General features: G+C 42.2%; 4 protein-coding genes across 4 annotated transcripts; 2 read left to right on the top strand and 2 right to left on the bottom strand.

Annotated features, from left to right (window-relative positions):
- The first annotated feature begins 24,892 nt into the window (after nt 1-24,892).
- CFAP161 (cilia and flagella associated protein 161) lies at nt 24,893-32,062 on the top strand. The gene is made up of 7 exons (XM_063314367.1): nt 24,893-24,982; nt 25,691-25,774; nt 26,886-27,124; nt 28,365-28,449; nt 29,087-29,245; nt 29,832-29,905; nt 31,681-32,062. The coding sequence occupies exons 1-7, from the start codon at nt 24,893-24,895 to the stop codon at nt 31,871-31,873; spliced, it is 924 nt and encodes a 307-aa protein (XP_063170437.1). The 3' UTR covers nt 31,874-32,062.
- Nucleotides 32,063-64,477: 32,415 nt separating this feature from the next.
- On the top strand, nt 64,478-92,117 carry IL16 (interleukin 16). Its single transcript, XM_063314428.1, has 20 exons — nt 64,478-64,828; nt 66,468-66,604; nt 67,756-67,888; nt 69,451-69,559; nt 70,557-70,696; nt 72,679-72,789; nt 73,463-73,577; nt 74,684-74,757; nt 74,872-75,085; nt 75,558-75,675; nt 76,718-76,850; nt 77,674-77,761; nt 79,002-79,471; nt 82,467-82,605; nt 83,327-84,431; nt 87,342-87,525; nt 87,831-87,932; nt 88,639-88,888; nt 89,823-89,948; nt 91,324-92,117. The coding sequence occupies exons 1-20, from the start codon at nt 64,526-64,528 to the stop codon at nt 91,518-91,520; spliced, it is 4,248 nt and encodes a 1,415-aa protein (XP_063170498.1). The 5' UTR covers nt 64,478-64,525; the 3' UTR covers nt 91,521-92,117.
- Nucleotides 92,118-92,223: 106 nt separating this feature from the next.
- Nucleotides 92,224-102,235, bottom strand: STARD5 (StAR related lipid transfer domain containing 5). The gene is made up of 6 exons (XM_063314427.1): nt 102,103-102,235; nt 99,425-99,474; nt 98,561-98,693; nt 96,130-96,247; nt 95,240-95,333; nt 92,224-93,376 (listed from the first exon to the last, which is right to left on the bottom strand). The coding sequence occupies exons 1-6, from the start codon at nt 102,190-102,192 to the stop codon at nt 93,229-93,231; spliced, it is 633 nt and encodes a 210-aa protein (XP_063170497.1). The 5' UTR covers nt 102,193-102,235; the 3' UTR covers nt 92,224-93,228.
- A 1,531-nt stretch (nt 102,236-103,766) lies between these two features.
- Nucleotides 103,767-124,411, bottom strand: TMC3 (transmembrane channel like 3). The gene is made up of 22 exons (XM_063314221.1): nt 124,296-124,411; nt 123,571-123,714; nt 121,019-121,094; nt 119,414-119,495; nt 118,947-119,053; nt 117,329-117,427; nt 117,099-117,241; nt 115,442-115,589; nt 115,110-115,153; nt 114,810-114,957; nt 114,056-114,165; nt 113,845-113,923; nt 112,849-113,097; nt 112,463-112,591; nt 111,393-111,460; nt 110,366-110,494; nt 109,286-109,396; nt 108,151-108,276; nt 107,034-107,112; nt 106,756-106,798; nt 105,620-105,929; nt 103,767-104,934 (listed from the first exon to the last, which is right to left on the bottom strand). The coding sequence occupies exons 1-22, from the start codon at nt 124,403-124,405 to the stop codon at nt 104,076-104,078; spliced, it is 3,393 nt and encodes a 1,130-aa protein (XP_063170291.1). The 5' UTR covers nt 124,406-124,411; the 3' UTR covers nt 103,767-104,075.
- Between the last annotated feature and the right edge of the window lie 19,188 nt (nt 124,412-143,599).

The raw sequence follows: 143,599 nt of genomic DNA, 5'->3' as shown, positions 1-143,599 counted from the left end.
CCCATCCCTGCTCTGCTTTAGGAAAGTACTGAAAATCTTGTTTTTTTCCCCTCCCCATCCCACAAGCCATGGGATGTAATGTCTTATGAACCTACTGAGTGATGACTGATAAAAAAAATTACTGAAACTCTTTATGTACTTCTCCAAAGCACTGGTTAATTTTTATACCTTTGGCATTCTGAATTTTTATACTTTTGGCATTCATTCTCCCTCAACCCTCTATTGAAGTGGGTTTTTTTTTAAAAAAAATAGCCATCTTGAGTCTTTCCTATGTGGTGGCTATACAAGTCTAATAAAATTTAACTTATCTGCTATAGAAATCAAACAGGAGGTTGCACGACAAAAGTTTCAGTTTGTGGGATTCCCCTTCTCCTCCCCCTTTTTTTTTTTTCTTTTTAGCATCACTCTAAGCTTCACAGCTGGAGCCAGGTGCAAAGTGATGCAAAATGCAGACATGGCACTTAGAAAAGAAAATAAGGTGCCCGTGAATGAAACTCATCCCCAGAACTTTAATTTCTGGCCCGTACATCCCCTTCTTGCATTAACTGAGCTCCTAATTCTTTGAATATTAAAAAAAAAATCTATCCCACTTCCTCAAATAACACCTTCCTTTGTTTCAACAGCCAGTTTGAGAAGCAGAGAGAGACTTTGACTGGATTGTACATCATGCTAAACTCTTGTTTATCTATGGTTTAATCTCTGGTGGCCAAGTTAATATATAATGTTATAAACTATAGTTAGCAAAGCACAGTAGCTGGGCTCATGCCATGCTAAAAATCAACCGCATAATGGCTTAGCCTGATTTGTAAACATGGTCTTTGGTTGCTGCTGCTGTTATCTGAGGAGGAACCCCAACTTCAAAGGCTGCCAGGAGAACAATTGTCTATTTGGGAATCAGGAGTAGCTCTGCAGCCTTAAAATAATGAGTAACAGCTGGGCTTGGGTGGGGTTGAGGGAGCTTCCTGAATAAAAGCCCCTCCCTGAGCAGAGACAGATGCTAGAGTAACTCATTGACAGTCTTTCCTTGCAGTTCTGTATCTGAACTTTGTCCTTGTGGACAGTAGACCTTTGCTGGTTGAGTCTTTGAACTTGCTACCTGAGCAGCTTGAATTCTGTTTTTTTGACTGTGTCTCTTTCTGCTGATGTTACTGTGAGTAAACTAGGATAATTCAACCTTAGAACATTTGCCTAATATTTTACCTTGAGAACTTTTTGCTTGAAGCTTAGATTGAGACAGTGGAGCGGACCGTGAGAGGAAGTGCCCTGAAGCTTCTACTGCAGGCCACTCGAGGGAGGAACAGTGACAACTGAGAAATAACAAGGCTCTCTTGATCTGTGGCAAAATTTTGACTGCTATGAGAGTGCAAGTGATATACACCATAAACACAGTGCCTGGAGTCACACAACCCACTGGATTCTGTGAACCCCGATGGCTGCATTTATATGTCTTGCTAACCTTGGTTAATGCCCAAGTTAGTTTTTTGTGGCTTAGTGTATAATATGAAGCCAGCCTGTTTGGTTAGTTTATGGTTCAATATGCAATACAAATTCAGAAAGGCTTAATTAGATAAGTATGTTTTGTGAATACAGCTAGAGACTTAGCCATGTTCTTAATAACCACATGGACAATGATTAGGGCCTGTTCTCCCTCATTCTAGAGTGCAGAACATGGAATAATGGACTTAAGTTTCAAGACAGCAGAAGATGTGGATTTCCTTTCTTTGGAGTGTGTTCAAGTGGAGGCGGCAGCTGTAGAGGGAAGAGGGAATGGCCTTGAGGGACAGGAGGAAGAGACCTGCCAAGGCAATGCTCAGATAAAAGAAATCTAAGTCCAGGGCAGGAATGTAATGTGAGTAAACATCTCAGACAAGCCCCTCCCTAGTTCACATGAAGATGGAGGGGGGGCACATTCAGACTTGTAAGGATATAGTAACAGAATCTTGCAATAAAAGTCGTGTTAGCGTACATGACTTCGTTTTCCTAGTCCAGTCTCTGTAGAAGGACTTACACCAATTATCTGTTGGGGATGTTTGAATCTGTATTCCTTCAGGAGGTCTTAAATGAAGCTGGCTATGCACAGCACACACACTCATGGTTAACTGAATCATTGTTTACTTATCCAACCCAGTTGGGGCTGGATTTGAATAACATACTAGGATAAATCAGGTTTGACTAGTTTGTGCTCCACAGTGCTTTGTAAATGCAGCCAAACTGGATTTTAGGATTGCAACTTAAAAATGTGCACCTCAGTTTACCGTTACCTATTAGACCAGTGTTTCTTAAACGTGGCAACTTTAAGACATGTGGACTTCAACTCCCAGAATTCCCCACATTCTGGGAGTTGAAGTCCACATGTCTTAAAGTTGCCAAGCTTGAAAAACATTGCATTAGACTGTATGTTACCTTGGATCTGGTTTTACTGAATGAAAAGATTCCTTTAGCTCAGGGCCTGAGTGAAACAACTTCAGCCCTTTCGGCCAATTTAGGCCCTGATTGAAGCAGCTCTCCTGTAGCACTTGGGTAGAGATTCTCAGCAAGGATGGCCCCAGAAGTAGAGCAGAGTTGCCCAAAATAGAGGGAGGTCAGTATTTAATTGAAAAAAAAAAATCCCGTGGTAGGTTAGGGCTAGCAATAATTGATGCCATAAAGAGACTACAGTATTTGTGTTTCTCTTAAGCTCCTAAGAGCCAATTAAATGCAATGAGTTTAAACTGATTCTCCTGGGCAATTCATAAAAGACTGCGCCTGTGTGCATTTTAATGCTTATTTTGCTTTCTAACTCTGGTCTTTGCAGGACTTTGTAGTGACTGAATTATAGAGTTGAAGGAGGGTATTTAGGCTCAGGAGGAGCTCAAGCCCTCTGCTGGGGGCAGAATCTGTAATAAATTACATCTGCCTGAAGACATGGAGCAAAAGGGAGCACGCCATTGGTTCCACCATCAAATTGCTCTTTCCGTTATGGCACTTTCTCTAGCTTTCAACCTGTATTTCTTTTCTTATAACTTGAGGCCATGATTCTATATCCTGTACTTTCTTTCTTCTGCATGATATCCTTTTTGCTCTTTGTAAAATGCAGTTTCAGAAACCAGCCAAGCTGGTTTTAAAGTACAACAAAAGATTGTCTGGTGCAGAATGGGATGCACTTCCAGACAAGCATTTAGATCAGTGTTTTTCAAACTTGGCAACTTTAAGACGTGTGGACTTCAACTCCCAGAATTCCCTAGCCAGCATGCTGGCTAGGGAATTCTGGGAGTTGAAGTCCACACGTCTTAAAGTTGCCAAATCTGAAAAACACTCTTTCAGATTAACTGCTTTGCTTCATTTATGGATGTTTCCCCACTGCTTCTCCTACGGATAGTCCTTGCTTAACAACCATTCATTTAGTGACAGTTTGGACTTACAACGGTGCTGAAAAACCTGACTTATGACCGGTACTCACACTTACAACCGTCACAGCATCCCCGTGGTCGTGTTATCACAATTTGGGCGTTTGGCAACCGGTTTGCATTTATGACCGTCACAGCATCCCATGGTCATGTAATTGCCATTTTTGACCTTCCCAGCTGGCTTCTGGCAAGCAAAATCAATGAGGAACTGCATGATTCACTTAATGACCATGTGGTTCACTTAATGCCCGCAGTGATTTACTTAATGGCTGCTGCAAAAAAGGTGGTAAAATCAGGTCAGATTCACTTAATGATTGCTTTGCTTAGCAACCAAAATTCCAGTCCCAGTTGTGGTCATTGAGCAAGGACTACCTGTACATGCAAGGGGGGAAAAATCATTTCAAATACAGCAGGCATACTTTCCTAGTTCTAGTCTGGTGCTGGTGCAACCCACTGTTGATACTTCATGTAGATGTTCAAAGAGTGTAATTTAATACAGAGCTGAGGCAAACCTCAAATTCTAGACACATGGTAGCAGTGAAACTTGAGCTTTTGTGAATATCCCAGTACCAGGAAAAAAAATCAAGAGTCTGGCAGCACCTTTTCCAACTCATAAATTTTATTAAAAAGCATAAGCTTTTGTGAACTGCAACTCCCTTCATCAGATGCCTAGAATGGCTAGGCTGATGTAGGATTTAAATTGGGGTGGGGGAGGAGAGGAGGAGAAGAGAGGTTGATTATGCAGACGCGGGATGCAAGTGCCTTATCAGTTAACAATTGTGATGTGTTAAAAACCCATCATGTTTGTTCAGACTTTCTGAGATTGTCTGAAACATCTGATGCACTGAGCAATATCTTGCTCAGTGGTGCTGCTGAAGTCCTGCTTTTTCAAAACAGTCACTTCAAGGCCTGTCATGGAATGTCCTGGGAAGTTGAAATGCTCTGATATACTTTGTCCTTGTTTTGAATCTGGATGTCAAACTTTTTAAATTCTTTTGCACAAAGTTTGGCCTGCTTCTCCTGCATAGAATCCAGAGGGACATTGCTGGCAGATGACGGCATATACCATATTAGAGGAGGAGCATGGGAAAGCGCCTCTAATCTTGTGTGTGGATTTGTTGGGGTCTGTGATGGTGCTGTTGGTGTAGATGTGGAGGCAAAGTAGAAATCTGGCTTTGTTGCAGGGTCTGGTTCCCATGTGGGCGGCATTGTCCTGTTGTTTCTTCTCGCTTGTGAGAATCTGCTTCAGAAGTATCTAGAAAAGCATAGCCAATTGGCTCTGCGTGGCTGCTTACCGAGGATTGATGTGACCCCATCTTTGATGCCAGAGGGACCAACTGAGGATTTGGAATGCCATAACATCAAGCTACACTTGGCTTGATAGGTCACACACTGTGCCCACATAAGCTATATAAGCAGCAAAATGAGAGCCAGTTTGGTCTAGTGGTTAAGGTGCTGGGCTAGAAACCAAGGAGACTTGAGAGGTCTGGTCCCGCCTTAGGCATGAAAGCTGTCAGGGTGACCTTTGGCCAGTCATTCTCTCTCAGCCCAAGAGCCAATCAGGTGTGGTAGGAGAGTTCTAGTCCCGCCTTAGGCATGAAAGCTGGCTGGGCAACCTTGGGCCAGTCCCTCTCTTTCAGCCCAAGAGCCAATCAGGCGTGGTATGAGAGTTCTAGTCTCGCCTTAGGCACGAAAGCCGGCAGGGTGACCTTGAGCCAGTCACCCTTTCTCAGCCCAACCCACCTCACAGGGTTGTGGGGAAAATAGGAGGAGGGAGGAGTATTAGGTATGTTCACTGCCTTGAGTTATTTATAAAAATAATAAAGGGATAAAAATTAAATAAATTAATAATCATTGGAAGTGATCCCCGCAGGATTGTACCATTTCAGACTGAAACCTACATGTCACCATGGTCTGAAATGGTACAATCCTGAGAGGATCACTTCCAATGGTGTTCGTCGCCTGGCAGCAAGACATCTTGGGAGAGCCTACGTTACAGTAACATAGAATGATAAAGTTAATGTAAAGCTAGATTAAGGAAATACATAGGAAAGGAAAGTTCACCTCTACCTAAACTACATCTTGAAGCACAAAAGAGAGAGGGGAGAGAGAACCGTTTGGTTTTGGTTTTGTTTTAAACAGAGAAACTCATTTTTCTGACGGTACGCCAGGTGGGGGACAACCACAGGGACAGCTTATCCTACCCTTATCCTACTCTTACCATTTCCCATCATGTTCAAAATGAACTCAAAGGTACAAAGGGATGATGTGATTTCCAACACTCCTTTTAAGAAAAAATGGGGGCAAACCATAGAATTATTTGTTTTTCTGCCTACAGAATCTAGCCAGACACAGATAGAATGGTATTTGAGAAGCAGACACCTGGAAGTGTCTTGGATATGCATTTCTGCTTGGGTCACTTGAGCTGGTAATTAGCTGTTTCTGTCCATCCGGGAAGAGGTGCTTAAAATACAAGTCTTGAGTGTGGAGTCCTTGGTGCTCTCTGAGCTTGGTTGTTTGCTTGCAGATGCTAGGTAACATCATCAGTGCGAGTGAGTGTGGGGTTTTGCTCCCTGTTTATGTACAGTAGCTTGCCCTGCCAGGGTTGGTGGGGTGTGGTTTTCTCCTTGGTAGTTCCTTGATTAGGGTACTGTAAGTTATACAGATCTATCTCCCCTTGTTTTTTTCCTTGAGCTCACAGGATACAGGATGCTTCAGTGATGCAGCTCAGGTGACTCACCCAAAAGGCCTGTTTTGATGAGTTTCTGGCATTGGAAAGATCAGTCTGGTTTTACCTGAAACTGAAAAATGGACTTTCATAAAATGAATTTTCTTTGGAGTCTTCAGTTAAGTTCTCAAAGGGCTCTTGAGATCTCAGAGAATAGCATCCAAAAAAATTAAGAGTGAAAACATTTAGAGTTGATTCATAGCCTTTTGGAGGTCTTTCACATTTCATTTGCATTTCATTTGGAGTAGTAGCATACTGATTGGTAGGTAAGGGTTTTCTAATCTAATTTGGGAAGGAAGGGAAATCCTTTCCAGAAGCTTAAATTTAAAAGGTACAAAACAGAATGGGAGAGAAAAGGAAAAATAAAGAAAATTCAGACAATGACCCTCTCCTGTGATGATATTCTATCTGGTAAGTTCAAGCAAGAAAGTAAGGTGTTGGTTTTTTAATGCCTTTGAGTCAGTGTTGACTCCTGGTGACTGCCTGGACAAGTCCCTGCAGTTTTCTTGGCAAGATTTCAGAAGTGGTTTGCCATTGCCTGCTTCCTAGGGCTGGGAGGGAGTGACTGGCCCAAGGTCACCCAGCTGGCTTTTGTGCCTAAGGTGGGGCTAGAACTCATGGTCTCCTGGTTTCTAGCCTGATGCCTTAACCACTACACCAAACTGGCTCTTCAAGTTTATTCTACATTGTAAGAAATTAGGAGTCTGGTAGGATCTTTTCTGACAAATTGTATTAAAAGGCATACACTTTTAAAAATTGTTAGTGGGAAAAGATCCTACCAGATTCCCTCTGACTTTGTGAGAAGGACATTCAAATGTAACAGTGGCTCTAAATAAAAATCAACAACTCCATGGTTAAAATTCCCATTGAGTTTATAGGAAAATATAAATGTAAAAATGAGTATTATTTCAAGACCGATATACTTCCTATGCTAATTTCTGTAAAACTTCTTTCTGCAGATTGATATTAAGATTTTATTTATGGTTGCTCTTGTAAGATGGGCAGCTATATAAATAAACAAACATGGGAAGGACAAATCCCTACATAGCCTTTCTTTATATTGCAGTTATCATATGATGATGGCTCTTTAAACTTTCCTAATTTTATCATTGCATGTATATTTTGACTTCAATTTCTCAATGGAATGCAGGTGATCAAATTAAGAACTTTGTAGGCAGAATTAGAAAGTTGTTATGGCAGAATCAAGATCTTGGTTCTTTTTTAACTATAAGGTAAAGGTAAAGGTTTCCCTTGACGTAAAGTCCAGTTGGGTCCGACTCTAGGGGGCGGTGCTCATCTCCGTTTCTAAGCCTTAGAGCCGGCGTTGTCCGGAGACACTTCCGGGTCATGTGGCCAGCATGACGACACGGAACGCCGTTACCTTCCCGCCGAAGCGGTACCTATTGATCTACTCACATTTGCATGTTTTCGAACTGCTAGGTTGGCAGGAGCTGGGACTAGCAACGGGAGCTCACCCCGTCACACGGATTCAAACCGCCGACCTTCCGATCGACAGCTCAGCTGTATTATATTTCCTCCATTGCAAGCTACAAGAGATTTTTTGGAAGATGCTGGGACTAAAATATAATTTTGACCCCTTTTCAATGAAAAATGTATCCTCTGGGATAATCCCAGCTGGAAAATTGCAGGTACATCTTTCCTTTGGAAGTACTGAGGTACCAGGGATACAAATACCTTAGACCAGGTTATTGCCCATCATAGTTTTTAACCCATTTAAACTACTGCAAGAGGAATTTGATTGTTTAACATTGCAACATGGCAGTACATTCAGTAAAAACACCCCTTGATTTCACAATTTGGTGAAATTGTATTAGGCAGCATGAAATCAAATAATAATAATAATAATAATATAAATGCACTAGGAGCATCCAAAACTCTCAAATTTCTACCATAAGTGGAATATACTTTGGATGATTCTAAGTCAAAAGTGCTTTGATAAACACTGTAAGAGTATTGTTAATGTGTGGGGTTTAAAAAAGGCCAAAGAGGATGGGAAAAAGAATAAGATGGTAATCACTCAATAGAAAGGGCAGAAGGCATAGTTGTATTTTTTTCTTTTCATTCCTTTTCTCTTTTTCTGTTTTGTTTTATATACTTTTACTATATTGAAAAATTCTAATAATACATATATAGAGAGAAAAAGCATATTGCTAATGTAGATATTATTTGCACTGGAATTGAATTAGGATATCCTATATTAACAAATAATTGTCTATGGGTCTTAAGGAATATTTAGTGTGTTTCTTATGATCTTAAAAAGGAGACTAATTAAAAAAAAGTCTCTCCCTCCCTACTCCAGGGATACTCCAGGGAATGTTTAAAAAAGATTGCCTCTCAACCTCATTTTAGTAGAAGTTGACATAGATGAGGGAACAGTTGTCTCACTATTGCTCTGTTTTGGTTTAATATATTTATATAATATGGAGTTAGATGTGAATGCACTTTTAAATTCTATACCAAAAACTTGGAACTGATCACGCTATGATGAATTTCAGATTAATTGAGCAAAAACCTATTACTATATTCTTAAATGCTGGAAAGGTTCCAAAGGTCCAGTCTTGAATTGGTGATAAGTATTTGCTTTCTGTTCATGAGTTGGCTGTCTACGAGTGTTACGGGAAAACCGAACATTTCTTTGTGGTGATTGAATTTAATAATGGGTTTAAAAATTAGGCCAAATGATCTTTAGATATACAATAGTTTATCTTTGTCCTCTTTCCCCCTCTGGGCGAGTTTTTTTTTTCCTTTTTTATTGCTCTCATTCCCCCCCTTCCCCCCCTTTTTAAAAAAAATTCTTTCCAATGGACTGTTGGAAAGAAATTATGTAAAAAATGTTGGGACTCTCACTCTCTGTAACTTTCACAAAACACAACAGAACGGAACCAAATTTGGTGGGAGAAGCTGGCATAAATTATTTTTTAATAAGTTTGAAAATGGTCCAGATCAAACCAGGAGCTCTGGAGGAAAAAAAAAAATACAGAAAATATTCCCCAGTGTATTCCTATGGGAAAGACAGTTGGGTATCGGCTTGGAATACTGTGGGCGCCCACATCCTAAGCCCCCTCCCTCCTCTCCCCCAGTCACATGAGCCAAAGTGGCCCTATTTCTAAGGGGTTGGCAGGCATTCCAGAAGCCCTCCTCTACCCCTTTCCCTACCTTGTTATCCTTTCCAATCCAACAGAACGTTGGAAAGAAATTTTATAAAATGATTTGGGACTCTTAGCACAATAACTCTCCAAAAACTAAACACAACAGGACCAAATTTGGTGGTAACAGGACCCATAATAGCAGGTATGCAACTCACCCTGGGCTGCTCAGTGCAGGTATATGTATAAGCACATGACAGATGCCACATTAAAGGAGGAGAAGGAATTCTAGAAGCCATGTTCTGCATGCTTTCCCTATCTCATTTTCCTCCCTCTCTCTCTCTCTCTCTGTATATCAAGCAATTAACAAATTAAAAGTTCATACACCACACTAGACAATACATCATGCTATGAAAACTGCAATGATGGTATGCACATATGCTAAGCTAAAATAAAATTGCATTATACTTCAGCATGTTGGGTGAAGCAGATTTTACATTCTTTGGTCCACTGTAAGCTCTAACAACAGTTGTAGGTGACTAAGTATTAAAAATTAATATGTTAGTGTTTCCTATTAATGTATTGGCAAGATTAGTTTTAAGCTGTTAAAATTCAAATCACATTTTGTTCTCTCTATGTACCAAAAGTGTGTGTGTGTGTGTATTTCTGTTCCCGATCTCTTCCAAATGAGTACAAGTTTCATTCACAAAATCCTACCAAAAAGAACTATAGGAGATGTAAACAACAGCTTGAGTGCTTCATTCATAAATACTAAAATAGCATTTGATTTCATAACTATCGTTTGATTATTCCAGTTTGATCAAGATAATTTTTAGACAGTTGAATATTCTGCCCAGAACAGCTGAAAAATGAAGAATGTAAAATGACATTATCCTTCCTGCCACAAATGCATGTCTTCTGCAGAATTCATTCACGATTCCTCAAGGATGAAATAAAAACTTAGCCAACAGAAAGCAACTTCCTTAAAAAAAAAAAAAGCTATATTTCAAAATATTAGATGAGTTAAGTTCATGTAAATTGCACAGCGGGTCAGATAAGTTTTTAACCAAACAGGCTGTGGAATGAATAAGAAGAAAAGTTTTCCCACCCTTCTGCTAAACTTTGGACAAAATGCTTCATCTTGGGTCCACCCAACTAGTTGTTGCCAAGTTCAAACATTTATAAGGTGGGCAACTTCTATATTTTCCCTTACCCTTTCATCCTTATTTTAATGACCGCATATTCACGTGACATTACTGTGCTGGCAAGACTATTGCATGAAAAAGCTTTCTATTAATAACTCCACTATTAAATGAAAAAGCAAGTGCGGGGGTGGAGGAAAAGAGAACACAGTTGTGTTGCAACCCACACAGATCTCAGCACTGGGTGCTCTGTGTCACTAGATTGCTAACCAAACTCGTCTGGTTAGAAAGCCATCAGCGGTATTGTGTTTTCTGGTTTCTTTCGAGAATGTTAAAATCAGGCACACATGCCCAGCATGGCCAAGTTTTCACATCTCATTTTCCCTCAAAAGATAGGGGAGATTATGCCTTCTGCAGAGGATAGAGGGGCAGATAGAAACGAAAGGAAAAAATCATGATAAAGTATCCGACGTCAGAAACAGCATTTCAAAGCCAGGTGGGCAGCTGTGCATTTTTTCAATGGTGTTAAAGCCATTTTTAAGCAAAGGAACTTCAGAAGGGAAGCTCCATGTGAAGCTACTGAATTACAATTCATCGAAAATTTTCAGTCTCTGCAGTCTGCAACAGGAAGCCCATGGGCCCCAATGGGCCCTCAACCCATCCCTTAGCCCCATCTTATTTTTAAATATTCTTTTCAAAAATGTTAAAATACCAGCCTCTAATAGCATCTTTAAACTAACACTTCACCAGGCATTCTCAAAATGTAAACTGCCTGGTGGGGGCCACCCAGAGATTTCTGTGGAAAGGAAAAAATAAAAAGATACTCTGAAGGTGCTAGGATGTATCCTTTAAGATGAAGTGGGAGGCAAGGAGTAACTTCAGAGGTCTGTCTTCTGGTAAATGAGTGTTTTGTGACTAACCCACCATAATGTCCATTTTGTAAGAGAATGCACAACTGTGCTAACCAACCTGAACTTTGCCTCCCCTGATCTATTTCATGTATAGTTTAAAAAATTATGTTGAATGTATTAATTGCCAGTGAGATGGCACTTAGGCAGCTTTGACCGATCCCCCAACACTAAGTTGGGTCAAACCTGATTGGTCCCCCCAAAATACCAAGGCTGTAGGAAGCAAAGCAGAGGAAGGCAATGGCAAACCACTCTCATACTGTGGCCTTGAAAATTACATGGATGAGTCCACGAAGTTGCTAGGATTTAAGCTCAATTGGGAGACTTCTTTTTACCAAATTCCTGAGATGGAAGTCACCTTGTCTGGAATCCATGTTGCTTAAACTGGGGAAAAACTGAGCATTGTTGCAAAAATAAATAAGTCCAACTGTCTTACATTACATCTGGTGATGCTGACATCACCATTCCTGTTTATCAGTCAAACACGCATCCTGAATACTGGAAATGGAAAACCCCCAGGATGCTGATAAACCTGATCTGCAGAACCCTTCCAGATGCAATCAAGAAAGCACTGTTGGAATTGCTTGTCATTACTGAACATCATCTGTCTTTGCCTTAGAAAAGGAGAGAAAGCCTGATTTACAGTAGTTGAATGAATGAATTTAATGAGTGAGGGAGTGACTGGCCCGAATTTACCCCATGAGCTTCCATAACTGAGGCTGCACTAGAACTTTGTCCCCAAAATATGATGAAGCCCCCTAATGCTGTTGAACAAGATATTTTGGCTTATTTGTGGCTAACACTAAGCTATAATTGTTCATTGTGCCCACCCAAAAGCAAATGACTCACATTAAAGCTTACAGCATACTACAGTTTGCTTCACCATGGTTTACTGGATTACCTGGGTATGTTCTAAAACATGGTTGCATCAACTGAATAAGTTATAAATCATGTTTTGCAAACTCATGGTAAGGTGCTGGATTAGGAGCAAGAAAACCTTGATTCTGGGCCAGTCATTCTCAACCCAGCCTACCATATAGGATTGTTGCTGTGGGGAAAAATGGGAGGAGGGAGCCTCGTGTACTCCACCTGGCTGACTCCTGTACAAAAGGTGGGATATAAATCTAAAAAAGTAAATACATTCGTGCTGTACATTAGGGAATGTCATCAGTTTTCCAGCTAGTTTATCTGAGCGTAGGCTGTGTGCTTTTTATTTCTTACGGTAGATGGGGGATGTGATTCTGATGGAGGTTTAGGTATTTGGGGCGTGATATTAAAAAAACAACCATCCTTTCATATTTAATGTAGGCATTAAATATTGATACTTAATGCATGCATTAAATCTCCGACATGGATGAGATCATACCAATGATCCATCCTCTTTGATGGTGAAATGAAATAAAACCACGAACAACACTGGAAAGCGTTTGGAACGTATTTGCCCCAAGCTGACAGCAAGGATGACATCAGAGAGAGAGAATGTACACAGTGCTTCAAAACCATCCTGCTGGTTTGTATTAGCTCCACCACTACTCAGCCAGTTCCCGTGAAGTTGGAGTTAGGAGTGGCCAGTTTGGAGGTAAACGGGCAGCTGGGCAAAAACTTCAAGGGGACAGGAAAAGAAGAGGCAGTACAGAATTTCTTAAGGCTGAAACTGGATCAGTCCTTGACTAGCCAAAGCTGGCCCATGTTGATTTAGAAGCAAGCCTCCGTGTATTCAGTGGGGTTTACACTTAAGCACCTTTAGGACTGCAGCCAGAGTCCCACTGAACTCAACGGGATTTAGAAGTGCTGGCCAAGTTTAAATATTATGCTAAGCTAATAGGTGGTTTTGTTTTCAGCGTAGCACGTATCATGAATCCAGCCACTGTGGTTTGTAAATCATAGATATCGGCTGAGCATGTTAAATGAAGCCCACTGTGATTTATTCAGTAAGCTGTATTTAAAACAAGCCCTTGTTTATCATTTGCAAACCAGGTCATAGAGTTGTAAAGAGCTTGCAGACCACTCAGTCTATCTTTGGCCCACTACAGAAAATCTAACATTGGAGCATCCCCACTGAATATAACTCCAGCAAGAAGACAACAGCTGAACAGAGTCGACCACAGTTTCAACTGGAAAGCTATTAGCATTTTAAACCAAGCCAGATCCAAAAATTGGAGGGAATTTCTGGAAACTTGGTATTCAGACAAATCTGCCATCAATAGACACACAAACCATATTTACACACCATTCAAGAGACAATAAAAAACCTAGGAAGGAAACAAAAAGATTAGAACCCAGCCCGTCCAGCAGCCAACGTTCAGCTAAGCAGAGATCAACATGTGACACTCAGGCAGAAAACAATAATCAAAGAACTACCAAGGAGAAAACCACACCCCCACCAACACTGACAGGGCAAGCTACTATATATAAGCAGGCAGCAAAGCCCACACTCCCTCACACTGATGATGTTACCCAGTTGGGTAATGAAACGTCTGCAAGCAAATAACCAAAGAGTACCAAGAACTCCCAAGAAAACTTATTTCTGAGTAGACATGCATGTGATTGTGCTGTAAAATTCTGCGACCAAGATGTGTGTGGCCAGTCAAAAAGGCAAACAGGATAGATTTGGTTTTCACCATCTCCTGGAAACCCTCTTCTTCATTTGCTAACATACCTTTATCTTTTCCCTGGACAAATCTGCCTTCTTCCAAACAAAGTTCTGTATTATGACCATCCACAATTTGGACTATTGAAGAAGGTCTAGGTGGGCAATGTCAAACCAGTCTTGTACTGTTACCAAGAACACTACACAGACATATCCATATGGTCACCAAAAGTTAAGACTGACTCAAAGGAGTCTTTACCTTTGCCTTTTTAAAAATAATAAATTCAGGGCACCAAGGAAGACATATGTGAGCCCACCACTGCACTCGGTTGTGGTCTTGGGCACTAGCTATCAGTCCGTTTCCAATTATAGTATGAATGTTGGTTCTTACTTTCTTGCACTTTTTCTGCCAGTTCTCATTCAGTCTAATGAAAAAAATTCCATTGGAAATGCTTTCAAGGAAGATAACTTATCATGAACGGAGAGTGCTATTTTTGCATTTATTTAGTGACACAACAACCAAGGGAGTTGTAAAAATACTTTTATTTTACATTCGCTCTAGAGCTTTGCAGGTTTCAGTAAATTCCACTGGAAAATATCAGCACTTCTCCCATGGGGCTTTTTCAATAGTCATGCTCCCGCCACCCCTAAGGGGGAGTCCTGTCCTTGAGAAATTGTTGGAGACTTCTCCTTCCTTGAAATTGCCCAGCCCAATTCCATACTCACAAAGTGGTGGAGAATTCTGAAAGCTGCTTTATATCCAGTTCTACCTCCAAAGTCTTATGGTACTTGGAGTCCAGGTAGCAAACAGCATTTGCTCCATATCAACATGAAATGTGTAATGAGGTCATCTTTCATCTAAGAACTTTTGCTATAAAAGGCAAGATGATCAGACAGATGGTAATGTTGATTGTGGTGACTTATTTATGGAATTCCCTCCCCAGGAAGGCCCAGCTGGTACCATGCATGGATGAGAAATTTGTTGGGTTTGAATTTTAAGAAGACTTTGTCTGCACTTCCCAAACCATATGCAGATTGGATCACCGTGAAATGCTGATGTCCATACCTTTTCTGTGCCACTAGGGGAAAAAAATCCATGTGATTAGAGAATATGCGTCTAAAGTATAAGTATTAGGGGAAAGTGGCTGGAATATATACAATTTTGGCCACTCTTTTTTCTTCAAGATTGAATTCGTCAGTTTCACTTCTGATTCCTCTTACATGGTGGTAGCCTAGCTAAATTTTTCTGAATTAGTTGCTTACGTGTAAAATCTCTGCCTGACACCTTGTTTACTAAGGTTGTTATTGCCCAGTTTAACTCGGGTGGGGCCCCCTTCCTTTACCGATACAGAATGGGCTGCAGTCAACTCCATATCCTGCTCCACTGAGCATGCTCAGGTCCTAAAAAGCTCTTGTACACATTCACATTTGAGGGAGAAACGCCAACAGTCCTTTCCCTGGTGTCATGCATCTAACTAGCAGATATAATGGAGAGAGGAAATAAAGCTCATTCTGGAGACCCTAGCATCTCTTTGCAACCATGAGCCTTTTGACCACCAAGACTAACAGTGACAGATGGAGAAGGACAAGGTTCTTCATGCATTGCCTGTGTCCATCGCTCACCTGCCAAGCTCTCAGGAAAATAAGTCTTGGAGTTCAAGGGACCAGGGAACACCCTTCCTCTCTCTTGTCTTTTTTTCTCTTTTCAGGTTGTAGTTTAGGTAGAAGTGAGGTTTTCCTATTCTATGTATTTCTAACTAAATCTAGCAATTCCAAATACAGTGAATGCCTGCTAGCATTCTTTCCTAGCTGGGCTAAGCCTATCCTCGGCATTCAAAGCAGCTATATTATGAACATTTGTGTTTCTGAATGCAGCCTGCTGCTGCTCAATTACTTGGCCTTCTTGTAGCATCCTGCATATGCCCAAGAGCACAGTTTCTAATAAGGGTTCCTGTTGAATTCAAATTCTGTTTTTCTCCCTCATTCTCAGGATGTTTGAAATTCCCGTTTCCCAATTTTCTTGGTAGAGTTTTTTAGGGGCTAGGGTTTTTGGCAGGGTGGTTTTCCATGACTCATCTTTCCTTCACTCTGAAGACTCCCTAGCTTCAAAGTCAAGATGGCAGCCATGATGTGTGATAGAAGGGCTACCCATTTTTTAGGTGTGTTGGGTGTGTGGTTGCAGGATTGGGGGTCAGAAGTGAAATTCAGGGGTGTTACACACACCACTTAGCCTCCTCCTAATTGAAGTGCAAAAGCGCCACATTCCTTTTGATTGGGGCAATCTGTACATATTGTAAAATAAAAAATAAAAGGTTTTCAATCTGAATTCTTATCTCCTTTGAAATTTGAAATTAATTTGAAAGCAAATTGTTGTACTTTCATTAAACTGAGTGATAATAGCAAAATAATAAGAAATACTATGATAGTGAAATAATAAAAATAATAGTGAAATAATGAGAAAATAATGAGAATAGTGAAACAAAAAACGGCAGGGAGAAATATACAGATATAGATAAAGCATGATGCTTTATCAGTGGTTGCCTGGGCTTAATGTATAGCAAGAGGAAAATGAGAGCACTCACCCGGTCCAACTTTCTTAGGATTACTGGTAATGCTGGAGAAACACTTGGTGTAGTGATTAAGGTATTGGGCTAGAAACCAGGAGACCGTGAGTTCTAGTCCCACCTTAGGCACCAGTCACTCTCTCTCAGCCCTACGAAGTAGGCAAGGGCAAACCCCTTCTGAAAATGTTGCCAAGAACACTGCAGAGACGTGCCCATGAAGTCACTAGGAGTCAGGAGTGACTTGCAGGCAAGCAAACAATTTTGGAAGTCACCAACAGAATACCTGCTGTGCAGGGAAACAGACCCAGTGTGACCTTCAAAAGCCCTGGCTGTTGTTGTGAATTTAGGTTAACTTGCCTTAGAGCATCTGTAGCCAATGGGCCATTAAGCTGTAGGAAGCCATTCTGACTGTAAAAGGAAGAATGAATTGAAATGTGAACTAGCTGAAACAAATCTAAAGGCCAGCAGTACATCTGGTGTTATCCTGCAACTGGTTTCCCCAAATTGGTGTCATCCTGATGTTTTGACCTACAACTCCAGAATTTCAATACATCTGGAAGGCACCAGATTGTGGGAGCAGCCCTGGAGCCTTTTGCAAACAGCAGTCTGCACCAGAGGTCACAAAGCCAGGCTGCTTTGGGAACAAGGCAGGGAATTTGCTTCCTGAATTCTGCTCTCCAGCCGAGGGGACACAGCCTTGCTAAGGCTCCAGAGGATGCCCAAAGATACTGGTGGAACCCACATTACTCAATCAATGTCTGCATCCTTCACATGTTGTTGTTGTTGGTAGTTGCCGCTGAGTTGTTTATGACTCATGGCGACCCTATGTATAACAGAATGAAATGCTGTTCAGTCTTGTGCCATATGTATATGAAAACATCCTTCCATGAAAACACCCTTCACATAGCTAACCAAAATCAGGGAAACTCTGAAGAATTTCTTTATAGCAAATCAGTCCATTTCAATTTCTAGTTTTTATCAAGGCACCCCATTTAATATTTCTCCCATTTCTTCTCTTTGCAAATCTGTCAGATTCAATCCGTTGCACCTCAGATTTTTATTAAAAAAAATATTTGCACTAAACTGTTTGCATATTTTTATACAGATTTCCCCAAAGGTTCATCTTTTGGTCTTCAACTTTGCCTAAAGTATACAGCCTTTTCAAACCATTTTCCCTGATATGAAACTCATTTTTATACATGATTTGCATGGATATATGCTTTTTTTTTTTTTTTGCATTGTTTCAGACTACAGGATTTTTTTTTTAATTGGCTAACTGAACTGAAATATTCAGAGAGATGTAACTTTTGAAAGACAGTTTAGTTCCAGTTTATGTGTTAGTCTGAAAATGCAAAATTAAATAAACTTGCATACAAATGAAAACTAATTTCCCCATCTCTACCCTTAATAATGTTGTTGTTAATAATTGTAGTGGTATAAATTAGGCACAGAGTAAGACTGCTGAACACAGCTTTTTTTGTGGTTTGCATTAAACCACACCAGATTTAAAACAACTCCAAAGGATACACATTAACAACTTGTACCCCAAACGCATCTGAGATCTGAAATTATGGAATCCTGATCCATCCTAATCTGTAGGGACCTTTGCCACTGATGTGCAATAATTCTAATCAAAAGAAAGCCACACTTTGAGAGTATTGCTGATGAATACCAACGATGCAGCCTTCCCCTCTTCTCTTTAAAACATCCGCTTTCCCCACCCAGCAAAACCAGAACATTCAATGGCTACAAACCACGTGGAACTTTGAATATAATCGCAAGCCCTTAATCATAATTGCTTCCATATGCTCACTGATATGACTTGAGAGGAAAGAAAGGAAAAGTAAAGGAATTCTGCCGAACAAATGCTGGGCTGATTCCTTCAGGAACTGAACTGCTTCCAGCATTCTAATATTAGAAACAGACAACAACAGCCAAATTAAAGCAAGGTTTCTTATTTTGTCCCCAGATGGGCTGAAAAGCAAATGAAAAGTCAAAGGCCAAACAGTGCAGCAGGTAGAACAAATTACAATATTAAAAAAGGGGGGGCCTGCAAAGTAGTTTTATTAGCATTTATAGGACCCCAAATGTAGTTTTTGATTGGGATGAATGGAGGAAACCTTTCCCAGGGCATGTCAATTTCACATAATCTTGTTCATAAATTGCTCCATCTCCATTCAACCTGAATGATTTTTTTTTTAAGTGTCCAAATGTCATGTATAAATGTGCCTTTGTAAATATGCATGGGAAGGGGAGAGTCAATTTCTCATGCACGGATGAGCTGTGAGTTACTGGGGCATTGCTGATTGTCAGACCTTCAAACTCACAGCTTTGATTGACACAGGAACTTCCGAGTATATCCAGCTCAAGAAGTCCCAGCCAGCAAAGTGAAAGACTAGAGGAGGTAGGATTGGCCCCATCTGGAGGAAGTGGTGAGGCAGACAAAGCTGTCTTAAAATCAAAGCAAATGACAGGATTAAAATTACTCTTATTTCTCTTTCCATGGAAATACTTCTAAGCATATGCGCCTTAAACATTTTTTTTAATCTGTTCAGTCATGTCCAATTCTCGGAGACAAGTTCCTGCAGTTAGTCAATCAGGATGTTCTGACTCATTCTATCTTAAATTGTTACTATCTAAACAATCTGATTTTATTTCTTTGACCATCGCCAAGTACCGTTCTACAGTTTGCACAATACGTCGTAGCATCTCCTCTAATTTTTCTCAGATATTTTAGAATTGTATGTGTTTCTCTTCTTATCCTAATTAATTGTGATTTTGTTTTATTTGCTGGTCTGTGACCGAATAAAGTTTGATTGATTAATTTTGTCTTAAATTTTAGTTACTATCTCTGAAGATAGATTTAGAAGTACTCACAGAGCACTTACTGCTTGTCCTGATCTAAGACTGTAACGAACTGACTGACTAACCTTTGATTAACTATAAAATACGCATAAGATTTAATTTTATTGCAAAAATGGAAAAGGTCCCCAACAATGATGGCTGAAAATGGCCCCGGTGGAGAGGCTAATACTAAGAAGGTAACTTGGACAGTATTTGGATTCATCAGTGACAAGAACCTTTAACATTCCAATCTAGGCTGCGGCTCATAGCGCCTGCCTTGTTGTTTGCCAGTTCATCCTCCTTTAGACTCTTGCCAGACCCAGAAAGCAGCTCCATTCCTTTTTAGCCATGGCTAAGCAAATGCCAAACTTCTGCAGGTGTCCCAAAAGTACAGAGCATTAGCTTTTGTGGTGGACTAAAGTACTTGTGTCCCATATTTGTTGCAAGGGCATTTTTCCCAGGAATTATATCACTGGGTGGGAACTCAAAAAAGAGGCCAAGTTAGACGATTAAAAAAAGGAAAAAGGAAACGCAGAACTCTGGATCTGCTCTCCCTCTCCCTCTCCAGTGCTGTTCTGCAACTGACAGACACGCACACACCAAAAACTTAAATGTGGTGATGATTGACACAGGGCATCTACCCCAAACTTTAATGACTGAAAAAACGGGGTGGGGGGTGGGGAGGCAACCGGGTCTTGCCATTGACAGTATATCTGTTTGGACTCAACCACTTTGGAATGCAAGGGGGATCTAGACTTAGGACCATGCTGGGTAGGCAGGAAGGATTACTTGCAGCAGATCAGCATGCAGCAAAAACCAGAACTTGACTCTTCAGCCCCAATGCTCTCCTATAAATTTCCTGCCCTGGACCATTATCTAGTCGTTTTTGCCCTCCACAGAGCTCTGAGACTGGGGATAAGGAGACAATGTGGTTCTACATAACAGATAACAGTTTGTGATCATTTCCTAATAGACAACATCTGCTGTCTAAGGCAATCACCTTACTTTGCCTAATCTCAGGGCCACCCTGCCTTTCTTTTTTCCTTCTTTTTTACAGTAACATACTTTGTGTATGTGGGTACCTTCAAATCGGTCTTGACTCCTGGTGACTGCCTGGGCAAGTCCCTGTGGTTTTCTTCGCAACATTTTTGGAAGTGGTTTGCCCTTTCCTCCTCCTTCCTAGGGCTGGGAGAGAGAGGGACTGGCCCAAAGTCGCCCAGCTGGATTTGTACCTAAGGCAGGACTAGAACTCATGGCTTCCTGGTTTCTAATCCAGTGCCTTTAACCACTATTTCAAACTGGCCATAAACGTTTGAATGATCTCTCTCTTTTTGTGAATATAGAAGGAAGGAGAAACTGAAAAAGTAAAGATGAGTAAAGGAAATGGAAATTGGTGGGGGTAGGGGTGGTAAAAGGAGTCAAGGATAGTCCTCAATTTCCATGGCACTTTTGCGAAGTTTTTCTTCCCAGCCGTGAACAGAAGAATGACTTGCATATAGGAAGGAGGCTTGGGGCAGCTGGGTGTGTCCTTCCCAACAACTATGAATAGGTGGAAAACTTTTTTTAAAAAATCCCTTGATGGGGGACTTCCTGCTTAAGAGGAAATGAATGGCCAAAATGGGTGTTCAGAGATGTATTTAACTGACATGCTTCTCCTGAAGGGCAAAACAACCCCCCCCCCCACTATCCTGTGTGGTCATGCTGATAGAACTAAAAACAGAACTGATCAAACTCCAGCTGTGCGTAAAGGACAACGTCCAAAATCAATTTCATAATTAGGATTTAGAAAGCAGGGAATGGCTCCAATAGCAGGGAATGGCTTTCAATCTTTTCCATGATCAAGCAAAACAAATAAAATGGGCCACCAGCCACCCACTGATTTATTGATTTTTCTAGGTTAAAAGAGTCCCAAAGTCCATCAGAATGGAAATAGAAATGACAGCACCATGTGGATGGAACGAATAAGAAGAATCCAGTATTGTCTTGTCATGACTCCTATGGTATATGGGAATGATTTGTTTAAAAGTAATTGCCTCCCTTTCTCTACCTTTCTGTGACATGTTCAGATGGCACATTTATGTGTGGTTAGCTTAGCCATGTCTTTTAAAATTAATCCCTCTTTCTGGGGTCACATGACACCCTGAATCATAAACTAACTACAGTGGCCGAGTTCACACCACTCTTTAGACTGAAATGTGGTTGTCGATTCAAGGTGTCATGCAAACCCAGCCGAAGTGGCTTAATAAAACATCCAGATAATCACATGGAGGCATTCTGAAAGTAACAACTGTCCAGCACAATTTCCTTCGCAAAGAAGGTTAATCCTAGTAGAAAAGATAAGTTCTGAAGTATTTATTAATGAAATTTGTCTAACCATATGAAACCAGTTGGACTCTAGGTCATTTACAGAATTTGCATAATAAAAACCATGCAAAACCAGAATAATGTTAATTAAAATAGTAAGAAGACATTGAAGACTAAAATATGGAATTATAGAAAATGGTGTGTGATGTCATCCATGATTCCAGGGGCAAGATATTCTGGAGGAGTGGAGCAGCTCAAAAAATGCCTGCCATCAGACTCTAGCAGGTCCTGCTAGATCAGAGATCCCCAAACTCTTCAGCTCATCAACCCCTTCATGAAGTTTCAGATTGTTCATTGACCCCCAAACATTTATTATATGAAAATAATGTAATAAATACTACTTTAACTAATAGTACCATGAATAATAATAATAATACTAATGGCAACTCAAGGCCGTTCTCACTGGCGGCTCACCATCCAACCCTGGGTAACACTGTCTCGCCACTTGCCACCTCACCCTCAGGACAAGGGACTGGTGTGTAGCTGTTCAGAAACCACAAAAGATTAATTGACCCCAGTCAACCTTCCATCATTTATTGACCACCTATTGACCCCCCAGACATTTACTGACCTCCTTTTGACCCCCAGCCATTTATTGATCCCTTGGGTAGTTCCATCACTCTTGGGGTCAATATTGACCACTTTGGGGAACCTGTGCTAGATGGACCTTAGCAGGTGCTTCCTAGTTGACCAAATAAGATGGGCAGAAATTAGTGAGGAAAGAGAGTTCCTAAGTTACCCAGGCCCTGAACCACATAGTGTTTTAGAGTTAGCAACCAGCAACTTGATTTGCCATCAGATGAAATGATGGGTCTTATATAATGGGTTAGGAAATGCTAACAGGGTCAGAATTATTGTTCTTCAGTCTCTGGGCCTTTCTGGCCACAGCCTTAATTTCTTTCAGAAGTGGTTCAAGGCAGCATTTAGAGACATCCCCAAGCAGTCATCTCAACAGCCCTCTGAGGTAGTATAGACTGAAAAATTAAGGCTGACCTAAGTTAGTAATGTTTAAAAAGGCTTAGGGAACTGTTTCAAAATTCTGAAAAAGAATGAATAATTCTAAAGGAGGAACAAGGAGAAGAGACTTGAATGGCAAAGCCAACCAACTGCCTCAGGTTTTGGTTGGACATCTTGAGTGGAAATATTAATGTACTGTGATAAGTACATTAAATTTCCATGTTCAGTTAATACAGAGCATGGCGATATATGTCAAAACTAAGTTGTGTTGCACAAGTGATTTTGGAATTGCCAGTAAACGTTGATGTTTATTAGGTTTCTACCACTTATCACAGTATCATTAAGGTCAAATGATCCTTGAGGCTTTCATAATTCTGTAAAACTCCACTGCAAATAAATATGTTGAATCCTAGGAATCTCTTTTGTATATTATTAAAATAACTGTAGATCATGGGATACAAAGCAGTTTTGCTAAACAAAAAATGACAAAATGTTTCACTAAACATTGGTTTAATTGCAGAAGAAAAGGAATAACAAATACCCAGAAAAGCAATTCTATATAGCTAGTATGTGATGTCCAGCACAACCCAATTCTATTTGGAAGTAAGTCCCTTTGATTTTAATAAGACTTATTCTTAGAGAGGTCTCCAGGGTAAACATATATAAAATTGCAGGCTTGTTTCAGCTTGCCTTTTGAAGATGACTTGTATACATCGTATGTACAAATAATCAGATATTAACCAGCCAACCTAATTAAAACTGCATTTTTTAAAAAAAACTCACATGCACACAAAACACAAGTTTGAATTCAAAAACACAGTCCTCTTACGATTCAGGACATTTTAATTAGGTTATTATAAATGGGACAAACTCTACACTCTGCAAGTTGGTTCCAAACTTGGGAATTCTAAATAAACTCAAGCAAAAACAAATGTTTATAGTATTCACTCTCTTATATAAGTATCCAGCAGGAGGGTTTTGTGATCTAGTGATCAGTTTTAAAATGAACTTAACCACCTTGTGTATTGTCTCAGATATTCCAGAAGATGGAGCTGTTGAATGATCCTTAATAAACCTTTTGGTGCAAAGTTGTGAGCTCTTAAATATGTGGTCCTAGTAAGTATACAAATAATGATGTTGCTTTTAGTACTGCATATGATCTGCAGTATGTCAGATATCTTAAACAATATGCAATGGCAATGATGCATAATGTGCATGTCTCTAATGAGTGACCAAGGTAAATAGGAATTTGTTTTAAAAGGTTCCAGAAGGTAACATATTAGTCTTTACCAACAAAACACTAAAGACTCGTTTGGCAAAGACTTGTCATTGTTTTACATTTAGTATTTGTTTTAGAGTTGGATAGAGTATAAGCAAGCTTGTTACTCAAATTAGGAGTATTCATATATTCAGTACCACCATTCAGTTCCCATTTTCTCATGTTAAGGCAATGTAAGTTATTTATGTATTTTATTTATTTTATTTTTATCCTGCCTTTATTATTTTTATAAATAACTCAAGGCGGTGAACATACCTAATACTCCTTCCTCCTCCTATGTGCCCCACAACAGCAACCCTGAGAGGTGAGTTGGGCTGAGAGGGAGGGACTGGCCCACGGTCACCCAGCCAGCTTTCATGCCTAAGGCGGGACTAGAACTCACAGCCTCCTGGTTTCTAGCCCAGCACCTTAGCCACTAGGCCAAATGAATAATAAATAAAAAGGAGGATTATACACAAACAAACTTGAGATACAAGCAATTGGCTCATCCCTTTCTTTCCCAGCTTTAACCACCACTTTTATTTCCTTGATTTTCTTCTTGCCCATGTTGTCTTGTGTGTTTATTATTTATTATTTATTTTTAAAAACACAATTGCCTCCATTGAATACAGTGTGTCGTTCACTGTAAAGCTGTGGGGAAGAACTGTCCGCTATTTTTAATCCAGAGTATTCACATGTGTGTTTATCTCTTAAAGCTGCTTGTCAAGCTGTACTTTCATATTCTTCCTCTCTTTTTCATTTACAAAAGAATTGCGTCTCATTTGTGGCTGTCTCCGGTCCCACTGTGGAATTAAAAGGTTGCAAGTAAGTTCCCACATCTTTCATCATCCATTTAAGTCAGATCTGTTCTGATTGGCTAACAGCCCTTTTCCACCAGACCAATCCTGGCCACTCAAGGTCCCCATAGCAACCTGTAAACCCAACATCGATCAGTTATTTTGCTGATCACAGGGTGCAACTCAGTTGGTCAAGGTGTCTTTTGCTTTAAGCCAGACTGGTGCCCTCACTTCTGACCCACTCAAGATGTTCAACGTCCGGATAAGTAAGAGTGGGCGTGAGTACAGTCCCGGTGTACTTCTTGGTAACTGGTATGAAGACGTGTGCCTAGAAGAGGTAAATAAAAACTTTCCCAGCCCCACCTTGTTCCATTCCTGTTTGGCCTTTGTGCAAATCTCAAAAACAACATAGCACACACGTTGTGGGAGGGAGAGACTTGGTGGCAACAACTCTAGATTTTGCTGGGTGGATTTTGATCTTATAGCAGTGGTCAATGACTTGCTTTATTTCTAGCCTGCTACTTGCATTTTTTTTTAACCCCAAATTCCATCCCATTCTGTTTCTGCTTTATCCTGTGAATTATCTGGCATATTCCAGAAATAGGAATTTAATCCTGCATGCCAAATGTGCATTCTCTCTTTTTAAAAATGTATTTCTATGTGCCCTTGGCAATTAACTGCAACCTCTGGAAAAGGGTAGAATCTGCTGGATCATCTTCTACTCTGTTGCATCGGTTCAACAAATTATTTTGTACAAGAATTCACGATAACTGTGTCCCTCAAGCATACTCATTGTATGGGTCTGCAAAATATTGTGGTCTTCACACGTTTGCTCTGTCATCATATGTGGGGAAACAGGCATGTTGGGAAAACCTCTTCATATTTCCTTTATGCCCTTGTTTTCATTCTTTATGATGGGATTTAGCCATTTGGGCTGAATTTCCCAAGGTATGAGATTTTATAAATATGAACATGCTACAGTAATATACAGGATGCATGTTAAATGCCAAATAAAACTTTTTTTTTCTTTTAAAAATAGGAATCCTTGAAAGATTTTTTATATAAAAAAGAGAAAGGAGAACTACTAATCCAGAAATCACGAAGACTTAAAGATACTCTTTACAAGAAGGTATCACAATATTTTTCAGTGTTCCCCCAATTCTCCAAAACACACACATTCTCCCTCCCTCCCTCCCTCCCTCCCCTTTTCTTCTTCCTTTCTCTTAGCACTGCCATCGCTTCACCAACGTGGGTATTCTTGGGGCACAGAGCCCTTTACTTTTTTATTCTTTACTCTGTGTGGACTGTTATTCTGTTTATAATTCATTCAGACTACACAGTTGGATAATATTTAAAATTCTGTTGAAAAATGAATTGAATATTTGGATTTTCTTTTGCCTACATTGCAATTAATGTGTTATCACTATTATTATTGTTAGTCATAGGATACAGCAATGCCTAGCTGACCTTATCTGGTTTTGGAAAAGCTAAGAGCAGGGTTGGACACTATTTAGTACTTGGATAGGAGATCCACCAGGACAGCCTAGGGCTGTAGACTAGGCTAGGAAATTGAAAACAAAATTCTGAAAAAGGCAATGGAAAATGACCTCTTTGAATCCATGAAAACTGCATACTTGTCCTTGTAGAGAAGATGATACCAGGAACCATACTTTTGACATACGATAAAGGTACTCTACCCCTGAGCTGCTGCAGCTCTTTCTTACCTCTTTCCTACCTCAAGCAAAGAAGTGGAAGGTGCCAAATACAGAACCAGAGATTTTTTTTTGCATGCCCAATTTTCCTTAACTTAATATCTAAGCCTGAAAGTAGTTAAATTTTTAGCAAGTTTTAGCTGTTGTGAGCTGCTCAGACTCACTTAGGTGAGATGGATGGCCATACAAATTGAATGAATGAATGAATGAATGAATGAATGAATGAATGAATGAATGAATGAATGAATGAACAAACACATAAAATGGAGATACTTCATGGAAATCTCAGGATTTCCTTTGTAGTAGTTGCATATATTAGATTCTATGTATTTTTTTAAAAATAAGACAAAGAGAAGGTTAAAAAGACGCCACAATCTGAGCTTTCCAAACTCAATGCCTTCCTAAAGACTTTAGATCCCCAAATACCCATTTGCCCTAGCCACCAAGCCCAACGGCCATGCACTATAGGAAAGGTACCCAGGGGAAACTGTGCACAATGACCATCTTCCTCTCTCTTCGTACAAACAGGAGCAGCTTTCCATTTCAAAAGATGGATTTATTCATTTTGGAGACACGGTTCTACTTGTGAACCCCGACATCAGCAAACTCCCAGAGGAAAAAGCTCTTATTATGGATGGGAATCTGTCCCTGGCTGTTAATCCTGAAACATCGACTCTATATACTGCCAATAAATTGTCAGCCCCATGTGACTTGACTGCAGTCGAAAATGTGACCCCCATTGGACGGAATGCATTTCGGATTTTAAGGTGGGACTCTCTGGTAAAAGGCTTGAACAGTAAGGTGGGCAAGGACCAAGCCTAGTGAACATGGAGTGGGAAAGGGCAGCGATGGATAGAGCCCTGATGTCATCCTGGGAGGTGCTATGATGATGAAGATGTCACACTGAGTGCAGCTGTTAGGGTGAACAGGGCCAGAAAGGAGAGTTAAATAAAACCAAAAGTGGGTGAGGACACTCATTTTCTCTTGATGCACCCATCTCTCTCAAGCAGAAAGCCATGGGAAAGGAGCAGTCTCTGTCCACAGTCCCAGCTGAACTCTTACATGAAGTGTTTGAAGTTGGGCTGAGAGCCACATGAGATTGGCCTGAAGGTCACATGTGGCCTTAAAGCAGGAGGCCACAGGCGGTCAACCCGTGATTCTCCAGGCCTGCAGCCTTCCAATTTCCCCATTGTGGCCCAAGCACAACTGGCAGCAGAGTCTCCCACCGTCTGGAGATGGAAAACACAGGTTGGGTACAGCATGAGTCCTAAACAGGCACGTCAGAGCTAGGAAACGAAGTACTCCCAATTCTTCCTCCAAGCCTGCCCTGCACATTGTATGGCCCTACCTATTTGATGGGCAGCCCTTCTGCCCATTCCTGCTGGAAGTAGCCCAACCCTGCAATACCGTATGCAGATGTAGGAATCCACTCCTTGCCATTTCAGACTGGCAACTGTTTTCCAAGTTTCTGGATCAGAGTGCTTTTCCACCCTACCTGGAAACCCCTTTTTTTGGATGGAAGTGAAATCCCTACCACTGACTGGAGATTTGACTCCAGGTCTCCCTGCTTCTAAATGAGTGCTTAGCAGTATTGTTACTGTAATTTTATCATTCTCAACGAATGTTCCATTTAAAAATCAATTCTTCTCTCTCTCTCTTTCTCTCTCTCTGATGTTTTTTTAATGGTTGCTTCGAAGCCTTTATTGCTGTATAAATGTTAAAATTCATAAAGAGTGCCATCAATCTCGTGGTCTGAAGTACTTTGAAAGATTTCTACCTTTCCTTCCCAAAAGGTCTCTTTCTCCCCATTAAAAGTTGAACTGTAAGCTCTTAGGAACAAGTAACTCCTTTTTTTCCTTTCTGGTTATACTCCAAGGGAAAAACATTTACTGTATATAGAATTAAGCGAATTGCCTAAAGATACAGTAAATGATTGTATTGTATTGTATTGTGTTGTGTTGTGTTGTGTTGTGTTGTGTTGTATTGATATTTTTCCCCTTATTAAAGCATTGAAGGAGAAGCCATGGGGGAACCTCTCCGATTCGGGCAGAATTTTGGACTTGGAACAACTGGAGGATTTCAGGAGAAAATGGTTAGTGATAAATAACATTGTTATTAACAATGTTATTAACAATAACATTTTAATAGCAAGGTCCCATGTTTCATCCCAAGGAAAACAATTTTGGGAGGAGTTAATAGGAAAGATATTTCTCAGGAGAACAGGTATGTGAGACAAATTAGACAAGCCTGAGTTAAAGAGGTAAATCTGATGTAGGATAAAACCACCTAAGAAATACTTTCCAACTTTTATATAGTCCCTAATCCAATTCAGAGTTACAGACTTACATGTATTGCTGCCATCTTGACTTTTTTTTAATCTCCCCCTCCCTGGAGATGCCCCTGATTGCATCGTTATAGGGAGTTCCCTATTGTTCAACTTCAAAATTTCATTTGTGTCTCAAGCATAACCTTTAGATGTAACTTTGGCAAGGACCCCAGCCTCTGATTCAATATAGTTGTATTTCTATATCTTCTCTCATTCCCTGAAGCTATGCAGAACCCTCCAGCCATTTGCCTCAGATTAGCAAATGGAAGAAGGCAACCTCTCATCATCTTAAATCATAGGGAACAGTAAACACACTGGTATTTTTTCCCTCTTCTTTCTGTCAATCTTCAGCAATGCTTATCTAATTTTCAGACAAACCACTCCTTCATGTTTTCATTTCCAGCTGTTTCTGGCAAGCGACCATAAATCATTTCACACTATGGCTAAGAAATCTTCTCTCCAGTCTGTGTCCCTGACAGATGAATTTTCATACCTGTGTTCTTGGCAAGCTGCCTTCCTGGATCCACAGTTACGCATGGAATATGAAGGCTTCCCAGTTCCTGTAAGAAAATATCTGTATTTGTAAAGAGAGAAAGTAAGTGTGTGAGAGAGAATTTTAAGGGAAACCACTCTGAACTTCTAGCCTTGTGTATCCTCTTAAGTGTCCTCTTCAACTTTACCAATTTCATCCAACACTTCCCCAGTTTCCATAACACCACTTTTTCTACAGCTTTTGAAATAAGCGAATATTCTACTTCTCCATATATTATTTCTTGCTTCTGAGCCTTTGTTTCTCAGGACAGTATAGATCCAGTTCTTGTGTGAATATTTCATGTCTCTCACTTTTGATCAGATCAACATTCAGACCTTCCTTGGAGAGTAGCTAAACGTTGTGCTACTGCCTGTACTATAGAAGAGGGACAGATTAAAGTTAACATGCCCCAGAAGATATGGTCAATATTAGCAGGCTTTGAAAGAGATGTTAGGATGTGAACATACTTTGTACAAAATGTGTTTAATGGGAAATATAGATTTCCCCCCCTTATTTTATATTCTATGCTTGAGCATTCTGGGCTAGTATAATTGACACTGAAATAAGCAGTTAAAATATGGAAACTTAAAGCCTCCCCATTTTCTCCTTTTTCTAGGCAAATACAAAGGTGGTGGTTGTTCATAGCCATACCAATCAAGCACTCGCAGTTCCTAGGACGTTCTGGATAAGGTAAGCCCAGGCACATCCAGACTACAACCTACATTTAAGTCAGCTTTAATTCCATATCCAAGAATCCTGGACATTTTCTTCTGATCAGGATGCTGAGTATTTTGTTAGAGACTGCTGGCCATTTCGTCTCTCAAAGAACTAACTTGAGTTATTTGTAAAGGCAAGGAAATGAGTATTAACCAGTTTGCATCTACTGTGTAGACAGGATTAGGCTTCGAGCAACCTGCAAGTGTTGTGGCTGGTACTATTCACCAGCTAAAGTCCCTCATGATAAGGTGGTCAATAAATCAAACATATACATGCATATGTAGAGGGTCATGCTAACATTTTGAACCTAAGTTGCTCAAATAAAAGTTGACCTCTGAATGTAGGCTGGGTTATTTGAAGGACTGCCTCTCCCCCATCACATCTACCTATCCCATCAGGTCTGGCAGAAAGGGCATGTGGCAGGTCATGACCACTAAGAAATGACATCTGATGGGACCAAGAAGAGTCCCTTTTCTGCTGTGGCACCTGCCCTCTGGAACATCATTCCCTCTGAGGTTAGAGTGGCCCTGTCCTTCCTGTCTTTCCAGAAGCGCCTTGCCATCTGGCCTGGGGATCTGATAGGTCGGAGCCTGCAAAATGACTGTACTGTTAGTGAGATTGATTGTGCTGTCCTGCAGATTATGTTTCTTTTTATGATTTTAATGTTTTAATGGTCTTTTGTTGTTACAATTTTGGTTATTTTTGTATTGTTGTTTGTGTTTTTGAGTCTGGAAGCTCTAGAGTCTAGACCAGTGCACAAGACAATAAAAGCAGAGAAATGCTATACAACAAGGCTTCTCAAATTAGCAATACTGCAACCTCCTAAAATCATAAATGAGTTTGTGTCATTCCCAAGAAAGAAAACTAAATGATAAATACAGTAATAAATAAAACTGCTGTGGTTGGCAGATTATTTTGACAGATGGGCTAGACCCATGGGTTTAACCAACTTTCCAAACTTACTTCAGGTGGGGAAGCCCATGGTAGGCATGTGCAGAGTAGGAGCATTTCAAACCTTGCTCTGGGATTTGCAAAACATTGGTGATCTCCTCCTGGGGGTTACAACTCAAACCTTTAAAGCCCCTGCTATAAATCTAAACAAATATGCAATAAAAGCATAAGAAAAAATGTCTTTCACTTATTACCAACTATTATTATTTAAGTAGAGAGCCAGCTTGGTGTAGTGGTTAAGGCACCAGGTTAGAAACCAGGAGACTGTGAGTTCTAGTCCTTCCTTAGGCAGGAAGCCAGCTGGGTGACCTTGGGCCAGTCACTCTCTCTCAGCCCTGGGAAGGAGGCAATGGCAAACCACTTCTGAAAAACCTTGCCAAGAAAACTGCAGGGACTTGTCCAGACAGTCTCTGAGAATTGGATATGATTGAATGGATTAAAAAAAAGTTATTTACTTATTACCAAACTATAACAAAACAGTCAACAACTCAAAGAACATTCGAGGATGAGGTAATATGACCTTGTAAATGGTGGATGAACAGACAGGTTCTTGGTTGTCTAAAATGTGGCCTTGGGGAGGGCAGCACTAGGATGAGCATATGAAGTTCATATCTGTATCACTATAGGTGGTATGTGGAGGGTTAACCCTCAGTGTACCCAGTCACTCTGAGAATTCCTTCCTGCTTCCTTTCATGGGAGTTGGCACCAAAGAATCCAGAGGGTGCCAGCTTGGGAAAAAAATACTGTTTTTGGAGTTTTTGTTCAGGTTTTTGTGATTGTTTTGCCCTTTTTTTAAGGACATACTTTGGAAAAGAATGCGAAGTCAACTGCCACACCTATCTGGATTCCCATAAAGCTGAAGAAAGCAAGAACCACTGGATAATAGTCACTGGGAATGCGAGTGATGAATCAACCACAATGTTTGATAGACCAAAGCCTCCAACGGAGGAGATTAGAGCACAAAATAGAGAACTTCATGCAGGGTCCTAACTCTCAGAATGAAAAATTAAACGTCTGCTTAGTTAGTGCGCTCATAAAAGAGAAACAGGTGAAAAAAACATGATGATGATGATGAAGAAGAAGAAGCAGAGGGAGCGGCAGAGGAGAATGAAGATGGAACTAAAGGTATATTGAAGCATGTTTTAAATAGCAATGTGAACTGAGTAACTTTCAAAATAAATAATTGCAATCCTGAATAAAATGTTGGTAAAACAATTCTCTAACCTGGCCTTTTCTTTTATGTATCTTTGACCCTCTTTCTTTCTGACCACTGGGAGGCAGCATTACTTTATAAGAAGCATCCTCTTTTTTTTTTTTTTAAAGAATGTTTATTTTACTCTAATGACTGTAAGAAGATAAAGCTACATCAGATTTTCTCTACTGGGCAGCTTCTAGATGTGTTGGCACTACAGCTCCCAGAATTCCCCATCAGAAATCTATCTGGGAATTCTGGGAATGGTTGTCCAACCATATCTAGAGAGCGATCAATTGAAACCCCAGGATAGTGCTTCCCTGCCCCACCCCGGGCTGCCAGCCAGTTGGCATGAAGAAGCGAGGGTGGTGGAAATATTTAGAGGAATGAATTAGCAATGGAAAGGATGCTTAATGTAAATCCTCCTTATTTTTCTCCATAGCAGAGAAACAAAGCAGTTTAAAAAGGTGAATATTTGAAGGAATTTTGCAGGACAGAATTCATGGAAACAGAAGAACCCTACCACCTTTTCCCCCTTTCATTCTCCTTGTCAAGCCACTCATCTGCATTGCTATACCAAAAAAAAAAAAGAAAAAAAAAAGAGGCAAGAATATGGAACTCCCTGCCTCAGGAAAGCAGCTGGCCATTCTCCTTGCTCCTCTGTTAGGGAGGCTTTCCTTCTACAGCCAAAGACAATTGTGGTGGCATGTTACCTGCTCCATCTGCAATCTTCTCTTCTGTAATATTTTTACCTTGGCTTTGTCTTCCTTTTAATCAGTTTTAAATTTCCATTGGAATTTTGTGAGCTCCCCTGGGTGGTGTGTGTTGTATGGCCTGGGTGGGCTGGATAGAAAATTTTATGTAAACAAATAAACAAATCAGCCAGCCAGCCAGCCAGCCTCCAGGAACATCCCTGAAACAAGCCTGTGGCTCGCTATGCTCTTGGTCTCCCCGTCTTGGAGAGCTTCTAAGGCCAACGTTCCTGAGTTGGATTGAAGATCCCATAACTGGCCAAGGAGTCTGGGGTGGGTTTGATGGGGAGCTCTTGGAGAAGGCTTTTCTCAGGCTTTTGTGAACTTGGAGTCTCTTCTGTAAATGATTCATTCAAAAATAAAAACCTGGAAAGCATTTACTTTCTGGCAATGCCATTGAAGGATGAGCTGTACTTTTGAGAGTAACTTTATGCAGACAAATTCCTGCTTTGTGCTTGCAGATATATGGGGGCGGGGTGGGTGCCCTTCTGACTTATGTCAAGATACCCCTGCCATGCATGGAAACGTGGAGCAAAACTGAACAGTCCTGGACCACCCAGATGAAGGACCAATGTAGCATATCAGGATTTCTGCAGGAGCGACTGCATCGTTCGTTCCCTGTGAACATGCTCCATGGGCTAAAAATCATCCCCTTCTCTTCCCAAAAGGCAGCACTGTGCTAAACAAAGGTTAAGTCCAACCCTCTGTCCCAATTGGCTGGAAGATGCTCTTTGCAGTACCCAATGCAGAGATTTTTATGAAAAGTAGAGGGTTGCTCTTTAGATCTGCCTCCTTCCCCTTTCTGATTCTCCTTTATAGTATCTTACTCAGCTTTACTGACTCAATAGTGGAGTCCTTGGTGCTCTCTGAGCCTGGTTGTTTTCTTGCAGACATTTCATTGCCAGGCTAGGCAACATCTTCAGTGTGAACAGGGAGAGAGCCTCACTCTCTGTTTATATACCGTGGCTTGCCCTGCTTGTGTTGGTGGGGGTGGTGTTCTCTCCTTGGGAGTTCCTTGATTGGGCTGTTGTTTGCTGCTTGGTTGATTGACTGAGTTAATAGTTCCTTGATTAAGGTGTATTGTGCTGTTTGGTTGTTCATCTGGTGTTAATCCTAGTGTTGATTTTTGCATATCTGGGTGTTGATTGCTGGCGAGGAGGTGTTCTGGTCTTTTGGGGCAGTATAAGCAGGGCAAGCCAAGGTATATAAACTGAGAGCAAGGCCCTCTCCCTGTTCGGACTGAGGATGTTGCCTAGTCTGGCAATGAAATGTCTGCAAGAAAACAACAAGGCTCAGGGAGCACCAAGGACTCCACAGTTCAACCCTGAGCTACAAATACTCACTTCGATTGACTCAATAGTGATTGCATGGCTAGTCCCTGGCAAAGAACATTAACCTGTATGATTTTCAGCCAGATTTCATTAAGTTCCATTTAATGAATGGGAACCTGCTTTTGATACTTCTTTATGAGAAGAGAATTGGGGTGGAATTTGTATGGAGGGGTGGTGGGTATCCTTGCATTTGTTTAAGGCTGAGGTAGCCAAAGGATGTGTGTTAATCTCTTCTCTTTCATTCTAGCAGCCTTTCTCCAGTAGTCCACACCTACCAGGCTTCCATTCAGTGCCATCAGGAAAGAATTCCTATTGGGCTTTTTCAGATTTGGAAGTGTAGATAGGCTACAGAGTGTTGGAAAAAACGTATCACAGAAAATAGTGGCCACAGGAGCCCCCTCTGCCACCCACAACAAGGAAATCAGCCGAAAGACACCAAGAAGAATAGTTCAGAAATATTCAAACAACCCCAGAATAAGGTAGGAACACAGAAGCCTCTTTCATGGTAGGATGAAAACATCTGAAAAATTGCCAGGCAGATATGAGAACACCATTTGTTCTAGTTCTCCATTTGAGAAAGACTCTGGCATGCTCTTCTTCTGTTTCCCCCACCCCGGAGTAGATGTTTCAGTCTCGACTTGTCCATCCTTGAAGAGTAGGCAGAAGAAAAGGGTAATCGTAGTACGGTTCTGTAGTGAATGTCAAGCAGCCATCATCATAAAGGTCCTCAATGTTTTGGTGTAATTTACTCTATTTTGGAGCTTTGAAGGTAATGACAATGACAACTGCCCATTATTCAGCAAAGAATACTCAAGAATGGACCCCAACAGTAGCATCAGCAGCCTGAAAAACCAGTCTACTCAGTAGTAGTTTGACTGTATCCATAAAGTACTTATTTTCCCCCTGGTCCACTTCTTCTGCAGAATTTTGCTTTGCTGCCCCCATCACTTACCAGATCCCTCAGTGTTCTGTACCATGACCTACTGGGTTCCAACTCAGTTAATCCACCATTCACCTTAGTTCCTGGTGGAGGTGTTCTCCTGCTTATCTTTTTCTCAGAACTGCTTTCTTAAACCAGGTATCATCGAGCTGTGTTAGATACCCATTAACCATGATGGTGAAGGATGGTAGGAAGAGTTCAGCACATCTGGAGGACATAATATTGGGGATGACGTTATGTTGGGGATGACTTCCTTAAAGCAAATGGCAGTTTTGAGAGTTACATGTACTATAGCATAGAGTTGAAAGAAACCTTCTCATGTTCTAGTCCATCAAGTCCAATCTGATGTTCAGCACAGGAATCCAAATTAAAATAATGTCCAGCCTCTCTTAGAATGCACCCAGTGAGGACACCCTGATAGTCTGGAAAACTATAACAGATATCCTTGTTCACATGGTTATCATTTGACAAATACATTTCTCTTTCCATTCATACCCACTTTTGAACCCCGATTCCACAGGGCTGGCTCCAGAAGGTAGTCAGACTGCACATTCATACAGCTTCAAAGAACGGAGAGCCCAATCCACTTCATTTCTACTTTGCACTGAGTATCTGGGGTGGGGAGAAGCAGCCTGAGAATTCCCAATCTGCATCTCCTACCACTTTCAATGTAGGGGATCCCACAAGGCTGCAGTAAACCCCACCCCAAAATCTTGCAGCAAAGTCTGGCAGATTCTGGTGGTTCTCATTATTAAAGCTGTCCCCACAAAATCCTAAAAGAGATTCTCCCGAGTTCCGAAAGCACTGTGAGAATTGTGCATGCATATCTTTCAAAAAGGGAAATAGCACCCATGTACATAAACCTTCCCTATTTCCTCTTTTAAAAAGGGCTTGTATTGACTTTGAGGTTGCTCTTAACTTTGTTTTCTATAAGCCATAGGTGATGGTGAAGTTTTAACTCAAGCATCCCTTGAAATGGACACTTTGTTGTTACCCAAACTCATTGTAGGACTGACCAGAGGGAGAGAGGATTTTATAACATAGAATTACAAGGAGATGGGGACTGGTCATTTGCACAGTATATTGCTCTGTGTGTGAGAGACAGAGTACAAGCATGCTCAGTCTACCCCTGCAAGCAATTATTTTTTTTTTCAGAACAAAGCATTCATTCATTACGCATACACACGCACATTCAAATATCCCAAAGCTCCCCCCACCCCACTCCCTAAAGTCCAACCCGAGTCTGTAACATTGATTTATGCTGAACATTATGCCTCTTGCACAACTCCGCTGCAAGCTGTTTAGTTTCAAGAACTACCCATTATATAGAGACACAAATCGGGCTGAAAACTGTTCTTGTTCAACAGTAGGCAATGAGCCCATTTGGGGTATGGTGGGTGGTGGTGTTTTTTTGTTTCCCTTTTTTGCAATAAAACAAGGATTTAGAATGCTAATTCGGCACCAGCAGCACAAATAAAGGCCACTCCTACACGCTCACGTGCATGCACACAAAATCTCACTTTAAAAAAATAGAATGCTATTGGTATCTAGCTACATTTATGCAATGATTTACTTCGTGGTCTAGCCGGGTGTTTCTTTTCACAAGCTATGAAAACTACTTGAGTTCCTGTTCCTTTCAAACCTCCAACACAAGGTCATGCATGATCTGCTTTTGTTCTTCTGCCTCACCCGCTACAGGAGAATCTCATCAGCTGGCATGGAGACACTTAGGTTTGGAATAGTGATATTCTCAGGTTAAGTGGCAAAACGTGGAATGTGCTTCAAACTCACCAAATTATAGAGGCAACCTCCATCCTATGAAAGGTGAGAAGACCATGGCTACACTCTTGGCCTCATCTCATTAGCTGTCAGTAATACTGAGTAACGTGAAGGATTGTCACTTCGAGAGGGGCGTCTTCCCTGAAGATCTAGTCACAGTATTTGCAGGTAAGTGGCTTATTTCCTACATGGTTCAGCTTGCAAACTTTTCTCCAGTATTGGAATAAGAGGGAAATGCTGTTGCTCAGCCTCTAAGCCAGCATTTTATTATATGAGATGCACAGATTTAATTCCCAGCTTAGTAGTGGTGCATTTGTTAACTGTGTTTGCTGTGAGAAATGTACTAATTTACACAGTCGACTATATTTCTTTTTGCTGCAGAAACTCTTCAGGAGTTGGCTGTTCTGACTCTTTGTGTCTCTGTGTGTAATGTCACATGCAAATGGCTTGAGAAGCAGGATTTCAAGTTTATTTCAGAAGTTTTAAATTGTCTGAGGTCCTATGCACTTTGCATCTCTCTCCCTCAAGCAACTGTTAGATGACTGCAACAGAATTTCAAAATCTGCGTTCATTTCAAGGAATTCTTAATATTGCATATAAATAAGGGAAGTTTCCTTTCTCCCAAGTTCCCAATCTAAGAGGTTTAGCAAACATAACTGGGAAAAGTATACATTCTAATTATGACAGAAACAGAAATGCTTTTATAAAATCTACAAGCTCCATACCCAGATATGCTAAATTGTGTGGCATCCACAATAGCTTTTTCAAAGCAGTGAATCAGGATGTAATTCCCAAAGATAAAGTTTTCTGCTCCTGCCCTTTAATTAGATCACTTAATACTCTCCAAAGAATCCAAATGAAGAAATCAGCAAGTGACTGTTTTTGGAAATGATACCAATTTCCCCCCTTACTCCTATACTGGAGAAAATGTGAATTGAGCCTATGTATGATAGCATCCAGACATGACAAGCCATTAGCCAGAATTTGAAATAACAGGTATATCCAGACCAATTTTAGGATATTTAATTCCAATCACGTACAATGAGTGAAGCAGACACCTTTAACTCGTCCTCATTAAAATCCACGAAGCATATTTATTTATTTGGTTGACACACTCGATGAGTTGAAGAGGTTGGGGACCTCTGGACTAGAGCTCCATAATTTTAAGATTCTGTGATTCATTCTCACACTTATACACAGACAGAGAAAGGGAAAGTTTCCTTTAAAAAGAATATGGGCTGCTGTCTTTCATTTACCAAAGTATTGTCACCCTGATCTGCAGCTGCTGTCCAAGGTTTCAGGCCAATTTTTTTTTTGACTCCCACCTGGATAGAACCAAGGTTCTTTGCACACTCAGCAGATAGTTTGCAGGCAGAATTCCTATTTCAACTGTACTGGGGAAGGGGACTCCATTTTCTGTGTTGGATGCAGATTTCAGGAGGACTTCCAAGCTCCAGAGAGTCTTCTCTTGTATTATTTTCAATGCACTCTTGGCAAATTCCATGTAAGAAAAACACAAGCCACGTTTTAAGATTCCCTAGGTTTGACTCCCCACTTGCTAAATCTCTAGATTTGCTGTCTGGGGAGATGGGATAAAAATATAATGATAATACAGTAGTGTCATTTCTTTCTGTTGCAATTGGCCCTGGTGGTAGCTTTAGATGTTTATTATTTATTGCTTTGTAATCCTTCTTTCCCCCAGAAGCTGTAGCATGTATAGTAATTCCAATCAATTACAATGAGTGAAGCAGACACCTTTAACTTGTCGTCATTAAAATCCATAAAACATATATATTTATTTGGATGGTGCACAATCATAATAAGAAGAATTTAAGATTCATCTGAATATTGCTACATTATCCAGAGAGTGCCATGGAGGTTCTGCTCACAAAACCTGAGAGGCAGAATAGTGCACACGAGACAGTGGATCACCCAAAGTTGGTTAGTGACCTTCGATGGTTGAGGTTGGACCTGAACCTGGATCTCCCTGGTCCTAGTCCAACCCTTCTCCACTACACTAAGTTCCATTTTTTCTTGACAAGTAGCTGCAGAACTTGTTTCTGGCTAACTTGATCCAGCTTCCATTTTAATTGTAAATAAATAAATAAGTAAAGCAAGCCCTGATCTAGGATCACTCTGTCAGAGAACAGTCTTTTTCTGAAGTTTGAAGATAAAGAACCAAAACAGAGGCAAGGAGATGGTTTGCTGTCCACAATGAACACCTGAAAAGGAAGCTGATCAGATTTATAAGCCCCAAGGATGTCCATGGGATATGGTGAAAAATCAAGATGGTGGTGGGTGGGTGACCAAAGGCTCCACCTTTTTTTTTCAGGCATGATGTCTGTAGTCTCTGGGAAGCTGTTAAACTGCTTGTATTGTCAGGAAGTTCTTTTTAACATTCAGTCAGATGCTGTCTTCTATGTCACGTACTGTGGAACGATATTTACTGTATATTTCAATTTAAATTATAGCAAGAACCAATAGATTTACATTAGTATAAGCAGGTCTGTGTTGTCTTCTTTCTCTCTCTCTCTCTCTCTTTCCCTAGTGAAGAGCCAGAATTGAAGCATTTCTTCAATCTAAATGCTTACTGTGCAGCTACTTAGTAGTGTTATAATGTACTCTATTCTTCCCAGTCTGGTTTCTAATGTGGTCCTAATGTTTTGTTTTGATTTGTTTTCCTACTTTTTTTTTCTTTTTTGACCACTGCTGTGTGCTGAGCAGAAGTTTCCACTGAGCAGTGCACAGTAATGCCTAAGTTTCTTTTTTCTCCCCTTGAGTGGTTAATTTAGAAATTGGACTCTGTGCATTTATGTATGTCCTTTCAAGCTTGCCTACATTATATTTCAATTACTTTCTATTAATTTCCAGTAGTGTTGAAACTGTACTTTGAAATTTGTCTTTTTGATTTCCCCCAAATATTTTTCCCTTGGGAAATTTTTTTTTCCCTTGGGAAAAATATTTCTGTTCTTCTACCTTGTTTTCAAGCTTCCAGACAATTTGTTTTCAGTTTCTTCTGGTGGTGTTTTTCGAGCTTTCTTTCTTACTGGAAGGGGCAAAGGGTTCTAGGGCTGGCTTCTTGTTTTCTAGGAATCATCTTACATCCTTCTACAGCCTCCCTGGAAGTCTCTACTTTTCCATTTGAAAAAGCCTCAAGAAAAAAAAATCCCCTCCTGATTTCCTTCCCACTTCCCTACTGTTCGTGCTCTTTTCTGAGACTTTCCACGACTCCCTCTACAGGAAAGGAGTTTTTGAATCCTAATGTCTTCCTTTGGGATTGAATAGAACCATGAGAAGCTAAGAAGGCTACTCACCACTTAACCACCTCCTAACTAGCCAAATAGTAACCAAGATCTGACATTTAATTCATGAAGATATCATCAAAACTATATTCTCATTTAATTGCAGCAACTGAGTTTAATTTGGAAGCTTTTCTACTTCTTTTACCCATTGATTCATCTACTAGTTAAAGCAGAGAGCAAACAAGGTAGATGGTTCACTGTCAGAATGAATTTTTCCTTGTGAAATGGTAAAGGACGGTGATGAATCTGGCACAACGGCCATTCATTTGTTGGAGCCTCGTTCTGCTAACCATTGTGAGTTCCAGGTTGAAGTGTTGCCCTCTTAGACCACCTCCTTGGTAGATGGCCATCCATCTCTTTAGTGACATCATGGATACATTCTTCCTATAAATAGCTGCTGCATTTGCCAACCTTGCGTTGTTTAGTCTGAGTTTAAGTGAAGAAAATGGGAAATTCATCTGCACAGACTGAAGAGGGTGTGGTTAGAAGCTGAGTTGTTTTCTTTTGGAGGATCTATACTTTTGGGAATCTAATCCACAAAGACCTGGAGGGTATCATGAAGCCATTTTGCTATGGAAAACTATGGAAGCAGGAGAGGAAAAATGAACCAATGTTGCATTTATACGATGGGTAAAATATGCTTAGGGTTCTTGTAGAAAGCTAAAACTGGCTGAAGGATTTAACTTTTTCCAGGGTAAAATAGTCTCCACCCCACCCCCACCCCTGAAGATTTTCTTCTTTTGAGATCATTTTGGGAAGCTCACCTCTTAGATAGATCCTTTGGACATTTTGGCACAGGAAAGCAGTTTAAAAAAACCAAACAAACCAAAACCCCAGAACAAAATAAACCCCCTTTCCATTATTTTTTAAAATGACACTTAAAGTTGAAATCAACAAAAGACAAGATGCCTCTTCTCGGATCTGCTATTTCAAGCAATTGTTTTGACCTAGACCTGACGCCTCCTAAGTCTCCTTTTGCTCAGTAGAAGATTGTGTCAATTTTCTTGTAATGTGAATGCAACAAGTGACAGACAAAAGGTGTTGTTGTTGTAGTGGTTGTTGCTGCTGCTGCTGCTGTTGTCGCCTTTGCTTCTTCAGAGGAGAAGTGTACTGTATGTTCCAGAACATGGGTTATTAGTCTAGTTGTCTTTGGGCAGATTATCAAACTCCGTGATAATAACATTAGCACCATCCAGCAGTAAAGATTTGTCACTACTCTGCCCATGTGCTAGAATTGGGCCAGCCCTACCACTGGGCAGAATGAAGTACCAGATGTTGCCAAGCAAGGGGTAGTAGCTGGCAAAGCAAGGAGCACAAACCAGAGAAGCAGAACTTTATCAGCTGGTAGCATGTAAGATACAATTTGCTTAATGGAGAGGCACTATATAAACATTCAAAGTTCTGGGTAAAGAGTGGACACTGTTCCTCACCTATAGCAAAATGGAATTGAATCCGGTTTTTGTTCTTTTTATGCATGGAAACAGAACAACCTAAACTGATCATCTTGACTGTTATTCTAGGCAGAAAAATGGCTCCATCTGGCCTTTTGGAAGAGGCGTGGTGACCAAGATTCTTCTCAGTTTAATATATATATTATTTGACTTGGACACTGCCTGACTCCAGTCAACCCTGGGCAGTTCACAGCATGAAAACAAACAGCAATATACAATCGAGATAAAATAAACAATGAAGAAGATGGTGAACCCAGCCAACACCAACATACTGTACATAGATTCCACAAGGGGCTCCAATCATCCTAGCCTTAAGCCTAGGAAAAGCACCAGGTCTTCTAGACCCTCCAGAACACCATCTTGGTAGGAGCCACCCTGATCTCAAGGGGGGACCTCATTCCAGAAGGCAGGTGCCATGACAGGGAAGGCATGCTTCTAAGGTTCCAGTAGATGGTGTTGCATGATTGAAGGAACCCGGAGTGTGCCAACCCCGTTGGATTGAACAAGCCACACATACTCCTGAAGATAAGTTATCCCTCAAGTAACCGGGCTAATGCACTAATATGGCACCACTATCTGAATAAAAGGCATGCAGAAATTATAAGGAATGTATGGAGGGCTTTTTTATTAGTCTTAATTATCATGTGGTATTATTTTTATTATAACTGTATTCTTATATTGTTCTTCCTTTTGAAGTAACCTAGAGTGGTCTGCAAGAAAATCAGATAAAAACAAATGGATAAAAATTATCAGATTAAAAAAACCCAATAAAAACCATCTTTCATACATCAAGATAATAAAAACAACATTGACACAATAATTAAAGTCCACTTTAAAAAAAAGAAGTAGCTTTGGTGGCTAAAAAATATACCACTTGTTGGGATAAATAGGGCTTCTGGAAAACTTGTGATTCCTTCCTAGCCTTGAAAGTCTAGTGGGGAAACCACACTGACTTTACAGTTCCAAAGTCAGTCTCTAATTCTGAATCCTCATGTTTGATCTAGCATCCAAATTTGGTGTTAAATAGCCTTTTGTTGCCTTTGGATGGTGGAGATGGAGGCCTTCAAACTCACAGGTGTGCCTTTCAATTGCTATTTTAGGAGGTAGAGTTGGCAATGTTGCATTTTGGGGACAAAATGGCTTTGGAGAGGTCATTTGCAAGAACAAAAGAGCTATCCCAAATGGCTATTCAAGTTGGCAGCCAAGAGCACTGAATTATGTACTGTACATTTCATGCTTCCAAAATGTTCCCTCCCAAATAGTTGAAATGGCTTTGCCACCAATGAAAGACATGTTCTGAAAATGGGGAGATTCATTTATAACCACTAACCTGCTGAAAGCTGCCCCTTTTAGCAAATCACTAAAGGGCAAGTAGCAGCATGTTATTAAATCAGCTTCATTCTTTCCAATGGTTCCCTCTACCCTGGTGGATACATCTCATCAGAATGGAGTATGAAAGAGCTTCCCTTTCTGGCTGAGCTTTGATTAAACAATTAGATCTTCCTCTGTTCTCGTATGTTCCAGTATCCTTTGTTATGCTCGTTATCATATTGCTTTTCTTAAATATTGTTTGATGCAGCTATACAGAAGTCTACATTTATTGGATGCACTAGAAATACAAGCAAATATTCTTCTGTTTTAACTTCTGGTTTACTCCATAATCTTGGTTTTTTGCTTTTCCTTCCATTCAGATTTATCCATTAGGTCTATGTTGCAGGTGCTCTCTTGGTTCCTATCTCCTGGCTACCTGATATCTTTGCCAAGACTCAAACTCTAATCTTGCTGCCCATTTATACATTTTATTAATCTTTCCCAACTAGAAGACAATGCCAGTAAATGCATTAGTACACGATACATTCACATCATGTCAACCCCCAAGTTTGTCCACTGTATCTCTACATGATCTACTGCTCCAGCTTTACCTTCTTTTAATAATAATTCACCTGAGGTAGGCAATTCTGCCGCAATGCACATTAGGAACATTCAGTCATTCACAAGCTACAGAAAAAGTATCTACTTCTTGGGCTGCTGCTTAAGTCATTGTTCTTGATGTCTTCCAGTTGGAATATTGATTCATGCATCAACAGAGCTGAAAAGTTCCTTTAAAAGTGGATAATTCAAAGTTTCATATGTGGTTTATTGGTTAAAGGAAGAATTAAGCCATCAGTTTTAGTTCATGACAATAGGGGTTGGATCTTGACCATGATAAGACTGAGGAGCATGTGTCAGGGCCAGCCTCTCTTCGCAATAAGACACAGACTCACTTAATGGGTATTAAGGATTTCTGGTTTATTGGAATGATAGCTGACAGATCGAAAAACGGGAACGGGGTAGGTAGTGTGGGGGTGCCCCTTTTATACCCTCCTGTATGGCCCCGGGCTTCCCCACCCCTCAATGCCCCGATCCCTCTTGATGGGATCCTTGATGGCTGCGTGGGCGTTTTCCCCGGTGTCCTCTTTGTCTTCCTGCAACGGTTGAGTTCTCCGGGGCACCATGTGCTCCTTATCTTCACCCCTCTGACGTCCCTCTTTTCAGGTGTTGATGGGATCATGGGTGTGGGTGTCTTTGGGTGCTTGTTTTAATCCCTGATTGGATTATCTTCTTCCCCCTTTTCCTTAATGATCATGATCCACGTTGTGAGGCTCTTTGTGCCTTGCAACGAGGTCATGACATGCTGCCCCCCCAAAGATGTTCTATGGTGCTGGTTTCTCTGGGTATGCCTCATGGAACTGTCTTGTTAGTTGTCTAGCCATGACGTGTCGTGCCTGGACCCACTCTGGGTGTGAGAAATGTTTCCATCTCACGAGGTATTGGAGTGTTCCTCTTTGCTTTCTTGAGTCCAGTATTTCTTTTACTTCAAAATGTTGTTGGTTGTCTATCATTATGGGTGGGGGTGGAGGTTCTTCCGTATGCCATTTGGATGTGCTCGTTGGTTTCAGTAGTGCACAGTGAAACACTGGGTGGACCCGTCTCAAATTGTAAGGCAGTTCCAATTTGAACGTAACTGGGTTGATTACCTGTATGATTTTAAAAGGTCCGATGAATTTCGGTGCCAATTTCTTCGAGGGTTGCGAGGTCTTTATGAACTTAGTGGAGAGGTAGACCCTATCTCCCACTTTGTAGTTCGGTGCCTCCGCCCTGTGGTTGTCCGCATATTTTTTGTACGTTGTTTGTGCGTCTGCTAGGGCCGTTTGAATGATAGGCCAGGTTGTTGCCAGCTGTGCCGCCCAATCGTCTGGTGAGCAGGGCAGGGTTTCAGGTTGCGGCAATTCTGGTATCGGTACAAAGTCCCTTCCATAGACCACCTTAAAAGGGGTGTGGCCAGTGCTCTGGTGTACCGCGTTATTATAGGCCACCTCTGCAAAAGGTAGTAGGTCTACCCAGTTGTCCTGTTGATAATTTATGAATGCCCTCAGGAACTGTTCAAGTGTTGAGTTTAGGATCTCTGTTGATCCGTCTGTGTTTGGATGCCACGCAGTGGACAGTGCTTGCTTGGTTCCGATTAGTTTTAAAAATTCCCGCCAAAACTTTGACGTGAATTGTGTTCCTCTGTCGGTCACCAACCTGTAGGGGGCGCCGTGGATCCTGTATATGTGTGTTAGGAATAAACGTGCCAGCTGCTGTGCGGAGGGGATGGTTGCGCACGGGATGAAGTGTGCTTGTTTCGAGAAATAGTCTTTTACCACCCATATCACAGTTTTTCTTTGGCTGGGTGGGAGGTCCACAATGAAATCCATGGAAATTTCTTCCCATGGCCGGGAGGGGCTGGCTACCGCCTGTAGCAGCCCGTGGGGTTTCCCTCCTTTACGTTTGGTGGTGGCACATATGGGGCAGTTGCCTACGTAGTCTTTTACGTCCTTTCTGAGGTTTGGCCACCAAAATTGCCTCCTCGTTAGGTGGAGGGTTTTTACAAACCCAAAATGCCCTGCAGATTTGTCATCGTGCGCTCTGTGTAAGATTTCCCCCCGCAGTGATTCGGGCACGTACAAGGCTTTCTCTTTCCAGGCGATGTTGTCTTTGAAAGATACATGTTGTTGGTTATTCTGCAACCATGTATCTTGCTGTAGTGCTTGTGTGAGTCTTTGTTGCCAGTTCGGTGAAATTGAGCGTCGGCTCCGATCGCTCCCCGCCGTTCGTGCTGGCGTGCGCTGATTCCTTGTCTGGCTCCGCGTGACAGCTGGGCAGCCGAGCTGTTTCTCGGTCCATACTGTTCCTACGATGTCGGAGGCTTGCGTGTCGTCCTGTGGCCGTCGGGAAAGGGCGTCTGCCAAGAAGTTTTTCTTGCCCGGTATGAATTTCAGCGTGAAATTGAACCGGCTGAAAAACTGAGCCCATCGCACCTGCTTCGGGCTGAGTCGTTTTGGTGTGCTGAGTGCCTCCAGGTTCTTGTGGTCCGTCCAGACCTCGAAGGGGCAGGAGGCCCCCTCCAGCAGGTGTCGCCACGTTTCCAAGGCTGTCTTCACTGCAAACGCCTCCTTTTCCCATACGTGCCATCTCCGCTCCGTTTCGGAGAATTTGCGGGAAAGGTAGGCGCAGGGCTTTAGGTGGTTGTCGGAGTCCTTTTGGAGCAGGATGGCTCCGATGGAAAAGTCGGAGGCATCTGCCTGCACCACAAAAGGCTTGGTGGGGTCGGGGTGTTGTAACACTGGCTCAGCTGTGAAGAGGGTTTTCAGTCTCTCGAAAGCCGTTTGACAGTCAGCTGTCCAATTCAGTAGCGCCCCCGGGTTCCTCGATTTGCGCGTGTCCCCCAAGCCCTTAGTCTTTAGCAGGTTAGTTAGGGGCAATATAGTCTCTGCCAGCCTGGGCGTGAACCCCCTGTAGAAATTAGTGAATCCCAGGAGGCTTTGCAGCTGTCTCCTCGTGCGTGGGCGTTCCCACGCCAGGATGGCTTGGACCTTGCTGGGGTCCATTTCTATCCCTTTAGCAGAAATCCTATACCCTAGGTAGTCAATTTGTTTTTTGTGAAACTCGCACTTGGAGAGCTTTACAAACAGCTCTGCCTTGCGAAGTTTCTTGAGCACGTCTTTTACCAAGCGTTCGTGCTCACGTTCTGTTTCTGTGTAGATCAATACATCATCCAGGTAAACCAAAACCCCCTTAAAAAGGTGGTCACGCAGGACCTCATTAATTAACTGCATGAATACCCCCGGTGCTCCTGCCAATCCGAATGGGAGTACTTTATATTGAAACGCCCCCAATGGGCAATTGAAAGCAGTCTTCCACTCATCCCCCTCCCGTATCCGTATGCGGTAATAGGCTTCCCTTATGTCCAGTTTGGAGAATACCTTACCCTTTACCAAGTGGGACAAAATGTCCTTTATTAAGGGTAAGGGGTATTTATTTGAAATGCTTGCTGCGTTTAATCCGCGGTAGTCTGTACAGAGCCGCAATGCCCCGTCCTTTTTCTCGCGAAAGAGGACTGGCGCTCCCACTGGAGAGTTTGCTGGCTCGATAAAACCTCTCGCCAGGTTTTTGTCTATGAAGTCCCTTAATGCAGCGAGCTCTCGCTGGGTCATAGCATATATTTTTGGTTTGGGTAGGGGTACCCCCGGGACCAGTTCAATGGTGCAGTCCGTCTTTCTGTGGGGGGGGAGTTTGTCCGCCTCTTTCTCACCGAAAACGTCGGCGAAATCCCCGTATTTGGTCGGCAGTCCCTCTGGCAGTGCTGTCTCTCTGTGTTCCACAGTCGTCGTCGCCCCCCCCATGGCTGCTCGGGGAACCCTGTTCCCTGAAGGTGCTTGGTAACGCCCGTCAGCAAACTTAATCTCTCTGGTTCTCCAGTTGATGACTGGGTTTTGCTGCACGAGCCATGGGATCCCCAGTATGAGTCGGGGTTGCCCCACCGGTGCCACGATGAAAGCCAATTTTTCCTCGTGGCTGCCGAGCCGTAGCGCGGTTTCTCCGGTGTATTGGGTGACCGGGCCCCCTCCCGCTGCAGATCCATCGAGCTGCGAGAACACCAGGTGGTGCTGAAGTGGATAGCAGCGGAGGTCGAGTGCGGCTGCCAGGTCAGGGTGCATGAGGCTTTTGGAGCAACCCGAATCAATGAGTGCCCAGACCTTTTCGGTTTTATTTCTATGGGTGAGGGTGACACGGACGTAGAGGGTGGGGCATTCCTCACTCACCCCTTTGTCGAAGCGCCTGTCAGTGTCCTCCACCTGTCCTTCGGCGCCCCTTAGGCCAGGTGGTTGTCGTTTCCCGCCGCCTCCTCGGGGTTGCTTTCCTCCTCCTCTGAACTGTAGGGGCCGTGTCTGCGTCGGTACTCCCCCTTTGCTGCTGGTCGCTTTCTTGGCGCTGGGGTTGGTGCTGTTTGTGCCCTCCTTGGGCTCTCTCTGGGCGTCGTTTTGGGGCATGCGGCTGCTTTGTGATCTTCCCTGCCGCACGTGAAGCATTGCCCTTTTGCGAAGCGTCTGTCCCGTTCCTCCTTCCAAGGTTGGGGTCTCGCCCTCACCTGCCTTGCGTTGGTGCGTGGGGGTCTCACTGTCTCCATCTGTTGCGTTTCCCTCCTTGCGTGGAGGAACGTGTCGTGGGCGTTCTCCGCTTCCGCTGCCAGCTGGATCCACCCCGTGAGGGAGCTGGGGTTGTCGCGGCCAAGTGCCCACCGGAGGACATTTAAGTTGAGTCCATGTTTGAACTTCTCAATCAGTGTCGATTGAGACCAAGTGTCCACTTTTCCGGCTAGGGCTTGGAACTCCATGGCATACTCAGCCACGGAGCGCGGGCTTTGTTTAAGTGTCTCTAGCGCCCTTTTTGCCTTTTCTTGCTCCAGGGGGTCCCTGAAGTGCCTTTCTAGTGCCTGCAGGAATTCAGTGCTGTCCTGCAGCGCCCGGGCGCCTGATTGGCACAATTGGACGTACCAATCGGCGGCCCGTCCTTTTAATTTTATGGCCAGGGCATTGATTTTGCCCCGCTCAGTTCTGAAGCAGGGACCCCATTCTTCGAGGTAGTACCTCGCGTTAGTCAAAAAGAAGGAGAGTTTCGAGGGGTCCCCATCGAACTTTATGCCAAAGTCTTTGGCGGGTGTCCTGGTCTGGCTCCTGGCCCCCTCTGCGTCGTGCCTCGGGCTCTGCAGGAGCTGCTGCGGGTCGGGGTGTCTCCGGTTCTCTTGCGGCATTGGTGCCTCTCTCTGGGGCTCCTCGCAAGGTCGTCGTCCCATCGCTCGGGGGGGAGGGCGGGGTGTTCTCCCTCGGTCGGGCTCCTGGATCCAGGCTCCGCCGTCGCCGTCGCCGCCCGCCGGGTCGTCCCTCCGCCTCTCAGCCTGGCGCATCTCCCGTCGTGGGGTGGGCTCCTGGGGCCGGACGCCGCCGCCGCCGAGGTTGTCCCGCCGTCTCACGTCCGGGCGCGCCTCCGCTCGTTGGGTGGCCTCCTGGGGTCGGGTCCCGCCGTGGTCGCCGCCGTCCGCTGGGTCTCCGCCCCGTCTCGTCTCCCGGTGCGCCTCAGGTCGTCGGTTGGGCTCCTTGGGTCGGGTTCCGCCGTCACCGCCGCCCCGCTCGCCCTGCCTCCTTTCGACCGGGGGTGCCTCTGCGCCGCCTCCGTCGCAGAGTCCCTGTGCCGCCGTCAGCTGTTGGAGCATCTGCCGCACCGCCTGCATCCCTTCCTCCAACGCGTCGAGCCTCTCCGCCGTCCCCGGCTTCCCGCCGAGGTTTTCGCCGCTCCGCTCGCCCTCGCCGTTGGCCGTGGTAGAGGACGGATCGTCCCTCGATCCCGCCGCGGTGCCAGGCGCGCCCTCGCCTTCGAGCGCCCAGGGTGGCGGTTCGTCTCGCGCTTCCTCCGGGGTTGCCTGTAGGCTTGGAGAGGGTCCCCTCGTCTCGCCCCCGGTGCCTCGCGGGCTCCGGGGCGCCGGGGTGGGTCCCTCCCCTGCTGCTTCCCCCCAGCTGGGTCCCATACTTACCGGGGCGTTGCATCGCCCGGACCTCAGCTGCATCCCGCCCTGCGAGAGCGGGGCTTCGTCGCCGGGCGCCGAAGGGTTGCGCGTCCTCGGTTCCTGGTTCTCCATGCCTGGCTGGGTCCCTCACAAACGTGTTGGATAGGTACCAGGTGGAAAAAAATTTTTTGCGGTTCCCGTTTTTATGTCAGGGCCAGCCTCTCTTCGCAATAAGACACAGACTCACTTAATGGGTATTAAGGATTTCTGGTTTATTGGAATGATAGCTGACAGATCGAAAAACGGGAACGGGGTAGGTAGTGTGGGGGTGCCCCTTTTATACCCTCCTGTATGGCCCCGGGCTTCCCCACCCCTCAATGCCCCGATCCCTCTTGATGGGATCCTTGATGGCTGCGTGGGCGTTTTCCCCGGTGTCCTCTTTGTCTTCCTGCAACGGTTGAGTTCTCCGGGGCACCATGTGCTCCTTATCTTCACCCCTCTGACGTCCCTCTTTTCAGGTGTTGATGGGATCATGGGTGTGGGTGTCTTTGGGTGCTTGTTTTAATCCCTGATTGGATTATCTTCTTCCCCCTTTTCCTTAATGATCATGATCCACGTTGTGAGGCTCTTTGTGCCTTGCAACGAGGTCATGACAGCATGTTAAACTGCACATGTGGGTGGGTAGGTAGGTTCTGCAAGCCTGACTCCCAGCTTGTTTACAGATCTGTAAAATGGGATTAAATATGACCTTGCCTCATGTTGTTCATTCTGAAGATAAGACCATAAGAAATCATAAAACCATAATGTTTACTGCACTCTGATGGACCTGCCATAGCAATATTAGATGAAAAGGAGTGACCAAGGGGGCATAATGATTGCAGGTCAAGAAAACTTTTGGATATTTCTCCCTACCAAATGGAAATTTTCCCACTGGGATTTTATATTTAAATTTATTATTTTAGTATTGTAGATGCTGATTTGGTAATTTTATGTGTTGAGGTTTTAAAGGAGAATTTTATTGTAAACTCCCCAGAGTCTCCCTCTTGGGGGGATGGGCAGTAATAAAAATGTGAATAATGAATAAATAAATACATAAATAAATACTTGCCACTTGCAAAAACTTCCTTTTGGAAATGCTCCAAAGATTGACCTGGAGGTAAAAGCACAAGATTTAAAATAGCTGAGTTTATGTGTCATGAGGATAAAGGAAAATTTAGCAAAGACAAAGCACACAAGCACCTCCTAAAACTTCGTCTCTTTTCCAGCGTTGCCACAATAGTGCTGATCCAAAGAAAATCTTGGTCTCTTCTGTCTGGCACCTCTTCTTTCCTTTCCCTTCCACTGGTCCCCACACAGATTTCATTCACCAGCAAACACCCACCCTGACACTGATGAATTTCACACACCCATGAATGGGGTTTTTACAAAGGCTAAAACAAACTCTATGTGTTGGCTCCCCCTCTGCCCCGCCCCTCTTTGCAAAAATAGTAGTAAATGAATCATTTCATTTCAACCTTGGGCAAGGGCTAAAGGTGTTAGATTTGAAGTGAACCATGCAATTCCATAAACATAGGACCAGTCAGTTAACCAATGAGTGGTAGGGCATGGATGCTAAAGGATTGTCTAAACAGTCAAACACATTTTCCATGTGTGCACAGAAGAAAAATTTGGAATAGTTTGGCTGAATTCCCCAGCCTCCCCTTTTTCCTTTCTGTAGAAGCCAGTCAGTAAAACTCCAAAGGAAAGCTTCCTATTTTCAGTTTCTGCCTGTACTATAAGAAATGGGTTAACAACAGCCTCAGTAGCAGATTTGGTAAAGCAGTATCTTCTTTACCCACATCCAAGTGCTCAGCAAGTCCGGAAAAGTTGCTGACTGAATCATTGCACCTAAAGAAGCAAAGGATTTTTGCTAAAGAAGGAAAAAAAGTGTTATATTCTGAGATTATCCTGAGATGCTCCAAAGATTTAGCACCCTGGAATATTATTGTTAGCAAAGTATATTATTAGCAAAATACTCTGAAAACCTTGGATTTGCCCAGCACTGACTTAAAAAAAAAAAAAGTTTTGAAAAGCAGTAAGTCACAGCTTGCCGTGAAAACTAAATGGATCAGTACAACCAGAGATATGTCGGTATACCATCGGAAGATGAGACCCCCAGGTCGGAAGATGGTCAAAATGCTACTGGGGAGGAACAGAGGATGAGTTCAACTAGCCCCAGACGTGATGACGCAGCTAGCTCAAAGCCGAAAGGACGGCTAGCGGCCGACGGTGCTGGTGGTGAACGGTGAATCCGATGTTCTAAGGATCAACACACCATTGGAACCTGGAATGTAAGATCTATGAGCCAGGGCAAATTGGATGTGGTTATTGGTGAGATGTCAAGATTAAAGATAGACATTTTGGGCGTCAGTGAACTGAAATGGACTGGAATGGGCCACTTCACATCAAATGACCACCAGATCTACTACTGTGGACAAGAGGACCACAGAAGAAATGGAGTAGTCTTCATATTAATAGTAAAGTGGCTAAAGCAGTGCTTGGATACAATCCAAAAAACGACAGAATGATCTCAATTCAAATTCAGGGCAAGCCATCTAACATCACAGTGATCCAAATATACGCCCCAACCACAAATGCTGAAGAAGCTGAAGTAGAGCAGTTCTATGAGGATCTGCAGCACCTACTGAACGACACGCCTAAAAGAGATGTTATTTTCATCACAGGAGACTGGAATGCTAAGGTGGGCAGTCAAATGACACCTCGAATTACAGGTAAGTATGGCCTGGGAGAACAAAACGAAGCAGGACATAGGCTGATAGAATTTTGCCAAGACAATTCACTCTGCATAACAAACACTCTCTTCCAACAACCTAAGAGACGGCTTTATACATGGACTTCACCAGATGGACAACACCGAAATCAGATTGACTACATCCTTTGCAGCCAAAGGTGGCAGAAATCTATACAGTCAGTAAAAACAAGGCCTGGAGCTGACTGTAGTTCAGATCACGAACTTCTTCTTGCACAATTTAGGATCAGACTAAAGAGATTAGGGAAGACCCACAGATCAGCTAGATATGAGCTCACTAACATTCCTAAGGAATATGCAGTGGAGGTGAAGAATCGATTTAAGGGACTGGACTTAGTAGATAGGGTCCCGGAAGAACTCTGGACAGAAGTTGGCAGCATTGTTCAGGAGGCAGCAACAAAATACATCCCAAAGAAAGAGAAAACCAAGAAGGCAAAATGGCTGTCTGCTGAGACACTAGAAGTAGCCCAAGAAAGAAGGAAAGCAAAAGGCAACAGTGATAGGGGGAGATATGCCCAATTAAATGCAAAATTCCAGAGGTTAGCCAGAAGAGATAAGGAATTATTTTTAAACAAGCAATGCGCGGAAGTGGAAGAAGACAATAGAATAGGAAGGACAAGAGACCTCTTCCAGAAAATTAGAAACATCGGAGGTAAATTCCGGGCCAAAATGGGTATGATCAAAAACAAAGATGGCAAGGACCTAACAGAAGAAGAAGAGATCAAGAAAAGGTGGCAAGAATATACAGAAGACCTGTATAGGAAGGATAACAATATCGGGGATAGCTTTGATGGTGTGGTCAGGGAGCTAGAGCCAGACATCCTGAAGAGTGAGGTTGAGTGGGCCTTAAGAAGCATTGCTAATAACAAGGCAGCAGGAGACGACGGCATCCCAGCTGAACTGTTCAAAATCTTGCAAGATGATGCTGTCAAGGTAATGCATGCTATATGCCAGCAAATTTGGAAAACAAAAGAATGGCCATCAGATTGGAAAAAATCAACTTATATCCCCATACCAAAAAAGGGGAACACTAAAGAATGTTCAAGCTATCGAACAGTGGCACTCATTTCACATGCCAGTAAGGTAATGCTCAAGATCCTGCAAGGTAGACTTCAGCAGTTCATGGAGCGAGAATTGCCAGATGTACAAGCTGGGTTTAGAAAAGGCAGAGGAACTAGGGACCAAATTGCCAATATCCGATGGATAATGGAAAAAGCCAGGGAGTTTCAGAAAAACATCTAGTTCTGTTTTATTGACTATTCTAAAGCCTTTGACTGTGTGGACCATAACAAATTGTGGCAAGTTCTTAGTGGTATGGGGATACCAAGTCATCTTGTATGCCTCCTGAAGAATCTGTATAATGACCAGGTAGCGACAGTAAGAACAGACCACGGAACAACGGACTGGTTTAAGATTGGGAAAGGAGTACGGCAGGGCTGTATCCTCTCACCCTACCTATTCAACTTGTACGCAGAACACATCATGCGACATGCTGGGCTTGAGGAATCCAAGGCTGGAGTTAAAATCGCTGGAAGAAACATTAACAATCTCAGATATGCAGATGATATCACTTTGATGGCTGAAAGCAAAGAGGAACTGAGGAGCCTTATGATGAAGGTGAAAGAAGAAAGTGCAAAAGCTGGCTTGCAGCTAAACCTGAAAAAAACCAAGATTATGGCAACCATCTTGATTGATAACTGGCAAATAGAGGGAGAAAATGTAGAAGCAGTGAAAGACTTTGTATTCCTAGGTGCAAAGATTACTGTAGATGCTGACTGCAGTCAGGAAATCAAAAGACGCTTAATCCTTGGGAGAAGAGCAATGACAAATCTCGATAAAATAGTTAAGAGCAGAGACATCACACTGACAACAAAGGCCCGCATAGTTAAAGCAATGGTGTTCCCCATAGTAACATATGGCTGCGAGAGCTGGACCATAAGGAAGGCTGAGAGAAGGAAGATAGATGCTTTTGAACTGTGGTGTTGGAGGAAAATTCTGAGAGTGCCTTGGACTGCAAGAAGATCAAACCAGTCCATCCTCCAGGAAATAAAGCCAGACTGCTCACTTGAGGGAACGATATTAAAGGCCAAACTGAAATACTTTGGCCACATAATGAGAAGACAGGACACCCTGGAGAAGATGCTGATGCTAGGGAGAGTGGAGGGCAAAAGGAAGAGGGGCCGACCAAGGGCAAGGTGGATGGATGATATTCTAGAGGTGACGGACTCGTCCCTGGGGGAGCTGGGGGTGTTGACGACCGACAGGAAGCTCTGGTGTGGGCTGGTCCATGAAGTCACAAAGAGTCGGAAGCGACTAAACAAATAAACAACAACAACAAGTCACAGCTACAATATGCAAAGCTGGGTTTGAAAATAGCAAGTGATTCTATTGACTATATAGTATACATACATGTACACACGAATACACACAGTCTTTGGAAGGATGTTGTAAAGACTGGGAACACCAGTATGTTTACAAGGCGTATGCACTATTGAACACAGTGGTTTTCCTCTAGAGGAACATGTTTAGATAAGCAGAAAGTGTTTCTGCGTTTTGTTTTTAAACTGACCCTTCTGTTGACATCAATGGATTTTATTCCAGATGGTTACTGATCCAAAACCCTGAATAATGGCGTGTTTGGGACCATAAGATATAGATTTGGCTTTAGTATTTCAGTTTTACTTCATGGCAGTGAGGCACAGGGCAGTCTGCCTGTGCAAAAATTGTAAAAGAAAGAGGAACAGAAAAATGTATAAATAAGAGAATGATGCTCTGTTTCCTCCAAAAGCTAATGGTACGAGTCACTTATATAGTGAGATGGGCAGCATAGAAATTTGCTCAATCAATCAGTCAATGATATTTGGGGCATTTTTGCCCAACAGGGAGCTGTGAGCCCAGTTATATGTTGGCTAACACACACCTTCTTCCAAGTAGGGTACTCGTTTGTACTTTCAAAATCTAGGAAATGCATAATGCAAAAAGAATAAAAGTGAGTTTATGTTTGCATAAAACCAGTTCTTTAAAGCAATGAGAGACCAAACAGGCCTTCAATCTGGAAGGAAAGAAGGGAGGGAGGGAGGGAGGGAGGGAAGAGCTCTTGCATTGTTCTCTACTGATCCATCCATCCATCCATCCATCCATCCATCTATCTATCTAATGTATATGGCTGCCCATCTAACCCAAGGAACTCTGGCACGAACAGAAATAAAAACAAACCAACTATGCAGATCCATTAAAAAGAAATTCAATTGAGGCCCCTAAAATCACTCATTTTTATAGCTTTCGCAGTTCTCATTCAATGTAATGAAAGAAAGTTTGTTTTTCAACTTTCTTCAAAAGAAGAGCATTTCTATGAAATTCTCACGGGTGTTGTATAGCCTTGCGTCATGTATTTACAGGTGGCCAATGATGTGTGCAGAAGTCCCAGCTTTCAAAAGCCAGTCCTCTCTCCTGTAGTCTGCAGTCTCACTGACTCCACCCCTTTGCGTTTGATCAAAAGGGATGATATCAGGAAAGAAATCTTCCTGTTCAGCTTCTTCAGATGCAGGACTAGCTCCCCTGCTCCCTCCGAACATAAAATCAGCCCCACAATATCACTGTAAGAAATTTAAAAGAAACTCCCAAGCAGTCTGAGAATAAGGGGGTGAAAGAAGCCTCTTTGGCGGGAGAAGAATTGCATGGCAGATTTTCACAGCATTACTTCAAATAGAGGAAATCGCCAGATTTCCCTACCGGGTCCCCCTGAGCATATCCATTAGAAAAGATCTCCCAGCACGCTCACACAACCTGGTTTGGCTTAAGCTGAAAAAGCTGCAGTTCAGCCCATATTCCAGAGGTCACTAGCTGGGGGGTGCTGAAGCACAGCATAAGCTTCTGGAAAATAAAATACTTCCCTGACAAGAACAATGTGGGATACTGGGGAAGGGGAAAATGCATACCCATAATTACATCAGCCCGTCCCACCTTGTCAGGCGGAGAAGGCATGTTACAGACCCCATCCATGAAAGAATGTCAATTGGCAGGGCCCAGGAAGAGGGCCTTCTCTGCCATTGCCCCCCCACACACACACCATGGAACAATCTTCCCCCAGAGGTGAGACCCCCACTCTCCCAGCCTTCAGGAAAGGGGTAAAGACCTGGCTCTGCCATCTTGTGTATTTATTCTTGTTTTTATTGCAACCCACCCAGAGTCGATCTGTGAGTGAGATAGGCGATGACTAAATTTGAAATATAAATAAATATAAATAATTATTAGAATCTCCATGCACACAAAAAATAAATCACCAAGAGTCAGGTGTGTGACAAACAACCAGGAGAAATTACCATTTTTAGACTGTTGCCTGGTTTCCTTTTGCATCTCTTTATGGCAAGGAATGCTAGAAACAGTCTTGGTCTGATCCAGGAAAGCAACGTTTATATTCAATCCAAACCAATTTTGTTAAGATTCCTTTGTTTGTTTTTGTTGAGAATGAAGCAGCTTATTACTTTCCAGCTGTTCTCCAGGGAAATAGGACAGTCTCAAGATCCATCACAGTTGCACCAACAAAAATAATGGCATCAGTTAAGCCTGAAGTTGTGTCCTGGAGGGCTGCATCCTTTCTATTGTGACTTCAATTGCCAAGGAAATCTATTTGGCACCTGCTGCCAGTGAAGATAGTATGTATAATGTGTCAAATTCCACATGAACTTAATTTTTTTCCTGCCCTTCAGACTTGGCCTTTTCTTGTTAAAGGGGATCCAAAACCATGACTAGGCAATAGGGTAACTGTACGTCCATTTTTTTAAAAAATAGTAGAGAACAATCCTCAGTAGGAAGGCAAATTCCATCTGAAATGTAGTCTACTCCAAATCCAGTTAAAAACCAGAACAGCAGGGACCATCGTGCTAACCCACATTTAGCACCTAGACAGCAGACCTATATGAGAAATGGCTGACATGGCCAGTTGTCCCCACTCAAGTAGATATGCTGAACTTGTATGTAAATTCTAATTATTTGTAATTTTCTTCCTGTCAGTGCAAATATGCAACTCCATCTCTCTTTCTCCAGTGATGCATTTTTTTAAAAAAAATTCAGCTTTCAAACAATAAATGAAGTAGTGAGGTGTTTTAGTGTGGAGTGTTGTACAGCACAAAATGAATAGCACTTACTTTGGATTTGGCTTGCTTGAAGGCACTTGGGGATTTTCAGTGCATTGCTGTGGAATTAGTTCAATCTGCTCCACATGCTTGTTTCCACACAGCAGTAATGATTGGTCTACTTGCAAATATGCACAATATTTACAATGTTCTAGGCCTCTCTCCTCCAAAATTAAGCACTTTATGGATACTGTGATATTCCTATCTTTTGGGAAAGTGGGGGGAAGGAGAAGTGTTTGCATTCTAAGCAAGCAAAACTTTAGCTTGCAGACTTTCAAAGTGAGAAATCATCCACCCAATTTCTCGGCTTGCAAATTTGATGCGGTTTCCAAAGGCCATCTGTGACTTGTTCTAAAATAAATACATTAGAATAAGGAAATGATTGTGAAAAGCAGCTCTGGAGGGACTGATCAGGACTTTAAGATTGGAGAATTGGGAGGTGGCTGGAGAATTCTGGGAGTTGAAGTCCAGGCACCCTAAAGTTGCTAAGGTTGAGAAACACTGGTCTTAAACATTCTGATGGAGCAGCTACAGGTATAACACTCTTGCTGAAAGCTAGGTCACTGTAATAGTTTAAGCCTGCATTCAAACCCAGCTCTCCAAATCTACTGGATTACAATAAAAGCTTTGTTTCTAATCAAAGTTTGTGCTGTGTCTAAATTGTACCAGTTATCTGTATTAGAAACCATCTGCCTGGCTGTCCAAGTTGAATGATGACAACCTCTGACAGCAAAATAGAGATACTGCAGACAATTCATGTGAAGCAAGAGATTCAGAATGTTAGGGAAAACACATCATTAAGAGCATAGGTGCCCAGTAGAAACCACAGTGATGTCATGATGTCATTGTGCAAATGTTACAAATGATGTAATGGTGATCACATCATTTGCATGATGATGTCATGAAACATGTCATGGCATTTGTCTCGTGGATGCCCATGGATGAAAATACAGGTTCAGGCTTAAGTCTGAGTCCAAAATAAGGAATGCTGCCTTGGCTGAATACATGTTACATATGACAGAGACTTAAACAATACTTACAGCTAAATCTTTGCAGCTGAAATAACAATAGCTCCCAAAGACGCTATAAATTCTTCTGATTTAGCCCCAGACGGAGGCCATTATAGACTCTTCTAAGTCAGAAGGCGAAACCCCCTCCCTCCCTCTGATGGCAGAATTAAGCTTTGGAAAACCTAAAGTGAGCTAAATTTAGCCTACGCTGCTTTCACATAGGCCTCTCTATGCTTTGATTTTCATGAGAGAAGAAATTTTGAAAGCTCCACATTTCTTAATGTGGTTGTTTCCAGGGGAAATTTTCAGTTTGGCATAACAAATTTGGATTGCCAGCTTAGTCAGTGGATACAGTGGACTGGAGCCAACAAAACTGGTTGTACTGAAAATAAATAGAACCATTTAATCATGGATAGTGGCTTCCAATTCCGAGAGGCTTACTTTAAGTATCTTTTCTGCATTTATTCTTTGGATAATGGGTAATATGGTGCAGTCACCAGAGTTTAAGGGTTGAAGGGTTTGACCCATCTTTTCTTTCTTTAATTTTGAGGAGAATATAGGATCTTTACATAAACTAGCTAAGGTTTATAGTAAAGATCCTAGAGCACAGTTAAAAAAATACAGTCCTTCAGATGTTGCTGAATCACAATTCCCAGGAGACCCAGTTAGCATAACCAGTAGTGAGAGATGCTGGAAGGCGTATTTCAGCAACATCCGCAAAGCCATACATTGTGATAGCCTATTTTAAATATTGGGATGTTGAAAATTTTCATTTTGTTGATGAAGTGGTGAGGCAATCCTAGGGGGCTCCATGTTTGCCAAATAGGGGGTTCAGAGCACATGTGGCTTATAGGGTACCTATCTCAGCCTTAAGATTGGCTGTTCATTGCTTCCATCAGCTTAAAATGGGTTCGTCTTACATCAGGATCGCCTTCAGTGATTCAGTCACTGTAGCCAAGCTTGATAGAGTAAAGATCTAAGGTGAACCTCTCAGTATTTCTGCAAAGTATCGCTGGGAGATGTGGCAGAAGATGTGGATTGGTGACCCCACGTGACTGAGATGAGTTCTAATTGAGCCCTATTAATGCTGTAATGGCTGTGCTGGTGGGGAATTCTGAGACTGGTGGTCCCATACAGTCCAAGCTCTGAAAAGGAGGAGGCAGAATGTTGTGCTTGTCTGTGTGGTGTATTTATAGGAGAGGCACTCAGATTGACATGCCGTCATCCACTGAATAGAAACTGGTCCAGCACATCCTCTATTCATCTTTGGATTTTATCATCTCATTTCTCCTGAAGTTGTCTACCAGGTTTCAGGTGAAATATTTTGTTTTTGCTTAAGGGGCAAATGTTAGACAATTTATAAAATTTGTTTTAGCCATTAACTTTTAACCATAACAGCTAAACTGAACCTCCATATTCAGTTTACCAAAGACAGCTTATGAACCAAGGTCAGCTTTCTAATGATCTGTTTGAGAACTTCCCAAATGATGAAATAGTCTGTCTTTCAAAGCTAAGATGAATGGACTTTGACTGGTCTGGTCCAGCCAGGCAGTTTTTAAAAGACATTTAAACTCCTCTTCTATCCTCCCACAGATATTCTCCAAGTACATAGCCACTTTGTCCAACCTTTATTAAAATGTAGCATTCCTATCATAGTGGGAATATCTTAACACGTTGTGATTGCACAGAAAGAATGATTGCACTTTGTTGTTGTTGTTGTTGGTACTGCTTAACAATCCTGCATTAATCTTTGTTATTCATCACATAGTGAACCCCCCCCCTTTTTTTTTAAAGGCTGCCACATTTCACCTACACATAAAATGAACCACCAGCTGCCAAAGACGTTGGCTGGGTCAGACAGGAGTTGTGAGCGTTTTCATGCATAATTCCTGGTAGAAACAGTTGCTCCATTGGACAACAAACATTTTCTGCTCCATAAATCCTGTTTGTGGGTGAGTGTGAGTGTGTGTGTAAATGATAGATCAACAAACATACCAACCCCCTCCCCCCACAAAACACTCTCAGTTTATGGGCAGCCTTTGCAATATTCCTGGAAACTTAAATGGAAAGCCAAGAATTCCCAAAGGGCTATAAGCTTAGTCAGAGAGTGTTTGTTTTGCACAGCCAAGGTCCTAGATTCAAGCTAAAGGAATCAGACAGCAGATGATCCAAAATACCATCTCTCCTTCCGAGAGCCCATTGGGTTCAACTGATGATTTGCTTAAATCAGTTAACCACAGTTATCTGGGTTCACACAACACATTTAAACCCAAAATGTTTGTAGGTAGCCATATGGAAGTTGCCCTGAAATGGGTATAGAGAAGCAAGTAAGTGGTGGATGAATGAGATGGGTGGGAGAAATAGCCCTCAGGGAGCAGTTGATCTTCTTCCCACTGCAGAGGTAGGTTTTGGGAGGTTTATAGAGCAACAGCAATGCCACTAGTTCATGTTCATCATTTTAGAGATGCAAAGTGAAATCCCCCTTGTTTGTCATTATCTTACAAGACTGTAAACCTCTGCCTTGAAGGGCAGCCTCTTATAACTGGGGTGGCTAACCAGAGACCCGCTGCCTAATTTTAAAAGCCCTCTGCAACTGAGCAGTGAAATCCCTTAGGTAAGAGCTCTCTGCTCCTCCCAAGGCAGCTGTTTAGGAGAAAGAGAAATGGGTGCCAAGATGAGAAAGAAAATGAAAGAAGAAAAAAGGGTCACCAGGAAGAGAGGATATCAGAAAGCTGATGGCTCACCCAATGTTGACTTCAGCTCCATTCTTCCTTGCTTTAGCCTCTCCATGTCCGTCTGGTAAACATTTACCCCTTAACTGATAAAGAATTCCCCAGTCAGGGTTACACCACCTTTTGGGGGGATAGTAGTTTGCATGAGAATCAGGGGTGTCTGCACAGTGCAGCTAAAAATGGGCAGAGCTTCTATCACACCGGCATTGCCACCATCTTGACTTTTTCAACCACACCTTGCGGACACTCCTGATGTGAATGAATAAAGGAGGAGATAGGTGTGACCAAGTTAGAAATGTGCAAGAGACGTATCACAGCATGGGCACTATGCCCACGTCCCAGGCTGTATCTAAATTAAAAAAGCAGAAGAGCAGCCGCGGTGGGCGAGGGCTTGCCGCCTGAACTGAACTGCTCCATCTCAGTTTAGCCCCAGCTGAGCCCATGGTGGGAAGCCAGCAAAGCCACTCTATTTCATTCCCAGTCACTTGCTGAAACTTGGCAGCCAGGAAGAAGAGGGCTGCACAAACGATCTTGGGGGACTGCCTAGAGTCGGCAAGCTGTGCACGCATGATTTATAATAAAGAAATATGCAGCCATCACTTCTGGTGAGGGGGAATAACATCTGGAGGGATACCTTGAACAGCACGCATTTGTCAGATCATGATTATTATTGTTACTGCCCCCTTTCGCAGTCCAGAAACAATAGCTGGGTTTTATACCCTGTGCAGAATTACCGAAATAAAGTCATGTGACGATTGGAGGGTGTGTTTCCAATTATTGCACTTGAGTCTTTCTGCCAGGCCCGCGAAGACAAACAGCCTTCTGAAGGAGCCTGATTTTTCAGCTTTGTTGTAAGTCCCTTTTAATGTTTTATTTTTTTAAAAGAGTGGTTATCGATGCTTCCCTTTTCCCACCCATAATACTATTGTCCTATTTCTCTGAAAGAAAACGGTGAGATGGGGGAAACCTATCGACTGGATGCTTTTAAGATGCATCTGATGCCTTCAATTTAATTTACGGAGGAAAAGATCAAAATGCGGAGAGTGCGCCAAGCCCGTTGGAATTAGATGCGAGAGGCTGCATTAGACTGCTTGGGCCAATCGGCGGAAAAACCTCGTGTTCTGCCGAAGAGATCTATAGTGTTTCCCGCAGCTCCATTAACTCTTGCATTTGGCCTTGTGGTTGGTGCAGAAACAGTTTTATGTGTTTGTAAAAAATGCTGTTTCGGTACCTCCAAATGGGAACCAAATGGGGGCTGCTCCTGGCACATACGTTTATTTACGTAGAGAACAAAACAGGTTAGGGTGATTTAGCACAAACGGGCGGGGGGGGGGAGCGGAGGAAGAGCAATGGGGGAGAGAGATCAGCCAACCAGTTAACATTTGGTTTGGATTACCAAAACAAGGCAAGACAGCTTTGTTCCTGGCAGGCAAGGGGACTGGAAAAAGAGAACAAAATGCAGCGACTAGGACATGCTGTGCTGGTTGTATGGTTTAAACATTGCTTATGGATCAGGTGGACCATGCTGTCTCTGGAAGCATCAGCATCAGCTTTGTTCACAAGGAGACACTTTGCTTCTGCTGGCCTCATGGTATGTGCATGTGTGCATGTGTGTGAAGGGGGTGTAATAACATTAGACGGATTTTTTTCACCGTTTCCCCTGCTGTTTAAAAACTAGATTCTCTCCTCCCCAATGTAGAAACCAAGTAAAATGTTTTACTTTGTGTGCTAGACCAACCCAAAGCGTGTTTTGTCAGCCCACCCCAATCTGACAGATAAAGAAGTTTTCCAAGTTAAGCCATTAGGAGTAAAAGGACTTACTCAGCCTAAGCATGCTTTCTAGCTTCCCTTCTGCTCCTATCCTGCTTCCCTCTTTTCTTCTATAGCATTTGATCTTCATCTTATTCCTTTTCTGCCAAGCCCATTTATCAAATGTTTTCCAATTCCTTTCATCACCTGTTAAAACCTTTCCCGAAAGAGGGACTGAACACAGTTGAAAAAAATGGCTGGTGGCTTCAATACAAGGTTATTTTGTGCCCTAAATACTCCTCTTGTAGATAATTCTGCATCTTTGATTTATGATCAGAGGGATTTGATTTATGATTTGTTTTATGATTTTTATGAATCATAAATTTATGATTTTGATTTGATCTTACTTTTTGAGAGGGATTGATTTGATATATGATTGGATTTGATTTATGATCAGAGGAATTCATTTCTGCTTCCAATAGGATATCTTTTAGAAGGCCAGGATGATTATCTAGGATTTAGAGATGAGCTGTATAGTCCTTTGGCAAAGATTTCAGGATGCAGAAGATCCAGTTTTTCTACATGAGACTGTGTTCTGTTCATTTGGTTCCTTCAATGTTATACAGTAACTTTTTATAAAAAGTGACCCTCCTCATACAGGTTGCGATTCTCCAAACCAAAGAAAAACTCCAACGGGCAAGTTAAATTTGTATTTTACTCTTTTAAGGACAGTAAAAGAGAAAGCTCCTTTGTTTTGATGTATCAAGTTGGATCTTGAAGTTTACTCAGTCGAACTTCTTCATCCAGAAATCCTGCAATTATAGCATTTTTGACAGATGGCCATCAGTCTGTGTTTATACTTCTCCAGTGAATGTGAGCACATCACTTCCCCAGGCCATCTGTTTCAGCGCTGAACACTGAACCTGGAAACCAATTCACACAATACCTTAAGCCCACCAAGAAAGTTAGCATGAATGTGTGTGCTTTCAGTCATTCATCCGCTCAAACCCATATGGCTCTTGAATCATACTCCATACCTTTTTCTAAGGCTAAGCATCTTGTCTGAACCTGGAAGGACCAACATTTACAGCCAGCACCATCAGGAACTTAAAGCACAAGAAAAACGTTGGTTTCAGGTTCTGGTCTGTATGAATTGGAAAAGGCTGGTTAGCTTATGGTTTAATGTAATGTGGGAACTCAGAAAATGGGCTAATTTTGTAAGAAGGCTAAACAAGTTGTATGAATATGGTTTTGATTCTTTCAGAGGGCTGGGGACAGAAAGAGTAACAACTAGAGAGATGAATGAGAAAGACGCCTAACATTTTTTGGGAAAAAAACACACAGAACTACTAGCAACGTGATGCCTCATGACTTGCTGTTTTGGAACTAAAGGCCTCTTGTCTTTAATCAACATCTAGAGGTGGGTGGTTTAGAGAGATGAAATATTTTGCTGATGATTTTCTTCTTTTTACTCCCTGCCCCCGCTGCCTTTCCCCTCCCCTGCCTTTCTCTTCCATCTAGATCTTCAGCTGCAGGCACTGCAGGGAAGTGTACCCAATGGGCATGACCAATTGACCATTTCCGAGGTCTCCAAAGATGGAACGGCAAAATAGTGCCAAGGGTCGGAAATCCAAAACGCTGCGCTCCATTTCCCGGTCCCTCATCCTCTGCAACGGCAAGACCAGCGATGATGGCTCAAGCCCAGAAGACAAATACTCCAACCCCTTTGAGAGCCAAACCAGCTGGAGTCAAAAAGAACCATGCCCTCAACTTCAGTTTGCGTGCTCCTCGCCTAGCAAGGGCACCACTCCCAATCCTCTTATGATCGCCAGTATGGTGCAGCTGAGGACCACTGCCAGTGACAGCTGTAAGAATATGAAGAGGAAGTTCTTCATCAAGGTAGGAAGAATGTCCCTGCCTCTGACTGATTGGCATTTGCAAAGCTTGCATAAGAGGGTTCTTTTTTTTTTCCTTCTACCACCCATGAGCTGCTTTCCAACCAAGGGATTCTGGTGGTGGGGATTCCATATGAACCAGCAGCACAAGTTGTGACCCAGGATGTTACACCCCTATCGGGTTCCTGGCTCTTTCTGCTCGGAAGGCAGCAAGATAATTGCTATGATGCGAAGCTGTTGTAATAGCCCACACAGCAGGAGGAAGCTGAGGTCAGTGAAAACTGTTTCTCAGTCTAAGCCAGCTCTGTTGTAAAAGATGTTGTCCCCAGCATTGGCCATCAGAGCTGAGGATGTTGGAAGCTGTAGCCCAACCTACCTAGGAACACAAAATAATGGAAGCTTGATTGACAGGCTTTCTACATCACATTTCCGGGGCTCCTGAGCACAGTGAATGGAAGGAGAGTCCTCTGGCTACTCCTCTGCATTCCTAACCTACCTGCCTTGCCACCATTGTCCTGTTTTTTAATCTGATAGGATGCAGGATCTTCTTTTTGTTGCCAGCAGCAGTCCTACCTACTACCACCATTTTCATAATTTTAGGTATCTGATTTGCATGGCCACCCACTTGTGACAAACAGAACTTTAAAAACAATAAAAGCATCAACAAAGACCTGAAACGGATCACACTGGCAACAACTCATATGTCCACACCAGTAACCCTCTAAAAACAGGCACACCTAATTTCCTGCCCTGGTGCCTAGAGGAAAAGCCAAGCTTTTAATGTCTTATGGAAGGCTATCAAGCTTGTGGCCATCCGATCTTGAGGGAATGCCATTCTGCAGGACTGGCACAGAGTCAGAGGAGGTCCTTCCTAGGTCCCATCACACTTTCTAGGTCCCATCACAAGGTATTGTTTAACTGAAGGAACCCAGGGTATGGCCACCCATCAGATCTTGTAGGATGGCAGAAATAATGAGGGACAGGAGGTCCTGCAAATAGGCCTGTGCCATGAAGGCTTTATAGGTGATGACCAAGACCTTGAGTTGCACTTGGAAACCTACTGAAAGTGAGTGCAGCTTATGCGGTAATGGTGTTACACGGGCATATCAAACTGCACCCATAACTATCTGCACAGCTGCATTCTGGACCAGCTGCAGTTTCTGAATAGTCTCAGAACCTATAATTTAGATGGGAGGTGACCAAGGCATGAGTGTATGTGAACAGGGCCTCTTGATCCAGGAATGGGGACAATGCCCATTGCTGTCTATGCCTGTAGGGGTCTCTTAAACAGTAAGCCATGGATCTCCACCCCAAGATACCAATCCTTTGGCACCACTACCCCTTAGGGCTGCTACTACTGTATACCTCATGGAGGTTGATACAGTTAAACATTTTTAAAAATATAATGTAGAGTGTTACAAAACAGACAAGCATGGTAACCCACATATCTGTCATCTCTTGCCATTTCTAGTATGATGGAAAAGAATATCAAATCAGACTAATGTCATAATAAAGTGCATTGTGGGACCAGAGGTGTTCTAATCTGTACCCTGCATGTCTATGTGTTGGCCATCTAAATATTACTCTTAATAGAAATAGCAATCCTCCGCTCAAGTTTCTTTTCTTCATGTCTTCCCAACCAGGACAGCTGCATTTGGAAGCTCTGCATTGCCACTGGGAATGAGGGGCTGGGAATTCAAGTCTGCAGGACTTCCAGTGGCTCTGCTTTTGGTAAAGAGTTCATGGTCAGCCACGTGATTGATGGGGGAGCTGCTCAGAGGTATCTTACAAATGTTCATTAGGAAACCACATTATCAAACATATTTAGCTTAGAGAAAAGGTGGTGGTGGTGGTGGTAATGATGATGATGAAATGTATATCCTATCTTCCTATTTACCTAAGCACTCAAAGTGGCTTAATTCAGGAGGGAGATGATAACAAAGTTCAAAATTCTGAAGGATCATTGCATGGATGATAAAGAAGGCTGTACTCTGTTGACCCATGGAATAGGACTAGAATCACTGTGTGGAAAGCATTGCAGGGAAAAACATATCAGGAGAAACTTCTCCAGAAATAATCTTGTGGTCTCCTATTTGCTGGAGGTATTTGAAAAGAGGTTGAAAGAGGTTACCTGTCCAGGAAGCTGCAGTTTACACCTGATCCTACAGATACTGCACTGAGCAGGAAGATAGAATATATAGCCACCAAGGTACATTCTGTAAAAATTGTGCAGCAAACCAGATTGCTGTGGGAACTCTATAAGCAGGACATGAGAACAGTAGCATTTTCCCATGCACATTGTTCAACAGAGATATATTGTGATTACATCAATAGTCTGCAGTTCTCCCATTCTGCAGTTAAATCTATTACATTCAAGCATGCTTGTATATGTCTCACCTTGTTGAACAGATTGAGGAGGAATGTATCATAGACATTCCTTCCTCCCCCATTCAAGCTGCTGCCCAGGAAAGGGGACTGGAATTACCGCAATTTGCTTTCACCATGGAAGCACCACCCTCTTTTGTAGAGCTCTACTGCATCCACAGAGAAATTAGAACATTTGTAAACATTCCATGACATCTCAGCAACTTAATCCAAGATTATATACAGCAAAGGATGAGTAAATATGTTAAGGGCTTCACTATCGCATGTTCCTGCCTGTGACCTCAAGCTGGTTAAAAAGATTTCAGAATCAGAAGCAGGTTCATTATGTCCCATCTAAACATCCATCCCATGGCTGTGATCTATGAGCAATGTTTGCTTGGAAAGAATTTGGTCTCAGCCTTGTGGTTTGCAAATGTAAATGTGATCTCAGCAGCAGCAGCAGCATCAGATCAAAAAGCAGGGGTCTGCTCTGCAACAGTTGCTGAGAGCTGATAACACTTGTTCACAGTCCCAGAGACCTGTTATTGCATTTTCTTGTTTTTCAAGGGATGGTCGCTTGAGCCCTGGTGATGAGCTCTTAACAGTCAATGGGCAATCTCTTAAAGAGCTCTCCAGCAAAGAGGCTGAATCACTCATCCAATCAGCCAGAGGCTTGGTCAATTTAGTGATTGCTAATAAGGTAAGTGGAAGAGCTGAGACCTCTCTGTTCCATGTAGGGCTGGCTCGAGGTTTCTGGGAGCAATCCATGGGGTTCTTTTCACTTTGCCCATTGTTTCTGCTATCCAAAAGGAAAGAACAGGTCAATGAGTGATCCCAATGTTCTTTCTTCTCTCTAGAAGAAGAAAAACAAGGCAGAGAATGGCAGGACTAAAGAGTTCTGATGTTTAGGAGCACCCCTAGCCCTCTTAAGTATGGTCTTCGGTGGGTGCCAAGAGTGCTGACTCTGATAGAACACAAAGCAGTAGGGATTATATCTACATTTAATTTGAGAACACCAAAGCTTCCTCATTTTCCCCTCCCTTGGAACACTCCTGTGTTTTTAGCTGTCAAGCAACTAATAGAATTCCAAGAGACACCACTTTCCTCACTGCTGCATCAACCCCTTGGGGGAAGCTTCACCGGTTAAATTTCTACCTGCCCTGCAACACAGAAGCAGCCCCACAAGGAAGATAGCAGGGGATGCCAACCTTCCAAAGAATTCATTCAGGCATCACAGAAGATTAACGGCAACATTCAGTTGACTTAACCAAGACGCCATCTGCTGTAGGAGAAAGGAAGAAGGAAGAAGCATTTAAGAAGAAATCTATGAGCCAAGGGAGCAGGTCCAGTTTTTGGAAGAACTGGCCCTAAGTGCATTTCCCTGCTATGAGTAACATTTGTTCTCCTCACTGTTACTGCTGAAAACTGATTGTGGGCAGAGATAAATAATTGGTGAAAAACTAGGTTGCAGCACCCACTGCCCCTTCTTGCTACTATTGTCATCCATTCATTTACTCATCCCTTGCAGTGTTGCATGAGAAAAGTGGTGGCCACAGCTAAAAGCACATGCAGTTGAGCCTATTCCTATTTGGGCTTTATTTAACCTTCTGCCAGTCGGGCCTTTTCCTTATTAGTCTTCCCCATTACTTATTTTAAATCTGCATTTTCCTTCAGGGCAGGGACTTGTCAATAACTGCTTTTGCAGTGTGCCAGCACCCTCTTGTTCATAACCTCCCAATCTGCCGAGAGACCTTTCTGTGAAACTTCCATTTGTGGGCAATGTGTGAGGTCCAGCAGGGGTAGAAACCCACACAGGGGGCTCTGAACCTCAGTAGTCCAAATTGAACTGATTTCTCCATCTTAAACATACAGGGGCTTGTTATAAGAGTCTGCCCAAAGGATTGAGAACTCCTTGCATGGATATGACTGAGAAGTGGGGAAGGGTTCCATCTCTGCTCCTGCTACCATTTAGGTCAGTGTTCTTCAAACTTGGCAGCTTGAAGATGTGTGGACTTCAGCTCCCAGAATTCCCCAGCCAGCCATGCTGGCTGGGGAATTCTGGGAGCTGAAGTCCACACATCTCCAAGTTACCAAGTTTGAAGAACATAGATTTAGGTTAAAAGGAATTATTCATGTTTTATGCCAATGCCAGAGTGAGCTCCAGTTGTATGCATATGAGTGAATTTTGACACAAACACACATCCTACCTTTAAATCATTGTAGGTTCTTAAGATGTTCTGGATTTTTTCCCCCTTCTTCCAGGAATCCTCAGGTTGTCCTCATAGGGAGCAGCCTACAAAACATGACCTTCCAAATGGATCGATTCTGCAGACAAAAGCCAAATGCCAGAGGACTCGCAGTAACTCAGCCAGTAAGTTTCTGCAGTTTAGGCTAAGTACAGATATGGCTACAAGTATCAGGAGCACCCATACAAAATGGAGCGGTCCAATTACTGCCTTTTTGGATATGACCATAAGAAAGGGAAGGAGTCACCTGGACATGATGGCTTGCCTTAAAGCAAACCCAGTGGACCATGGAAGACGTGTGATTGGAACTATAGGAGGTTCATGAATATCAGATCTAGCTTCATTTCAGATCAGGTTCATGAATATCAGATCTAGCTTCATTTTGTCAACACCGACTAGCAGCAGCCTTCAGGGACTCCTGCAGAAGTCCTTCCCATCCTTTGCTACTTGATCCTTATAACTGGAGGTGCAAGCAACTTTCTCGGTGCAAAGTGCTTGTTTTATTACTAAGCTAAAAGAACCCTTCCCTTCATCACCAGCTCTGTGGAAGATTATCAGGCCATAGGGGTTAGATTAAAAGTATAAATGGTGGTGGTGGGGGTCTCCATAGGGCTGATTGTTCCCTCCCTGCCAGTGTTGCCAACTCTTCACCCAGAGACCTGTAGAAATCAGTCAGTTTGTAAGGATTGCAAATATGCAAATTGATGCGGCCTTTCAGCAGACATTTGGGATTCCTAATTTTTAAAAAAAATTTAGCACAGAATACATACCAGATGAACAAAGATGCCATCTGTCACCTTCAAGTTCACCCCCCCCCCCACAATCTGCCTCATAGAATTGTTAGATGGGGTGGGGGAGATTATATATCTATATATCTATATATATCCATATCCACACCGCACCACAAAAATCTCCTTGGAGAAAAAGATGCCATGTAAATGTAAGATATAAAAGTAAATACTTTTAAAATCATTTTTATTTTTAATATAGACATTAAGCAAATAAAGTGATCCAGAAATGGAATGGGGCAGATTTCTTCTAAAAATGGTGAAATGTGAATGTTCTGGAAAGAAATGCAACCCAGTTATTTATCTCTGCCATCTACTTTTTCTTCCCCTTAAGGTGCTAGTCCATACTGGATAGGAGATATTGATAGTTCTATGGTAAAGAAATCAGCCTCTCGGTACAGACAGTCCCTTTACAGCAACCGAAAGTCATTCTCTCAACAGCTGGAGAATGCAGCAGGAAAAGCAGCTGTAAAGGTAAGAGGAAAAGGATGTCCACAGTCTATAGCACTCCATCCGTGGAATGCTCAAGAAAGAACAGTACAGATGGTGCACAGCTTTCAGGCCAAACATTTCCTTCCTTGTTACACCCCCAAAATGAGCCTTTAATGCTTCCCTATAACAAAGCAGCCTGCTTTCCAAAAGTCCTTTTAGTTGTCCATGATCTCAAAAGAATGAGGTCACATGTGGATCACTTCTTAGGGGCTCCATGGACAAAGGAGCACAGCTCCTGCATGTCTGGATGACGTCTGTTCTACCTTTCTTTACCATCGGTGTCCCTGAAGGACTGTAAATCTTCAGTAAAATGCACGTGCTGCTTTGTGTGTAGAAGATCAATCGTTTAGCTGCTGGATGAGGGAGTTGGGATTGAAATAAGTTTGAATTCTCCATCCAAAGAAATTGGGTGGGTGGTTTTTCTGAATTTATCCAGGGAAAGGAGAGATTCTCCAGCAGTTTTCCATGGCAGGACATCCCTCTAAGTGCCCAGGAGATTGCTGGAGAGCTAGTATTTTTCTATGAAAGACAAATTAGATCTTTCATTGCTTGGATTTTTATTCTTTATTCTTATTTCTATTTATAGTATTTTTATTGTATTTTATTATTCTGGTGGTTTTAATCATTTGTTGTAAACCACCCAGAGGCCTCCGACGGGAGGAGATGGGCGGGGATAAATTAGATAAATAAATAAATAAATTTGTTGTGTGCAGTGTTTTTGCGCTTATTTAATTAGGGAGTAGCCATTAACACACATCCCTGGGCTACATCCTAATTAAATAAATGCAAGAATACAGCCCTCCACCCATGAGAGTTTAACACAAAGGAAATTCTCCCTCTCTGAAAAGATTTCTAAAAGCAAATTCCCTTTTCATCAGTTGAATGAGAATGGTAGAAAAAAGAGGCAGGATTCCAAAAGAAGAGAATATATGTAGCTCAAGGCTGAATTGTGGAGTCCTTGCTGCTCTCTGAGCTTGGTTGTTTGCTTGCAGACACTTCATTACCTGACTGGGTAACATCAGTGCTAGTGAGGGCGGGGTTTGCTCCCTGTTTATTTACAGTAGCTTGCCCTGCCAGTGTTGGTGGGGTGTTGGTGTCTATCGATGGCTGATGTGTCTGAGTGCCACGCTTCCAGGAATTCCCTAGCATTTTTGGATTTAGCTTGGTCTAGGATGCTCACAGTTTCCCAGTTGAAACTATGGTTGAGTCTGTCCATGCATTGTGAGATTAAGGATTGCCATCGTGTCCTCTGACTGCTAGTTGGTGTTCATGGATGCGCTCCGCTAGTCTTCTGCCTGTCTGTCCTACATAGTGGCTGTTACAGTCCTTACACTGTATTTTGTAGAAGACAAATCAGCCATCAATAAACACATAGAGATAGACTCTATTTACACACTATTCAAAAGGGACAATAAAAAAGCTAAGAAGGAAACAAAAAGACCAGACCACGCCCTCTGCAGCAACCAACACCCAGATAAACAGGGATTAACACCAGGCAAACAATCAAGCAGAAAACAGTACCTTAATCAAGGAACTTCCAAGGAGAAAACCACAACTCAACCAACACGGGCAGGGCAAGCTACTGTATATAAACAGGGAGCAAACCCCACACTCCCTCACACTGATGGTGTTACCTAGTTGGGTAATGAAATGTCTGCAAGCAAATAACCAAGCTTGGAGAGCACCAAGGGCTCCAAAGGCAGGATTCTTTTCTCTGCATGGCACTAACAGAAACCTTGATGAGATGTTGATGCAATATAGGCACTAGGAGCCCTCCAACTGATGACTGTAGATTGTAACTATCATCATCCTTGGAGTATGAAGAATAATGAAAGATGCACTTCTAGCACCTAATTCACCACTCTAGTGTAGGCAAGAATTGTGATCATGTAAATAGAAATACAATCTTTTAAAATTTCTCCAGCATTATATTAACCTTTCCTTGCTGTTTATTTCACCTGTAGCCCCTTTCCAGATCATCTCGCTCACTAAGTACCGCCCAGCTGATGCCCACGTCTTCAGGTTTACAGGCCTCTATGATCTCCAATATTGTTTTAATGAAAGGTCAAGGTAAGGTAAGGTGTTTGCTTTGTTACACGCCTTTCCTTGGATAAGATATGTGATCACATAGAAAAGGTTGGTCTAGATTCTGAATTTTAAAAATCCATTCTTCCTTTTAGGGAGAGATTGGTCTGAGGAATTGCAACATGTGCTGAAAGATTTCATTTCTGTTTAAAATCTCAAGACTGCTCTTCATCCTAACAAATCAGGGGCTCAGAGCAATAATAGCAGTATTATACCATTATCCTTTTTGTTGCTAAGAAGGGGGGGAAAAAAAGTAAATAAATAAATTTTCCAAGAGTGGGCTCCTGCTCTGTGCATGCTTCTAGTTTTGTGATGAATTAGACCTCTTCTTCCTTCCAAAAAAAGTCCATTCTAATTATAAACCAGAAGCAAGAAATGATTTTTCATGCATTTTAAATATTATTGTAAGATAAGGAATTTGAATGGTACAGATCTATAACTGAATGCAAGGAAAACCATCATGAACCAACAGGAAGATTGATCCATCCATAGCTATTCAGGAATAAATTCTCAGTGCCTTTCAGTATTTGGGGCAAAGAGAGCACATTTTTCCCCTCCGAGAACTTTCCACAGACAACGGTGCTTTGATTGCTTGTTTAAGCAGTTAAAAAAAGGAGCAGGTGATTAATCAAGTAAAATGCTTGCTCTGTTCCCTCCCATTAGGGACTGGGCTTCAGTATTGTGGGTGGCCAAGACAGCGTTTATGGTCCCATTGGCATTTATGTGAAGACAATCTTTCCTGGGGGAGCAGCTGCTGCAGATGGAAGGTTACAAGAAGGTAGGATAACATTGTCCCTATGTTTAAATGAGTTGGAACGAGAGTTGGTTTACAGAAGGAAAATCTAAGGAGACCCCTATCCAAATGTGTAATGCCTTCTGGGTAAGCGTCCGAAGGCTTATCATGAAAAAAATAGACATGTCTTCCATTTCTTATCAGTTTCTGGATGCTTTCACAAACACGATTGTCATCCCTTGGCTTTAAATTATTGTAAGCTTGGAAAATTCAGTTCTCTGGGAATTCTGATACAAACTGACATGCCGGCTAACCCAGAGATTGGAGCATAATTCTTGTTTAGCTGCTGTGCCAACTTTCTCAACTTGAAGCGCCATCTTGAGTTTAAAAAAACCTCTCCTAAAATGCATTTTAAAATATGTTTTTTTGGAATACCAATATGTCCAGAAATGTGTACATTTAGATAAAATGCACTTAGAACTTACTATTTTATGTAATAAGATAATATTTTATTTATTTATTTATTTATTTATATTTTTCTATCCCGCCTTTATTATTTTTATAAATAGCTGAAGGCAGCAAACATACCTAATACTCCTTCTTCATCCTATTTTCCTCACAACAAAAGCCCTGTGAGGTGGGTTGGGCTGAGAGAGAGGGACTGGCCCATGGTCACCCAGCCGACTTTCATGCCTAAGGCGGGACTAGAACTCACAGTCTCCTGGTTTCTAGCCCATTGTCTTAACCACTAGACCAAACTGGCTATACACTGTATATAAATAGGTTGTAAATATAAATGTAATTATACACTGTATGTAAATAGGTTGTTCTGAAAGTCTATGCAGATTTTTTAACATGCATATTAGTGCAGAAAACAGAACAAAGTAAGCTTATGAACAAATAAGGTAAAATTTACAAAAATAGTTGACTATAGCCTTAATTTTTAGTGGTGTTAATCTAACATGTTGCTATCAAATGGGAAAAAAGTGTGTATTATTTTCTGTTTAGAAAATATATCCTAAACAGAATATATTTTCAGATTCAACAAAATCTGAAAACAAGCCCCATAAGCATGGCTTTGTGCCACATCATGGAAAGGCTGGTGAACATGCCAAACCTAGCTAATAAGATTGTTTAATTTGATTTAACAGGAGATGAAATCTTAGAACTGAATGGAGAATCAATGCATGGACTCACACACCATGAAGCTTTGCAGAAATTTAAGGTTATGATCCTATGCAATGTTCTTCCACTTACATGAATTATTACTATTACTATTACTATTACTATTATTATTATTATTATTATTAAGCTCACAATGCTTCCTTATTTCTAGCAGGCCAAGAAGGGTCTCCTTACACTCACAGTTCGAACGAGCTTCAGCACCCCATCTTCTGCCACTAGCTATTTATCGTCCCACCTTTGTCGTTCACTGAGTACCAGCATGTGCATTACCAAGGAGAACAGCTCCTTTGGGTCAGAAAGTACAACGTTTCCTCTGAATACCATGAACCCCAATGACAGGATCATGATGGAAGTTTCCTTAAATAAAGGTGAGCAGTAAATATAACCTAGCAACTGAAAAAAACAAGTGTTTCCAGAATAGACTTGGCTCAAATTTATTGTCACTCTGAGCCTTTTCCTTTTTTTGTAATGTTATGCCAAAAACACCTTCTGTGTTTGGCAGGAGTTGGAAAACCAATCATTCTACTACAGTGACTGGGTTCCCATCAAATGACTTGTTTGGCTAGCATAACACATCTATTCAGCTATTGTAGCTTGCAAACCAAGATTATGTCTTAATGTGTGTCTACTATTCTGGCATGTGAAGGCATGATCAATCACAGCTTAGCACAAGATGCGGCCCAAGCCACCAGCTATGCATGCAGAAATGCTCTGTGTTGAGGATAGAAGCCAGCCTAATGCTCAATATTGACATGGAGTGAATGTATAAGGAAATGACCCAATTTCTTAATTATTTGAATAGCTCGCTTCCTCTTACCTTTCTAATACATTTTTCCACAGAGGCTGGCGTGGGCTTAGGCATTGGCTTGTGCAGCATCCCTTATTCCCGGTACACTTCAGGAATATTCATCCATACTCTTTCTCCTGGCTCAGTTGCTCACCTGGATGGGAGGCTCAGGTATGTCAAGATGGAATAATTTCTGAAGCATTCTGACATCACCTTCCCACTTTTTCAAAAGGGGAGAAGTTACAGTGCCGGGCTTGGCTTGTCATCCAAAGGCCAGTCCAACTTTCCACCCAAGAAAAGGGCCACGCCTTACAACCGTTATTGGCAAACTCAGTTCAGCTGTCTGCATTGCAAAACACGGTACAATCCTTTCTTTCTGCGATGTTTCAACTTGAAAAAATTTCAATATTGAAGTTTCCCTGCAAAGTGAAAGGCCAGGCTATAAAAGAAACTGCAGGCACAACAGAGCTGCTAAATTTTGGGCCAAAGGTCTGTTTCCTGCAAAGCAGAGCATCCGGAGAAAGTTTAGAGAAGTAACAGTAATATGAAAGCAAGAACAGGAGGATGAGTACTCTTTCTCCGTGCTATGACTCAATCTTGGTTTAACCCACTGTATTCAGCTGAGACTCCGTTGGTTTTGCATTTTAATGAAACTGGACAGGATTAGGGCTACTACATGCTGCAGAGAGATTAAGTTTCCCTATTCTAGTGCTTTGTTTTCTAAAATTGGCTCCCTCCTGAAAGAGAGAGAACTGCCATTGACCTTCTCCACATAACATGGTTCAATGGGTTGGGAGGTGGATTAGCATATCATATTAACATAGTGACCCAATCAACTAGCCTAGAAGGAGTTCTTTTAGCCTCAGACAAAATAAATGTGAGAGCTGGTTCTCAAATCAGTAAGATGTCTAGTAGCTGTTTCCAAACCAATCAACAAGGTAAGGGCTGCCCCACCTTCACAAAAGAGACAAGTCCCCTTTACATCAAAAAGAAAAAGAACCTGAAACTTGCTGCCTTAATTTGCCTATATATGGATTACTCATTTGCAAGTAAAGTACTAGCTAGAATTCTTTGGGCTTGAGGCTCCCTGTTTGAAGTCATAATGTACCATATAGAAACTACACTGGTAATGTCTAAGGTCTGCAAAAACACAGAATGTTGACAACGCTGGGCTTAACATTTCTTTTTCTTTTTAATGGCAATCTTTTTGAAGAAGTGGAGATGAAATAGTAGAAATCAACGAGGCATCAGTTCAAACAATGACCCTTAGTGAAGTTCATGCTGTCCTAAGCCATTGCAACCCGGGCATTGTGCAAATTATCATTAGCAGGCATCCGGATCCCCAGGTACGATGGAAAATGAATGAAACTTCTATATTTTGATGATTTCCCCCAAAGCCAAAAAACACTTAAGTACCAAGAAGATCTTGTTGGTGAAATCTTTCTATTTAGGAGGACTTAAACCTGGCATCTGCTGGGGCCTATAGTCCTGCAAAAGTGTCCACCATCACTCTTTAGAATCTCTTGGCCATTCTCTTTCTTTCCTTTTTTCATTCCTTAACAGCAACCATGTAACTTAATTCTTACTACTTAAAATTAATGTTTATTTATGTATTATTTTTCAAATTTTGCCACGGCCCATCTCCCCCCAGAAGAGGGACTCTGTGTAGCACTTCAAAATGTTGGGTAGCACTTCAAAACTGAAAGGGAAAAATGCTTCAGAGTGCATGGGACATGCATATAGCAACCGTGTTTTTAAAGCAGCTGCATCTCTCTTCTGGGAAAAAGATGCAGTAGTTTTAAGATGTTACAGATAGTTCTAACACTGTATTTTCTGAAGTATCTTGCTGTTTTTGGATCCAAAGTGCTGCAAAGCCATTTATAAGATTTGCCTGGCAAGACTGGAGATGGTCAGTATGTGTTAGATCAAGCCAAAAAGTTGATTTGTTAACAAGTCTTGGCATGAAGTATAATTCTGCACTGAGGAACTCCCTTCATTGGGCAAAAAGACCAAACTTCAGAATTTAATAGTGAAACCTACCCAAAATTCTAGGGAAGACTTAAAAGTGGTTGTTGTGTGATTACTAAGTATTGAAGAAATGGAAATAAGCACTCTTTTGCCAGACTTAAACATTTCCAGCATGGTTTGATGGTCTGTGGCATATTACAGGTTTCTGAACAGCAACTAAAGGATGCTGTTTCCAATGCCATGGAAAGCAGCAAGTTTGAAAGAGAGAAGTTCCACTGGAATGCAGAAGGTAAGGAATTCCCTTCAATTTAGATATGAAGAATTTGGCATGTAGTTTAAGTATCCAGCCAGGCCAGATCAGATCAGAGACCTTTCTGATCCAGCAACCTGTTAGCAGAGTTGGTACCCAGATACCACAGAGAGAGAACTAGAGCTTCTGGGACAAAATAGCCAACAATACTGAGCTACAGTTTTTAAAATATAATCCAGCAATTGCCTAGATCTGGACCTAAACTGATTTGGGGGTGTTTCTTCTTTTCTTTGTTCTCACAAGACGTAAAATAGGGTTAGAACTTCCAGGAAATTAACATCCCTATTTTGTATCATACACCGCTTCCCCGCCCATCAAAAGCCAGCAAAACTGGGCTGAAATGCGTCATCTTTGATAATATCATTGCATCATAACATTGAGGACGTTTGAGGTTCTCAGACCCTAAAATAAGAAATGACTCCCCTCCTGATAGGAAACCATCATCTTCACCTTCACTAAGGAAACCATAACTGTTCCTTGAGCAATTTTAACAGAAGAAAAAAATAAATGTGGCCATCAATTTTGTATTGGTAAAGCTGGACATTAATTTTAGGTTGAATGTGAAGTAAAATCAGATGCCATTATTGGAAAGAGTTACCAGTGACTAGAAGGAATTTAGATTAGTTCCTTGACATACAGTAATCCAGTGGAGGTTTCTAAACTTTGAACTGCAGCCTCCCAGGTCATAACATAGACCTTTTGCCACTTTTGTTCATGTTTTAGCATGCAAGTGGCTGCGTTAGAAAGGGCTAAATGTAAAGGTAAAGGTTTCCCTTGACATTAAGTCCAGTCGTGTCCGACTCTAGGGGGCGGTGCTCATCTCCGTTTCAAAGCCGAAGAGCTGGTGTTTGTCCGTAGACACTTCCGTGGTCATGTGGCCGGCATGACTACACGGAACGCCATTACCTGCCCGCCGAAGCGGTACCTATTAATCTACTCACATTTGCATGTTTTTGAACTGTTAGGTTGGCAGGAGCTGGGACTAGCAACGGGAGCTCACCCTGTCATGCGGATTCGAACCATTGACCTTCCGATCAGCAAGCTCAGCAGTTTAACCTGCACCGCCACCATCAGTAGAAAGGGCTACTGACATCCTTAAATAAATCCCAGGCACTTTGGGGTGCATGGAACTATTTGTGAAGATTTTTGGATTCTAGTCATTATATTATTTCTCTTCCCTGCAGTGTCTGACTATGTCCATGTTTTCCTTTTAATGCAGGTGGCAGTTGGCTTAAGAAAGCTCCCTGTGAAAAATACTCAGAGAAGAATGATGCTCACCTCAACCATCATTCTCAAAAGCCAATGATCCGTTCCAGCAGTGACAGCAGTTACAATCGCAGGTCATCTTGTGGAAATGGCCTGCTTTATCAGTTAACTGACTGCCAAGCAAAAGAACATCATCTTGATGTAGCAATTACCCAACCACCAGGCTCCCTGCATTCATTTTCCGAAATGAGTTTAGGAAGTGACTCTTCCCCATCAGTATCTCAAGAAGTCAGTCCCTTTTCACCAAATGCTATAAAAAAATGCACAGAGATCCTGGTTAGAAAACCCAGGTCATTCAAACCCAAACCTCCACCAAGGAAGTATTTCAAACAGGATTGTCCTGACAATGAGCAAATAGTCAGAGAGATGAAAGAGAGACCTGACCTGTGTGAGAGTGAAATACCACCATCTTCAAACACTCAGGTAAGGCAAGCTTCTGGTGGACAGAGGAGCTAAAAGTACCAGCAGCAGATAAGGTTGAGCACTGCAGCAAAATGAGCACCAGTTAAACACATCATTCTTAAACAACGAAGAAGGTGGTGTCTTTGGAAGCATGTTCTGGCTAGAGTTGAGCAAAACTCTGTAATTTTGGGTGGGGTGGTGGGAATTACTTTTTTGTCCTGCTGTAGTGGTAACAATGAGGTTGCCTTGAAAGAGCTGAGATCCTAGTAAGGTGCAAGAAAGAAGGTCAGTTCAATGCTGAATGCAAATCAAATAGTCATTTTTCCCGGGGCAGGCTTTATAGCCACATTTTAGAGAGTACGTTTACCTTTTTGAGGTGGCAAATACAGCATGCAAGACTGGGGCGTTAACCTCAAAATGGGTTTTTTAAAACCAGTGCATTGAATGATGAATTAAAACGCATTTGCAAAACGAGGAAAAAAGGCTCCCTGAAACAGCTCGTCTCAAAACCATCACCACTGGGGACAAGCGAAAACCCACTGTGTCCACAACACCACCTACTGTGGGCCTTTGTGTCTCCCCTCCTCCAAAAAAAAGTTTGAGAAGCACATGGTGGGAAAAAGGAACTAGACTTTACCCCTGAGTAGCTTGAGTGCAGAAATGGAAAATACCAAGTGATATATATGCAAAGCAAGCAAAACAGATAAAACCAGCAACCCTAGGATGGCAGGAAAGCACCTTAATTTACAGAACATCAAACATTTCAGAGTCAAATATGGTATAAAAGATTCTGGTCTTCCTTCTGTTGCTATATTTTTAAAAATGCCTCTGCAGATGTTCATAAAGATGAGTAGATAATCTAGAGTAATGTCTACCTCTTGTCAACATCTTCATAATCCAAGGACAGATTGTTTTCAAAAGGATCCACCCCACTTAAGGGCATTTACTCTCTTGGAATCTCAGCATTTAGCTTTTTATTGGTATATTAGGTATATAAGAGCCAGCTTGGTGTGGTGGTTAAGGCAGCAAGCTAGAAACCGGAAGACCATGAATTCTAGTCCTGCCTTAGACAAGAAGCCAGCTGGGTGACCTTGGGCCAGTCACTCTCTCTCTCAGCTCTAGGAAGAAGGAAATGGTAAACTGCTTCTGAAATCTTGCCAAGAAAACTTCAGGGACTTGTCCAGGGGGTTGCCAAGGGTCAACACTGACTCAAAGGCACACATACACATTAGCTATAGAGTTTCTGTGGCCCATTTTTTTAACAGAAATAAAAATAGCTGATGTCATTCAGTCTTTCAGGAATGCAAATAATGCACTTCATAAACACCATTTATGGACAGAGAAACTGGGACACCATTACACATGTTTCTTCAGTAATTTTCCAAAGGTGGGGCTGTACATCAAATGTAGTAATAGCTCCCTTCCTTCCTTCCTTCCTTCCTTCCTTCCTTCCTTCCTTCCTTCCTTCCTTCCTTCCTTCCTTCCTTCCACCATAGTATATTCACCAGGCCACAACTGGTTACATTCACAGAACGCATTAATATCTCCCTTACAGCTTAGTTTAAGGTAAAAACTAGGTCATATTAGGACACCATTGCATGGTTATCTGTTTTGATGGGGTCAAAGAAAGCTACAAGTAAGAATCAGTATCAGTAATTTGTGAAGTTTCATCTCATGTGCAGAGAGCCACAAATGAGATAATTACATGTGTAAGACATGAAGGTAACACTTATGCTCCTGCGGTGATTAACTATTCAGAGGCATAGTAATTCCGCTCCTGCTCTAAGGCGCACAACTCTGCTCTTAAAAAAAGATGTCTTTAGAAGCAGTGCAACAGAAATTCATGAGACTCGTTCTCCATTCTCCTTTGGTTTATCCCAAATGCCCTATTGAGGCTTGAATTAGAATCATCTTCTGTATCTACCCAGATAAAAATATGACCACTTAAGATACCAGATGAAACTGAACTATGAATTAGATATCCACAAGGTTATTTGCATATAGACCTTTGAATAGCTTGACTCTGCAAGGCTTGGAGGTTCACAGCTATTAATGTGAGATCTGACTCCATTAGAAAGCATTGCATTTGAAGACAGTCACGGATTTGGCCTGTTACTTTTCTAAGTTAATTTGTGCTAGAGTTAGGCTGAAGAGCCTTCTTTGAAACACACCTGTTTTCTGACCCAATTCTCGATTTGCTTGAGAATTTCTGTTAAATTTCTCTTGATGGGGTTTTTGAGATGACTTTCTTGCTGGAGTGATGGTACCTGTTTTCTCTTTCATGTCTTTTCATCACACTGGAACATTCCCATCTGAAAGAACCCCACAGGAGGAGTTCCCTGCTGATGTCTTCCTTTGGGGTTGAGTGGAAATATGGGAAGCCAGGGAGTAAACCGTTAAGGGTTGTACAAGACAAGAAAAGACATTCACACACAGCCTTTTGAAAATTAAAGAAGGGCAAGAACACCACGCTTCACCCAAGAACATTTCACTCTTCCTCTCTGAAAGAAATTTCAAAGCAATTTTTTTGTAATTACATGGAATGAGAACTGTAGGGGGGGGGGAAGAATTTTTCAGCATAATTTGTGCCACTGAAAGCCTCGTTTGTATTTTTCCAGGAATAGAAGTGCATGTATAAATCAAGTCCCTAGTTTGATTTTTAAAAAATGCTTAGGAATTGACTGCAAACAATTCTTTGAGAATTTTGAAAACTTTGTCAGAAAACTGATCCATGAATGTGGTAAAGAAGATGAGAAATCCCTGTTTTTTAACCCTGTGATTAGATACAAGTCAGTGTTAAACTAAATCCCAACTGGCTGTTACTGAACACAGATCCTAATGGTATAAGGCCAGACTAACAACAACATTTGTCAGACTGAAAACCCAGCCTGGTTTTGTGATGAGTCCCAAGGAAAACCTTTTATGGTTCTCTAGCTGGAACAGCTCAAAGGTACCAGAGAATGCAGTTTGATGCAACTAAGTGTTGTCAGCTTTGTGCTTCCTGTTTTGTCGACAGGAAGTTGGGGACCTGCTGCGGCTGAGAAATAAGACGGTTGTAACTCAAGGTACATTTGCAAGTTCTTCAGCTCCACAAGCTGCAGAACAGCTGAAGGTTTCCTTAGGAGCTGCAGAGCACGAAAAGAAGAGCAACAAAGGTAAGATTTGGTTCTGTGCAATGGTCAGCCAGTGCTACCTAAGGAGAGTCTTTTGGAGTGAGAGGCAGAAATTAGTTTGCTAATTTCAGTTCTGAAACCCCAGGCTAGTGAATGTTAGTTACAACTAAGACTGCAGATTGACATGCAGTTTTCTGCATAAATCTGTCCAGGATTGCAGTCAATAATCAGGAAATAAATGTCCTGGGATTATCTAACTGCACAGCTGTATACGCATGTACTTAGAAGTCTCTTAGCTGGTGGCGCACCTGAACCTTGTCTGGGCTCAGAAGCTAAGATGGGTTGGGGTTTGTTAGCCCTTGGATTGGAGACCACTAGGAATTTCCATGGTAGATGAGACTTGGAATTTGAAAAAAAAAATCTGAAGAAGGTAACTATCTTGCTCCTGTATTGCTGCGATAAAAACTGCATAGACATTCCCATATAGCTGATTTTTTCTTTTTTTACTTACCTAGAAATAAATTTCATTCATTTCAATGGAATTCATTCATAGGGGATGAGGGACGAGGGAGCAATTGTAGGACTCCAGGACTTTCAGCCCAATTTTTCAGTTACTTAGGAGTAATTGAGTTCAGTGGAAGTTGCTTTCAAGCATGCACAAACTGTAATTGTGTAGGGCAATTTTGTATGCAGAATGATCCTACTGGTGAGAACTGATATTTTGTTAATCATATGATGTATCTTAGTATTTTCTGCAACTCAGGGAAGACAGTCTCATCAGCTACAAGGCCTGCACTCAGAAGACAAGCGAGGGTGGATTATAGCTTTGAGACTACAACTGAAGATCCTTGGGTGAGAATTTCTGACTGCATCAAAAGCTTGTTTAACCCCAGCATGGCTGAAGAAAGTTGCACCTTAAACATGCAGCATGGCACCAAGAGCAAAGATGGTGATCCAACCTTGCATTGCTCAGGAGCAGTCCTGCAGCCATCAGACACAGAGGAGAGCGATCCCAAAGCCTCTTCTTTGTCAGAGGAAGGTGACTTTGTGAAGAAAGGTCCACCAGTAGCACCGAAACCAGCTTGGTTTCGTCAGAGCCTCAAGGGATTAAAGAAAGGAAATTCAGATGGCACAACTCTCAGAAACAGCAGCGCTGAGCATCAGAGCATGTCTGACAACGAACTGGGCTCCATTTGCAAGGTCATCCGGACATCACCTAGAGGTTCATCAATAAAGCAAAGAATAAGCTCCTTTGAAAATCTGGGCACTCCTCAGTCTCCTGAGAAGGGGACTAGGAAGCTGAGTCCAAAGCCGTCAGTTCAAAAAGAACAAGCTTCTAGTAGGCAGGATTCCAAATCTGCTACATTTGATCCCAACCAAGTGTCCACCAGTGACATTGACAGTCAAGGTTCTGAAAGCACTCGCCTCCCATCATCTCTAGAAGACAGTCAGGTCAATTTGTCTTCTTCCTCTGCAGATCAATGTCCTCCGATTCCAAAGATGAACAACAGCACCCCCACTGACTCATCTTTGAATCTACCAACCTCACAAAATACGGAACCAAACACCCAAGTCACAAAAGCCCAGAGTCAACGAGCACGGAGCTTTCCACTCACTTCATCTCAGACATGTGAGATACTGAAAACCAGCACTGAGGGAGAAAAATACAGCAAAATCTATTCCTTTAGCAACCACTTCTTGTCAGCTTTGATGAAATCCTTAGATGCCTTTCCTCAGCCTCCTCTGGGTTCCAGGAAGACCCTTGGAAACTCACATGGAGGGATTTCTGAATCCTGCGCAGAAGAAAACAAGATTGCTCTCTCCCAAGCACGAGAAGTTCAGTCTCTCGACACTGGCTTTTCTCTTAAGTAAGGTCTTTTTATTTGCAATTTTTAAATGTGTATTTCTTTCCAGTTTAAAAAAAAAATCCCTCGGATTTAGCATTTACTTGGCAGTTTAAGTCAACTTTGGTACAAATTCATGTATAACATGAAACTGTCATGTGATTTTGTTTTCAGCTGAGTAAGCTGCTGTAAGAATCTTAGGTAGTTTGAGCGGGAATCTTTAGCCATGGCTTTATGTAAGGATTTGACACAATTGTCTCAATAATGGTCTGACTCATGCATCCATTGAAAATGCAGAATTCAGATTTATTGAAGATGTGTGCAGAATAGAGGAAAAAGCCACGACTAAAGATTCCCGCTCAAGCTACCTAATTAAAAGCAAACAGGCAAGCCAGACACCCCCCCCCGCCTCTACATTCCTTCCCCTTTGCACCAGCAGTCTGGCATTCCACTTCCAGCCGTCTCCAGTTGATACGACCTTGAAACCCCTCATTAGACCAACACTATTCTTTCTCACTCTGATTCCCCCCTCCCTTCTGGTGCTTGACACGCATTGACTCAAACTGGCAGGGAACACGATCAAACATCCTACTAGTTCTTTGATCGTGGATTCTGACAGCTGCCCCCACTTACCTATTTGGCTTGGTGCTATTGGTAAACTAGGCCCTGTAGCTACATTCAACAAATCATGGCTTTAAAAACTCTGGCTTAGCATGCTGCACCTTTCAAATTTTTATCCACAGTTGTAGTCACAAGGGAAAGACCAAAGTCTTGTTCAGGCCATGCATCCTAAGGGTGAAGGGATGTTTCAGACCTTCTCTGAAAAGGAAGAATAATTTGAGAGCTCTCAACACTGGAGGAAGAGATTAGACTTTTAAATGCTCTCCACCTGTTGTCGGAACCCACAATCAAAGGGTTGTTACATCTGTTGATTGTGCTCTCTGCCATTGAAGCAATGCGTGTCAAGCTCCGGATGGGAGGGGGAGAGCTGCTGAGAGTGACAAGGAATCCAAGGTCGTATCAGCCAGACGGCCAGGACTGGAATGCTGAACTGTTGAGGGAAAAAGGGGGTAGAACGTGGAGGAGGTTCTGACGTGCCTTTGCCTTACCGATGTCTCCAATGTTGCTAGGGATCCAAAAGGAACATTCTGTGAACATCTCAGGAATTAGGAAAGGCTATGGACTTCCCAGATTCTCATCCTTTCTGAAACTGAAGCATTATCATTCTTCTCTTCCTTGAACTCTACTAGTACAAGCCCCATAGCAATTTTAGACAAGGGCCTTTTTTTTGGCATCTTCAGATCCCTATTCTAGTAAGAATTAATGCCATATTAAAGTCTGCCTTGCAATATTTCAGAATGTTCCCCCCACCCCCACCCTGCAAAAGAGGTTTCTGCTTTTCTGTTTTATTCTCTGGGTGCTTCTGTTATTGTTGGAAGTGGCAGGAGGTCCACTCCTGGTGTTGTTTTTAGTGAACCTCTTTCTTTTTTTATGTTTATAATAACTTTATTAAATTTTAAAACAAAGAGATAAAATCTAACAGACGCTAATAAAGAAAGAGAACAGAAGTGCAGAAAAAAAGAAAAGAAAAAAGAGAACAGAAATAGAACATGGAATAACTCCCGACTCCTTTTACAATAGATATAACTAAAACTTACATTAAACTCTTACTCTAAGGTTACAACCATTTTTTATATTGTCAACTAATATTATTAATCACCAAATCCATATATCATAATTTCATTCTTTCCTGTTTCACGCAAAAAGTCCAAAAGGCATTTCCAACGTGCCATAAAATTAGTCAATGTCTTTTCTCTCATCAAAGCTGTCAATTTCTCCATCTCTGCCAACCCCATCGAAAGTCTCAAATAATGGTTTTGCTATTTTTTAAAAAAATCTCTTCAATCATGTCTGGTTCTCGGAGACTGCCTGGACAAGTCCCTGCAGTTTTCTTGGCAAGGTTTTTCAGAAGTGGTTTGCTATTGCCTCCTTCCTAGGGCTGAGGGAGAGTGACTGGCCCATTATATTGTAAACATAAAAAAAGGCAGGACTAGAACTCATGGTCTCCTGGTTTCTAGCCCGGTGTCTTAACCACTACACCAAACCGGCTGTCATTATTATTAAGGATGTTGCTTTTTGATTTCAGCCCTGCCCTAACAGTGCATGGCTTACTCAACAGCAATCCAATGAAACACATTTGAATTTTCCAAATTTTCTCAGATTAGGTCTCCACAGAAAAATGGTCATAATCACCACAACTTGAAACTGGGACTGTCCTAATTTGATTTGCTGGCTCTGAGATACAGTAAATTGCTTGAACAACAAGGAAAACCCTTTCTTTTGACACCAGCTTCTGTGTTGCAATTCAGGCCCTATGTTCTTCCATCACATGTACTCAGTCAAGGAAATAATGCCATATTCCTCTCCCCTTAACTGCAAGTCCTGTGCCTTCATTCCTTCTGCTTCTAAGTGCTCAACCATGCTGAGTCTCCCTTCATTGATGGGGCAGGCCCTGAGGAAGCTTTTCTGCAAATGGGAGAACATGTGCCTTTAATGAGTGTAAGAATGATGAAGACAGGCACTCAGTGGGCATAAGAGGCTGAAGTTTCAGAGTTTCCTGAAATATAGAACGGCTGGGTTCACTCTTCAGGAGCCCTTCCACTTTGAAGATCCTGGGTCATTCTGAAAACAAGTCTGAAATCCTAACTGTGTTGGCTGTATTTGAGAGCTGAGCTGATTTATTTCTGACTCAATTGTGGGGTATTTGAAATCATGATAAAACTGATTTTTTGGTTGTAACAGGAGTCTAGAATGTGGCTTTACTGTAATGAGAAGAAATAGAAAATTAAAAAAGAAGAAGTTTCAAAAGAGAACACAGGGCACCCTGCTGCTTCTTATTCAGCATTTCTTATTTCCTCTTCCCAAACTGGCTAGCCTTTCTGAGTTGAGAGACTACGGAGCAAATCACCCAGACAAAGAGAAAGCAGAAGGTAAGAAGAAAGGCTGCCCTTCTCCAACCCTGGGCGCCTCCGGGCAAGCTGTCATCTCTCTGCTCACACCTGAAGAACTGGAGAAGCTTCTGGAGGAGGTGAAATCTTTGGATGAAGCAACACTAAAGGCAAGTCTCTGACATCCTCAGCTTTTCCAATAGCCTCTCCTAACCTGGAACCTGTAAACATTTCATATAACAATCCTCATCACTCTCAACCAGCATAGCCAGTAGTGTTAGTATGATGGAATATCTGTCTATCTCCATCCATCCACCCATGTCCTAGTACTGATTCAGTTATCCAGGTAGGGGCTCCACTTTCACTTGACGTATTCAAGCAGAATCTGGGAATGAATATATCAGGAATGCTTTAATACCTGCAGTATTCAGAATCTTCTCCCCTCCCACCACCTTTTTTTTTTTGCTTTGCACAGCAACTCAGTGACATTCATGTGACAATTCTGCATAAAGAAGAAGGGACCGGCCTTGGGTTTAGCTTGGCTGGTGGGACAGACCTTGAAAACAAAGCTGTTGTTGTAAGTAATCTGCTGAATGGCTTATTTTATGGGAGGGCTTTCTGATGTCAAAAATCCTTTATAAGTAGAATAATTTCAGTTCCCATCCCATATGGATTCTTCCATTCTCAAGAGGAGGTTAGAACCTGGGTCTCCGCATTCCTAGTTCAGCATCTCTACTGCTATACCACACCAGCTCTTGGTCTTGCTGTGTATAATGAAGTTTAAACCAAGTGAAGTAAAATCATATTCTTTGCTATCATGAGATTGGCATCTCTTTCTTTTTTTTCTTTTTCTTTCTTTTTGTTTAATTTTTCCATTAGGACAATTTTCCCATTTATTTGCCACCACATGGAAAAATTCAATTGCTTTCCTGTTTTCCAGGATCTTGCTACTATCTGTCTGGCTGTAAGGAGAGAAATAGTATTATAATATTAGTATTATAAGTATTATAATATAGTACTAGCCATAGTATTTTGTATTAACACTGGCAAGAATTAATCCTATTTTTAAATGCAAACTAAGGCTACTTTGCTGACCGGCACTCCACTTTATTTCTCAAACTCTATAATGCATTTTTAAAACAATGCAAATTTTAAAAAAGTTTCACCCACCTTACTTCTCTCAATGCAAATGAAAGACTAACGCATGTGCCAAACTGAAAATGCTGGTAAGAAAACATCCTCTCTATGCTTGCACCTGTGTGTCTTTCTGGATTTTCTAACAGGTTCACAGAGTCTTCCCCAATGGCCTGGCATCTCAGGAGGGAACTATACAGAAAGGTGATGAAGTCTTATCAATCAATGGAAAGTCTCTCAAGGCTGCCACTCACAGCGAAGCACTGGAGATCTTGCGAAAAGCACGCCATCTCAGCCTGGCAGTGATTGTCACACGAAAACCCCAAGAGGGAGAATGGAGCACCCATGGCTCCCTTGAGTCCTCAGCATCAACTGGAAGTGAAACTTCAGCAGATTCCAGTGAGTCTCGATCCTGATGCTGGGAAAGCAAAAGGTGTTAGTAGTAGAGAGAGGGATTGATGACAAATGGGGTGTCAGTCTATGCCAAAAGGTACCCTGATGAAATTTTGTGGTTTTCAATAAAAAGTTTTCCAAAATATTCTAGGGGAAGAATAGAATAGAATATTCTAAAGAAAGAATTCTAAAGAATATTCTATGGAATGGAATGCCATGCCATGCCATGCCATGCCATGCAATAAAGGGGGAAACAGACTGGGCATTTGAAAGAAAGAAACAGTGATATGGAGAAAATATTTTGCAGAAAAAATGGGAACCATGAATAAGTCATTCCATGAGACATTTATTAGGAGGGTTCAGGTAGCTCTGTACACTTTGCATGACTGCTCCAAGGCGCGGTGGGCAATTTGCCTCTAAGATGTTTTGGAAGGAAAAAGGTCCCAGCGAGCAGGGCAATGATTTGATGTGTGGGGCAGGATTTGGGAGGGGAGGAAGATTCCAAGATTTTAGGAGAGAACCTTCAAAACGTTCCCCCTTTTAAAACTATGTTGTGCCTCTTTGGGGACTTCCATTATAATTTTCAAGCTTCCCATCTCTAAATGACGGGAAATTTTGCTGCCAAGATTTCAGCAATTTATAGCCAAAGGAAGTTCCAGAAGCTTCAAAAAAGAAAAAGAAAAAGATTGGTTGGGGTCCACATGAGGTCCTATGAGCTCTAACCATCCACCCATGGCTTGATAACAAGTCAGGTCATTATCCCTCTAACTAACTGAGATCCTGTTACTGACCCAGTACAGAACAAGTCTCAATCGAAGCCACATGTCTGTTTGTACCAAACTGGTGGTTTTCTGAAGTCTAAGTATTTCCCTTGCCATTGAATTATAGCTATTCCCCAACAAAACTCGTTCCCCTCTGACAATATTCTGTTCTGACCCAGCACCAGAAGAGCTGATCTTCACGGTTACACTGGAGAAGACATCTGCAGGTTTAGGTTTCAGTTTGGAAGGAGGAAAAGGCTCTATTCATGGAGATAAGCCAATCACCATCAGTCGGCTTTTTAAAGGTATGGTGGAATGGTGGCTGTTCAGCAGAGCACCCCGCTTTTGCAAGCAGCAGATGCTGCCATGTCCCAGGAGAGAAGTATATTTCCTTGCCTGTCAGTGGCCAAACAAGAGGAGGCATTTAAACTTTTCTGGAAATGTGGAAGTGGAAATGTTAAACTGGAAACATGTGAATGGACTAGAACAATTGGATGGTCACTTTGAGGAAAAGATACTTTGTGCACGTTTTGCACAACCTGGCAAAACTGAAGGCCACAGTGATGTTACAGTCAAACTCCCAACACAGAAAAATGGCTTCTGTGATACCACTTAGAGTTTTCATGTAAGCTGCATGTGAAAAAGTAAAGGTACATTGGTACCCAGACTGTTAATTTCCCATCCTACTCCCTCTATAATATCAAAGATAGATATATTCCTGCTTTATTATGCAAGTATATTTAAATGTGCCCTTGATAATCAGCAACATTTTATCTTATTCAATTTTTATGATAACAAACTACAACTTTATTCAATTTACCTCTCAGCCAGATGATTCATTTTAGATATTTCTGTGGTCCTCACACCTTCTACTTTATCTCTTAAACATTTTCCTTCTACTGTTTTGTGTCTTGTATTTTTCTGTTACATTGACTGGTCATTAACCATAATAAACAATAAATGAAATACCATACATGTTGATATTTCTGAACAAAGGGAAACAACACTTGGCATTGTTTAAGTTAAATCTGCAAAATGGATCTTACTGCACATAGAGTCTTAAATCTAGAAGAACCGTTCAGACTACTGAGTCCAACCTTTGCAGTAAACCCAAATTAAATCCAGCCCCTTTTTGAATGTACCCACTCTCTTCTCTGCTCTCCGAGTAACTGTGCCAACCTCTTCTTCTTGCAATATGAGGACACACAAGTGTAGAATGTTTGCCGTTATTGTATAGGATGATGATGATGGTGATGGTGATGATTGGTTCCTCCCAAACTTTACATTATTTCCAGAATATGGAAATAGTTCATTTACTTAGTTCATTAGATTTAGACACCACCCAACTCAAAAGCGACTGGACAGTTTGCTTCTGAATACCCATTGTTGAGAAACATGTGAGAGAATGCTATTACTATCATGGCCTGCTCAGGTGACTTCCTAGGAGCACCTTTTAGCCAATATGGGAACAGAAGGCTAGACTAGATGAGCCTAAGGCCTGGCCCAACTTCAGGGCTTCTCTAATATTCTTAACATGTTGGTAGCTTGCAGCTACTTTCCATGGTCAAAGTGTTTGTCCTGCTTTTCTCCTCTTGGTACCCATAGATGACAACTGTGTATTTTGATATCTTTCCCACCCCTACCTTCCGACACACTGCTAACACCTCGCTTATCTTTTAGGTATGACATCAGAACATAATCCCCCTGTTCAGCCAGGAGATGAGTTGCTGCAGGTGCACACACATCTGATGCAAGGGCTCACCCGCTTTGAAGCTTGGAATATCATCCGGACCCTGCCAGACGGGTTTATTACTGCCATCATCAGGAGGAAAAATTTAGTTACTGGAACAGCTTCCTCTCTGCATGGAGAGGAATAGTGGTGATGATGACTATAATGTTCAAAGAGATGTGGGACTGCTATGCCCCAAACTAGGGACCAATGCCTTTCATTTATCACCTATTGCTGCAGCCGATTCAACTACCCATGTTCTTTGCAAGCAAAGGGAATGTCGAGAAAGGCTGAGAAAAGAAGCCTATGTAAACAGCTCACTTGTTTGTGTTCCCAGTATCATTAAAGATACTGTGGTGAGCTGTGCCTCAATTAATAAAGGTTTTGCCAAAAGCAAAAGGGTAGAACTCTGGAAGAAGCTTTGATGGCAGAGCATATAGTGGGATTAATTAACTGGGCCCTGATTGCCTAACAAGCATTGAAGCAAATGCAGGAGCTCAGCCTGTGGAAATCCATGTCAGGACAGGTGGCTTCCTTTGATGCAGCCTGGAGAGAGTATCTCGGACATGAGGCCTTTGTGACCGCTCCTTGGATTACAGCGTGTGGGAAACGTGCATGCACATTCCATCTCTTGGAAAGCCCAGCTCTCTCTCTCTGGACTGGATATGGATTGTCCATTGGTGGATCAGGAAGGCCTGATTTGACCACATTTTTACCCATTCCTCCAATAAAGTATTGTTCTTTTGATCATGTTAAGTTTACTCACAATTATCTCCCTCCCCACCTAAGAACTTGGTTCAGAGTAAGCTGCTGCAAGCTCCAGTCCAAGCAGAGACGAGACCAACAGTGACTTCAGAGCACCTTCTTTTTTATTTCTAATGTATAACAGCACATTTGAAAAACCTCCTAAGATTTAGAAAATGTTATTGCCTGAGATCAGTGGTCATGTGATGCTCTAGGGAGAGTATAGGAGGGCAGAATCCTGGAACGGGGAGGTGTTTTCAGAGGTCCTTTTCTCTACACAGGATCTACAGTGCAAAACTGACAGATGGTTGTCTGAGTCTCTGGTTAAACATTTTCTCTAACAGCTGTCAACCAAAAACTTACTATAACCACATTTTTTCCGATGCTTAAGAGTTTCATATACTTGAAGGTTTCTCTGTATAAATATCTCTTCATACAGAAGGCTAGCAAGTGGGTTAGGATTTTTTTCCCCTGCCATGCTGGCTTTATGCAGGCAGAGATTTATTATTTAGGTGGTATGGCAGGAGAATAACTGAAAAACAAATGTGGTTTCTTCAGAGTCTTTTTCACTTCAGCAGGAAGTGCCTTGTTGGCCTCAAACAACTAGACCACATGAAAAGAACTTTGGTAGGTACCTGGGTGGAGAGCTAAACTCAGGAGGTCTAAGTGATGTCATCACTGTGAAAAACAAAGCAAGGAATGGAATTTGGCAAATTCATCCATACAGAGCACCAGATTTTCTTACTAGTTTTTCTGATTTACAGAGAAAGTGTAGAACAGTGAATTACTGTCCAACCCTTTCCTTTTGAGATGTCATTATGTTGGAAAGCCTCTTACGAACCAGAACCTGGAGAGACTCATTTCTTTTCAGAGTCCTTAGCAAGGTCAAACCACAGTATGAATGAAACGCTACTTAATTCCAGACATGGGCTCATGTGTTCTCCATCTAAATTAAGGGAGAAATTTGTGTGTATCTTTTTGATTAGACCACAGTTCTGCATTCAGCCCCAGGAACCACTTGTGCCTTTGCAAAGTGCAAACTCAGGATTATTAATATATAGCCCAGCTATGTTTTCCCTTTGAGACTAGAGGTGGGGGGAATGGGGAACACCTTAAGCTACTAATATTACTGCTGCATTTGCCAGATTGCTGTAAAACCCTGTTATACTGCTTGGAAAGAAAGATTCAACGACTTTCTGTGGAAGGTTGCCACTTAGATCGGTCTGAAAGAAACTGATCAGCTGGGTCTTATTTGGATCCCTGCAGAGAAAACAAGAACCAAAACAAAACCAGAAAGCGGTTAGGTAGAAATGGTATTTAGCTCCAGATAAGAACCAGTTTGGTGTAGTAATTAAAGGTGTAGAAGTAGGAGGAGGGAAATCTGACTGTCAATCCTCCTTTAGTCACCAAGCCAGCTGTGTGATTCAGCCCCAGGAAGAAGGTCCTGGAAAACCTCTTCCAAAAATGTTGCCAAGAAAACTTCATGAACCTGTTCTTGTAGTCTCCAGGAGTCAAGGATGACTTGGAAGACCAAAACAACAACATATCTCAGATAACAGGCAGTGAAAATGACAACCTTACTGGAATGGGATGCAGCATCTTGCAAATCTTTATGGCCCAAACTGGATGCTTTTAGAAAGCTCACAAGTAGGAGATGGACCAAGTGCTCCTTCTATGCTACTACTGCACACAACTGACACTGCCCCTGAATACACAGGTTTCATTTAGATGAAAAACAGCTAGCAATAGATCAGACCACAGATTGTGGCAGTCTACCCACTGCAATTCCTCCGTATTCTTCTTCCACCTGATTCTTTGCCCTTTTCAAAATCGTTTTTAGTTTACTTTGAAAGGAAATATAAACATGGAAGTTGTCCATGCTGCCAAATGTCATCTTTATTTACAAAAAGCTCCTTATTAGATCTAATGGGCCTTCTTAGAAACATAAAAGATAGGTGGCGGTGGACCAGTACTTTGCTTGGAAATGTGGTAGTGAGCATTGGGGGATTGGAGATGATGGCATAGAGCAACCTCTATGTACACTTAAAAGTTAAATTACATGTTGGTTTGTTAGGGTTAAGATTTTGTTATTGACTGCTCCCATCATTTATTTTGCAGATGGGCAAGTTTCTCCATTACAGCCATTTTACAAATGGGCAATCATCTCCATGGCAGCTGTTTTATGAATGAACGGCCTTCCTCCTCTCACCCATTGTGAGAGCACCCCAACGCACTCTCAAAGTTCTGAAAATGTCCACCCCCTGCCCTAAATGTTGTGAAGCTGTTAAAAGCTCAAGCAGGCTATATTCCTTTTCCCACTGTCCCCACACACTTTTCATATTTCTATATTTCTACAACTTCCACGTGCCAATGGCCATGCCCAGCCCTAAGTTGTTCTCTTCCATAATGGGCATTATGATGAGATGTGCCTGATGCTATCCTCACACAAATGCCACGACTTAATACACACATCAAATGTGTTTACTAGTATGTAATTGTGGGATTGCATGATGATGTTATCACATGCATATTTTCCAGGTGGGAGACATCATCAAAATTCATATGGACGGTTCCTTTCCCTCCTCGATTTATGTTTTTCCTTTAATTTACTAGTTGACATGCTTCTGCACTAGAGCATCTTCAAGAAAACAGAAGCCATATTTTGAAGAGGGGTGGGGGTGGAATCCATAATTCATTTCCAAACTGTAAGAATCTCAGCCATGTGAATTTGTAATAAACATATGGAAAATGTATCTAAATGGCTTTTAATGCGAACGATAAAATCTGGATCTTCGTTTTTATTTTATTTTATTTTAATTATTATTTTATTTATCAATCAAATGTATGTAGCCACCCACCTCACAACTGTGACCCTGGGTGGTGTATGATAAAACAAACAATAAAAACACATCTTAACTAGCTATTAACTTTTCCCACATAAAGCTGGCCATTTCCTCTGCAAACACTTCCTCCCTCAAACTGCCGTGGGAATGTTCTGTAAGGTGTCATGTAACCTCTAATTTGGCGGCAACAACAAAAAACAACAACAACAAAAGGTGTGTAAAACCCTAGAGCATTCTTGGCCTACAGGGTTATGTAAGCAAATATTTCCACAAGTCTTACCCTGGAACAGGAATGCAGAAGCAGCCACAGGGAAAATTAAAGCCTCTCACATAATTTGGCTGAGGCGGACTGAGGGGATGCTCTACGTTGGTTGCTGTGAGGAAGAAATATTAAAAATAAAAACAGGTTTTTTATCAACCGGGGTTTCACTTGGAAACAGGGGAGGTATTTATAAGTATTAGTCATCCATAAAGTTAGAGCAACTGCTCTACGCGAATCAGAGTCTCTCCGAGGACTGGTTCAAATGCTTGCTGTTTCTGATGAAAAACAAGAAATATTTCTAATAAAGCAAATCCAGCAACGGGGTAGCGGGGCAGGAGGGAATGGTATAGTATCTTAGGACACCTTCCAAGGATTGCCGTACTTCAGGGAACCCGCTCAAGGGTTTCCACAGGTGGGGGCAAGCGATGTCACTTATGTCGTGACATCATCATGACGACATGTAATTTGCATCATTTGTGCAATGATGTGGGGCACAGGAAACATCCCCATAGTGTCTGTTTTGCCACTTATTCCTGCCTGCTGCTGACTGTCTTTGCCATAGCTGCCCATGAATTTCCCCTCCCAAAGTAAACGAGTAAAGGCATGCAGGAGGAGGAGAAAAAATTACTACTGCTCATCTTTTCCATTCTCTTGAAAAGCTTCCAGCCTTTGGAAGGAGGATTTTAAAAAACACATTGGTCACATGACAGCAGCATAGGAAGCCAAGGTATGTTTGGCTGCCAAAATGATCTCAGGTCAAGGGTCTCAGAAAGAGAATTTTCAAATGGCCTTGGGTCACTTTTTCAATTCACTGATGGTCATGCAGTGGTCACAGTTGGTCATGTTGGCTGTAGACCTGTGAGCCAGCCCAGAGAAAACAAGTCTACCAAATGTTTGAACCAGCTTACCAGCAGTCATTTTCATGCCATCCTCATCCTGTTTAATCAGGACCACATCTAAGAACTCTCTTGGAGAGATGATCTTCATAAAAGCTGATGGGGTAGTTGTTCTTATTACACAAACAGTCTAAAATTGCAAACAAAGGTGACAATGATGTTTAAGACTCATCTTGTGCCAATGGCAAAGCTAACAGTATACTTACACAATAGAAGTTTAACTAAATTTAAGCAAGAATAGTGCCCATATATACAACCCATCATGCAGCATGGTAAATATAACCACTTACAGACTGGATTTTAAGGGGGCCTGAATGCCCACAAATATTGCAAATTACCAAATATATAAAAAGAGGGGAGTCAGAAACCATTAGTTCTTTTATTATTTCCTTCCTTCCTTCCTTCCTTCCTTCCTTTTTTTGTATTTTAACTTTTGTTAAATTTGCTTCATCCATCATCTATCTGTATGGGACGCAGTAGTGCTGCGGGTTAAACCGCTGAGCTGCTGAGCTTGCTGATCAGAAGGTCGGCGGTTCGAATCCACGTGACGGGGTGAGCTCCCGTGGCTAGTCCCAGCTCCTGCCAACCTAGCAGTTCGAAAACATGCAAATGTGAGTAGATTAATAGGCACCACTTCGGCAGGCAGGTAACGGCGCTCCATGTAGTCACGCCAGCCACATGACCACGGAAGTGTCTACGGACAAACGCCGGCTTTTCGGCTTTGAAACGGAGATGAGCACCGCCCCCTAGAGTCGGACACGACTGGACTTAACGTCAAGGGAAACCTTTACCGTTACTATCAACCATCCATCTATCTATCTTTCTACCGTAACAATACAATGGAGATTTTAATATTAAGTAATTAGCTTAAGATTGAAACCATTATCATATAACCAGTACTTTGACGTGAGTCGCAGTGGTTCTCTTTTTAAGGTTATATTTAACTTTGGATGAAAAAGCCAAATAATGTTATGCTTGTAATATCGACATCCTAAATTGTAATTGATAGAATTTTTACTTTTCTTTCTCTATTTTCATATGCTATCTAAATAACAGAATGTTAATAAACTCTAATTGTGTCATATAAATATCACTGTATTGAAACAATACAACATATTGAGATTTATAACAATATAAGGAAAAGGAAAAGAAAAAAAAGGGGGAAAAAGACTCCACTTGCAGTGAAAGGGAGTGCAAAATTGTTCATAGTGTTGTAGAGCAGAGGAGTTGGAAGAAAACTTTTGGGTCAATAATATTCTTTGTTGTTGCTGCTGCTGCTGCTGCTGCTGCTGCTGCTGCCTTTTGGGTCATTTTGTCCAATCCTCTGTTCACTGCGGGAAGCCATCAAGTGATCATCCAGCTCCCATCTGAAAAACTCCAGCAAGGGTGACCTACGATTGTACTAGGTGATCATTTGATAGCCTACCCTGTGTGCTAAATGCTGAAAGAGAAGATTGGAAAGGAGCAACATTCTAATCCCAAGAGGAATGATCCACGTGGCAGGGTGCTTTGGATAATGAGTTTGTCACTGTCCAGTGTGGCAAACTGTGCATTACATATTTTTCTCTCTATCTTTTAAACTCTGAATAGTTCTCAGCTTTGCTTAAAGTTAGGCACACTTTTAAAAGCAAGCATAGCACAACACATAAAAGAATGGAAGATATAACAAAGAAATGGTTGAAGTGAGAATAAAAAAAGATAATAGACCTATGTATTTAGAAGGCCATGCTTAATACCAAAAGCAGCTATTACTGTTCAAGACAGCTTACAAAAGCCAGACATGAAAGTATCAATAAAAAGACATAATTAAATAAATGAAACACTTTTTAAAAATTAATCATGTTATTAAAAATAAGATCTGCCTACCCAAAAAACTAACAAAGAGGTTAAAGGTTATTGTTCCTGAGCTGATATTCCACTGTTTTTCTTTTTCCTTTTCAGAGAATCAGGCCTTGTTCCAGGCTACAGCTCAAAAGCATTTAGTAATGAAAGATAGCATAAATTGCTGGCCCAAGCTCATTTAAGACCATTGCTGTTGCTTGGCTAGTCCCTACAATGAGTGGGGGTCAAGCTGTGAGTGTCAGCAATCATGATAACCACAACTGTTGCCCAGAGCAAAAGCACACCTGAACTGCATGTGCAAAATCTCCTGAAATCACTGGTGGCAGATAACCAATTAGCAATCCCAGCTCCTTCACAGTAGTTATGCATACCCAACCAAGTGTCTGCAGCCTGCTAGCGTAAGTGTTGGTAAAAAGCCAGTCAGCCACCACAGTTTTAGCACAATACAAAGAGACAGCTTGTTTTCACCATTCCCTCCATCTCAAAATATAATGGGAATTCCTTCTCTCTCCAGTTACCCTACAATAGCAAATGCTGGTTCCCAAAAGCAAATTACTTTCCTAGCTGTTTCTGGCAATAAGCCAGGCTGTGTTATACTTACTTTGTTTATGGATTCCACAACTACTATCTCCTTCACATTTTCATCCCATTTTTCTCGAAGTCCACCAGTCTCTGGCTTTATACATTTAAACACAGCCTCTGGTTTTGCAGGTAAAATTCCTTCTGCTTTGTAACTTTTGAGAGGAGGAGGAGGAAGGAGAGAAAGTTTTAGTGAATGAAGTAGAAGGATGCTATTCCAGACAAACTGCATTTTGAATGTTCCTTAGTAAATGAGTTAATGTATCTCTGCATGTAATCAGCTAGTACCTTAGGCAGAGCATTCAACCCAACGATCTCTCTGCTTTCTAACTTGCAAGAAAAATATGTTTTTTTTATACAGAACACTGAAGAATGTAGCATCTTACCTAAGCAAAATGCTCAGTTACTTAAATAATTGCACATAACAGTTCTGTACTCTGTCATAATTAAGCTTTCCTAGGGACTGGGGCACTTGTATATCTTTCAGACAAATAATGTTTTATAAGATTAGCTATTTATAACCGCACAAGACAGCAAGGCAGTTTGCATCATACCTTACATTACATAATGTTGTTCTTCTTTATCATGAAGTTTAAAACTTCCTTCTCCAAAGAAAGAAATGAAATTTAAAAAAAACCTATGATTGGCATGTATGGAAAGCTTGTGTTGGACATTGACTTGTTTAGAATTCTCTTTTCTTCCCTTCCATTACTGGAATCTTCTCCTTTTCATGTTTCACCTACCAACTACTGATTATGTTATTCACATTTTTAAAAGCATAAAACTAAAAACAGCAATAAATATGACAGAAGTAGTGGCTCAAATATCAGTTCATCCCCCCCAGAACTTTACCTAAGTGATGTTTTGCTTCTACAATTTTACTTACAGGTTTCCACGAAATATAGTTGAAGGTCTCCAAGATATTGAAACTTTATTCTAGAAAGACATTTTAGAAGAAAACCAGACACAATAAGCTGCATTTTTGTTGTACATTGAAGCTGAATGAAGATTTGTTCAACCTTAATGGTTTTTGAACATCTTAAGGATGGATTTTAGGGAAGTAATGCTAAAAGACTTAACAACAAGAAACACCCCAAGGCTGTCTCATATCAAATAAAGACATAAATTTGCTGAAATCAACTAGACTTTTCACTAGCCATGACTAACTTGTCCATTGATTTCAATGGGCCTTCTTTAAACTTGAGTAATTCTGGATTCAGTCCAAATGGTTCAATTGAAAGTAAGAGGCTCTACATCTTTTTGCACAATAAAATTTGGAACCCAGGAAATGTTTGCAAGCAAGTTCAAAGTAGGGGTCCCTCCAGCCAGTAGAGTGAAATGTGTAATGTGGGAATTACAGTGCTGAGCTTGAAACAAGAGATCAAGTTTCAAGTCCATTCTCAGCCATGGAAACTCGCAGGGTGATTTTGGACCTGTCTCTCTATCTCAGGGCATCTACCTCACTGGATTGTTGCTCTGGGGATAAAATGAGGAATCTGTCATGTAAACCACCTGACTTCCCAGACAAAAAGCTGGGATGTAAACAGTAAGAAAAAGGAGCTAGTTTGGTGTAGTGGTTAAGGTACCAGGCTAAAAACCAGGAGACCATGAATTCCAACCCTGCCCTAGGCATGAACGCCAGCTGGGTGACCTTGAGCCAGTCCCTCTCTCTCAACCCTAGAAGGAGGCAGTGGAAAACCACTTCTGAAAAACCTTGCCCAGAAAACTGCAGCGACTTGCTCAGGCAGTTGTCAGGAGTCAAAAACAGACCTGAAGGCACACAGACACAAAAAAGTAAAAAAAAAAAACAAAAACCAGTACCTTACGTAACTCATTTTGATGGCCTTGGGGTGTTTATAGAAGAACATGAAGAAAGGGGTGGGGGCAACTCCACAAAGTCCAATTCTGACTATTCCTGAAAAATCCTAGCATTGAAACTGTGACTTATGGAGCTGATCTAATCAGAAATAAGGTTGTATTTCATTGCAGAAGCCTCTCTTCCACTTCCTAATGATCTCCACTGTGCTTTGGTAAATCCTCACATAGATCAATGACATGTCAGATAAAGACATAAATTTGCTGAGATCAATTAGACTTTTCACTAGCCGTGACTAACTTGCCCCATTGGTTTCAATGGGCCTTCTTTAAACATAAGTAATTCTGGATTCAGCCAAACGGTTCTGTGACTTTCCTGGGGGCGACTTTCACCATCCCTCCTCCTCTTCCAAGCTATGCAGTAGTTGTCATGCCACTGGACTCCCATTCTCTGCAGGAATAGATGGAAAGAAACATCCTGGAGAAAAGGAAGGGGGAGGGAAATGGGTCCCCTCCAAAGCCTTACAGATGGAAGAACAGAGGCAGAGCTTTGGTGCCTTCCTCCTCACCATCCTTGTGTCCCAAATTAAACATGCTCAAAACCTCTTCTCTGGATGTCACTTGTGGGATGCACTGATTTTACGACAGTCTCTTTCTGGAAACCAGTCTACGTTCTACTGACCCAGCTCCTCAATCTTCCTTTGTTTTTGCAAAAGATCTGATTGCATATATACAAAATAAAGCTTCTTTTGAGCCACGCTTGACTCCTGGTAACTTCCTGGGCACGTCCATGTAGCTTTTGCTGTAGCAAAAGGAACAAAGCATCACAGGTCTACGGGCTGTGCCTTCATGTGCATGAACACAGAGAATGAAGTATGCGTCTATCTTCTGCTTAGAGATTCGGTTCTGGAACCTAGCAAGGGATCAGGCTCAAGAGGTTTGTTCATCTAGCAGAGTATACTGAAAGAAGGGAAGGGATGCTGTGCTTTCCCCATGATTGGAAAGTATATGTTGTATTGACTATGCAACTGCTGCAGTGCTTCTCAACCTCAGTGACTTTAAGATGTGTGGACTTCTACTCCCAGCATGCTGGCTGGGGAACACTGGGAGCAGAAGTCCACACATCTTAAAGTCCTTGAGGCTGAGAAACACTGAACTATTCCTTCCCAATAATTTCCCTGCCAACTCCCTCAACCGACCTCAGTAAGGATTTTCAGTTGAATACCTTGGTGCCTTGGCTCCCTGCACCATCAGGGGAATCTCTATCCCCCGCTGGAATAAAAAGATCCTTGTTTCCTTCCCTCCACAAACACTGTCTAGCCAACTCCCCCAAACTCCAAAACGGGAGAGCCGGTAAACGTCAGGCTAAAAGTCCATGAAGCTCCAGATTTCATCTTCCAAACTTTATGGGGAGACATTCACAGCAGAAAAGGAGACGTGGCGGAAGCGAGAGGGATCGCTGGACCAGGTAAGCGGAAGGTTTTTACTCCTCCCCTGAATGAAAAAAGGTTCCCCCTGCAAATAAAAACGTAGCAAAGCCAGCAGAGGAAGAGAGGGAGCTCCTTTTTAGCTTCCAGGGAGGTGCTGTTGTGTTCTTTGCAGGTGGGGGAGCCTTCCACCACGAATCTCCTGCCTGCGGTCCAAAGCGATATAGCCACCTCCGGATTTCCCCCTTGCTCTTGAGGAGAAAGGGACGCGTCGCCTCAGCCCCGCACGGGAAGTTGGTTGTCGCGAGTCCCCCCTGCTTACCGTTTGCTTACAGCTGCTCCAGCCGCTGGGGTCCTTCCGATAGCTCTCCAAGTGTAGGGCGGCCCACTGAGCAGCCTCCTGATACTCCATGGCGAGCGGCGGCGGCGGCGGCGCGCTCCCTCCGGACTAGGAAGGCTGGCGCAGCGGCAGAGGAGGAAGAGACGGGGAACGACCTGCTAAGACCAGCCCAGAAAAGGGCCGAGCCTCCCTTCAGAGCCGCGCTGTTCTCGTCCTGAGGAGTCAGCGCGGCGGCGCCTCTCGCTCGCTGCTCCCAACACGCCCCTTGGGACGGCTCGTGAGAATGGAGGGTTCGGGTTGGAAACGGCCCAACTCGCAGGATGAGAACTGCTGCCAACAGGGCGTTGCGCTCGCAGAAGCAGGTGTTGTTTTAAACCCGCTGCCAAATTGGTGCGTTCGATGTGAATTGGGGCTGTGGATGGAGTAATCCGCATGCCTTCTTCAGATCTTGGTTTCACAACTGCGAAAGGTGGGTTAGGGACAAAGGTAGCAGCGGGGCAGTCCCCCCACCCCCCATGCCTTTCATGCTGGCTGCAAAGCCAAGAGAAAGGCAGGAGAGTCAACTGAGCACCCTCCAAATATTTCGGATTCCAGCTCCTGGCATGGTGGATCATTGGGCATGGTGATCAGACTGTCCATTGGAAGGGAGCCAGCTGTTCAGAGGCAGGATTTTTTTTTTTTAGATTTCAGCCTAGAGGTCTAGCTTTCAGAATTCTCTGGGTGAATGTGCATTGAAACTGCTGTTTGAGAGAGACGGAAGAACCGTCATCTCTGCCCACAACCTCCATTTAAAAGGTATGTCTGACTCGGCTACGAGAAGAGCCTGGTTAATCGTAATGGTGGGAAGCTATTCCGAGAAGAACCAAGAGTGTTATGATACTGACAAATAAACAAAAAAAAAACCCGATCCTTTTGCGTTGTCTTCCATTCTGCCTTCTCAGAAAGATGTACCAAAGCTGGCAATTCAGTATGAAAGAAAAGCACTCTGCACTTGCTCAAGGGCTGCCTAGACCGAGATGAAGGGGAAGAGAAAAATATTATTTCTACATGCCAAAGCTTGACAATGTCACAGCTTATTACAAATAGTGGTGTGTATCATCTGGACAGAACTCATGTGGTTTCACTTCTCAGTTGGGTTGGCCAAGCTAAACTTAAAGAAACAAGTCCTTTGTGACAGTGAGCCTTAAATGATGGAAATTTTCTATGGAAGTGGGAAGAATAGGGCATGGATTTAATTCAGGAATAAAAAATGACCCTTTAGATGAAGATGGCCCTTTTTACAATGCAGTTCTATGAATTGTAAAAAGGGCCATATACTGCTATGCAAAACAACAGTAACAATTGTTTTTAGCAAAAGGTCTGCAGATACCTTCAAAACCAGGATGCCTCTGGACAAAGAGTGGCTTTACCCATCTGTCCGTCCTTAACAGTTTGTTTTTTTCCTCTTGTGAGAAGGAAGATGGAAGCAGCGGGTAAAAAAAACACACATTACAATGACATTTGGGGGGAAAAAGCAAAATCAAAGTTGATTATTCAACTATGTGCAGATGATTGCTAGTTAAGATTTTATTTAATGACTGGGGTGAGCAGAGTAGTGTAATTGAACAACAGAGATAGCAGCCCCTGTTCCGGCAAGCTCACCTGCTGATGCCAGGATCCATTATTTAAACACACCAAGATTCATAGTGTGGGATCAAGCTTGTCCTAAATGCTTGTTAAATATGATTTTAAATGGTCATTTATTGCAGTATAATTTTGGAGCAAAGATCATTCAGCCAAGAAGAAGCAAGCAGAGAACGTTACAGGAATGGAGCTAACCAACATTCATCCTCAAGTGGAATGTAGCAACTAGTGTTTAAGCAAGGCAGAAACATTGGGGAATTTGGGGTACCTGACAGAGCTCGGAGTGTGCCTGAATTTACAACTCCAAAATGCTGCAGTCTTTTCTCCCCACTTTAGACATTTGAGCATATCAGGTCATTCATCTCGGCCAAGTTCAGCTCAACACCAGACTTGGATTTTTGGGGAGTTCCTTTTGCTCCAGATTTCAGATACTTTTCTTTGCTTGGAATGACTTGGATGTACTGATCATTGCCACTAGTGGGTTGATCGCTGCTTGATTCAGGAGAAATGGAGTCAGACTCCGTTGGGGATGGTGCTGGTTTGGGCTTGGCTTTGGCCTTTCCATGGTGCTCTGGATAGTGCTGGTCAAATTCAATATTCTTCAGGTGTATCTTTCTGTGGGGGTGGGGGTGCCTGCCATAGGTTAAGCCGAAACCATCTTCCCAAGATTTGTAGTGCATTTTCGGTAGAGCCCTGCTTGTAAGAATTTGGTTGTCAGTCCACTCCCCAATGTAGAAGCGCGGGGGAGCTCGAAGATCAGACAGGGACCGTGGACGGTGAGACTGCTTAGCAGTGCCTCTCCATAACTCGTCTTCATCCTCCTCAACGTAATGAGGTGAGTAGGCCCTGCGGGGTGTTCGAACCACGTACCTTCGGATGTGCCGTGGATACAACTCAACGATGTCACCTGCCTCATCCATTCGGACATTCCTTGGCAGCCGAGTTGTTGCACGGAGGATTTTTCTGCGGGGCTCCTGCTCATTGACTATGTAGTACTTGGCCGTGTGAGCTCTGCGGCCCACAAAAGGGGGACCACCGGGGGCCCCGTGAGACTCCGGGTTGACTTGCTGGAGGCTCTTCCTGAACAGGGGTTCTGAATGAGCATCTTCCACGTGCTTCTTCAGCTTCACAGGAGTGTACACTTTGGCTTTGCAGAGTTCACTAGTGCTCCCATGGATAGGATTCGGGTATCTGAAGAAAGGAAGGGAGGGCCAGGGTGGCTCAATAGTGCCTCATTGAGATTGAAAGCTTCTATTTTATGATTTTGCTCTCCTGCACTGGCTTTTTAGAATGTATTTTCTTTCTTTCTATAGTGTGGATTTGGCAAAAAGTGGAAAAAGTCATTTATATTAATATTTTTTGAAAGACAACTAGCTCTTTTGGTGCTAATTACCCTCTGTAACTGCAGATGGAGAATCTGTCCATTTCAGTTCCCTTTTTTTAAAATTGTAAGGGTTTCCCCCCCCCCCCAATCCCATTTCTGCAAAAAAAAAAAAATGTATGAATTTATGTACGCATTTCTCCTATGGTATGGATTGGGCGTGTAATTTTTATTGCTTGAAAAATGCATATAACATTTCCCTTTAATTAGATATACTTTTTGAATGTTCTTTTCATGAATACTGGGGGCGGGTGGGGACAGTTTTGTTTTTTTAACTGCAGAACTGTATCATGCAATTGTATAAGTCTGAACACCGAAGGATAATACTCACCCATATGCAAAATAAACATTTCCCAGCCTGCATAGCCACAGGACATGTAACTCAACATAACTGTAAAATACCAGGATGGACAAAGCTGCATTATATGAATGTAGCCTTGTAAATACACCATGTGAACCTCTAGTTTCTCTCCTAGTTCCTGGAAAAGGTCTTACCTGTTGATGGAAGGTTCTGTTCTAGGCTTTGCCATTGCAGGAATGGGAGGCGTTGGAGTGACGGGTATCGGAGCTACAGGCGTCGGAACAGCAGGGGTATCATTTGCTGGGGATGGGCCCGTTGCTTTCAGTATTTCAGGTGGTGGTACTGATTGAGATATTGTCTGTATCTGGCTGTCTTTGGGAGACTCAAAGTTTACTACACTGCCATTTTTCCTAGGGGTTGAGGACCGAGCTGAAGATTCCTGACTGATGACATCACTATCCTGTTCAGGCCTCTTGCCATTTCCTTCTACTGTTTGGATTCTAGCTAAAAATAATGTTCAGAAAAATCAATCAGAACTTCTTCAGTCATCAACTGGAACTGATCAATGGTACAGCACACATTTGATCCATGCAGGAGAGTGCCAAAACACGACCCTAGTAACTCAACCAGCATCCTCCAGCTGAATTTGCACATCACATTAAAATGTGGCTTGCTTTAATCATGGCTTGTTGAACAAGAGCCAGAAGTTGGGTTCACACATCATCCTAAGCCATAAACCATGATGTGCCAACTACAATGGCTGGGTTTGTGCAACATGATAAGCCAAAACCAAAGTAACATATTATGGCTTAGTGCAATGTTAAATTCAAACCTCAGTGAGAACATGTTGCCCAGAATTCTTGCATCCTATAGAGTAGGATTGTAGCTTAGTCCTAGCGTCTAGCGTCTCAAATCAGCATAGCTGATTCTGTAATGAATGTATTAGTCTGAAATCTGTCACAATCTTCTTCTGGTTCTTTCTGCAACAGGTAAACATGGCTAGGCTAGTCTTCTTGGAACTTTTACAGTTGGATAAAACTTATATGGGCAATCTGCTTCAGAAGATGGAAGACAGACATGTAAAAGAAGGTGGGATAAAATGTTATTATTATCTGATGAATAGTTGCTTGGAAATTCAGAAGCTTCCAGTGCTTACAAACTTTCACCTAAGCTAAGAGCAGTATTAGTCTCAATATGGATTGGTGTTTTTTTTTCCCTCCATATGCTTCATATTACTCCTCTTGCTTTCAATCATTATTGCTGTTTGTGAAAAAGATGACTGAACATACAGTTCAGCAATGCTAAGTACCTTAATGATGTTTCTGCTTACCTGCTGCCATTTGGACCACTTTTTTCTTATCTTCAGTTCTTTCCTACAATAGATACCAAATTAATTAACTAAAAGTTCAGCCTTACATAGGGTAAGACTTCCGTTAAAAAAAATCATTGCACTCAAACATCAAATAAAGTTTGTGGGTACAGAAATTATCTGCACTGCCACCCCCACCCCCCATCTACCTGCCCTTTGATTCATTCTATTTTCTGTTAAGAATTACTTTTATTTAAAAAGTATCAAAAATATGGTATGAGCATTTAGTCAGCACTTACTGTCTGGATCTGCATCCTTAGTTGGTTGTTGGTGAATTTTAATGACCTTGCAATGCTCTGCAGGTAATAAATTAGCATGCTGGAGAAAAAAGAACAACAAAAGAGAAATCTGATTTACATCACATTAAATTGAAAGAACTGAATCAACATAACTACAATAATTTATTTCCATAATGAAGAGATTTCTTCCCAGCAGCTGGCAGCACATAATCACCTTGTCTGGATTTAGAAGCTAAGCCAGGGCAGACCTAGATGGGAGATGGAATTCCCAGGTTGTAGTTTGTTTATTTGTCAGATTTCTATCTCACCTTTAGTTCTGGTCAACTCAAGGCAGTGTGCATACTTAATGCTCCCATCTCCTATTTTCCCACAATTAAAACAGCCCTGTGAGTGGGTTGGGCTGAGACAGAGAGGGACTGGCCCAAAGTCACTCAGTTGACTTCCATGCCTAAGGGAGGACTACAACTAACTGCTAAAAGTTAAACAAGTGTGGAAACTGCTAGGAACCCCATGGAAGAGCTGGAGAAAAGCAAATAAAATAAGGAATCTCCAGGCTAAACCATACCTGCACCCATGTTCCTATAACATCTTAAAGCTTCTGTGCACTTTAGACCTAAATCCAGAATGCTAAAAAGTGCACATCCATTTCAAGGCAAGACTTTGCTCTTTGTATAAAGAGAGTCCCCTCTTTTACAGCATTGGAGTAAAAAGAGGGAGCAGAGGGCTTTAAGGAGTCCCTAGAAGGGCCTTCTATTTTCCTCTTTATTGCATTAGACCCATCCACGTAGCAATGGCAGAGGATAGCTTTTGTAGAACTTTACTGGTTCAGACTGGAGAATGGCTAGAGGGGAAAGACTTGGATACTCCTTCACATCAAAAGCTCCAATGCACTGGGTAAGAAGCATACAAGGGTGAAATGAAAGGACAGTAGGCATAAACCTAACATGTTAGCTGTCTAAATGCAGAGGGCTTTTTCCATATCATTATCCTCAGCCCTCTTCCATTTTAAAATGGAACTCCTCCCAGGATAATGATGTGGCCAGATTCTTCTGGACATATAGCTTGGTGGCAACCTGAAATACTGACCATGAAGTCAAGTAAAAGTATTTAGACTTACAAGAGTAATAATAAAGCTGGAAGGACAACCACAGGACTACTGATATAAGCCATCACAGAGTTGAACCAAGGAGGAAAGTCATTTCGAATAGTTTCAGACACAATGTCGTAGATTTTTTCTTGCCCACTAGGTGGAAAGCATTCAATGGTTGGGTCAGAAAATCTGAAGCATTTTAAACATTTCAAAATAGTTTTCTATTCACAGCCAAGCTCTGAGCTAGATATGTTAGGAGGACTTTGGGGTTTTTCTTTTCCCGGGGAAAAAATGACCACCAATTGAGCAGGCTGGAGGGATAAAGTTCAAGAAAATATTAGACAACCATTTGTCTGAGATGGTATGAGGTTTCCTGCCTTGGGCAGGGGATTGGACTAGAAGACCAGCCCTATGATTCTATGAAATCTTGTTTTGAACTTTATCAGAAAATACTTGGATAGACCATAAGTTTCCTCTAAAGCAGCTTGGGATAAAACCATTTCAGGCTGAACTGCAAGGCTTCTTATCTACCTCTACTTTGAGGATAGGCAACCCATGACCCTCCAGATGCTGCTGAACCTCAACTCTCAGAAGACCATGTAAGTAAAGCCAATGCTCAGGGACACTGGGAGGTGCAGAGCAGTGACCTCTAAAAAAACCAAACAGCCTACCCCAGTTCAACCCTTCATTAGTGCACCCAGACTTCCAAATACCGTATTGTTTATTTTCACTGCATGTGTACCTCATTTTATGACAATGATGCATAAAACACACACACACACACGGAGCTATCTAATTATGAGAAATCAGCACTCCAGGACCACAATATCTTCCAGTAGCATTGTCTGTGGAATGAGCACTGATTTTGTAAATGTTTTCCCATTTAAAAAAAAAAGTTAACACAAAGCAGGTCATGTAGACCACACTAAATACAGATTATCTTTTTCAAATGCTAAGTGGATGGTTGATTAGAGACACAGTGATAGGTTTCCCTGCTGGAACATGCTTTGGGAGAATGTCTGCAGTTTCTTTGTATGTCAACTTTACCCTTCCAAGAAATAAATGCTGAGGGTAAGCATCAATATGCTGAAGTTGCCAAATTGGACCTGCTTGCAGGTTAATGCTTAGAACATCAAATGAAGCAACGCCAGTATCCACTCACCTAAATGGGCCACAGTTTAGAGATGGCTTGTAGCGGGCAATAGCAAAGATAGTTGGGAGCATGCACAGAAAGAGCATAAATAGAAGCATAGCTAAGTAGAAGTTGTTAGATCTGAAAAGGAAGATTGCATTGTTACACAAAGCATTACATGGCCCTGCACCTCTAGTGTTTTAAGGCCTTTTAAAAACCCAACTATGAGGCCAAATACCAACATTTGGTGCTGGTATTATTAATATTGTTATCAGTAGTAGTAATAAACATTTCTTGAAAGTATGTTATGCCTTAGTAGGCTTATAGATATAAAGATATTTTAAAGATATTTCTTTGCAGATAAAAGAGAGATATATTTTCTACTTAGTTAACCCTGTTCAATACCCCCTCCCTAAAAGAATGCAAGGGTTCATGTTTCAGCCCTGCCTCCCTAAAAGCATCTCGGAAAAGTGAAAGGTCCCCTGTGCAACCACCGAGCTATATCTGACGCTTTGGGGGGATGCCGCTTTTGCGACGTTTTCTTGGTAGACTGTAGCGGGGTGGTTTGCCATTGCCTTCCCCAGCCGTCACCTTCCCCAGCAAGCTGGTACTAATTTTACCGACCTCGGAAGGAGGGAAGGCTGAGTTGACCTGAGCCAGCTACCCGAGAATCCAGCTTCTGCTGGGATTGAACTTGGGTCTCAGGGAGAGTTTTTGGTTGCAGTACTGCCGCCTACCACTCTGCGCCGCACGAGGCTCGTCCAAAAGCACTAAAAACATTCAACTGCTAGAACTTTAAAAAACAAAGGTGGAAGAAAAGCTTCAACACTGCAACAAGGCAAAGTTCCATATCTCATATTCCAGTCACTGTCTTAGGATGCTATCAAAGCTTTCTGTAATTATTCTGTAATTTGGAGGAGGAAATACACGAGTACCCTAAAGTAAGTATAACTTTTATGTTTAAAAAGCCAAGTCATGCTAAACAAACACTATTAATAGTTTGATCCTTAGGTGTTCTTTGTTTTGTTTTTAAGATTCTCACAAACAATTACAACAACCAGTGTTTTGTTGTTCCTGTGATGATACCTCCCTATATATAAAGTAACTCGCCTTGAAGCCCGGAAGACTTGCTGATGAGGGACGTTGCATGTCAACACTGCCCAGCTCCTTAGGTACATCAGCCCAATCAGCTTGAGAACGTTGAATGCAGGGAGGCAAGGGGAAAAGAAGGCCCCCATCCTTTGAATAGGAACAACCAGAGTGTTTCAGTTTGGGAAATAGACTAATAATGGGCAAGATTTTCCTTGCTTCACTCAGAATGGGTTTGGTTATTTATGAGCTTGGCCAGCATCAAGAGAAGCTCTTCTTGCTTTCTATCAATTCTCTCTCCTGGCTTCTGGAGTTGATAGATACAGGCTGGTAGTGCCACTAGTTTCTAGACTCACTGTATTGTTCCCATAAGTATTACGTTCTAGTATCAGCCATGATGAAGAAATATTTGAATAGGCATCTCCTCCCACCTCCAAAAATGCTGTTGAAAGTCACAGCAACCCTCACAGGGTCATGAAGCTTAAGATCAAATTAACGTGTTGTTTTTGTATCTATAAAAAGAGGCTGTATCTTCTGATTATGGATTGCAAATAGGTAAAGTTCTGTTGAATACAGTAGCGATTATTATTTGACCCCCAGGGTACTTGTCCCTCTTATCTACTCCCGCTGGACTCCAAAACAACTTCATTAGCTGATCATTTACATCAGGAGTCTTTGACCCAATAGGAACATTTCCAGCATGAGAAGCCAGAATAGAATAAGTCAGTTGCAATAAATTAATTCAGGGGGCACCACTTCAGACCCCAGGTTTCTCACCATGTACCCCTCCAAAACCTTGGGTGCCATCATCGGAGCCCTACGAAATATTGCCATCAAACTGTAACCAAAGGGGAACAGTTCTGAATAAAGGAGTAAATATATTTACATGAATCAGTTACATTTAAATGTTATTTTTGTGCCAACCCTATCTGTTTCTTGGTCTGACACCTGGTTTTTCGATTGTAACTACTGGTCTGCCATTCGAACACCAAGTGTGACTCAAAGGTCAACAACTTCTAAGTTAAACAGAATTAAGTTAATGTGTTACCAAATCATCCCTTGATTGTAGACCAAATGCAGGACATTTTCTGCTATTTTGAATTCCCCATATTCTGGCTGCAAAGTAAACAAACAAAAGGGCAGGATTCAGTAACAACTTCTTATTCAAAAGAGATGCATCTACAGCAGTGTTTCTTAACCTTGTTTCTCTCAGGACCCTTTCCCACTTTTAAAAATCACTGAGGACCCCAACAGAGCTTTTGTTTGCATGGATTATGTTTATCAATATTTGTTTGTTGTTGTTTATTCATTTAGTCACTTCCGACTCTTCGTGACTTCATAGACCAGCCCACGCCAGAGCTTCCTGTTGGTCTTATCAATATTTACTGTATTAAAAATTAAAATTGACACATTTGCTGCCACTACCGCTTCTCATGATTGTTTGATGGGATTTTAATATTGTATTAATTTTCAATATAGGCTGGCAAATAATTTTGATTTCCCAGACCCCTGAGAAGGTCCTGGGGGACCCCAGAGGTCCTCCGTCCACACTTTGAGAAAGATTGATTTAGGACGTCCTGGTGAATCCTCCCTCAAGTCACTCATACATTCAGATCAAAACAGATGGAGCACTGCCACCTAATGGTTGAAAAGTGTTATTACACCTTGCACCACTCACTGCAAAGCAAGAGGGGAGGGAGATCTAGGAAGGGTCCAACATCCATGGAATATGCTGCAGTTTGTTTGTTTTTTAATTTATTTTTTCTATCCCACCTTTATTATTTTTATAAATAACTCAAGGCAGTGAACATACCTAATACTCCTTCCTCCTCCTCTTTTCCCCACAACAACAACCCTGTGAGGTGAGCTGGGCTGAGAGAGAAGGACTGGCCCAAGGTTGCCCAGCCGGCTTTCATGCCTAAGGCGGGACTAGAACTCTCATACCACACTTGATTGGCTCTTGGGCTGAGAGAGAGGGACTGGCCCAAGGGCACCCAGCCGGCTTTCGTGCCTAAGGCGGGACTAGAACTCACAGCCTCCTGGTTTCTAGCCTGTTGCCTTGACCACTAGGCCAAACTGGCTCATACCCTTTTGTGATTTGGTTGAACCCATACTCACAAACTTGCTCTCCAAATCCCAGCACCAGCAGTCACTCAAATACCGGACAAAAAGCCCACGGAAGAAATCAATCAGGAGGATGCTAGCTACTGTGAACAGCATATCGATAATTGACAGCTTCAGCATTTCCTGAAACAAACAGCAAACCCAATGCAATGAGCAACAGTAACCTGTAATACTACCCAGGCAGTTAACATTGAAATAGGTAACATATTTGTGGAGTGTTTATGAAAAACATGCAGGGTACTTGCTACTTTAAAAACAACAGAAGGAATAACAATAAGGTTCAGGGAAAGACAGGTCTCCATTGATATCCATGCCAAACATTTCTTCAGTTCTGGTGCCATCAATGAAAAAATCCTGGCTCGGGTAAGGATGAGACGTACTTGGCCAACATAGGTCTCCCAGCACTGATTTTGGTGACTTTCGGTGTTGGAGTCGTACAGGGCTGTATTGTTGAGTTCAACTAGCAGAGAGTAGCTTTGGGTGTGATTCTCAGACAGAAGGAAAGTGCCATTCTTAACCACTTGCATATTTGGAGTTGGTGTTGAAAAGTTGTGCTCCAGAAGGGATTTTGTTGCTAAGAAGGTGGTGGTATCCATGGGGTTGCTTCCATTTTTATGAATGTCAATTTCCTGAAATCATACATTGAAACTGAAACTCAGGGGGCAGTCCTTCCACTTTCCTTGTCCTGTTTAAAGCTTTTAAGGTAAAGTCACAGTCTGTAGCCTCAGGGATCCATGGACTTGGATTCCTGATCCAAGGCAAGAGATCCAAAGTCTCCTGCCTTCCCCCAAAATTGCTGCCAAATTATAATTGCCAGTGTGACAGAAGAGGAAAAATATTAAATACATTTAAATTAAATCAAAGCAAGTGTAGTTCTTATCATGACTGTCCTTAATTTTGTTCTGCCCAATGCTCAGTTTTTGGAATGTTAATCACATCCCTGTTTTAGGATTTGGAGGTGAACCTACTGAATATTCTGTGACTCTTATGTATGACTTCTTTTTTATCTGCAGTAATGCAACTTATCTGTTATGTCAAGTTTGTGAACCTTGTGGATTGAATTTTTGTTATGAAGCCATTCTTAGATTCTACCCCCATGAGATAATATTTATTTATTAACTCTACTACAAATAAAAGGGGCAAGGTAGAATATGAGAGAGTTAACGCTTTATCATTTTTACAATAATAAAGATGATATAGGAGATATGGGAGATTTTCAGATGTCTAATTCTGTCTCAACTGTCTCAATTCTGTCTCAACTGTTTGCTGAAGTGCTTCAGTTCACCAAAATTCCCTAGCTGCTTCAAGTGAATTACTACAAAGCACAGAGATCTTAAATGATCTGCCATGCAAGATGATTAAGACTTGCAACTTACAAGAAAACTCATGCTATCCACTTTGTCCAGAAGTGCAATGATCAAGCTGTAGAGATTTCCCAGATATAAGACCAAAACTCTGGGGGAAAAAAAGCCCAAGAAACACGAATTGGCAAATGTTTTTCCACTGAAAGTCCACCCCTATTCCACATGTCACATAAGACTGAGGTCATTTTCATTCTGCTAAGTTAATGAAGTTGATTTCCCATACCTGGCAAGCTGAAAGCGTAGAGTAGTGCGGGGGTGATACATCTCCAGTGCAGCCACCAGTTCAAATGCAGATGGTGCAAGCATGGTGATAAGAGAGACAACCACACTCACCTGGAAAGAAGAGAAGAATATGTTATTTTCAGAAAAAGTGCTTGATTTTTATGCAATTATACTAACATGTATATTAGAATTTAGCTCTTCAGTGGGACTTCGTCTTTGATAGATTTGCAACACAACTCAAAAACGTACCCATAACACATTTAGAGAGACATAGTCATTTTTGTATGAGTATTTCTACTCACATCCATCTTCTTGAAGGCCATTTTATCAAGTGATTTTCCATGACCTAATGCATGTATTTACTATTTTCAGCAAATTATGCATTTAGGGGCATGTGCTTTCTTAGCTTTCATATTCTTATATGATTTCTTAAAAGTGAGAGTGCAAAAATTTTGAGCACCATGCATTTCAACATACAATCAAGTTTTAGTTGATTTATTGGTTTGAAAGTCTAAAACAAAGTAAGTTGGTATCAAAATGCAAACAGAACAAATTGCTCCCATGGCCTTACCAGGGGGGTGGATAACAAATATCCCAACACATGCACATACAGAGTGTGACCAATATGGTACCATCATCATCATCATCATCATGCCTCATGAGCAGTGTAGATAGCTCAGTCAAGGAGGAAAAGAATCAATGTTATTATTCCCATTTTGCAGGAGGAGTCTGAAGCTGAGAAAATGTGCTCTTGCCTCATTCTTTTCCCACAAGGTCAGCTCTTTTTTCATCCTTTCCAACTTCTGGGATCGATCCACTACAAAGTAAATGATGTAAATACTTCCAGCAAGTGAGAGAAGGACCAAGATGTTTGCAATGATTCTTAAGCTTATTGTCACTGCCCTGAATATGGGAGAAGCACACAGGAAACATAAACGAGATGCAGATAGTTTCAGCAGCTCATAAAGGAACAAGTTCAAAAGACAGAGAGTTGGCTTCTGTCTCTCTTTGATCAGCTGCACATCACTAGATGGAAAAATTATATGCATACATACAGGTTGGTGCTCTTTTTCTTTTCTTGCTCTTCCAGAATAGCTTCCTTAAAAGAAACAAAGACATACTAGCATATAACACAATCCTAAATTTGTCAACTCAAACAAAAGTTTGACATGACTTATTTCTAGCCAAGGATTCATAGGAACATGGCAATAAGGCTTTGCTGCACTCCTATACTCACCCCTTCAGGGACTTCTGAGTAGACACAAATATTGGTTTCACTGCTCAATAGCCTTCTAATGACTTTACATGGCTTCACATCCAGTATTTTTGCCTCATGTACTGTATCATATGCACCCATTCTTTTCTGTTTGAATGTTGAGTAGCTTACCCTGATGCTGTTCACTATGGCAGCAGATTTGCTCTCTGCAGCTTCAGGGTTGCCAATTAAATAATCCCAGGCACAAAACACTCGCCAGCAAAAGGTGTAATTTTCATCAGAAGCACTAGCAAGACTCATTCTTGAATTTTTGGCCATCCTAGAAAATAACCATCAAAAGACCCATACACTGTTATCCTTCAGCCCAGATCTTGAAAGACTCTGATTGAAATATCTCAACCTACTCCTAATTTTACCTAATATCATAACTAAATGCAGACTCATCAGTACACACTTCCATTATTTTTGCCCCATCTCCATTTGGCTTTGTTTACCATCTTCCCCAACAAAGAACTCAAAAACAGAACTCAAAATCTTGCAGGTCATATAATAACTTTGAGTTGAGTATTCCTCTCATGTGGTTTTTGGAGTTTTTTCTTCTGGTCATCTCAAGCTATCTTTGCCTTTAGTTGCTCAAAAGCTGGTTCACACCTGCTCTTAATTACTCACTGCTTGGTTTGCCTACAGCTGCAAATACCTCCATTCAAAAAGTAGTGCTTAAACTGATCAGAATGGTCTAAGTAGTTAATCATTCATGCTCTCACCCCATTGCAGATATCAATTACGTATTCACTAAGCTCTGGGGGTAATTCTTGTTGGAAGTTCTGGCAAATCCAGCATTCCTCATTTGCATGTGAATTAGCATGTAAATTAAGTTGTCCCACAATGCAACTCTGAGGAAGCTGTTTGTTGCCACTCCCACTTCCTTTTCCTTCTTCCCCACCAGAAGCAGGCACACTGATATGTGCTGCTCTCCTCCATTCTGGGCACCATGTGAATTGGTGGGCCTGGAATTCCCCTTTCTTCCACACAGCTCTTGGCAGCTGTAGGGCTGAGAGTTTAGGGCAAAACTAAGTATTTAGAAATGAAAAAGAAGAACAAAGGAACTTCATCTTTTCCACCAAGATGGATGTAATAGAAGCAACAAAGAATAAAGTCAGTAAGAATTCTTTTACTTATCTTAACCTAATGTGTCTAAGCATGTGATTCTTTATGCTTGGGAGGGCTGAATATGTAAGATCAATAACCTGTGTTTCTCTGGCATGCTCATTGAAGCTATTTTAAGATAATTCTTTTTCTGTGCCAGCTTCTCAGCTGTGTTGTAAGCTCTGCTCCATTTCAGTGGTTCTAGCAGGCCATTAAACTGGCTTCAATTCTCATCAGGATTCTGATGGAGGTAGAAGAATTAAACCTCCTCCTCTATGCTATCCCCCCCCCAAATATGGCTAAGCTATTTCCCCCTCTGGGCCTATCCAAGCAATTTGTAGAAGAGAAAGTCGCAAGTACAACAATTGCAAGGACAACTAAAATGTCTAAGGGTAACCTTACACTTGGTATCATTGCCTAGATCTACAATGAATACAGATAATTATAGAAGTGTGAAATATTCTTGATGAATCATCTCTCTCCCCCAAAGGGAGCTTGTTCTGAAACATTCATTCAGTATCAGGAGTAATAAATGAACATTTCAGGGGTAGTGAGTAGAGGGGGAGACCAAAAACAGGTTCCTTTGTTTTTCAGTTCATTTGCTTGCAATTCCTAGTCAACGAATGGGATAAAGTCAGATTTTAAAAAAAATTGATGGTTGTCATGAAAAGACCTGCCTTACTTCTTCAAGAGGATGATAAAACTGTAGGCAAAGACTGCCATTCCAACAAGGAAGTAGGCAAGGGGCAGTCGGTAACCAGCACTCCCAATCTTCCTCGCCTGGCCATAGTATCCATAGAACAAAACTGAGTACTGAAGGTAACCCTGCGGAAACAGAAATAACATTGTTATCAGTAGCGCTGGGAGGGGTGAGTGTGTGCGCATGTGCATGTTTGAAGTTTTTCTGCTTGCCCCCAAAGACCAGATGGTATCCAGATCCTGTGCAGAATGAAATTGATCGCTGGGGATCCGCTTGCTGGGAGTACTTCCAAAGGCATCTCCAGCCAGGATCTGTAACAAAACAAAGTCTGGAAATTAGGTAGGTAGGTAGACAGGTAGACACTTGCACACCACCCAGTTCATATAGTAAAAAGCTTATTGAATTAGTCTCCAGACCATTTCAAATATCTAGCTCATATGACACCACACAATTTCCAATAATAAGATGAAGTTGATCTCTCTGGTTGGATGAATTAGGCAGCCAGCATGGACTAGAAACTATAATGGATTTCTCTAATTTGGCGCTCTCCAAATGGGCTGAACTATGAATCCCAACACCTCCTAGCCAACATGGAACCGCCAGACAGCAGTACTTTGGGGACATTTAGGATAGCATATCAGACAAAGACTGAGGATCCCCCAGGATCAAATACACAAGTGCCAACTTGCACATATTGCTACCCCTCTTAATAGTTTACCTCAAAGTCATTATGAGGACTAAATATGTTGATGGGGAAGGAGGAATAGCCAAGCATGTTGTTTGAGTTCCTTGTAAGAAAGCAAGGATGATTAATATAGAAAATAAATAAGCAACGTTTGAGTTTTGATTTTTTTTTTAATCGTATGGCATAGCAGTTCGGTGTTCATGCTGCTTTTTTTCTTGCTGGGAAATCCTTGTGAGGTCCAGCAGCCAGATGTGTAGACTATTTAGCCGTGACAAGTCACGTTGCCCGGGGTGCACCATGAGGAGGCTAGTCCACATTGCACCGAGTTGGGCTGAGAGAAAGGGACTGGCCCAAGGTCACCCAGCTGGCTTTCCTGCCTAAGGCGGGACTAGAACTCTCATACCACACTTGATTGGCTCTTGGGCTGAGAGAGAGGGACTGGCCAAAGGTCACCCAGCTGGCTTTCCTGCTTAAGGCAGGACTAGAACTCATAGACTCCTTGTTTCTAGCCCAGAACCTTAATCACTAGACCAAACTGGCTCTAGTTTTGATGTGAGATGCTTCAGAAGACCTCTTTCTTTTTCTCTTCTATTCCACACAGAAAAATTTGACAGGTACGCCTACCAGTAGTAAGGTCACTTCATAAAGCTGAGAGCCGACAGACTATATATATTCCTCGGTATCCCATTTGCACCCTGGCTAGTTTTTATGACACAGGGTTTTTTTTCTTTTCTTTTTGCATATTTCCTCCCAAATAAGGGTGGGAATGGCAGTAGAAGGCCATTGGAACTATTTACATCATTAAAGTCTCCAACCCACCTCCAATGGTCTAAAATTAAACAGATTAAAAATTTGCTTCCAAATTTCAGCAGCCTGATTTTGAATCACTTCCAAGGGGCAGGGGTTAGAGGCTGCCAATGGGAGCAAGTTACATCCCAGGGACCTACCAATCCTACTCCTACTTTTTTAAGAAAGACCCCAAAAAAGCTGAATGTGCCTCCACCACCCTTGCAGTGATGTCCTCAAGTCATTTCAAGACACTGTGGCATTCCAGGGTCTTCGTTCAAGGTCAAATTGTCTGCTCTTGGCCTAAAACAAGTTTTGGTTTCAGAAATTCCACCTGGAAGTATAAAAGAATCACTTACTTCTGGCAAGACCACGAAGGCTCCTGTCATTATGGTGAGAACAATGTTGATGCCAAATAGCCATCGCAAAAAGATAAAGTAAGAGGCAACCCCTGAGCCAAAATGACCTAAAAAAACACAAAGAAAAGTTCATTTGGCACATGACAAAAGCAGTTATGGAAACTGCTCTTTATTTTTATTTTATTTATTTATTTATTTATTTAATTTTTATCCCACCTTTATTTTTATAAATCACTCAAGGCGGCAGACATACCTAATACTCCTTCTTCCTCCTCTTTTCCCCACAACAACAACCCCGTGAGGTGGGTTGGGCTGAGAGAGAGGGACTGGCCCAAGGTCACCCAGCCGGCTTTCATACCTAAGGTGGGACTAGAACTCACAGTCTCCTGGTTTCTAGCCCAGCACCTTAACCACTAGTCCAAACTGGCTCTCCAGTGCCTTGAATTTTTCAAGACTTGTATACTTACTTTCAATTTTCTTGATTCTCATTTCCCAAGGAATAAAGATGACCATGAAGTTATATGCAAGCCTAATAAATTTTCTCCACAGCTAGAAAAACAAAATAGCCACACACATTCAGAACATATATAGTACATAATGCATTGTATTATATCACTGATGCTGTATTTTCTTCCATTATTTTGTTACTTAATATTTTTGTTTTTTAGTAATTAAGTTCTTGCAATATTTTATTTTGCATGGGAAGATGTTAGTCATATTTTAATGTAATACATACTGTAATATTCACAAACCTTTAATACTGGAATATAAAGCAAGATATAGCTAATTAACTAGATAATTTAGCAATTGATTTTGAATCTATTTAATGTTGCATTTCTGAACCAAAACCCAAACAGAAAATCAGTTTTCCTTTTAATATGTGTTTCTCCAACTTTTCTAGGTGCTTTACCATCTGGGGGGCGGGGGGCGGGGGGCGGGGGGTGGGGGAAGACTTCACTAGGGGAAAATAAAATATAAAAATAAAATATGTTTTAATGCGTATAAATGTTTAAGGAAAATTGGTTGCAAAAACTGAATATATTAAAACTTGCAAACAAAAATACTTATATTTGGAGAAAGAGGCACAAATATATTTAAATACTTTAATGCAATTTATTTCTTTCAAAATCTCAAACTTGTATGGAAAGGGATGAACCCAACGTATGACCAGAAAAGAGACATAAAGAATTGCTACTAGAAAAGAAAGAAGCGGGTACTTAAACCTGAAAGTAAAATATATGCCAAAAGAGGCTTCAGAATTGGATCGGTTTGCTTCTAAGCCAATTCCCTCTGATACGTGGTGGCATTCCAACTCCCAGGCTTTTCAGAAAAGTTATTTCATTTAATGCAGGTTTTTAATGAAAACATTGATTTTACCTATTTATATAATGGCTCAGTCAGGACTGAGATATTACATGTATCTCATTCAAGAAGGCAACTGCTGTAGTATAAACTCACAGGGAAAAAAGCACTTCCTTTTCTCTTACCTCTCCCACCAAGCCCACTGTAAGTTTGCTAGAGATTCCCCCAACTTCTCTAATGTATTAGGGGGAGAGAAAGGAAAACAAATTCCACTGATTAATGTCAACTTATTGGCATTCCAATGCTGGCGAATGTCTTCTAAACCAACTTAATACATGAATAACCCATTCTACAATCAAAGCTAATGAATTTTACAATGCTTGCCCAGCTTCATAGCTGCTGCTGGTAGTATTTTAATTAAAGAGAGAATTAACCAAAGGTTCAAACTTCAGAAGGCCTTCCGGTTCAAAACCAATAATGCAACCGTTCCAGCAAGCTGGATGAAACAGTTCAGCCTTGCAAAGGCTAAGGATGATAGATAGTTGGCGTTCAAATATAATGCACAACAGGTGAAGTTTCCCCAATGACTCCCTGCCTGATAGAATCATTAAAGGTATAAAGCTGTGCCAGGAAAGGAAAGAAGATCTGCCAGCAGTGGTTCTCATCTTCATTGAGATGACAATGATATCATTGGAAATACTTCTCCCTGCAAATAGAAATGCTAGGCTCATTTTCATGAAAAGCAAGCTCTTAATGAAAAACAGACCAACCTCTGCTCCAGCAGCCTGATAGCCTCTTGTCCGAGTCAGCCGACCTTCGTACTTCAACACAATCTCTTTAGCTTGTCTGACAAGGGAAGAAAGAGGTGGGTTTCTGATTACCCAAATCTCATTATAGGTCTGGTTCCTGCCATTCCCCTTTCACAAACAATATTAAATAAGTGGTGCCAAGTAGTGGGACTTCCTGCAGCAAAAGGCAGTCTACCCTTGCTATACTTAACAACAAATGGGAGCATCTTAATGTTCCTCCCTTTAGAAAAATCACGGGGAAAGTGAAGATTACAAATCAGCAGCTACAGATGCTTTATGTTTGCTAGTGAACCCCAACCCATATAAGCTGTGGACAAGAGAAGACAGCCAGGGTGGGCAATATTTTAGGAGTCAGGGGTCCACAATCCAGTCTCCAGACTTATAGGAAACATGCATGATGATGTCACAGGGAAGGGCAGAGCTGCACTTTGTGACTTGATTATTTATTTATTTCTTCTACATTTTTATATGGCCACCCAGTCAACAGTGGATGTTGAGTGGCTATCCTGCAGTAACCATGAAAGCAAATTAAAAGAAGACTGCACACACAACACAGAACCACATATGTGGTTTTTGCCCCTACCTTTTTTTTTTTTTTTGCATGGCAAGGACAGAATTAAGGGTGGAAATGGAAGTGGTTTGCCCTCCCATGGACCTTCTGCTTCCATTCTCACCCTTAATTTTGCAAACATCCAAACCTCAGAGTGAAAAAAACATTGCTGTGATAAAATGAACCAGTCTACTGCTGAATTTTGGTGATGTGATCTCAGGGTGTAGGACAGCCACATATGAGGTACTAAGGTATGCAAATTATTCACCCTGGGACAGAGTATAAGCTTTGTACACAATATTCTTGAGTTCAGTTGCTGGGAAAGGCTGAGAAACTCTCTTGTCTTGAGGTCTGGTGGCCTATCAATCAGGTGTTTTGGATTTCATCTCCACAAAAATCTTTGATCATGTTTTTTGGTAACAGTGGAAGGCGATGTCTAATCATGATGGATGCACCCACTTGGGGATGGCTGATATAGACAATACTGAACTAGGTGAACCAAGTAACTCAAGAGGAAATGGGAATATACTTCTCTGATCAGAAGGAACGTTAGCCATCTCCACAGTTACATAAGGGGGTAAATGTCTTTGTTAAATGCACAGTTTGGGGAAGCAAAACTATTCCAACTTGGGGGCAGATTGTGGATACACCCATGACCTCTCTTTCTTGGCATGTATGTAAACAGATCTTTTCCTTAAGCCAAAAAGCAGTAACACAATGATCAATACATAAAATACAGCCATAGTCTGTTTACAAATCATAAGTGAGTCCCCAATAACCTCATGGCAGATTTTATAAGTTGCACACAAAATCTAGCTACCTTAAAAATAATATCGCACTGCTTATCAGACAGAAAGTAAGGAGCATTAAAAATTGCCTCACTGGCCAGAAAGAGGCAATAAACGCAATTAAAATTGCTTTACTATACCGTACATACTATATTTCTGTAGACAGAAATAAAGGAAAACATGACCAATCACTTCAGTGGCCCTAGAACCAAGAGAAAAACATTATGTTTATTACAAGGGCTGTTGTTAAATTTATCATCTAAGTCAGTGTTTCTCAACCTCAGGAACATTAAGATGTATGGACTTCAACTCACAGAATTCCCCAGCCAGAATGGCTGGCTGGGGAATTCCTGGAGCTGAAGTCCACACATCTTAAAGTTCCTGAGGTTAAGAAACACTGATCTAAGCCAACTCTTGCCAGGGATATAAGCAGCTGAGTTGCAAGAGATTGACCATATCCTGCACTCCTGAAAAACCATTTCTTTGGTGGAAAATTTCAAGAAGGGGATCTTTTTTCTTTCCTTATGATGGATTGTTGTATAAAATGGGGTAGAAGGGAAAAAAGGTAGCAGCGGGAGAGAGAGAGAAGGTTAAGATAAAGGAGAAGAAATAGCAAAAACAGGAGAAAGGAGAAGGTACTAGAGAAAGAGCATGCTGGCTTGCCTGCTCACCAGCAAACAGACTGTGTTCATCTGTATGCAGCTAATGTAGTACAGTGGTGAAAGTATTGGACTAGGACACAAGAGGTGGGACTTGAACCCGGGTAGCCCCCCCTCAGCCACAGAAGGTCCCTGGATGACTATGAGCCATCTCTTCCCTCTCAGTGCAAGAGCCAGTGTGATGCAGAGGTGAAGCTGTTGGACTAGAAGTGGGGAAACCCAGGTTCTAATCCCCTGTCAGTCATGGAAGCTCCCTGGGGAACTTTGAGCCAGTCACTTTCTGTCAGCCTAACCAACCTCACATTGTTGGTGTGGGAAAGGATAAGGAAAAAAAAAGTACAATATAAGCTACCTTGTATTTCTGGAGAAAAGTCTGGATAGAAACCTCACAAATAAATAGTATGTGGCTCAGATACATTTTTTTTCAAGGAGATGCAATCACTGAACATGACAATTGGCTTTGCATCCTTAAACAATTGTTTCACACCACTCATATGCCACAAGTGTCCCCATTACCTCAATGCCCGGAGTTTTTGCCTCATGGGCCATGGCCTGCAACGAATGTTGGCCATAATTTCCTTCTGAAACTGTATGTTCTGAAAGATCTGTTCTGGGTCATTGCTGTCAACCTTTTCATCCCCATTATCTTCATCTGAGTTGCTAAAAATAGCAGGATCCCACAAAGAACACGTATAAGGTAAAACGTTATCATAGATAGTTCTGTCAAAAATAGTCACGCAAATACACACTTGCTCATTTCCAATCTTACAATTTCAGTGCCAGATCCAGTCCATTTATTTTACCCCAAACTGCCCTTTGCTTAGAAGGAGGATTTACATAGTTATTATCTGCACAGAAAACAGTATGATTTTCCTTCCTCTACCTATGTGTGAACCTATGCCAAGCAAATCATGAATTTGGGCTACATTAAACAAATCTAAGTACTTGGTTTAACTCTGTTTCAAATTTCAAAGATGGGCATTTCCATGGGTCTAAAGTCCAATATCAGTACTGACTTGCTGTACATTTAATTACAAGTCTCTGTTCTTACCCATCTGATCTGCATTATCAGATTTTTCTATCAGAGCTGTCCATCAATAGTTGTGCTGAACTGGGAATTTCGACAGGTGATATTTGCCATGCAAAGGTGATAGAAAAACAGCACCTGAAGAATTCTTTCTCTTGTACAATGTTTCAGCCTTGGCTGTTTGACTGAATAGAGCAGAAAAGCAATTTCTCACCTGTGGGGTGGCTCCGGATAGGTGTAGATGCTGGCATGTCGTCTCACAGTTTTATATCTCTTGCAGGTTCTTGCATTTTTTGCTGCTGAACTGCCACCTCCAGATGACATCTTAGAACTTTCTGATGGTTTTTTGAAAAAAGGATCTTTAAAAAAAAAAAAAAAGACCACAAACACAGTAGCCAAGTTACAGGAATGTGGAAAAAAAATGATTAGAAACCAGGTATAATGGGGGTTATAAATTGTCAGATGTTGAAGTGGACTCTATTTCCATCCTTGCCTGCATCAGACACTCCTAGCTCTGGGAAATATCAGAAAGCTCGGAATACGTACATAGCCTTAAAGGCACAGCACATCAATGTAGCACTGTAGCATTAATGCTGAGCTTGCCTCTTCCACATATCCAGGGTAAAAAAATGGAATCTGTTTTGGTATAGCAGCTGAGATGCTAAATTACTGTAACAGAAATCAGCTGAAACAAGCCTACTTTATGATATGCATTTAACACTAATCAAATAATGGAGATTGTCCTAGCACATGAGACAATCAATTCTGAATCCAGGGTGATTATGATTAATGTTTCAAAACAGAAAGATTACACCAGTGTAGCATCACTGGATTACATCGTGTTTTTCTTTATTTGTTTTTGGTAAGTTAAGTAAATAGCGTAAGTTAAGTAAATAGCGTAAGTTAATAGCGTAAGTCAAGCAAGTAACGTAAGTTAAGTAACGTAAGTTAAGTAAATAGCGTAAGTCAAGTAAATAACGTAAGTTAAGTAAATAGCGTAAGTTAAGTAAGTAGCGTAAGTAAATAGTGTAAGTTAAGTAAATAGCGTAAGTTAAGCAAGTAACGTAAGTTAAGTAACGTAAGTTAAGTAAATAGCGTAAGTTAATAGCGTAAGTTAAGTAAATAGCGTAAGTTAAGCAAGTAGTGTAAGTTAAGTAAATAGCGTAAGTTAAGTAAGTAGCGTAAGTAAATAGCGTAAGTTAAGTAAATAGCGTAAGTAAATAGCGTAAGTTAAGTAAATAGCGTAAGTTAAGTAAGTAGCGTAAGTTAAGTAAATAGCGTAAGTTAAGCAAGTAGCGTAAGTTAAGTAAATAGCGTAAGTTAAGTAAATAGCGTAAGTTAAGCAAGTAGTGTAAGTTAAGTAAATAGCGTAAGTTAAGTAAGTAGCGTAAGTAAATAGCGTAAGTTAAGTAAATAGCGTAAGTAAATAGCGTAAGTTAAGTAAGTAGCGTAAGTTAAGTAAATAGCGTAAGTTAAGTAAATAGCGTAAGTTAAGCAAGTAACGTAAGTTAAGTAACGTAAGTTAAGTAAATAGCGTAACTTAAGTAAATAGCGTAACTTAAGTAAGTAGCGTAAGTTAAGTAAGTAGCGTAAGTTAAGTAAATAGCGTAAGTTAAGTAAGTAGCGTAAGTAAATAGCGTAAGTTAAGCAAGTAGCGTAAGTTAAGTAAATAGCGTAAGTTAAGTAAATAGCGTAAGTTAAGCAAGTAGCGTAAGTTAAGTAAATAGCGTAAGTTAAGCAAGTAACGTAAGTTAAGTAACGTAAGTTAAGTAAATAGCATAACTTAAGTAAATAGCGTAACTTAAGTAAGTAGCGTAAGTTAAGTAAGTAGCGTAAGTTAAGTAAATAGCGTAAGTTAAGTAAATAGCGTAAGTTAAGCAAGTAGTGTAAGTTAAGTAAATAGCGTAAGTTAAGTAAGTAGTGTAAGTAAATAGCGTAAGTTAAGTAAATAGCGTAAGTAAATAGCGTAAGTTAAGTAAATAGCGTAAGTTAAGTAAGTAGCGTAAGTTAAGTAAATAGCGTAAGTTAAGTAAGTAGCGTAAGTTAAGTAAATAGCGTAAGTTAAGTAAATAGCGTAAGTTAAGTACATAGCGTAAGTTAAGTAAGTAGCGTAAGTTAAGTAAATAGCGTAAGTTAAGTAAGTAGCGTAAGTTAAGTAAATAGCGTAAGTTAAGTAAATAGCGTAAGTTAAGTAAGTAGCGTAAGTAAATAGCGTAAGTTAAGTAAATAGCGTAAGTTAAGTAAGTAGCGTAAGTTAAGTAAGTAGCGTAAGTTAAGTAAATAGCGTAAATTAAGTAAGTAGCGTAAGTTAAGTAAGTAGCGTAAGTTAAGTAAATAGCGTAAGTTAAGTAAGCAGCGTAAGTTAAGTAAGCAGCGTAAGTTAAGTAAGTAGCGTAAGTTAAGTAAGTAGCGTAAGTTAAGCAAGTAGCGTAAGTTAAGTAAATAGCGTAAGTTAAGCAAGTAACGTAAGTTAAGTAAATAGCGTAAGGTTAAACGTATGGTTAAACATGGTGTCAAAGATGGGCATTTGTCTTTTTTTTTTAACAGTAAATTTTATTAGGTTTCAAGAGAAGAATAAAAACTACAAAAAACAAAATACAAAGAAAGAAAAAAAACTAAAAAAACTGCAGAAACACAAGAGAAAACAATTTCAAATTTACAAAAAGATGTGGCTTCTGACTTTTAACAGCAAAGATATACAAAAATTTCCATAATCAATCTCTTACGCTATATTAAACCAAAACACCATATTATTTCTGTAAGTCATTCCACAAAGATGGAATTGCCCTGTTGCAAATACACTGCAGCTGCCTAACTCTCTCTTGGGCTGCTTAGGCTGTTGCAGGACATTAAAACTGGCCAGCTCACTGTGGAGATGCATCAAGGTAGCCAACTGGATTTCAATTCTTTGTAACCTGCAGGGATTCTTCACATGGAAAGTTGTTAAAAACATAGTGGGAGGGATAATAAGTAAGCACATAATGGAAGACCCTAAAATAAAGCTGGTGGACTACAATTAACCACTGTGCAGATGTTCAACTGTCTTGAAGTTATGCACAAAGCTGGTTTCATCATTCTGATGTACTTGACTTTTTAAGTTTGTCGTTGACTTTGTGATAAGCACCTCAACATCCATCTTTGTATCACTTGTGATCATCTTGCATTTCTTTCATCAGCTAGATGGCCCCTTGGTTGATTCCAAAATCCTATGCAAGGTTAGTACTTGGATGGGGTTCCACCAGGAATTACCAGAGTTGGAGTCTAAACTGGAAAACTGAAAAGGCATCCTGGAAGAAGGCAACGGCAAACCATATCTATACTCTTGGGGGGAAAGTTATGTGGAGTCACCAGGATATAACTTGAACCCCAAAATACTTTAAAATTGAATTTATTTTGTGCAAGTTGGGCTTCCATTTTTGTTCTATTTATTGGAGCCAACTTTTATTTTCTGAAGGAAGTTTCCTTGAGTTTATTTGGTCTTCTGGCAGATGAGTTCTTGGAACAAATAATACTTTTAAAAAAACTTATAGTACAAAAATGCAGGTGAGCAGAAGAAAGGGAGGGGGAACTCATATCATCCTCTCCTCTCTGCCAGCATTTCACAGTTACTCTATGCACTACTGGCTGTGAGATTTCAGCCACATAAATCAAGCGTTCGTGGCCTTTCTGGTGCTTTATTTTCTCCTCTGGAAGGCAGAACATTAAGTTCTCTCCACTGGATTTGCTGCCAAGTGCAGTTTATTTCTGTTCACATTCCCAGCTAATCTACCATATTATTATGAGCTGAGAAATGTCTCCCTTCCAATGGCCACAGTCAATTCTACATATATTTAAGCAACTCAGATGCAGTCTTGAAGCACTTTAGTTTCCTCACCTTCTTTAGTTTTTCTGTCATTCTTTTAAAACCAAACTCAGTCTTTCATAGAACACTGATCAAGTACAGTAGCATCAAATGCTTTAAAAAATGCTTACATTTATACAAATGGCTTGTTCACACACAGAGCCATAGCCTGAGGAATGAATCAGTTGGTGGGCTTTGCACAACATAAACTAAGGCATAGACCATAGTTTATAAACCTGCTAAACCACAAACATGCAAATCATATCATGGCTTAGAGTGTTGGGTGAATCCAATCAATGTCTTGCTCTGTGCTGAAGGAGAAACTACCCAAAAGTGCCCTCCCCATGGTCAAAAGTGGTTGCCCATTACTGTCACTTTCTTCAGTCAGAAAAACTGAGAATTATGCAAGCTGTAAGCCAATACATCTGGAGGACACCAAGTTCTACTGAAAGCTATGAAAGCTTGCAAGCATGTCTAGTTGGGTCTTTTTCTTTTACAAATACATTTCTTTGTATTTTTCTGTAATAAACCAAAACAGTTGTGCAGCAAGTTTCTATGTGACAGCCATGAAAACTGTTCAGTGTCTATTTTAAAAACAGGATGGTTTAAACAGGCTACCTTCCAAAGCTGCAGAAGTCTACTCACCTAATGGGGCTTCATTCCTCCTGTCATCCTCACTATAGCCCTGTGCAACATTTCTGCAGAGGGTTTGAGGTCCCTCTATTGTGGTTGTGGAGTGTGGGACCAAAAGGAAGATATGTTCCCTTAAACAAACACCATTCCATCCTCTGTAGAGAGTAAGGAACATGACCTTGACAGAAATATGCAAGCTTAGTGGCCAAGGAAACAAGGGGTAAAACATGCTTTAAGTCCAAAACATCCAGGTAACATTTGGAAGCAGCTCAGAGAGACACCTCCCTAATTCATTGAACTATAAGAAGGGGAGGAGGTACAACACAATCGGACTTACAAGATTATGTTATTACAGCCAACCTCGATAAATGTAGTTTTAGTTGATTTCTTGGTCTGACATCCTCATACCATCTGTCAATTTGGCCATAAGGCAAAGGGTCTTGATTTTTTTCAAATTATTCACTGAAATATTAAATTTTACCATGACCCCACGACCCTAACCAGTTGTGTCTACATGATATGCTTTATTTAGCTTACCAGTTGATCAGATAATTATGCTGGAGATTTAAACCAAGTTTTGGACCTTTTAGTTCATCATAGCAGTTTCAAGTAAATTGAGGTCTCATGGAGGTCTTACAAGCCTATTTACTGGAAGTTAGCTTGATAGGTATATAGGGACTGTTGAATCCAGATGAATTAATTTTTTTTAATTATTATTCATCATATGATTGTTCCTGAATTGATTTTTTAAACAGTTTCTTGATAGGTAGATCACTGTAATATATGTTCAAGTGCAATTTTTGATCATGCTCCACCCATACTGTACTTTCAGTTGTTTTAAATAAAGAATATTGTATAAAGTTTTGTATAAACCTGGAGACCATGAGTTCTAGTCCTCCCTTAGGCATGAAAGCTGGCCAGATGACATTGGACCAGTCATACTATCTCAGCCCAATCCACTTCACAGGTTGTTGTTCTGGGGAAAATAGAAGGTGGAAGCATTATGTACACTGCCTTGAGTTGTTCAAAATAAAGGTAGGATACAAATCTAATAATAAATAAATCAGTTTCCCCTCTTTAAGTATGTTCTAATATCAGTTATTTTGGAGTGAATAAAGATATTGGCAAATGTGCAAGTCATTGCCTAATTTTTTTTTTGTTAAATGTGGATGCTAACATTTTGACAGCAGGCATCAACATTTCAAACTCAGGCATCAGATAACATTGGATTATTAGTGGATATATTCAATACAAAATCAAACAAATTGTATTCAGTGGTGATTGCTTCACTAGTTTCAGAGAAAGCCTTTGATACAGTGTAATTTAAAACTTTTTGAGCATTTTTCAGTGTTACTTGGATTAAAATGTGGTATTCTAGGATTATCACAAATGGAACGATGTGATAATCCTCATTACAGTGTTGTGTGGAACTCACCAAGGATAACCAATTTCTTCTCTGTTATTTAATATGACTTGGGAAATATTTGTTTCATCAGGCAGTCTAAAGGTATTTTGAGTATTAAGGTGGTCAGAATGGAATATAAATGATTGTTATACAGTGCGTCAATGACACATAATTACCAATTACACTGGTAAACACTTCAGTAATATTTCAGATTATTTTATTAACTAGAATAAGTCTAATATGCTTCTGACTGGTTCTAAACTGTCTATTGATATTAGTAAAATGGGCTCTTATTTATTATTTATATTATTTATATATTTTTTTATATACAGGTAAAATGGCAATTTCCAAATATAAAAATATAACCAAGTTTAAAGCCGTGATACTAAATTCAATATAAACATATAAACATATAAAATATACATCATAATATGATGGCATCAACACACCCTGGGCAATATCAGTTCATAAATATGTAAAAGAAAATGTTAGATTAGAGTAGCTTGTCTTTCTTAATCCTCTATACATAATGTAAAAATGTGCCCCACCACAAGTCTATAATACAGTCCAATTTACTTTGAAATAGGGTATTTTATTTCATGCCCTTAGGAAGTTGAAAACCATAGCTGCCTCTCCCTACAAGCAACAGATTTCTATAAGGTCTCCTTCTCTAAAATGAGTTTGTTGTCACCAGAAATTCCACATTAAGCCTTGTGAGCTGGGGGTTAAAAGTAAAATAAAAAGTGTCTCGATTTCATGAGGAACAAGGATGAAAAATTTGACCTTCAAAACATTTTGCATATGCATCAAAGGAACAGGGAAGTAACAGCTTATCTATTGTAAAAATTGGTGATGGGGCAAGGTAATGTGCCTAAAACAAAGGGGAAGTATGCCTCTGGACCCTGAGCTGGAGGGAGGGGGATGAAAGATATATGGATGTCAAATACAGTCATTAGGACAAGAATTTGTAGTCAATGGTGTATAAACTGCTGGCTGGCGCCGGCAGAGATATGTTTGCATTAGAATGAGACCCTGAAACAAGTAGGTGATAAGAGTTGCAGGAACATCCTGCTAACATATGAATATGGCAATTAGGTCATAAAATGTTTTGGAATAGATAGAAAGATTGTGAGCTGAGCCCTCGTATGAGGGGGAGGACAGCTAGGGTATAAAAGTTTTGTGTTAACTTTGTTCTTGGTTCCTTCGTGCATGGAGGGACCCGCCTTTGCAAACGCGTTACAAATAAACTCTTTTCTCTGCATCATCGAACCTATTGATTGGAGTTCTTTTGGGAGGTTTTCCCGCTGACAGCCTCTTAGTGTAGTTCTGCAACATCTGGAAGGCCCATGGGTTTTCTATCCCAGCTTTACTCCAATATGTGATACAGAAGACCATTGATTTTAACAATCAATGGCTGTACTTGGCGAACACACCAAACAAGTGCACCATTGTTGGTCAAGCATGTTGTGTGAACCCAGCCCATGCGATTATTTTATTTAATGTATTGTGCAAATGTAGAACATTGGGTTAATTCCATAAACCATAGTTAAGCCAGGGGTAAGGCAACAGAACCAACGTAGCAACATTTCTTATTTTGCATTTTCAGACAAGCTCCCATTCAAAAAGCATTTAACAGTCTGGTGAGGAGGGGGAAGCCTATTCAAGCAGGGAATAAAGTAACATTATTTTTATGTGTTTGTTTTATTCTGTTTACTGTGGTTCACCACCCAGAGTAACTTGTTGAGATAGGCAGCTTGACAAATCGATTAAAAAAATAAATAATAGCTTGTGGTTAGCATTAGGGTTAGCCTTTGATTTCCACCGAAGAAAGGTATCTGAAAACTTCTCCAGGGTTGGAAACCACTCAGGTGCAGTCAAGTAACTCTTTCCTTAAATACACAAGCAAGCAAGCAAAGCGCAGCCTCTCCTCTAACAAAACGAGATGAAAGGCTGTGCACTTGTAATTGTGCAAGGGGTGTGTGTGTCTTTGGGGAGGGGCTATACAAAAAGAAAAGAGGATGGGAACTGGAGAACGAACGCAGCAGCCTCTCCTTTAAACGTGGCCCGAGAATGATAACGCCCGGCCGGCAGCGGGCTGGAACTCGCAGTCCCGCTCCATTACACCCAGGAGCCTGATGGGAGCTGTAGTCTTCAGGAGGGAGGGACGGAGGGAGGGAGACGCCTTCCTCGGCTGAGATGCTTTCCCGCGGCGCGTTCAGAGCATCCCCTTGATTTTCCCGTCCCCATGGAAACCACTCAGGGCGCGGGAGCGGGTACACTCTCATCCCAACCTCCTCCCCCTTCACCACAGCTGAGGAGAAAAAAAGAAAAACACCGGAACGGTGAAGACGCCTCTGATTGGCTGCCCCTCAAGCCCAGGGAGCTCTCTGATTGGCTGGCCTGCCTCGCGCGAAAGACGAGGCCGACGGTCCTCCACAGCTGAAGGGGATGAGGCAGTTGTGGCTGCCCACGTTGGGTGCCTCCTTGAGTTCCCCGGAGGAGCATGTCTTCATTTGGCGGCCTAACACTTTTTCAGCCCGGCCGGGCCATATTCCTTCGAGGAAGGAGAACGTGTGAGGCTTGCTGCAAGATTAACCAGAGCCTGTTGTTTCCCAGGAGTAAGTTGACATCTCGGTTTGAGGTAAACTTAGCCATGGTCCATATTCTTAGAAAAAAAAGAAAAACGTGTAAGATTTCATGCACTGTTACCCGCAGCTTGTTCCCAGGGAGTAAATGGACATTTGGGTCTGAGGTAAAGTTAGCCATGGTTTGTCTGCTTGGAAAACGCCCCAGAAGAGGCAAGTGTGTGGGGCTTGGTGCAATGCTAGCCAGAGTTTGTTCCCAGGGGGTAAAAGGACATTTGGGTCTGAGGTAAAGTTAGCCATGGTTTGTCTGCTGGAAAACGCCCCAGAAGAGGCAAGTGTGTGGGGCTTGGTGCCATGCTAGCCAGGGCTTATTCCCAGGGGGTAAATGCACATTTGGGTCTGAGGTAAAGTTAGCTATGGTTTGTCTGCTGGAAAACGCCCCAGAAGAGGCAACAGTGTGGGGCTTGGTCAAATGCTAGCCAGGGCTTGTTTCCAGGGGGTAAAAGGACATTTGGGTCTGAGGTAAAGTTAGCCATGGTTTGTCTGCTGGAAAACGCCCCAGAAGAGGCAAGTGTGTGGGGCTTGGTGCAATGCTAGCCAGGGCTTATTCCCAGGGGGTAAATGCACATTTGGGTCTGAGGTAAAGTTAGCTATGGTTTGTCTGCTGGAAAACGCCCCAGAAGAGGCAAGTGTGTGGGTCTTGGTGCAATGCTAGCCAGGGCTTGTTCCCAGGGGGTAAATGGACATTTGGGTCTGAGGTAAAGTTAGCCATGGTTTGTATGCTGGAAAACGCCCCAGAAGAGGCAAGGGTGTGGGGCTTGGTGCAATGCTAGCCAGAGCTTGTTCCCAGGGGGTAAATGGACATTTGGGTCTGAGGTAAAGTTAGCCATGGTTTGTCTGCTGGAAAACGCCCCAGAAGAGGCAAGTGTGTGGGGCTTGGTGCAATGCTAGCCAGGGCTTGTTCCCAGGGGGTAAATGGACATTTGGGTCTGAGGTAAAGTTAGCCATGGTTTGTCTGCTGGAAAACGCCCCAGAAGAGGCAACAGTGTGGGTCTTGGTGCAATGCTAGCCAGAGCTTGTTCCCAGGGGGTAAATGGACATTTGGTTCTGAGGTAAAGTTAGCCATGGTTTGTCTGCTGGAAAACGCCCCAGAAGAGGCAACAGTGTGGGTCTTGGTGCAATGCTAGCCAGGGCTTGTTCCCAGGGGGTAAATGGACATTTGGGTCTGAGGTAAAGTTAGCCATGGTTTGTCTGCTGGAAAACGCCCCAGAAGATGCAACAGTGTGGGTCTTGGTGCAATGCTAGCCAGGGCTTGTTCCCAGGGGGTAAATGGACATTTGGGTCTGAGGTAAAGTTAGCCATGGTTTGTCTGCTGGAAAACGCCCCAGAAGAGGCAAGTGTGTGGGGCTTGGTGCAATGCTAGCCAGGGCTTGTTCCCAGGGGGTAAATGCACATTTGGGTCTGAGGTAAAGTTAGCTATGGTTTGTCTGCTGGAAAACGCCCCAGAAGAGGCAAGTGTGTGGGGCTTGGTGCAATGCTAGCCAGGGCTTATTCCCAGGGGGTAAATGCACATTTGGGTCTGAGGTAAAGTTAGCCATGGTTTGTCTGCTGGAAAACGCCCCAGAAGAGGCAACAGTGTGGGTCTTGGTGCAATGCTAGCCAGGGCTTGTTTCCAGGGGGTAAAAGGACATTTGGGTCTGAGGTAAAGTTAGCTATGGTTTGTCTGCTGGAAAACGCCCCAGAAGAGGCAACAGTGTGGGGCTTGGTCAAATGCTAGCCAGGGCTTGTTTCCAGGGGGTAAAAGGACATTTGGGTCTGAGGTAAAGTTAGCCATGGTTTGTCTGCTGGAAAACGCCCCAGAAGAGGCAACAGTGTGGGTCTTGGTGCAATGCTAGCCAGAGCTTGTTCCCAGGGGGTAAATGGACATTTGGGTCTGAGGTAAAGTTAGCTATGGTTTGTCTGCTGGAAAACGCCCCAGAAGAGGCAAGTGTGTGGGGCTTGGTGCAATGCTAGCCAGGGCTTGTTCCCAGGGGGTAAATGGACATTTGGGTCTGAGGTAAAGTTAGCCATGGTTTGTATGCTGGAAAACGCCCCAGAAGAGGCAAGGGTGTGGGGCTTGGTGCAATGCTAGCCAGGGCTTGTTCCCAGGGGGTAAATGGACATTTGGGTCTGAGGTAAAGTTAGCTATGGTTTGTCTGATGGAAAATGCCCCAGAAGAGGCAAGTGTGTGGGGCTTGGTGCAATGCTAGCCAGAGCTTGTTCCCAGGGGGTAAATGGACATTTGGGTCTGAGGTAAAGTTAGCCATGGTTTGTCTGATGGAAAATGCCCCAGAAGAGGCAAGTGTGTGGGGCTTGGTGCAATGCTAGCCAGAGCTTGTTCCCAGGGGGTAAATGCACATTTGGGTCTGAGGTAAAGTTAGCCATGGTTTGTCTGCTGGAAAACGCCCCAGAAGAGGCAAGTGTGGGGGGCTTGGTGCCATGCTAGCCAGGGCTTGTTCCCAGGGGGTAAATGCACATTTGGGTCTGAGGTAAAGTTAGCTATGGTTTGTCTGCTGGAAAACGCCCCAGAAGAGGCAAGTGTGTGGGTCTTGGTGCAATGCTAGCCAGGGCTTGTTCCCAGGGGGTAAATGGACATTTGGGTCTGAGGTAAAGTTAGCCATGGTTTGTCTGCTGGAAAACGCCCCAGAAGAGGCAACAGTGTGGGTCTTGGTGCAATGCTAGCCAGGGCTTGTTTCCAGGGGGTAAAAGGACATTTGGGTCTGAGGTAAAGTTAGCCATGGTTTGTCTGCTGGAAAACGCCCCAGAAGAGGCAACAGTGTGGGTCTTGGTGCAATGCTAGCCAGAGCTTGTTCCCAGGGGGTAAATGGACATTTGGGTCTGAGGTAAAGTTAGCTATGGTTTGTCTGCTGGAAAACGCCCCAGAAGAGGCAAGTGTGTGGGGCTTGGTGCAATGCTAGCCAGGGCTTGTTCCCAGGGGGTAAATGGACATTTGGGTCTGAGGTAAAGTTAGCCATGGTTTGTATGCTGGAAAACGCCCCAGAAGAGGCAAGGGTGTGGGGCTTGGTGCAATGCTAGCCAGGGCTTGTTCCCAGGGGGTAAATGGACATTTGGGTCTGAGGTAAAGTTAGCTATGGTTTGTCTGATGGAAAACGCCCCAGAAGAGGCAAGTGTGGGGGGCTTGGTGCCATGCTAGCCAGGGCTTGTTCCCAGGGGGTAAATGGACATTTGGGTCTGAGGTAAAGTTAGCCATGGTTTGTCTGCTGGAAAACGCCCCAGAAGAGGCAACTGTGTGGGTCTTGGTGCAATGCTAGCCAGGGCTTGTTCCCAGGGGGTAAAAGGACATTTGGGTCTGAGGTAAAGTTAGCCATGGTTTGTCTGCTGGAAAACGCCCCAGAAGAGGCAAGTGTGTGGGGCTTGGTGCCATGCTAGCCAGGGCTTGTTCCCAGGGGGTAAATGGACATTTGGGTCTGAGGTAAAGTTAGCCATGGTTTGTCTGCTGGAAAACGCCCCAGAAGAGGCAAGTGTGTGGGGCTTGGTGCAATGCTAGCCAGAGCTTGTTCCCAGGGGGTAAATGGACATTTGGGTCTGAGGTAAAGTTAGCTATGGTTTGTCTGCTGGAAAACGCCCCAGAAGAGGCAACAGTGTGGGTCTTGGTGCAATGCTAGCCAGAGCTTGTTCCCAGGGGGTAAATGGACATTTGGTTCTGAGGTAAAGTTAGCCATGGTTTGTCTGCTGGAAAACGCCCCAGAAGAGGCAACAGTGTGGGTCTTGGTGCAATGCTAGCCAGGGCTTGTTCCCAGGGGGTAAAAGGACATTTGGGTCTGAGGTAAAGTTAGCCATGGTTTGTCTGCTGGAAAACGCCCCAGAAGAGGCAAGTGTGTGGGGCTTGGTGCCATGCTAGCCAGGGCTTGTTCCCAGGGGGTAAATGGACATTTGGGTCTGAGGTAAAGTTAGCCATTGTTTGTCTGCTGGAAAACGGCCCAGAAGAGGCAAGTGTGTGGGTCTTGGTGCAATGCTAGCCAGAGCTTGTTCCCAGGGGGTAAATGGACATTTGGGTCTGAGGTAAAGTTAGCTATGGTTTGTCTGCTGGAAAACGCCCCAGAAGAGGCAACAGTGTGGGTCTTGGTGCAATGCTAGCCAGAGCTTGTTCCCAGGGGGTAAATGGACATTTGGGTCTGAGGTAAAGTTAGCCATGGTTTGTCTGCTGGAAAACGCCCCAGAAGAGGCAAGTGTGTGGGGCTTGGTGCAATGCTAGCCAGGGCTTGTTCCCAGGGGGTAAATGGACATTTGGTTCTGAGGTAAAGTTAGCCATGGTTTGTCTGCTGGAAAACGCCCCAGAAGAGGCAACAGTGTGGGGCTTGGTGCAATGCTAGCCAGGGCTTGTTCCCAGGGGGTAAATGCACATTTGGGTCTGAGGTAAAGTGAGCTATGGTTTGTCTGCTGGAAAACGCCCCAGAAGAGGCAACAGTGTGGGTCTTGGTGCAATGCTAGCCAGAGCTTGTTCCCAGGGGGTAAATGGACATTTGGGTCTGAGGTAAAGTTAGCCATGGTTTGTCTGCTGGAAAACGCCCCAGAAGAGGCAAGTGTGTGGGGCTTGGTGCAATGCTAGCCAGAGCTTGTTCCCAGGGGGTAAATGGACATTTGGGTCTGAGGTAAAGTTAGCCATGGTTTGTCTGCTGGAAAACGCCCCAGAAGAGGCAAGTGTGTGGGGCTTGGTGCAATGCTAGCCAGGGCTTGTTCCCAGGGGGTAAATGGACATTTGGTTCTGAGGTAAAGTTAGCCATGGTTTGTCTGCTGGAAAACGCCCCAGAAGAGGCAACAGTGTGGGTCTTGGTGCAATGCTAGCCAGGGCTTGTTCCCAGGGGGTAAATGGACATTTGGGTCTGAGGTAAAGTTAGCCATGGTTTGTCTGCTGGAAAACGCCCCAGAAGAGGCAAGTGTGTGGGGCTTGGTGCAATGCTAGCCAGAGCTTGTTCCCAGGGGGTAAATGGACATTTGGGTCTGAGGTAAAGTTAGCTATGGTTTGTCTGCTGGAAAACGCCCCAGAAGAGGCAACAGTGTGGGTCTTGGTGCAATGCTAGCCAGAGCTTGTTCCCAGGGGGTAAATGGACATTTGGTTCTGAGGTAAAGTTAGCCATGGTTTGTCTGCTGGAAAACGCCCCAGAAGAGGCAACAGTGTGGGTCTTGGTGCAATGCTAGCCAGGGCTTGTTCCCAGGGGGTAAATGGACATTTGGGTCTGAGGTAAAGTTAGCCATGGTTTGTATGCTGGAAAACGCCCCAGAAGATGCAACAGTGTGGGTCTTGGTGCAATGCTAGCCAGGGCTTGTTCCCAGGGGGTAAATGGACATTTGGGTCTGAGGTAAAGTTAGCCATGCTTTGTCTGCTGGAAAACGCCCCAGAAGAGGCAAGTGTGTGGGGCTTGGTGCAATGCTAGCCAGGGCTTGTTCCCAGGGGGTAAATGGACATTTGGGTCTGAGGTAAAGTTAGCTATGGTTTGTCTGCTTGGAAAACGCCCCAGAAGATGCAACAGTGTGGGTCTTGGTGCAATGCTAGCCAGGGCTTGTTCCCAGGGGGTAAATGGACATTTGGGTCTGAGGTAAAGTTAGCCATGCTTTGTCTGCTGGAAAACGCCCCAGAAGAGGCAAGTGTGTGGGGCTTGGTGCAATGCTAGCCAGAGCTTGTTCCCAGGGGGTAAATGGACATTTGGGTCTGAGGTAAAGTTAACCTTGCTTTGTCTGCTGGAAAACGCCCCAGAAGAGGCAAGTGTGTGGGTCTTGGTGCAATGCTAGCCAGGGCTTGTTCCCAGGGGGTAAATGGACATTTGGGTCTGAGGTAAAGTTAGCTATGGTTTGTCTGCTGGAAAACGCCCCAGAAGAGGCAACAGTGTGGGTCTTGGTGCAATGCTAGCCAGGGCTTGTTCCCAGGGGGTAAATGGACATTTGGGTCTGAGGTAAAGTTAGCTATGGTTTGTCTGCTGGAAAACGCCCCAGAAGAGGCAACAGTGTGGGTCTTGGTGCAATGCTAGCCAGAGCTTGTTCCCAGGGGGTAAATGGACATTTGGGTCTGAGGTAAAGTTAGCCATTGTTTGTCTGCTGGAAAACGGCCCAGAAGAGGCAAGTGTGTGGGTCTTGGTGCAATGCTAGCCAGAGCTTGTTCCCAGGGGGTAAATGGACATTTGGGTCTGAGGTAAAGTTAGCTATGGTTTGTCTGCTGGAAAACGCCCCAGAAGAGGCAACAGTGTGGGTCTTGGTGCAATGCTAGCCAGAGCTTGTTCCCAGGGGGTAAATGGACATTTGGTTCTGAGTTAAAGTTAGCCATGGTTTGTCTGCTGGAAAACGCCCCAGAAGAGGCAACAGTGTGGGTCTTGGTGCAATGCTAGCCAGGGCTTGTTCCCAGGGGGTAAATGGACATTTGGGTCTGAGGTAAAGTTTGCCAAGGTCCATATTCTTAGAAAATGCACAACTGCCCCCACAAAGCCTGATGTGTTGGGTTTACAGTAATGTAGCCACTGCCTGTTCCCAGAGTATAAATAAATACTTCGGGTGTGAGTTGTGACTAATATTTTGAAGGTAGTAAAATATCTATGACAGTTTTTTTAATGTTAGCTGTGGTTTATTGTAACATTTAAACTTTTGGAGCATGAGGTAATCTTGGCCATAGCCCATATTCTTAGGAGGCATAAAATACCTAGAATTTCTTGATTTACTTTCATGGCCTTTTATTTATTTATTTTTATGGATTTGTTCCCAGAGAATAAGTTAACACTTTATATCTGAGGTGTTCTTAGTGATTACCCATGTTTTTAGTAAGGTTAAAAAAAACTTTTTGTTCCAAGGTAATGTTAGTTATGACCCATTATTCCTAGAGAGTATTTATTTGCAGTGTGAGGTAATATTATCCTTGGCCCATATCTTTCAGAGTAAAAACTGCTTATGAATTCTTGAGTAATTTTCGCCATGGTCTAATACTTACATAATCTTAAAAGGATTAAAAAAACCCAATTACATTTGTCTTGCTTGCTTTCTCAGGCACAATAAATCATTTAGAAACCTCATAGTAACATTTCTCTGGAATATTTGTCTCAATACTTTTTGTTATCTTTCATTTCAAAGGGATCAATTCATGCATTTCAAAGGAATGAAGAATCAGGTATCAGCTGGCAATCTTCTGCATCCATACTGATGAAAAATGGGAAAGAAAGGTCACAGAAAGCAAGAAAGAATATTCCCCTACAGTGCCACAGAGTGCAGGATGCCCATGTCAGTCCAATCCAGATATCAGGAAGATCCCTATAGCAGTAAGTCAGATTAATTTAATACTAGTCTTGCCTTGAAGGTTATTCTAAAAAAGCCTGGTAGATTACTGTTAACCAAATGTAATTTCTCATTTGTTGACAAGATAATTAACTTTTACGAAGGTTAGCAGAGGCATTATTTGAATACAGAGTTACGAACATTTTAAGCATGGCATTACGTGCTCATGGAAGGTATACAGAAAGCTGATCAGCCATAGTTAGATCTTAATTATTACTCTTAGAAGAAAAACACTATTGTGCTACTTTAATGCTAGCCACAGCATTGGGAGAGACTAAAGTAACGCTTTGCCTGCTGTAATATTACTCATGACCTATTTAATAGAATAATACAAACTTTACTGGCTTAAATGTAATTTTATCCATAGCCCAAATCTTCAGGTTAGTGGCACCCATGGACATTCAGGTGGTCAGCAAGCCAGTGGGGCTCAGCTGGCTATCTCTTTCAGTCCCTGAGAAATCACTGACTGGGACTCACACTGGAGGGCACTCGAGGTGCATCCCCTGGCGGCCTCTTCCGGTCCCTGAGCTGCCAGAAAGTGGGACTCATACTGGAAAAGAGAATCCACGGGCTCAGCTGATTATCTCTTTCAGTCCCTGAGAAATCACTGACTGGGAGTCACACCGGAGGGGACTCGAGGTGCATCCCCTGGCGGCCTCTTCTGGTCCCTGAGCTGCCACACAGTGGACTCATACTGAAAAAGAGAATCCACGGGCTCAGCTGATTATCTCTTTCAGTCCCTGAGAAATCACTGACTGGGAGTCACACCGGAGGGCACTCGAGGTGCATCCCCTGGCGGCCTCTTCTGGTCCCTGAGCTGCCACGCATTGGACTCATACTGAAAAAGAGAATCCACGGGCTCAGCTGATTATCTCTTTCAGTCCCTGAGAAATCACTGACTGGGACTCACACTGGAGGGCACTCGAGGTGCATCCCCTGGCGGCCTCTTCTGGTCCCTGAGCTGCCACACAGTGGACTCATACTGAAAAAGAGAATCCACGGGCTCAGCTGATTATCTCTTTCAGTCCCTGAGAAATCACTGACTGGGACTCACACTGGAGGGCACTCGAGGTGCATCCCCTGGCGGCCTCTTCCGGTCCCTGAGCTGCCACGCAGTGGACTCATACTGGAAAAGAGAATCCACGGGCTCAGCTGATTATCTCTTTCAGTCCCTGAGAAATCACTCACTGGGACTCACACCGGAGGGGACTCGAGGTGCATCCCCTGGCGGCCTCTTCCGGTCCCTGAGCTGTCACACAGTGGACTCATACTGGAAAAGAGAATCCACGGGCTCAGCTGATTATCTCTTTCAGTCCCTGAGAAATCACTGACTGGGAGTCACACCGGAGGCTCGAGGTGCATCCCCTGGCGGCCTCTTCTGGTCCCTGAGCTGCCACACAGTGGACTCATACTGGAAAAGAGAATCCATGGGCTCAGCTGGTTAACTCTTTCAGTCCCTGAGAAATCACTGACTGGGAGTCACACCGGAGGGGACTCGAGGTGCATCCCCTGGCGGCCTCGTCCGGTCCCTGAGCTGCCACGCAGTGGACTCATACTGGAAAAGAGAATCCACGGGCTCAGCTGATTATCTCTTTCAGTCCCCGAGAAATCACTGACTGGGAGTCACACCGGAGGCTCGAGGTGCATCCCCTGGCGGCCTCTTCCGGTCCCTGAGCTGCCACAAAGTGGGACTCATACTGGAAAAGAGAATCCACGGGCTCAGCTGATTATCTCTTTCAGTCCCTGAGAAATCACTGACTGGGACTCACACTGGAGGGCACTTGAGGTGCATCCCCTGGTGGCCTCTTCCGGTCCCTGAGCTGCCACAAAGGGGACTCATACTGGAAAAGAGAATTCACGGGCTCAGCTGGTTAACTCTTTCAGTCCCTGAGAAATCACTGACTGGGACTCACACTTGTAGTTAGGATAAAATCATGCTAAGCATTAAAAAAATTATGTCCATTAATTGAAGGAATGATAAATTTCTACAGCCAGTGTAATTTAGCCACAACCCACATAAGTAAAAATAATTAAGTGCTGAGATAAGGTAAAGGTAAAGGTTTCCCTTGACGTAAAGTCCAGTCGTGTCCGACTCTAGGGGGCGGTGCTCATCTCCGTTTCTAAGCCTTAGAGCCGGCTTCCATAGGACACTTCCGGGTCGTGGCCAGCATGACGACACGGAACGCCGTTACCTTCCCGCCGAAGCGGTACCTATTGATCTACTCACATTTGCATGTTTTCGAACTGCTAGGTGAGCAGGAGCTGGGATTAACAACGGGAGCTCACTCTGCCGTGCGGTTTTGAACCGCCAACCTTCCGATCGACAGCTCAGCGGTTTAACCCGCAGTGCCACCGCGTCCCTATAAGTGCTGAGATAAGGACTGAAAAATAGACAAATTTCTTAGTCTTAGAGAAAATAAAGCTTGTTTTATCACATTCTGGTATTAGAGTTCCCATGAAAAAACATGGAGTGAAGAACACGCATGGAACCAAGGAGCCATTAGGAATTGTGGTTTTTTGCAAATCAGTATTTAAGTATATCATTGTTTAAAATGGGTTATCACCAATAAATTAGAAAAACAGATTCAGTTACCGTGACCGAGTATAATGTAGCGCCATGCCCTCTATTTCCAGAAAAAAACCATAGCTGCAGTAGCTGTACTGGTGTGCTTTTTAATCACTTTGGCTGTGGCTTTAGTCCTTTTAGAACTCGAAACAGTTCCCTTGGCCTGGCGTAACGTGAGCCATGGCCTGGCTCTCTGCAAGAAACAGCATACCAATAGGCCTAATATTTGTAAACATTTACTGATAGATTGTCAGGCCTTCATGGCCTTCCCAATGTTAGCCACAGCCCTTTATCATACAGCTGAGCTGGTTGCAGGGACATGGCCTTAATTTGGCACTGCCCCGTTCCCAAACTAGAAGGATGTACTGGTGTGCTTTTTAATCAGTTTGGCTGTGGCTTCTGTTCCTTAAGAACTCGAACCAGTTCCCTTGGCCTGGCCTAACGTGAGCCATGGCCTGGCTCTCTTCGAGAAACAGCACACCAAAAGGTTTCATATTTTTAGACATTTACTAATACATTGTCAGGCCTTCATGGCCCTACCAATGTAAGCCACAGCCCTTAATTCAGCAGAGAGTTGAACTGGTTCCCAGGGCATGGTCTTAACGTGCCACTGCCCTGTTCCCAAACTAGAAGAATGTACTGGTGTGCCCTTTAATCACTTTGGCTGTGGCTTCTGTTCCTTAAGAACTCGAACCAGTTCCCTTGGCCTGGCCTAACGTGAGCTATGGCCTGGCTCTCTGCAAGAAACAGCACACCAATAGGCTTAATATTTTCAAACATTTACTAATACATTGTCAGGCCTTCATGGCCCTACCAATGTAAGCCACAGCCCTTTATCATAGAGCTGAGCTGGTTGCAGGGACATGGTCTTAACGTGCCACTGCCCTGTTCCCAAACTACAAGGATGTACTGGTGTGCTTTTTAATCACGTTGGCTGTGGCTTCTGTTCCTTAAGAACTCGAACCAGATCCCATGGCCTGGCCTAACGTGAGCCATGGCCTGGATCTCTGCAAGAAACAGCACACCAATAGGCTTCATATTTTTAAACATTTACTAATACATTGTCAGGCCTTCATGGCCTTACAAATGTTAGCCACAGCCCTTAATTCAGCAGAGAGTTGAACTGGTTCCCGGGGCATGGTCTTAACGTGCCACTGCCCTGTTCCCAAACTAG

This window comes from Candoia aspera, chromosome 13 (genome assembly GCF_035149785.1).
Source record: "Candoia aspera isolate rCanAsp1 chromosome 13, rCanAsp1.hap2, whole genome shotgun sequence".
Classification (NCBI taxonomy): domain Eukaryota; kingdom Metazoa; phylum Chordata; class Lepidosauria; order Squamata; family Boidae; genus Candoia; species Candoia aspera.
The sequence above is the reverse complement of the archived record's forward strand: the minus strand, read 5'-3'. Positions and strand labels throughout refer to the sequence as shown.

Excerpts from the sequence above, each read along its gene's own strand:
- CFAP161 (XM_063314367.1), top strand. The coding sequence starts at position 24,893 with ATGTTCAACGTCCGGATAAGTAAGAGTGGGCGTGAGTACAGTCCCGGT. Across the intron at positions 25,775-26,885 it reads AAGATACTCTTTACAAGAAG|GAGCAGCTTTCCATTTCAAA; the intron begins GTATCACAATAT and ends TCGTACAAACAG. Across the intron at positions 27,125-28,364 it reads AATGCATTTCGGATTTTAAG|CATTGAAGGAGAAGCCATGG; the intron begins GTGGGACTCTCT and ends CCCTTATTAAAG.
- IL16 (XM_063314428.1), top strand. The coding sequence starts at position 64,526 with ATGGAACGGCAAAATAGTGCCAAGGGTCGGAAATCCAAAACGCTGCGC. Across the intron at positions 69,560-70,556 it reads GACTCGCAGTAACTCAGCCA|GTGCTAGTCCATACTGGATA; the intron begins GTAAGTTTCTGC and ends CTTCCCCTTAAG. Across the intron at positions 87,526-87,830 it reads TGGATGAAGCAACACTAAAG|CAACTCAGTGACATTCATGT; the intron begins GCAAGTCTCTGA and ends TGCTTTGCACAG.
- STARD5 (XM_063314427.1), bottom strand. The coding sequence starts at position 102,192 with ATGGAGTATCAGGAGGCTGCTCAGTGGGCCGCCCTACACTTGGAGAGC. Across the intron at positions 99,475-102,102 it reads GGAGCAGCTGTAAGCAAACG|AATAAAGTTTCAATATCTTG; the intron begins GTAAGCAGGGGG and ends ATGTCTTTCTAG. Across the intron at positions 95,334-96,129 it reads TGGCATGAAAATGACTGCTG|CAACCAACGTAGAGCATCCC; the intron begins GTAAGCTGGTTC and ends TCTTCCTCACAG.
- TMC3 (XM_063314221.1), bottom strand. The coding sequence starts at position 124,405 with ATGTCATCTGGAGGTGGCAGTTCAGCAGCAAAAAATGCAAGAACCTGC. Across the intron at positions 117,428-118,946 it reads CCTTCGTGGTCTTGCCAGAA|ATCCTGGCTGGAGATGCCTT; the intron begins GTAAGTGATTCT and ends GTTTTGTTACAG. Across the intron at positions 114,958-115,109 it reads AAGAAAAAGAGCACCAACCT|GGCAGTGACAATAAGCTTAA; the intron begins GTATGTATGCAT and ends TCCCATATTCAG.